Source organism: Brachypodium distachyon, chromosome 1 (genome assembly GCF_000005505.3).
Source record: "Brachypodium distachyon strain Bd21 chromosome 1, Brachypodium_distachyon_v3.0, whole genome shotgun sequence".
In the NCBI taxonomy this organism is placed as follows: domain Eukaryota; kingdom Viridiplantae; phylum Streptophyta; class Magnoliopsida; order Poales; family Poaceae; genus Brachypodium; species Brachypodium distachyon.
This window is the reverse complement of record NC_016131.3, coordinates 62,545,281-62,667,315: the sequence shown is the minus strand read 5'-3', so window position 1 is coordinate 62,667,315 and position 122,035 is coordinate 62,545,281. Positions and strand designations below refer to the sequence as shown.

Sequence of the window (122,035 nt, the reverse complement as noted above, 5' to 3'; positions counted from 1 at the left end):
AAAAGTCAAAAGAGGTTGAAAGTCGTTGAACAGGTTTAGGTTTTAACCGCCAAACAAAAACTCGGGTAGAACTCCGTATCTCCAAGAGGCCCCCAGACGGGAATTCACGAGAAAATGTAAGCGCAGTCAGAAATCAGACGTAGATCCGCCAGTAAGCCCAAACGCCGTACACCTTCTCCCCGATCTCGCGAACGCGGAAAAAACAGCACAGCAGCGGAAAAAAGGAAAAAGGAGTTGCCACACACCACACACCCCCACCCCACCCGCCGTCTCCTCCGTCTCCCTCCTCTCTCCCCTACTCCTCGCTCCGCGGATCTTCTTCCTCCTCGCGCGAGCGCCGCCGCCACTCATCACGCTGCCGAGCGCCCGAGCCCCCTAGCTCTTCCTCCTCGCTCGAGCGCCTCCACCGCAGGTTAATCTCCCCTTCGATTCTCTCGCTCCCGACCGTTTCTCCTCCCATCACCCCACGAACGGATTCCGCCCTTTAGATCCCCGTTTCATAATCTTCCCCAATTCGTAACTGAGGCAAAACTCAAGGTAGGGCGGCCGCCCTACCTTGCCCTACTGGGTCCTCCGCCCGTGGACTGAACTCGCCCTTCTGGTAACTGAGTTGTTCAATAGGGTGATGCATGGGTTGGGACGCGGCAGTTATATATGAGTACCGTTGATCCTTTGCTCTTGTCATCATCCGGAAGTGCAGGCTTGCCTTCAAAGTACACAGCTCCTGCTCGGTCGTCGGTGGGTTCAGTGAGCTGCCTCTGCCGTGCTGATTCAGTCTCTTCCTCAGTGTACGAGGATTGTGAAACGGCTTCTGTTAACCTCGTGGAAGAAGGGGATGCCGTGCCAAGGCATTACCCAGAGGAGTCTGATGTGAGCAGGGTCGCAGAGCGTTTCCAGTCTGCTGATTCACATTTCTTCCATCGCCTCTCGTTGGAATGCTCTCAGAACGAGAGGCAGCGGAAGGTTTCTTGGGGTGGTGTAATGGAGATGCAGCGTTCTCCATCATCCCTAGAGATCGGAGCGGCACCTTCCTCTCAGGAGAAGCCAAATCGACTCCCGAGGGGCAGGAACAAGAGCTCACATTTTGAAGACTTGTTTTCATCTGAGCATGAGCATGATCCACGGCTGATCTACATTAACGATCCGACCAGGACAAATGATCGGTATGAATTTACAGGGAATGAGATTCGGACAAGCAAGTATACGTTGATTACTTTCTTGCCTAAGAATCTCTTCATCCAGTTCCACCGGTTGGCTTATGTGTACTTCCTAGTTATTGCTGCTCTTAACCAGCTACCCCCTTTAGCTGTCTTCGGAAGGACTGCTTCGCTGTTCCCACTACTTTTTGTGTTGTTTGTGACTGCTATAAAAGATGGTTATGAAGACTGGCGGCGTCACAGATCCGACAGGAATGAGAATAACCGAGAGGCATGTGTTCTTCAACATGGTGATTTTCGGTTGAAAAAATGGAAAAGTATTCGTGCCGGAGAGGTTGTCAAAATTCATTCCAATGAAACAATGCCATGTGATATGGTCCTGTTGGGCACGAGTGATCCAAATGGTATAGCTTATATCCAAACAATGAATTTAGATGGCGAGTCAAACCTAAAAACAAGATATGCTCGCCAGGAAACTGTTTCCATGGTGTCCAACAGTTCATATCTGGGGTTGATCAAATGTGAGCAGCCTAACAGAAATATTTATGAGTTTACAGCTACCATGGAGTTGAATAATCAGAGGATTCCACTTGGCCAATCTAACATCGTATTGCGTGGGTGCCAGCTTAAGAACACAGAATGGATTATCGGTGTAGTTGTCTATGCTGGTCAGGAGACAAAAGCCATGTTGAACAGTACAATATCTCGTTCAAAGACCAGCAATCTAGAGAGTTATATGAACAGGGAAACCCTTTGGTTATCAGTTTTCCTCCTGATCACATGCTCAGTTGTGGCTACAGGGATGGGTGTATGGTTGTTTAAAAATACTAAAAACCTTGATGCTCTGCCATACTACAGGAAAAAGTACTTCACTTTTGGTCGGGAAAACAGGAAAGATTTTGAGTTCTATGGCCTTGCTTTGGAGATATTTTTCTCCTTCTTGAGCTCTGTGATTATCTTTCAGATAATGATACCAATATCATTATACATCACCATGGAACTAGTCAGAGTGGGGCAATCATACTTTATGATTGGAGATACTCGAATGTATGACAGTAGTTCAGGTTCAAGATTTCAATGCCGGTCCTTGAATATCAACGAAGACCTAGGTCAAATACGATATATATTTTCTGATAAAACAGGTACGCTGACACAAAACAAGATGGAATTTCAGCAAGCCAGCATCTATGGGAGGAATTATGGGAGCTCCTTGCAGGTCACTAGTGACTCATCACATGAAATAAGCACTGCAGGCAAGTTCACTGTTTAAAAAAATTACCCTACTTTTTGTTTCAGATCAGCCTTTCTTTCCCATAGTAAATAGTTAGAACCTTTGATGGTCGAGGATAATTTGATTGATGGAACTGGATACAACTTTCCTCAGGTTGACTTACCAACCGTTGTATTAAATTTAATTAGCTTAAAGTCGTGAAATTTAAATTTCTTGTTCCCATGGCCAAAAATAATGTTTGATTTGTACCTATCCGTGCTTAAGTTTGTATCCTTCTGCAGAGTCATCAAGACAACATGGCAGGAAGCCCAAGTCGGAAATCAATGTCGATCCAGTACTGATGACATTTCTGAATCAACCATTGTTTGGGGAGGAAAGACTCGCTGCCCATGATTTTTTCCTTACCTTGGCTGCATGCAATACAGTCATTCCAGTTAGCATAGGAAGTTCTCCTGATTTGACCAATGAAGTAAATGAGGTCGGTGCAATTGATTACCAGGGCGAATCACCTGATGAGCAGGCTTTAGTAATTGCAGCTTCTGCTTATGGATATAAGCTTGTGGAGAGGACCACTGGCCATATTGTTATAGATGTTCTGGGGGAGAGGATAAGGTAAATAGTACACCATCCTTTAGTCTTCAGGGCAACACTGTAGCCACATTTAATTTCAGGCCCAGTTGACCATAAAATGCATTTTGTACCTGTTGACAATCTTCTACCTGTACTTTAACATAGCGATTTCGTTGCCACAAACAGGTTGGATGTTCTTGGTCTCCATGAATTTGATAGCGTGAGAAAAAGAATGTCTGTTGTTGTAAGATTTCCAGACAACACTGTGAAGGTTCTTGTTAAGGGTGCTGATACTTCAATGCTGAGCATTCTGAAGAGAGGGAGTGATGATGAACGTTTTGGTTCTCTGGATGCCAAAATTAGAGAAAATACAGAAAACCATTTGTCAAGTTATTCGTCAGAGGGTTTGCGTACCTTAGTAATTGGTTCAAAGTACCTAAACGATGAAGAATTCAGTGAATGGCAGGAAAGGTACGAAGAAGCTAGCACCTCGATGACGGAGAGATCGGCAAAACTCCGTCAGGCGGCAGGTCTTGTGGAGTGTGGTCTGACTCTTCTTGGTGCCACTGGAATCGAAGATAAGTTGCAGGATGGTGTGCCTGAGGCAATTGAGTGCCTCCGACAGGCTGGAATCAAGGTTTGGGTTCTTACTGGGGATAAGCAAGAAACTGCTATATCGATTGGCTTATCATGTCGACTATTAACCCAAAGTATGCAATCGATAATCATAAATGGTTCCTCAGAGTTTGAGTGCCGGCGTCTTCTAGTCGATGCTAAAGCCAAATTTGGAATCAAGTCGACTGGGTTTGGACTGGATTCTGAAGATAAGGAAGATTTGTACAATGGCGATGTTTCTAAATTAAGGTCCTCTAATGGTCAAGTATCTGAAAGTGGGATACAGAACTTCCAGTTGACTGGAGTTGTTGCTACTGACAAGTCAGAAAACAGCGAGAACACACCGAATTTTAAAGATACCGAGTTAGCACTGATAATTGATGGAAACTCCCTAGTTTATATTCTAGAGAAAGATCTTGAATCAGAGGTTTGAAATCATCTCCACTATTTTAATTTTTATAGTATATTTTCATGTTATGGTTTGATTGGTTAAAGGCAAATGCATCATCAATAACTGTAGTTCAGCGATTCTGGCTGCTCATTTAAATTTTAATGCAAAACATGGCTGCACATGTAACTATAGAAGATGGCTAACGAAAATCGGGCCTTCATACTTGAAGTAATAGTTTCTTCTACACTTTTCATTGGCAGTTATTTGACTTGGCAACCTCCTGTAAAGTTGTCATCTGCTGCCGTGTTGCTCCTCTGCAAAAGGCTGGGATTGTTGATTTGATTAAAAGCAGGACGAGCGACATGACCCTGGCAATTGGTGATGGTGAGATTATGTGTCTGATTCTTATTGCAATGCCGATAGTGAATATATCATAGTTTGCTTATGTATTAATATACTCACTCAATGGTAAAAATATCCTACGCAACTTGCTGGTGATAATAACTCACTTAACTAGAGTTCGTACTTTGCAGGTGTTTTTTTTTTAGTTTTCCGCTATTGTTAAAACGAACAATTGGGCTAAAAGTATTTTCTTGCTGCATCACCAGATGTATGATAGTTTGACTATTGATAATACATGGTTGCAACTATGTTTTGTATCTTAAACATTTGAATCCTTTGTTTAGTGATTACATTTTTTGTTATAGTCCAAATTCATCAGCTACATATTGGAAAGGGTTCACAGAATAGTAGATTCCCTATCTGCTGAACCTAACAATTAGCTGAACGAGCATTTCTTTCGGTGCCAACCGGAGATCAAATAATACTTTACTCTAGGCTGAAACCAATTTTAGTTTTCAATATATATCAAGCTTATCATTTTTTTAAATCTTCAATTGTCACAACATGATGCCTATGTTTTCCAGTATTTGGCCTTAATTGGTCAATTCCACTTTCCAGAATGTGACAGTCTTTGGTATATTATGATCTTGTTTTCTATTTGCAGGGGCAAATGATGTTTCGATGATCCAGATGGCTGATGTTGGTGTTGGAATATGTGGTCAAGAAGGTCGCCAAGCAGTGATGGCTTCAGATTTTGCTATGGGGCAGTTCCGCTTTTTGAAGAGATTGCTTCTTGTACATGGGCACTGGAATTATCAGCGCATGGCATACATGATTCTCTACAATTTCTATCGGAATGCTGTCTTTGTGCTAATGCTCTTCTGGTACATATTCCCTCTTTGCTTTTCTCCTAGGCTGTAGCTAAGTAAACCTGTGTTTTCCTTTATAACTTGTCTATGCAAATATCGGAACATAAGACCTACTGTTTCCGCCACAGCAATCTGCAATTTTGGAACAAGAAATGGAAATCAGAATTACCTAAATTGAGGGAAAGATTCAAAACAAAGTAGGGAGCTGTAAGGAAACACATCCATACTAGCAAGTAGAATGAATAAGAACTAATATTTGGGGATATTGAGCAACTGCTGGGCCGCAGCGAGTAATTTATGTTTGAATTTATACGGAAACACATCTTCCTCCCCTTTGTCCTTTTGTTTGCATTTTGGAAATGCAGGTTTAACCTAAATGGTAAATGATTTTGTGTAGGTATATCTTGCACACAGCATATTCTGCAACTCTTGCGCTAACAGATTGGAGTAGTGTTTTCTATTCCCTTATCTACACATCAGTTCCCACAGTAGTGGTTGGTATTCTGGACAAGGACTTGAGTCATAATACTCTTCTTTATTATCCAAGACTATATGAAGCAGGGCTTCGGAATGAGGGCTACAACATGACACTCTTCTGGATCACAATGCTAGATACCTTGTGGCAAAGTCTCGTCCTTTTCTATGTACCTTTCTTCACATACAATATCAGTACAATGGACATATGGAGTATGGGAAGTTTATGGACAATTGCTGTGGTTATAATCGTCAACATCCATCTAGCCATGGACATTCAACGTTGGGTGCTTATATCTCATCTTGCCATATGGGGTTCTATAGCCGCAACATTTTTGTGCATGGTGTTAATAGATTCTATACCTGTTTTTCCTAATTACGGGTAAGTTCTCACTGGCCTAGTCTTCCAAACCCTCGTATATTGTCTAGAGGTGACAGGCCTAAGACTTTTATTCCTGGCAGGACGATTTACAATATGGCTGCTTCAAGAACTTACTGGCTTAGCGTTTGTCTTATAATAGTCTTGGGGTTGCTTCCTCGGTTTCTTTGCAAAGTAATCTATGAGACCTTTTGGCCATCTGATATTCAAATTGCAAGAGAATGCGAGTTGTTGAAGAAGCTGCCTCAACAGATGGGATCAGTGCCTGAAAGTGATATCAGCTGATGACAATGGTTTCGTGCAGTTAGTTTGTCACCCTATTTGGGAGCTGTGCTGATTCATATGTTGAGCTATTTTTTGTCAAAAAAGTGGTAAGTTCTATTCATGATTGTTATATGATATAGCTTTATGGATGGACAGTTAACTCCTAGCTTTATTCCTGTATCATGTTTTTTTACACACATGCATAGGCACAGTTTGCATTACTTAACTACAGCCAAGTCATGTATTTATCATTGTATATTTGTAATATATCTTAAAAAGTAACACTATCCTGCCTGTAATCAGGAGCTAGCAGTGTTTCTGTAGGATGCAAATTAAAGCATCACATGAGCCCCGGTTTCAGCAAGCAAACAGTTATTATTCACAATAGCTTTTCAGCACCCAATTTTCTATGATTCTCTCCCGTTTTATCTTGCTCATACTGTTTTAACCCTAGTATCTTCTTGGTGGGAATTATAAAGATCTGAGTTGGTGGCGGTCTGGTCACCCTCACCGAGATTCCCCTAACTTGCTAGGAAATTACTACAATTGCCATCCATTCTTTGTAGTAGACATGCATCACGATCTTTCAACGTGCTGATCCGATTGATATATGTTTGAAGACACTTCTTTATTTTGCTCAATGTTTGGGACCACGATGACACGTGTTGAAATGACTTTAGCTAGTTATACTCTTATATGTAGGCAAAATATCTAGTGAAAACCACCCTCATGGTGCAAACTTCATAGAAATCATGTTTAGAAGTTTCAAAAATTCCTACTCGGTACAAAGTTAGCATATTTTGGAGATGTGTGATTTTCTGTAACGTGCAAAATTTTGAGTCTAAACTCAATTGCAGTTTTAAGGAATTTAAAAGAGAAATGTAAAATTGAATAATGCCAAACAATGAAGAATCACTGTTCATACTGAAATTGTTTTTTTCCCTGATGCCTATGCAATTGAGTTTGGACTTGAAATTTTACACATATAGATCACTTCCCCAACATATGATACTTTTTTAGAACTTTTTGAAACTTCAGTTTTCATGGAGTTTTCACTGTAAAGGTGGTTCTTGTAAAGATCTGGTAGCGGGTCTGTACTCCTCACCGTGATTAACTTGGTAGGAAATTTCCACAATTATCATCCCTTCTATGTCGTAGACATATTTAACACAATCTTTAGTCATTGATTCACTTGAAGTATACTTTGAGAGACGAAACATTTAAACTCACGCAAAAAAGAAAGTTAGCGTGACAAGTTATCATTGTCCACTAGTGCTGACCTGTATGTTATGCTTGTTTTTTTTGTTGTTTTGTCAAATTACGGTCCTAGATTATACATGAGGACACAAGTGGGCACGGATTCTGTTTGTAGAAGAGGCTGAAAACAGCACGGATTCTGGTTGTAGAAGAGGCTGAAAAATGTGCTGAAGCGGCAGTTGCAAGGGAACTGACTGTACGGTAGACATCAAACAGCTTCGTCCTTGGGGGTCTAGTAATCAATCAGATGACAAATGTACAGATATCGGGGGGAAATGATACATACTCTGTAATTTAAGAAGATAGAGTTTGTGGTTAGGAGGAAAATAAAGAGGTACATAGATACAGATTCTTTTTGCACTTTGGCAATCTTTTGTATTACGGGACCATATGTCAACCATTCTCCTTTTCAACCCCCTCGTCGAGTAGGTAGGGTTAGTGTGTGTGTCCAGTTGGAATCTTACGCTTTGAAAGAATACTCATTCATTTTCCTTAAGTGGTCCATAACTTTAGAACACAAGGCCCAACAGTGGTAAAGATGTAAAATTCTAACAAGGTGTCCATTCCATTTTGTATCATTATTTTTGGCTTATTGCCGAGTTGCTTGATGATGAATGTCTGTCATGCTTGATTTAGGCTAGTTTACTGTCATGCTAATTTTACCCATCTAATGTTTTCTTTGGACGTAACCCTCGGGCCGCTAGACGTGCTTTGGCCTTTGAGATGCGTCTTCCCCAGCTGTTTATCTGCAAGATTTGGTTCAGCTGTTTATCTGCGATTTTACATTAAGTTTGTGTGGCTAAATCAAGATATCACATTAATTGATTCTGTAGGGCATATCCCAATACAAAACGGTGTGCGTACTGTACCAAAGTTGCTACTACTATTAGTTCCTTTTTCCAGCGACAAACTGACTTTGTTAATCAAATATACTCCCTCCTATCCATAATGAGTGTCGGGGATTTACTAAAAAGTTGAGTAGTATATACTTTAGGGAAATAAGCTTGTTGGTATAAACAAAATTACATCAAAATCCTACGAAACCCCTTCAGCTACCGTCCCTCCAAATTTCTGGTGAAGACATGGAAGAAACCAAAACACCAGAGAAGGTGAAACAAAGGGTGAAGGTGGAGAGGCACCAACCTAAATAAACTCTGGCACCACCCTTTGCTGCCACCACGCTAAGTGAGGACGAGGTTTTTTTCTTTCGAAAGGGGCTGAAGATCCTAGCCTCTACATCAATCGATGCATACAGCCATAAGTGAGGACGAGTTGTCTGAACAATCTGTTAGATTGAGAGTCAAAATACCACCGGCTGGGATAGAGCTCCATGCGACACGCCTCCATGGTTGTGCGGTTGTGCCGCCGTCTCTAAGGTTTCATGACTATTTTCTTTTCACACCGGTCTCAATTCGGCACTGCTAAGAACCAGGGGTTCATGACATTTCTAATTGTGGGTCGGCAAGGACGACTACAACTGTAAAAAAAACTATACATCAGTCCAGTTTATACAGGTTGGTCTTCTACGGTTTTATCACTCAAACACGTTGAAACATAAAAAACTTAGACAATGCTTCTAGTAAGCTTGACTTCGAAGAATCTTGATGTAACGGTTTTTACTAGGAACCTTTGTTATCAATGTTCGCTTCAGTTTGTTTGATATTTTGTACTCCTATTATTGAAGCCAGTGTTCGTTTCAGGAAAAAGAAAAAAGAAAAAAGAAAAAAGAAAATATTCCTACTATCTAAGAAGAACCTAGTAAAGAAAAACAGCTCAAAAGCTCCAAAGCACTAGATTCTATGCATTGACCTTGCACTGAATGCTGTAACGTGATTTCTACATCACATGAACGGATGAACCCCAATGGACAGCCATTACCCATACATGATAAATAACGAGCAATACAATAACAATGAAAGTAGCTATCCGCAATGTAAACACGACTGTGCAAACCATGAACACATCTGATTAATTATAACTAACTCATTCTACGAGAATACATATGGTAATACATAACCAACTGCCGCGATTTCACTGATGAAGTCGAGCGTTTAACAGGGTAGCCAGGCTTCTACGGTTCTACCAAATGTACGAGTCTACACACCACCGCAAGACACTCCTCGCTCTCAAAAGCGTAGTAATTTATTTCGCCGAGTTCTTTGTATTGGGTAGTCATCATCGGGCAGGTAAAAGTGTGTGGAAGTCAAATCCTTCAACACAAAGTCACCACCTGTACATCTGGAATAGCGCGCAAGCTTTGGAAGATGTCAGCTAGCGTGGATCCAGAGGAGAACAGTACAGTACTTCACTGCAATTCAGCACAAAAGGGAAAAGTTCGGTTACCATGACAACTAATAACTATACTAATCGACTACGAGTCAAACAACTGAAGTTCATACATGCAAAACCTTCTGATCAGAGGTAACAATGGATGTCATATTATGTTAAATGTTTTTACACAAACTTTCTCAACAACCATACGGTGTAATTTTTCTCTGAAGAACTTCTATAGGAAAAACGCGTAAAAACAGGTTAGGAGTTCTTTGTTGTAATAAAAAACCTGTGAAATTCAGTTCTATAGCAACCTGATCGAAGCATGTAAAAGAGGAAGGCCTTTCACCATGTACTACCGCAGATCAGAGCAGAGTATGGCAAACATATGCTAGTGTGCTACGGAAGAGCACAAAATAGAAACAAACAACAAAAGACAAGGTACAAGAATAATGCAGTGTAATACTGTAATATAAAGATGAGTATGAGCTCACATGGAATGGGAAATAAAGAATAACAGAAAGTTGCATGTCGAAAGATATAGTTTAGGGCCATGTATAGCATGATCCTTAATACCAACCTAGAGTCAACTAATCCTGAATCCACTACTGTATGTACTAACATGTTATCCATGCCATATTTGTAAGATAGCTGCCTCCAATGCAAAGTCAAATGCGTTATGTACATGCTTGGAGAACACAGAACATGACATACCATAGCATTCCACCAGGAGTACAGCTGCACTAAGTCAATAACTTATCATGCACGTTTATCCTCCGGAAACACATGCATATTCACCATATCTCCGGTTCCTTTAACAGCACTGCCTACAAGAGAAAGTCCTTCCTCGTCAGCCTCATCACCTGCATCCTCTGAATATGCAAATCTGCACATGGCAAGAACACAAAACAGACAGTTAAAATTGTCCACATAGTTCATAATCCACAATAAAGCGCAATAGTAACAACTCTATGAAGCTACAGTTATAAGTGAGTTTTCAGAGATAATGTGATTTAACTCATGCTATGTCAGCAAATTTGTTGCAGGACCATCCAAATATATTTGTTTTAGACGTCATTATGTACATTCAGATGCTATCAATTAAATTACAAAGTCATTACCAATATCACGGGAAACAATAATTTCAGAAGCACACTAATCGTACCTTTGTACAAGCATGGCTTGTGTTACATGTATCAAACCCAACTACTACAGGGTTAAATTGTCTTTTCATAGTATCATGGTAGTGTTGATGCTAACAATATATCATCAGCAGGATAAAGAAAACCTATCACCATAATAACTCACTGATAGTTTTTTTTTACATGTCATTAATAGTTTAGTCAACGATATGAACTGTCTGAACAACAGACAAACCCAGGGCACATTACATATGACTGGTTAAACTGCCCAAATTGAACCAACTATTGTGTACATACAAACTCCAAATAAACATTTCTACTCAAATGAGAAGACGGTGAACTTCATAGCAGATGGAATACCCTGTTGGATTACGAGAGGGTGACCAAAGGGCACATATGATGGCAAGAAGGACATAAGAGAGGACATTCCAAAAGGCAGGGATGACCCAAGCCCTTCGCCAGAGCTCACTCAATGGATCGGTTGCGTTGAAGTACAGCTGATTCAAGACAAAATAAATAAACAAATCAAATAAGTTAACAACGTAACCAGCATAGAGTGATTACTGGTTTTCCCAAGAGGTTCATCAAGCAACTCCATGACTTGATAAGATATGGATGGTACTATTTCCATATTCTAATATATGTTTATGTGCAACATAATCTTTACTCGTATAATTTTTTTATTAATGGCAGGGTCCATCCATCTCCACCCCTCCCACTTTACATTTAGTTTTATTTTCTTTTACAGAACATGTGTGATGCATGGATATGCCAATAGATTTTTTATTCTTCCACTGACTCTTAATCCAGGACTAAAATCTACCAAGTGTTGCTCCTCAGAAACAACTCCAAAATTAGTGAGACAAAGGTCAAAAAAGTGTTGAGATGAAACCAAAGGCATGAATGGAGCACAAGAGTGGTTAGGAGTGTTAGGGTAATCTGATGTGTTGATCCATAGCAACATACTGGTGTTTAACTAGTACTCCCTTCGTCTCATATTAAGAGACTTTCTATTACATGTATCTAGATGCTTTTTAGGCATAGATACATCCATATTTGGGCAAATTTGAGTCACTTAATATGAGACGGAGGGAGTATTATATAGAAGGTGGAAAAGGACAGAATAGCTGAATTGCCATTTTGTTGTTTAGTGATAACATGACAAGTCTATATATGTGCATCATATATATAAAAGGGGGAAAAGCACCATATGAGTTTATTCATTCGACAATTGCTGTTATATTCTGAAACTGCAATGATACAATTGAATCAACACATACCTCATAGCCAATCCAAGCAATTGAGATAAGCACTGACATAGCTAGAGAATTTGTAAACTTCCGATATAATTCAAGTTTCGCCATGCTTCTCCGCAGCTGTTATGTAATTAGAGCTAGATGAGCACACATAGGATATGAACAGAAGACAAAATGAAATAATAAATGATAGATCAGTCAAAATTCATTTCTGCAAATATAGGTTTTAAAGGAGGACGACCGACATTCTATTAAATATGTGATACAAATGCTGACTGTTGAAGGACATGGTCACAGTGGAGTATTGGAGCATAAAACACCACTAGCTACAGGTTTGAAGAATGTAAAAAGCTGCAGCATGAGGCCCTGAATTTCTATTCAGAAAGACTAGAATTTCCTATGTAATGTACAAAAGCAACACGTTTCGGAGACGAATACTTCATCGTAATAGAAGGATGGATACATCCAAGTAAACAAAGAGAACATACCTGCAGTTTCTCTAAAGTTCTAGAGAGGGATGAAAATATCCAGATGATGAAGGTAGCATCAAGTATGGCGACAGGCAACACTAGGAACAATCTTGTTTTTCCAGAGAAGTCATTGATGTTTCCCAGATTTTCAACAAGTTCAAGAGCTTCTGAAGCAATAAAATAGATGACACCAAGAGCAGCAACTTTATACGTAATCCCACCCAATGTGGGACGAACAACACCATAGCCCATCGAAACTACTAACAGTAGAAGGCGAGAGACAGTCTTCTTCACAGCAGTAAATGTAACCGCCCACAAGGTTATGCCCATAGGTCTAGTTCCAGTTGAATTGAAGTTAGCATACTCAAAGTACCAAAAAGCCATTTCACACATTCCAAGGGCAATGACAGCTGTTATATGGTAATGCAGCTGCAAAATATCCTTCCAACATCGCACAAATTGAAGAAACCATAGAAGTCCAAGTACAAGATACGCAAGTGACGTGAAACCATAAAACGTCATCATTGGAGCCATTTTACCAGGGATATAACCATGAGGATTCCGCCAAACAGTCCTTCCTGTAATCTTCAATCCCCGGAGTTGAGGATCACAGAACATAAAATAGAGATAGTACATCCCTGTTTTGTTAATAGATACACTCTGTGGTACCATGGTAGTTTCTTCACGTTTGCCTTCAAAGAATGTCTGAATCCTTTTTGGCCAGTCTGGGTTATCAGGATTTGGCCGAATAATCACTTCACCAACTTTACAGGACTTCTCCTTGTCAAGCTCAGGGGTGCAGCATATTGCGTCGGAGTGCAAGTAAGCACCTCCAATTTTGTCTCTGTCCTGGATCTCAACAATAATAGCCTCTACTAAGCCTGTCTTTTGCTGCATTTCTTCATGCCTAGCTGCTGACTCTTGGGATCGTCGAAAGGTAACAGTGTCAAACCTGAAGGATTAGCCCATTAGATATCGGAAAATTCAAGAATTGAAGGATACCTGCCTGTGGTATTCTTATTTCTATCATAAATGTGTGTTCGGCTGTTCACACATGCATTTCAATTTCAACACACAAATGATTGTGAAGCAAATGCTTCATGAAAAATATGCTCCAAAAAGTTGGTGCTAATATAGTAATATGTACTGATTTGCACAGAAACAATGGAGTAGTGTCACATAGTCTGTGTTATGTATGTAAACGGTGAATCCCAGAAGTTATTGTTCTCATGTTGGGGCATGACAATCACATTAACATGTGACAGATAAACAAACACATAACATCCAAGGCATTTTTTTTTATGATATCCAGTTATCGAAAAAAAACAGGACACAATATTCCGTGAAACGAGCATCATTTCCTGGCAGTCAAACAAAATAACTGAACAAAGTCCGGTGGCTGAACTCACTAATGTACATCGGATCACAAATCAAAGAAAAAGAAGCAACTTTAAGCCGCTGAATCAAAACATCTCGACAGATTAATGTCTATGAGCACAAAATTCCACAAATCAGCACTTGATCAATAACATAATACTCTACTAATTAGAATCCTACGAATGGGAACAAACATTGGAGACGCAAACCAGAGCCGCCAAAATTAAACATCACATTGGAGTCCAAATACAAAAGCACGCAAGTTCCGGCCACCAGTCTTGCCGTCCCAACAGAACCCTCTTATACTACTGGATGTATATATCACCGCCCCAAAACAACACGATCGAAATTTAACAAAACAAAAGGCGTAACATTAACAAGCGCGCTAGATTCTAAACCCCGAAACCTCAGCCTGATCGGGGCCGGGATAGCTCGATACCCCAAAAACCCTAGGGGTGGGGGTGGTGGAGTCCCCAAGGGCTGAGCCTGGGGGTACCTGATGAAGGAGGCGGATGAGTTGGAGGAGGGTTCGGACGCGTAGAGGCCCTCGCTGCCGCCGTGGAAGAAGAAGGAGTTGGCGCGCGGCGCGAAGCCGCCGCCGGAGTACTCGTGGATGGACGCATTCACGCCGCGCCCCCCAAGTGAGAAGGCGAAGATGAGGGCGAGCACGGCGAGGCCCGGGCGGGCTCCTCGCCGCGGCTGTCGCATCAGGAAGGTACGAGCCGGCGTCGCCGTCGCGTGCAGATGCTGCTCTCGAATCGGAAACTCGGAAGGCGGCGATGGATTGTTCGAGGCTCTGGGGCTCGCTGGAAGTGGGATGTTAAGGTTGTTGTGTGAGGAGGAATCACAAAAGTTGAGAACCTCGCTTCCTCAGTTCCCTTCCCTCTCAGTAAAGAGGCAGAGTTTAAAGCGGTGGGTAATACTGATCCGTGGAACGTGATAAGATGGTGAAAGGAGTAGCGTATTTTGTAGCGTAGGAGAATATTTGTTTAAAAAAATGATGCACATGTACATAGGTCTTCCCCTGCTATAAAACCCGGTCTATTTTCTCGTCTAGGTAGACCCTTCTCAAAATTTGACACCCGTCGTGCGTGAATCTTAAAGCGTTTATTCCCTTGAGCTCCGTCCTCAGTTGCGGTGGATCTTGTCAGCAATATGTCGATGATCAAGCCAAGGTCCAATTGCCGACGATGCTTCGGATCGTAGAACAAAACGCTAGTGCAAGGTAACTCGTATAGTTTGAAAATTGCAGTGAAATCTCTCCAAGACAATTTCTCTATGATATCAATTTTTATAGCACTAGACATTATTCCCTCTCATTCTAAATTCTTACTTATATCTGCCCAAATATGGATGTATCTATTCTTAAAAAACGTATAGATACATGTAATATTTCGAGAACAATTTAGGATCGGAGGGAGTACCAAGGATTTTGTAAAGAGACTGTAATCAGATTAGATCATCAACAACACTCATAACCCTAAACAAGTCTCTTAAGTTGTCCATAAAAAATATGTGCTTGCAGAGCTCGTCAACTACGAGACGCATGTGTGACTTCGACAATCTCAAGATGATCTGCCGGCTCAATCTCTCGGAAGTGCTCATAGGGGTAGGGTGTGCGTGCATGCGTGCGTTCTTTGGGATGAGCGTACGTGCGTGTTTGTGAGCGTCGACATTTGTACCGTGTTTCCTCAAAAAAAAAAGAGATGTTGTGAGAGTTGAACTTATGAACTTGTACCGATAATAATTTCCTAAAGACACGAGTTGTTGAACCACAAAATTTTCACCAAAATGGCTAGGAAAACTCCAAACTTACAAAAGATCAGACAAACAAAAACATCATGACACATTGACAAATTTGTAAGAACGACTGTGTGAGGACGCACACACTAAACCTATCGTGAGTAAAACTCTCAGGCTCTGTGACAACTCCCGGCAAGGCGCTCCCGTAGCAAACGAATAATCAGAGTTCATTTATCCTCGACTGTATCACACCCATGTCGTAGCGTTGCCCATCACAACCACATAAATTCATATTACTAAACACTTCTTGATACGTCTGGGAGGACCCGAGGTTCCTCTCACGGCACCAAGATAGATAGCGGCAGGAGGTGAGGGAAACAAACAAATTTCCAGTGACACTGCGTACAGTGGCTTTGCTCTCATCCTGAGAACCCTAGTTTTTCGTTCGTAGGATTATGTTCCATGAGTATCCGTCGGCATGCTAGGTGATAGCAACGCATGAAAAATTGGGATAAAAGCTAGTCGCCCTCACGTACCCATGGTGATGTGCATCGACATTTGAGGAACTCGACTCTGTGTTTATGCCCTCAGAGTGGGACTATAAGAGCAACTCCAGCCGCCCCCCCTAAAGCCCCCCCCCCCCCCCCAAATGCCAAATGGGAGCGCCGGCACCCGAAAACCCACCTAGCCCAGCCCCCCATTTCTAAAAATTAGCCGGCGCGGCCCAAGATTTTAGCCGGCGCTCCCAGGCCGCACCCAACTCTTGGGGGGCGATCGGCGGCGCCGGCTGAAGCAAAAAAGAAATGCGGGCCACACCTGTTGGTGAGATAATACAAATTTCCCTCCAAATTTTCGTCGACTTCCCCTTGTCCCTCCACTTCCCCCCGCCTAGGCGGCCAGTCCCGCCGTTTCCCCCATTCTCGCCGCTGATACCACCTCGAAGCGCCTCGCCGACACCACCACCGCCCCCCAAAAAAACTATGCCGCCGAAGAGGTATGCAGCGCCTCGTTCCACGCTGGTCGGCGACGCAGCGGCGAAGAAACCAAAGGAGAAGGAGCGGCCGCCTGGGATGAGCAACGCTAACTGGGCGGCGGATTGTACCCGTCGCAGCGTCGAGAATGCCGCCCGCCGTGGTTGGGAGAGGAAGGCTAAGGAGAGAAACACCGACCTGGCCCGACAGATGGAGGCGCAGAGGGTCGCGGCCTCGGTGCAGATGGCCGCGAACAAGGCTGGCATGACTGCGCCGCGTCCACCCTCCGGCCCGCCCTAGAGCAGCAGCAGCCAAGGGAGTTCTTCGTCGTCACCGTCAGACATTTCGCCGGTGTCGCCCCATATGCCCCATGACAACCATGGAAATGCCACGCCGTCCCTCTTGCGGTTCTCGCCGGACTACCCCGACACCGATCCCCTCGGCGGCTTCAACCCCAACACCTTCACCGCGGATACCCTCAGCGGTTTCAACCCCAACGCCTTTGCCTCACCTCCTCTGCGGCGGGGCCTTCTTTCCTACAATGGTTCTTCGCCGTCCGCCTCCTTCCAGCAGTTCCCCGCGAGCTGCAGCCAGCCCGCGCCCAACCCGTTCAGCGGAATGTCGCAAGGCGACTCAATCATGACCGACATGATCAACGACGGCTCCCAGCACGCCCACTACACCTACACCCAAGAAGAAGAGGCTTACGCCGGCGAGGACGCCGAAGAGCAAGAAGAATGTAGGGTTCGTTGCATAGGAAACAAAAATTTTCCTACGAGAAGTGCGGAAGAAAACCCAAGAATATATATGCTAGATGTATGCAACGAGAGGGATCATGAACACCATACCCTCGTAGACCGCTAAGCGTTACGATCACGAGATCGTTGTTGGTGTAGTGGAACTTTCAATGAGATTAATCTCAGTGCCGAACGGACAGCACCTCCTTGGTATCCACACGTTCAGCTTCACGTCGTCTCTTCCTTTCCTTGATCCAGCAAGCGAGAGGGAGAGGTAGATGAGATCCCGGCAGCACGACGGCGTGGTGACTATGGTGAATATCCCCACGGGCAGGGCTACGCCGTGCACGTGAGAAGAGGAGGAGAGGAGGGCTCAGGGGAGAGAGATCCAACTGAAGGGTTGGTCTCCTTTTTTCTCCCCTGCCTCCCCCCCTCTATTTATATAGGGGTAGGGGAGGGGGTGGCCAGCCAGATCTGCCCCCCTTTCCAAAAGGGGGCTGGCGGCTAGGGGAGGGAAAACCTAAAAAATTTCCTCCCCCCAAGTCCCCCCCTTGCCCTAGAGTGGGCTGGCCGCATGGGCCTTGTGGGGGGCAGCCCCCTGGCCCATTAAGGCCAGGCTACTCCCTCACAAGCCCATGTAGCCCAGGGATAGGTGGGCCTCAAGGTGAAACCCTCCGGATCCCTTCGAAACCTTCTAGAAGCTTCCCGGTCAAAACCGGGAAATATTCCGAACTTTTCGGAACCCTGAAAACAACTTTCCATATATAAATCTTTATCTCCGGAACATTCCGGAGCTCCTCGTTACGTCTAGGATCCCATCCAAGACTCCGAATCATAATTCGATATCATCATCATTTATCTCATCTAACCCAAGCAACATGAAAGGTTAAGTGTGTGACCCTACGGGTTCGAGAACATGTGGACATGATCAAATATCAATAACCAATAGTGGGACCTGGATGTCCATAATGGTTCCCACATATTCCACGAAGATCTCATCGGTTGAACCACTATGTCGAGGATTCAATTAATCCAATATCCAATTCTCTTTGTCTCGCGATATATTACTTGCCCGAGATTTGATCGTCGGTATCACCATACCTAGTTTAATCTCGTTACCGGCAAGTTCTCTTTACTCGTTCCATAATATAATACTCCCGTGACTAAACACATTAGTCACATGCTTGCAAGCTCATTAGGATGTTATATTACCGAGAGGGCCCAGAGATATCTCTCCGTCACAAGGAGTGACAAATCCCAGTTTTGATCCATACAACCCAACAAGCACCTTCTGAGCAAGTGCTGCTTCAGCAGCTTCTGCGACAGGTGCATCCGAGCCCAGATCGTGGGCAACTCCAAGTGCGCGTGCGGGGCGCATGCGCGCGCCGACGATCTCATCCCCAACCCGGCGCTGCGCACCACCATCGCCAACATGCTCGCCGATCATCACTACGACTACAGTGCCCCAATTGCGCCGGCGTCTTACGATCCCTTCTTCGGTGCTGGCGGCACGCCGTGGCCGGCTGATCCTTCCATGTACTACGGCGGCATGCCATACGCTTACGGCGGCGGTTACCCGATGCCGATGGGTCCGCACCATGTCGGCACCGTGGGCAGCATGGAAGCCTCGTATGGCTACCACGGCGAGCATCACGGCAGGAAGAGGACGATGGGGTGCGATGATCAGAGGTACCCGGACCGTGGTTTCAAGACAAGGTGCGGTGGAAGCAGCAGATCACAGATCGCCGTAGTGCTGACGTAAGGCACTGAAGCTCAAGGGTCTGAATTTCTGACTCTGCTGATTTGCTGGAGTGTTGGTGCCCAATGCTGAGATCTGAGAAGCCTCGTCTCTCTCTCTAGTTATTAGAATGTTCAGCGATGTAAATCAGTGGATCAAGATTCATAGAACTACATGAGTAGAACTGTACTCGGGCATTTGCAGATGTTGTCTCCCTCCGTAACTATATTACTCCGCAATAAAAAAAATATTCTCTTGAATTTCATCGTATCTCCATCTGGAATGTAAAATTACAACAGATGATGCTGAAATTGTTGTATTCCCTGCCTTTGTTTGCCGGATAGCTGTTTCTTTTCTTTTTTTGACGAACGGATAGCTATTTATAATTGGGAGGATTTTCAATTGAAGTAGGACCTTATGTATGCAGAGTAACTGTTGGTGTTTTAGTGTTTGTTCTGTACCTTGAGACTAACATATGAGTGAGCATCATCCCTCTGCATTGTTCCTCTGAATTTCGAAAACTGGAAGCATAGTACATTGTGATACATTTTTTAGCTGAAACATTATATCAATTGCATTGTGTTGTGCGGAGCAGGCCCTTTTACTGAAACATGTTGTTAGAGACTGTCTTCAGAAATGCATAAGATTCATAAAACAAGAAATGAGGATTTAAGGAACCACTTCGCTTAGTTGTTCCAAGATGGGAACATACAGAATAAACGCAATATATTTTCATCCCTTGTAATCAGTGACAAATACTCCCTCTGATCCTAAATTATTGACTCAAATTTGTCTAAATATGGATGTATCTATTTTTAAAAAGTGTCTAGATACATGTAAAATTTCGACAACAATTTAGAATCGAAGGATACATGATTTACAAATAATTGGAAGCTTAGGGTCAACTTAGAACCGCAAATACATCAGTGGTTTCTGTTTACTGAAATACTACTAATCAAGTTGTGAGTGAAGCGAGACACCATACAACCAAACGTCTCCAGTAAATACAGTGACTAATGCCAACGATTTACCTCCCTTCTTGAATCCCAAATTTGGATTGTTGGCTTCTTGAAACAGGTGCGAACTGACGTACTCCTGTTTGTGTGAACTGTCTTTCAGACACACTAAATAGCAGTACCATACATTCTATCATGGTCGACCAAGTACAATAGCCGTAATTCATGCCGGCTGACATGAACATACTACTACTCAACATCAGGGAACTCTGTGGGCTTGCTCTGTCTTGGCCAGTTTTAGGCCCGAGTCGTATGCATATGTTTCGTACGCGATCTGATGTTGTACCTTGGGCGCAGAACTGACTGCTTTGACCAGAACTCTGTAATCAATAAATCTGTTGTTTCTTTAGCCGGGAGCAATGGTCCTTTTCATCTAAAAAAGACGAATGAGGTCGGCCAGATAAAAGACAGAACTCAGAACGTTCCTTCATTCGCAAAATACAAAACGAAAAATGCTGGGAAGGTGTTCCGGAGGTAAAGTGATTTTTTTTACCGGGCAAGGGACCTACCGGAGTTAAATCACCATAAAGTTTCGTCAAGATTCGTGTTGTTTCTAAACAAGTTCCATCTGGAGGCGCTGTACTTACCACATGCAGGTGCATGTGCGGGACCGGACATAGTGCATGTATAGGGAAGTAATTAATTGCTTTGCACTTTGCTGCTGGCTCTGACCACTGCATGCATGCGAGCATTTATGGTTAGGTACTGTTAGCTCTGAAATTTTAAAGATATCTCATTGAAATCCAAACGTGCGATGATTTCATTGATGCATCATTTAAAAAAATATGTGTGCACCATTGAACTTTCATTGACAAATAATTGAAATTTCGTTATCACCAATCATTATTTCAGTGGTCAAATATTGAAAACATTGAAACACTAGTTTCATTGAGACACAAATATTTTCATTGACCGTATATATGAAAGTTTTTTGAAACACTACTGTTTCGATCGACAAGATTTCAACTTATTCCTATATGATTGAAATTGTATAATAAAGTTTCATTGAGACACCAATGTTTCAATCGGCAATCTTTAGGACACTAACGTTTCAATAGTTAGATTCAATTTCAAACATTTGTAAAACACATCATTTTCAACTTTGTCGTTTTGAACTTGCAGCACTATTGTTTCAATGAAAATTTCATTTTGAATTTGCTCCAAATTTTTTGAAACTTTATCCGTAGGTCGGAAACACGATCTTAAACCAACCATCAAATTTCATCAAATTATGAGTCCGTTTGGACCACCAAATAATTTGTACAACTATCAAAACGTGTTAGTGTAGTACTCCCTCCGTCCAACAAAAGATGTCTCAAGTTTGTTAAAATTTGGATGTATGTAGACATAACTTAATGTATAGATGCATTCAAATTTAATCAAAGTTGAGACCTCCTTTGTTGGACGGAGGGAGTACTAGTATCGGTGGAGATCGGCCGAGATTTTGAACTTGCTCGAAACTTTTTGAAACTTTTTCTCTAGGTGGGAAAGACCATCTTAAACAACCCCTCAGATTTTCATCAACTTTTGAGTTCGTTTAGACCCTCAAATAATCTGTACAAAAATCAAAATGTGTTAGTGTACCGTTGCCTTTCCCAACCAGCAACCACGTCCCATCTAGGGCTTGGGACCCACGTCTGGATAGGTAGTTATAGGCAACAAAAGTCTACGCAAGCTGAAAACAGAAAACGAATCTGAGAGAATGAACGGTGGATTAAACTCCGGTACGGTAATTAGAATTTCCGGTTCTAGAGGACCTAGCAAGCATCTAATCGACGTGGAGGAAAAAGAAATGCTATCCCTGCAGTTGGCATGTAAATTCTTGAGCAATCCTTAGGTGGAGGAAAGAGACACCATGCAACTAATCTACTGAGCATTTCCCCCCAAGAACAAAAAAAAAAAAAAACGAATCCAGTGGCTCAGTCCGATACAATTCGGTTAAGCGTGTCGAGGACAATTCCCACTGACGTACCGAGAACGCATGGTTCCGCAACCAGAAGTTGTTAAGGCGTTTCCAATGTGCAGCAAAGAAATTTCCCGCGACGCGTGAAAACTTTCTCGTCTAGTCAGCAGATGGGCTGATGGAGAAAGCTTGTCGTAGTATTAAAACACCCTCTTGCTTGCATGTCCTTAGTTTCTCTCGACAATTACATCAACAGCGATGTGCGTACACATCTGGCGGTCTGTAGTCTGTACTGGCGCGCGTGTACTGCCCGATCAATTTGAGTGACCTGATAATTAACCTGATTAATGTGCAAGTCACGAAAGCTCGTACGGAATCTAATCAAGATGGATTGCAGATCGGTCTAAAAGCACAGAATCTAACGGCCGGCCTAGCAAATGCTAGCTGCTGACTGGGATCGTGTTCGGCAAATGCGTGGATCGCGGAAGTTGCCTGGCCACTGCAGGTAGTGACCATTCAGTCAAAGGCCCATAATCCATGCACGCAGTACGCTCGCGTGACCTCACGGTGCCCCTGTCACGGCGATGACGACTTACTATTAGTTAGTTTTATTTTACTGTATGCAGTAGCCACGTTAACTTGGCTTGATCGGTTTGCGTTGTTGTGCACACGATGGATCGGGACCCACCGCCATGCCACCTTCCATGCAGCTTCCTCCTCCTCCCGTCCTCACTCCTTTTTAACCTTGTCCTACTGCTTTTCCTAGCTCCTTCCCCGGCAATTAGGAATTGCAGTTTGGAGTGTAGCATGCAAATGCAAACACCACACAAGCTTAATTAACCCTACGGTAGCTTATAGAAGTGCACGCCAGTTGCCTGCTGGTATGTACACGCAGAGCGGCTAGCGGCGTGTGCTATATGTGCATGGCGTCCTCTGGAGGCGCCGGGAGGGACGTGCCGGCGGAGAAGGCGGCGGCGGCCGTGAACGACCTGATCGAGGTGCGCGAGGGCGCGGCCAGGCTCAAGATCTTGCTGCAGGAGCAGTCGTCGGAGTGGACGGAGCTCATCGACGATATGCTGGGTAAGCTGTCGAGCGCTTTGTCGGCGTTGGACACCGGCGGCGCCGCAGCCGGGGCGTCGTCGGCCGACGGGGTGATCAGGCCGACGGCTGCAGGTGAGAGCTCGGGCGGGAGGACGAGGAGGCGCATCTCCTACAGAAGGTGAAAAACATGGCTTCAGTTTAATTAGCATGGCATACACTAATTAATTTTGCTCCAGCAGAAGGTGATATACGTACAGTCGAGCTAGTGAAGAAACAGTATATGTGCGGTGCTAATTAATTTTCAGGCTGATGCTCTCATTAGTGTGTTCATTAATTTTGCTGCATGTATATATGTCAGATCGCAACGCTCCTCCGGCAAACGAGTCACTGATACGTTGGTCGATGGTCACGTATGGCGGAAATATGGGCAGAAGGAGATCCAAAACTCACCCCATCCAAGGTATTTATACTTGTCTCGCATATACTATCAGCCTGGCTAGCTAAAATAATTTGTGATGGAATTAAATTGGACGGAACCGGTGGTGACGACAGTAATTCGTTCTGGCAGGAGCTACTACAGGTGCACGCACAAATCAGACCAAGGCTGCAACGCCAAGAGGCAAGTCCAGGCCTGCGAGGCCGATCCATCCAAGTACGCCGTCACGTACTACGGCGAGCACACCTGCAGCGACTACCCATCCTCCACCGCCCCGATGATCATCGTGGCAGCCGCCGCCGACGAAGACGACGACAACCTTGCGAATAACCTCGTCAGTTTCGCGCAGACTTTATCTCCTCATCAGTTGGCCAAGGAAGAAGGGGTAGTCGCCGCGAGCCGGATGTCCTCCTCGTGGTGCACCACGAGCGCGGACGACGTGTTCAGCTCCTCGGCCGATCCGTTCGTGCAGCTGGCGGCCGACGAGCTCGCCGCTGTCGTCGTGGGGTCGGCCGGGAGGACTAGCGACGCTGGCCTGCACGGTGGCGGCGGCGGAACGGCGGCCGGTACGGACAGCTTCGCGACGTCGTCGCCGAGCAGCCTCGGGTTCCGGGTGGGCTCGCTCGGTACCATCGGAGACGACGACTTTTTCCTGTTCGATCCATGAGATTTCATATTCACACATGGAATTAATTCAAACGCCCGTATGGTGATTAATTCCATCGATCACAACGTTTACTTGCACCGCATGATGCGTCATGCATGCATGCATGTATGCCTGCATGATTCATGCGCATGTGCAGTATTGTACATATATATACTTTGATCCATTTCTTGAATTGGGAGCGAAGGAGGACTTTGCCATCCCCTACTTATGTGCTCCCTTCAATCCATAATAAGTGTCGGAGATAGCATAGAGTGAAAAGAAAAAAAAATACCATGCCATGCAATCATGGATTGAAAATTTTAGATAGCACTCTCTTGTAACATATGTAAATATATTTTTACAATTTTAATAATATTGCTATAGGTCTTATGACCTAAAGCTTTCCTAAAAAACATAATAAGTGTCGGAGATTTAATAATCACTCTCCGGTTCATAAAAAATGTCGTCCATTTTGCACTAAGTTAGTACCATTTTATACTTAGTGGACGGCACTTCTTATAGATCGAGGGAGTACAAAATTAGTACAACTTTATACTCAGTACTAAATTCCCGAAATTTTCGGATAGAGTATATACGATGCATCAGCTGGTTTTGTTCATTTTTTTGCCCATGATTCCATGAATGATGAATGTATAACCAGTGTGTTAACTGATATGATTATGGATTACGGTAGGTTAGTGAAGATGTACACGCACTGGATGTACGCCAGCAAGCTGTATGCATGCATGCACAGCACAAGAATATTGTTGTGAACGTTGCATGCGTGCTGCAGCAAGTATTCATTGCTGTTCTTGATGCTCTAATACATCTTCATCTTCCAAACATGGTTATTGTTGTTCTCTTTTCAAATTGATTGAAGCTCACGATAGCTTCAAAAAAAAAGAAGATTGAAGCTCACGATCAGTTAACATCAGTTCACATGTGCAATGACAAGACCAGGCCGGCTGGCCTCAAAAGAGAAACAGTGGCCCAGCCGGCCCATGATACTAGTACTCCACAGTGGCCCATCTGCTTCACCAGCGTGCTACACGCCGAACAAAATTCGGAGTCGGGAGGGCTCCCCAACAGAACCAAAAACGATCAAACATGCAAAAGAGGAAACTCTTGGAAAAGGCGCATTTATATGTGGAGTGTCAACAACCGACACGGGACGGTGCTCCCTACAGGCTGTAGCACAGGTAGCAGATCACAGCCCTTCCAAAAAAGAAAAGTACGAGTATCAAATCACAACAGGCGCCAGCGAACAGTTGGGCTAGAACTGTCAGACCGTTTTTTTTAAGAAGTCAGACTGGTTAGGTGGGCTGTATTGTACTTGTCGTATCCATATTAATTCGAAATGTTATATGTGTATAGACGTTTTTTAGACGTATACATCATATTTGGACAAATTTGAGATAATTGATATAATCATAGGGGTATATAGCAATTCGCGATACTATAAACCTGTTGTGTGTTTCACGTGGCTCGGCTGAATCTATCTGCCCGGATCTGATTGATAATTTATGATACATGGCGTGGTTGCCGTATTTGATGAGGGTGACTTCAATTTATGGGCGTTGTGTCCTGGATATGTTAAAAAAAAAGAACTTATCTGTTGAGCACATCTGTTTTCCTAAAGTTTTACAAGTACATAAAAGACCTGATCGAACATTTTGATATTTATTTTGTTTCGAAATTCTTTAAAATTGAAGAAAAATCTTTGCCACTTGCTCACGTACACAATAGTGAGGAACAACTGTGCACGTATGCAATACTCCCTCCATTCCAAAACACAACTCATATAGAGTTGTACACTTGGATCAAGGCAGCTCTCGTTTCTAGTGATTAACCACTCATATTGGATTAATAGTAAATGGATGTGAGTAGTTATTGACCGGGTGCGGGTACCAAGAGAAAAACGATGTGTGTCGCGGAACAAATGAGAAAAATCTATATGAGTTGTGTTTTGGAATGGAGGGAGTAGTGAGGAACAACGCAGGCACACACTAATGTGGAACACTATCTCATGTATTTTCCTTGCAGGTTGAAGGATGGATCTTAAAATTCAGGACGGACATAGGGTCTCTTTTGTTTAGGCTACAACTTCTACTTATTTAGCTTCTAGAGGTCACAATCAACAAGTTAAAACAAACACCAATTACCGAGTCTCAACAAATAACAAACCACTGTCTTAGCTCGAAAAATATACACATCACTCTCAAAAATTTGTAGGTGTCAACAACTAAAGTACCCGCACATTGCTTTGATACTCCGGAAATATTAAGGTCTTTTTTATTCAAAGAAAATTCATAGAAATTATAGAGAATTCTATTCATAAGGAATTTTTCTATACAACTCGTTTGATTTGTAGGATTTGAAATTGTAGGAACTTTTCTTATGGACTAATTTACATGCAATTCCAAAAAAAAAATCACGACATGTTCCTATGTTTATATGACAACTATGGTTAGCACACAATCCTATGAGTGTGCATCGGGAGATCATGAACCCACGGATCTGGTTTTGGCAAGTGGATGGTTTATGGGTTGGTCTGGACAATTAGAGGAAACCCATGGATGCATGGTTATCTGCAATCTCTCTTGCATGGTGCAATCAAGGAGAGGCTAAGATATCCTCTCTAAGCTGGAGGGATCTTATTGATCGATATTCAAGCTGGTGGGATGAAAAATCTTGTGCGACGAACCATTTGGCCCGTTGATGTACATCACGTTCTATTACATTACCACATGATGTTATGAACGATTTTTCAAAACCTATTGAGTATATTGACGATGCATGAATATTTTTGTATTACGCTGGAGACCGCTCGCTCCGGATTCTCCCCACGTCTTGGAAACCACGAGCCATTGACTTGAGCGCGAATCTCAAAGGCAGTAAGTAAAAGAAAACCAAAGCAGCCCACGCGCCCTGCGAGCTCACGTTGTCCATGCCCCTGCCGCACGACGGTCGCTCCATATCACGAGGACGAAGCACTGATCCCATCCGCTTTCTTTGACAGAGACAGCAACGGAATAGCTCGGTTTAGTGTAGTTTAGCTTAGGTTCGGTTTTGCTTGGACGGAACAACCAACAACCGACGACCACTCCACGCAGCTCCCAGCCGTGGACGACGACGCGCTCCAAGTCCAGTTCCCCACCTCCATCCACACTAGCCTTCGCTTCGTTTAGCTTAGCTTTGCTAGATCTCGCCGGCCGCCTTGAATTCTTTTCTCGGGCCCCTCTCTAGCTATAGGTCGGCAGATCTGCGCCTCCCGGAAATCTCCTTTGCTTCCACCCAAAGACTCGATTCTTTTCTTGCCGGCTTGATACAAGAACTCCCCTTTGCTGAGATTGCTCCCGGATCGTACGGTTGGGGGCCCAGGATGATGGGTCCGGGGTGGTGTGCCGTGGTGGTGCTGCTGGCCATGACGGAGGCGGCGGCGGGGAGGTTCGTGGTGGAGAAGAATAGCGTGCGGGTGACCTCGCCGGAGGGGCTAAAGGGAAAGTATGAGTGCGCCATCGGCAACTTCGGGGTGCCGCAGTACGGGGGCACCTTGCACGGCTGGGTCGTCTACCCCAAGGTCAACAGGCAGGGTTGCAAGGAATTCGACGTCTCCTTCAAGGACAAGGAGCACAGGTCCGGAGCACGCCCCAACTTCGTCCTCATCGACCGCGGAGGTGACGACGGCTCTGTTTACTTTACTTTGCGTTCTTGCTTCAGCCCAGTAATTATGTCGCGCACGGTGATTAGAACTATTAGTAGTATGGTTTGTACTAGTTATTGAGCTGATTTAGTTTGGTCAGTCGTTAGGGGATTTAATGAGAGTAATCTTTCATTTGGTTAGGCGGTTGTTAGCATTAATTATTGGTCAATTAGCTTCCAGCACGCTTATCTTGGATGCACTTTTTGTTTCTCAATTATCTGTTTGGTTCTCTACAAGTAAGGATTAGTTTGATTTGCAGTTGTATTTGGGGGAGCAATTCATGTAGTTACAGTCAAATTTAAACTGAAGATGTGTTAATTTGGTATCTAACGCTTATCAGTAAATACACCTAGATTGTATGTTCACGAAGAATAATTCAGTTGTTGCAACCCAGTAAAATAACAGAAGCCCTGCTGGTTGCTGCAAGAAAGCCAATAACATCATCTCGTAAACTATTTACGTTTACCTAGCATGATACATAGATATTGTCATAACCTTGATTTACTGTTCTGTTTATGGGAGAACCACCGTGGCTTGTTTCAGTAATTGCTGAAAACTGCATGTTCATACGTTTTGCGGAGTCCCGTTTGTTTCCTTCTATAAATTTGATTGCTCATGATGGTATGCGATTGTTAGCATGAGAACTGTCTATTTTAATTCTGGTTGTTCTGTACTGAACTGTTGATTCATTAATGAAATCTGAGGAATAACCTTTCTTCAACAAAAAATAGTGCTACCATGCCTATGATAGCAGAATTAGAATGTGCAGACATAAATTTGTTTATGGAACACAACTATTTTTTTTCACTAGTAACTAATAGTCTAATATGATCCAGAACTTCAATAACAAAGTTTTAGAGAAGATTTCTCACTGTATGATATGGTAGACTTTTCTGTTTCACAATTTATTCATTCTTTACGAGGAACTGTCTGACACATAGAAGTGATTCAGGACAAAACAACACTATTATTCTCTGCTTGGTAGATATGTTATACAATGTTATTGCGTGTTGAAACGTGTAATTAATTTATCGTCTGGCTTGTTTAATTAGCTTTGGTAGTATTTTCTTTCCCAGTCTTAAATGATAATACTAATTTTCCTTCCCAACAGAATGCTTTTTCACAACAAAGGCGTGGAATGCACAAATTGCTGGAGCTGCAGCCGTTCTGGTTGTGGATAGCAAGGATGAGCCTTTAATCACAATGGACAACCCAGACGATACTGGCACAAAGCACTTAGAAAACATCACTATTCCCTCGGTGCTTATAACAAAGAAACTGGGTGAGGACCTTAAGAAATCTGCTGAAAAAGGTGAAATGGTTAGTGTCCTTCTGGACTGGAGGGAATCCCTTCCCCATCCCGATGAGCGTGTAGAGTATGAATTCTGGACAAACAGTAACGATGAGTGTGGTCCTAAATGTGATATGCAAATGGACTTTGTGAAGAGCTTTAGAGGAACTGCACAAGTCCTTGAGCAGAAGGGTTACACCCAGTTCACTCCTCATTATATTACATGGTATTGTCCAGAAGCTTTTGTCGTGAGCAAGCAATGCAAATCCCAGTGCATCAATCATGGGAGATATTGTGCACCGGATCCAGAGCAGGATTTCAACAAAGGATATGATGGAAAAGATGTTGTGTTTCAAAATCTACATCAAGTTTGTGTTTTTAAGGTTGCTAATGACACTGGCAAGCCATGGTTGTGGTGGGATTACGTACATGACTTTGCCATTAGATGCCCTATGAAGGAGAAGAAATACACACATGAATGTGCAAGTCATGTTATTAAGTCACTTGGTAGGTCTAATAGGCACTGTTTTCATGTATCTCAGAATTCTTTATGTTATTATTGTTTAACTAATTGGCTAAACCTTCCAATTTAATATTTCCTATTTTGTACTTACAGGGTTAGACATTGAGAAGATAGACAAGTGTGTTGGAGATCCTGAAGCAGATGAGGAAAACCCAATTCTAAAGGCAGAACAAGATGCCCAAGTACGATCTTGTAGATAAAGGACCTTGTTTTGTTATATAGCGTCTCATTTGCGCACATTTTCATCAAATCATAGTATATTCAGCTATAAGTTTCTATTATATAGATTGGTCATGGTAAACGAGGCGATGTCACTATACTGCCAACCCTTGTCGTCAACAACAGGCAATACCGAGGTTGTCTACTGTTCTGTAGTTCTACTTGTTTTTCTCCTGATGTATTTGTTTTACAATTTAGTTTTGTCTTCAGGTAAGTTGGACAAAGGTGCGGTGCTAAAAGCAATCTGTTCAGGATTTGAGGAGACAACTGAACCCACTATTTGTTTGAGTGAAGGTCTGTACACCTTTTCCTTTAAGTATATGAATTTGCTTCCTAGATATTGTCTTATGGCGCATTACTGTTCCTTGTAGATGTTCAAACAAATGAGTGCTTGGAGAACAATGGCGGTTGCTGGCTTGACAACGATAATAACGTCACTGCTTGCAGGGTACTGTTTACCTGGAGATGCTTCTGATATTTCACCTTGTCTTCATACTCTATTCTTCTTGTAAGACAGCTCTAATTTGCTGCATATGAAAATGCAGGATACCTTCCGTGGGCGTGTTTGTGAGTGCCCTATTGTCAAAGGTGTCAAATTTGTTGGTGATGGGTACACCAATTGTGAAGGTACTTTGGGAATTTAGTTATGTGATAGAACTTGATGTAATTATTCATGTAATCGGTGTTATTGACTTCTTCGCACCATCTTATTATCAGTTTTATGTTAATTATTTGTATAACTTATTATTAACATTTGCCATTATCAGCTTCCGGTATTGGGAGGTGTGAGATCAACAATGGAGGATGCTGGAAGGAAACTAAAAATGGGAAGACAATATCTGCCTGCTCGGTAAGTAGATGAGTAGATTTAATCCTGAGACTAAGAGAGACCTATTAGTTTTTCTTTGTGATTGTTTGACGGCACGAAAACTTAATTCGGAAATTCTGCAGCATGAAGAATCTAATGGTTGCAAATGTCCAGAAGGTTTCAAGGGTGATGGCATAAAAAGTTGTGAAGGTACTTTTATCATTATTCAGAAACTTATTTTGTATGACTTAAACACAATATTTTAATTAGTACTCTGTCTAGTAAACAATAATTACAACATCAGCAAATTTTCCAAATTAAAACTTGACCAAGTTTTAACAGGTGTAAAACCTAAGGAAATTATACTGTTATGTAAGTACTGTCGAGACAATTGTGCTCAAGTGCTCATCATCTTCATATTTAGCCAATATATATTCACAAAGATGAGTTATAGAGGTTAGAGTGCACAATATTTAGGCAACCACTTATTTTGACTGAAGTACTACTCAACATATTCTAGAGAACACTAGGTTTCCTGCAAAAAAAAGGAAATAAAGAACTTTGCTAGATTGCTTTTACTTGAGCAGATAATCTGTCGATAGGTTTCTATTATAAATGTTCACCTAGAGAGTATAGCGAATAATCCAAACTTTGAGAACTTTAGGGCTTATTATGGAATTCATATTTTTTATTCTTAATCCACACTATGTGCAGATATTGACGAATGCAAAATGAAAACTGCCTGCCAGTGCACTGGCTGCAGCTGCGAAAATACATGGGGAAGCTATGAATGCAGTTGTGCTGGTGGTGACAGTATGTTATATATGAGAGAGCAAGACACTTGTATCAGTGAGTAGCCTAATCCAAACTTGTCCGTAGCTATCTAATTCAATTTCTTCATATGTGTCTTGCAATCGCTAGTATATATTATGTGTGATGGCAAGCAAGTATACCTGCTTACTGCTGAGTTGAGCAAAATACTTTCTTTTGTTTGACATGTCTGATCTTACAATACTTTCTTGTTATTTGAGATGCTTGATTTTATGCTTCAGTTCAAATGATGGGTGGACTGGCTGTTTCGTGTTGGTTGCTTAATAAACGATAGTCATCTACTAAAGAATTTCCCTTAAGGTTTGAATTATCATACAACCTTATTTGTAGCCTTACCAACATACTCCAGCCATGGTTATTAGGGTGTGTTTGGTTGAGTCTTACCAAAACTTTGGCTAACCAAATTATTGGTCAAGGTTTTGCTTGCCCATGTATTGGCCAAGTTTGGCCATAAGATGAACTGGGTATGCTATGCTACCATTGGCATGCCAAAAAGTTCGCAGCCATCCAAACAAAGACCAATTTTTTTGTCATAACCAAAAAATTGGCATGGTGCACTTTGGCAACAATCCAAACATACCCGTAGTGAGGTCAATGAGGCTTTATGTTCCTTGGTACTGTAACGGTTCTTTTTATTCACAGAGGTTACTTCAATTGCACTTTTAAGTTTTGAAAGGTGAAGCAGCAGGCACAGGTTATGTTTACCGTGATCTGCACTATTGCCTCACCTAGATTGCTTTAAGCTAATTAGCACACGGTTTCATTGTTAGGATTCTGGACCAGACTTGATGCTATCATCTTCTGATTAGTATTCGTTATTTCCCCTTTTCCTCCAGAAATACTGTCAGCTCCTTTTCTTTTAAGAACACTGTAATCTTGCACTTCACTTTGTTGCCTGAACTGAAACGAAAAAAAGGCATGTGCATGAAAATGATAGTACAGATATTCTGACAACCTAAGATGGTATCAGCAAGGAGAAGTGTGGCATAGTTCATTTCAACTTTGAATATTATACTAGTCTAATGCTGTTTATAAACCCCTTACCCCTTGCAGGCAAACAGGCTGTCTCCTCTGTCGGCTGGAGCTTCATGTGGGTTATTTTCTTCGGGCTTGTTTTTGCTGGGGTCGGAGCATATGCAGTGTACAAATACAGGCTGCGGGTAATAAACCATCTCTACTCACACTCTCTTAACAATCTACATTTATTTTCGAGTGGTCATAGGCCGGAGGAGTTGAACCATTTGTTAAGATAACAATGATACTCGATTTGTGCCTGACTTGATCTATGCTATCATGCCTCATCAGAGTTACATGGACTCGGAGATCCGTGCCATCATGGCTCAGTACATGCCTTTGGACAGCCAAGAAGGAGCAAACCAACAACAGCATGTCGCTCATGCTGGTGATATCTGAAATGACACTGCTTTTGTGGAGGAACAAAGGAACACGCAGCATATCATCGGTGGTGTCGACTTTACAGAGGTCAAGATAAACGGAAAGATACGGTTTGTGTGAGCAAAGATTTGATGTAATGATTCTAGGAGTTAAAACTGGTGTGCACACTCATTTTGCAAACAGCATAGGCGATATCATCACAATGTTACCCCTTTGTAGGCTCCGGTCATTCGCTCGGACTCACTGTTCTTATCGCATAACACGTGTCAACATCCTGTAAATACTTGTTGTTCAGACTAGAGAACTTCCTATGCCCTTATATCTGAATAAATCCGGAGTCTACAAGAGGTATACCACAAACTTTTGCCATTTTTTTAAAATCTCTATCTTGGTGATTGCTGCTCGTGCTGTTATTTCTTGGAACATGGCCAAGGAGCGTGGGCTGTGTGAGCTTGGGCAAGCGTGAGAAATTCCGTACTCCTCCCAAGAGCAGCGCTGCGTTGCCATGAAAAGGAGTAAGCGTGCTGAGCCATTGCAGCATGGGAGGGGTTGCAGCACAGCGAGCAAAACATACTGTTCGATCGAGTGTTGAGCCTTTCAGTAGAGAAATACAGAGGCGGTGCGGCAGCATGATACAGCGTGCGGTGGATGCATCGATTATTCCTTTCGTTCTTTTGAGGTAGGGGGAGGAGCTGCTCGATCGAAATTTTCTGTTCTGCTCTTTTGAGACGCGCCTTTGCTTAGGGGAATCTCACACCTGCCATGATTGGTCACGGCCAGGTTCCCCAGGATCAATCCTTTCTGGCCATTTTTTCGTAGTGCCAAGTCAGTAGGCCTCCTTTTCAGGCTTATAGCATGGCTCTAGCCCCCAGCTCGATGACGCAGTCTGACAGGTCGTTGCCGGCTCTCATGGAAAAGGTAGCCTGTGTCGAGTGTCGACCTGAATCATGGTTCAGGACGATTGAATGAATACGTCCATGTGCACGCTATACGCCTATACTGTATGTACACGGTACACTCAGACTACGTGCAGCATTTTCTCATCAGCCTCTGCAACAAAATGATGTGCATTGGTTAGTCATAACGCGTACATACACAGGGCTGTTTGTTGCATCAGTGGGAGACTGGGGAGTGGAAAAAAAAAAAGGACGCATGGAGCACCGCTCGATGATGCCCACGGCATTGGAATGTTTTCATCACAGTCGTCCATTTCAGATTGATCGGTGACGGTTTCTGGCGGGTTTCGTGTCTGGATGTCTCACGCGGGCCCCACTCCCCAGCGACAGAATCTAAGAACAGTCAAACAGCCCGCCATGGATTGAATTGAATTGAATCTTTCCGCTTGTAGACGGACGCAGGGCACGGTCCCGGTCTGCCGCGCGTGAATGCAGCCACGCTAGCTGGAGCTCGTCCTCGTCGGTTGCCTGCGCGCGGACTGCTGCTGTGGCGAGATGCTGGCAGCTCAAATGAATGCGTATTGATGGCGGCAATCAAGACTCCCACGCTGCCTGGTACATACAGTATGTCCAGTAAGCATCGTCCCAGACGATCAGATCAGTCGAGCCCCATTAAACGGGGGATCAGATCAGTCCGGGAGGCGGCAACTAGTACACAGTACCCTCCCCCACGCCTCGCACCCTTCAGCCCGTGTCTCGGCTCTCTTCTCTTTCCTGCCTGCCGGCGTCCGGTTCCTATTTCCGAGTGCCGATGGATGCTCGTCAGGTTTTGAGCGGCGCGCGCGCGCCCTTCGAGACCGCTGGGCTGGACGCGGGAGCGGCTGGGCTTTCGAGCTCGGGAAGTGGGTTCTCTCTCCCGTCCCGTGTGCGGCAGGTGCTGATTGTCTGATTTAAGTCAACCGACTTTGTGAGCCTGACAAGTGGGTCTCAACATTTCAGTCTCGCAAAGGCAGGTGACTTAAGTCAGAGAATACTTACCCACCCGCGTGCGGCACCCTGTGTCTTGGACAGAACGATATGCTGCTGTGCCGTGGTCTGCACAAGATTGGCGCGACCAGTGCGAACGGCAGACGTCCTCGAGGATCATGATTCTTGAGTCGATTAGACTACTCACGGTGGTCCCGGTGGAGTTGTCAAGTAACCAATTTGATTTAATGATGTGATATGTTATCAAACGAGGAGTGAGATGCGGTATATATGTTGGGATTTGGACACCAGCAGAGCAAACCACAACGCCCTTAACCTGTAACGAACTTTGAGGATAGGTTCAACCAACAAATACGCAGCAGACAATCAACATGCACAAGTGACACAAGCTTTTAAGGTGGAAAAAGCCTACTCAACTTGAGAAGTAAAAACCACGCCTAGAGATGTAAAAAAAACTCAGTACATTACCAACCAGTAATCACAACAATAACCATGAGATTTAGAACCACAACAGAACAAAGTAACACAACTTCTGTCCTCTCTGGTATTCTATCAACAGTTTTTAAGCCGCGGGTCCAAACAGCATCAAATTTGACAGACAAGTAGATCCACGAGAGCTCAACAAGCCCTCCAAATTTCAAATCAATCGGACACCGTTTTCCTATCTACCAAAACTACTCTATTTTGAAACTACAGTCAACAAGTTGACGAAACCATTCTCAAATCTGATGCTCCTCTGACCTAACACTCAAACCAGCCAACCCGATTGAAATACTCAAAGTAAGAAACAAGCTCACCATGTTTGGAGCTAATCCAACCACGTTTGAGCCTCCCAGCTTGAAGACAACCGGTCTGGAGTCATCAATCCGGACATAAATCAGCACTTGCTTCTTCTTCCTCTCTTCTCACAGGTTGTGTTCTTTTGAGTTGCTCTCTCTTGCTCACTCTTGTTTTCACAATGGCAGCCGCACATAGGACAAGGGTGGCTACGGTTTTCTTCTTCACCTTGTACAACAAATGAGCAATCTCAGCTGTCGAATGAGACTGAAATCAATGGTTCATAATCACCGGGCTTGTGGTTGTTTGTTGGGTTGAAAGTTCACCTCCATGTGGAGAGATGATTCAATAAGATGTTAACTGTTTATAATGAGAGTAACATAAAAAGTAGTGTCATGCATATGATACTACTCTATGTTACTTCATTGGGTGTCAGTCAACTTGGAAATTGAAAAACTCCCGGTGGGCATAGAGATCAAACATGAAGCATGATATGTATCGGTTTGGTTTCCTAAAGGGTCTATTTGAATTATAGGATTTGTAGGACGCCAATCATCGGGATTTTATGCACTAAAAAATGCTCCTCGGAACAAAGAAGGTGTGCTACCTTTGTTGATGAATTGATTTTGTATGCCCCTATCTCGTATAAATTTCAACATCCATTCATTTTGTGTAGCATATCAATTCAAATGATCACTTTGTGAAGAATGGTAGGGTTTTTTTTTAATAATGGTTCAATGTTATTCAAAGTAAAGGGTACCAAGAGAAGACGTGGCTTTCTTTGCCAAAATCAAGAACTGGGGAAAAATTTAAATTGACTCTAAGGGCCACTAAATATCAAAAAATGATCTCCCTCTCGCTCGCGAAGCATGCCATTTGCTCTAGTGCGCCCTCTCGTGAAGCCCGTCGGTTGATCCAGAATGCAGTTCGTCATTGTTGTCTTCATCCTCTCAGTCCATCCTCTTCCTTATTGTGCCCATCCTCCCTGAGTTCCATCTCTTCCTTTGCGATAGATGCATGGCCCCATGGATCTTCCCCTTCCTCCTCCCCCATCGAGTTTGGGTCATTAGACTTCAAAAGACATGGGGGATTAAGAGGAGTGTGATTGTGGTCATCCGATCCGGGTCAGATGAGACTCCAGCGAGCTCAAATCGTCGAAGTCCGGGGCCCTCCAATCATAGTTGAAAAAATCGGATCTGACAGCTGGTTGAACCAGAAAAACCCAGAATCGAGCGTATGTCTGGTCTTTGTAAGACTACCGGTCCATACAAGGAAGCGAACCAGGATTTTTTCTGGTTAGACCATCAATTTTGTCCCGAATCGCCAGAAACCGGGAGCAGTCCGACTGTCGAACTCGATCGGAGGTGGGATATAAATCTGACCATATAGCCACATGTTTAGTCTTTAGTTGGTGGCCGCACATTGCAAGATAAATTTTCTGCGATCTCACTCCTGCGGATCCCAAAATACGGAGAAATTTGTCAAAATGCCACGCCTTTTCACGTATTGCCACGGCAATTTTTTTGACAGAATCGGTAGAGAGCGCCGATATGAATTTCAAGCCTGGGTTCGTATCGACACGAACGAATCCAATGCAACTACAGGCCGCCTCAAAAGCGACGAAGGGTCCCGATATTCTTCTACTTTTTTCTTGACCGCGGTCCACACACACACCGTACCTCGAAACCGAGAAGAGTGCAGTGCCCCCACGTACTCCGAGGACGAACCCATACACCAGGCCCACGCACAAAAAGCCCATTGTCCCCCCGGCGCAAGCCCTTTTTCGCACCGAGCACCCCCGCTCTCGGGCCATCTGAACCATCAGTCCAGCGCTACGCCCTCTTTTGGCCGTCCGATCACTTCTCCCTTGGAGCAGCTTTTTTGCCCTCTTTCCATTCCTTTCTCGCGAGCATAAACCAACCCAGCTCACACGAAGCGACCCTTCCCCCCCGCTTCTCTCTCGTCTCTCCCCCCAGCAGCAATGGCGTTCTGTGGCGCGGCGGCGGTGAAGAAGAAGAAGAACTCGTAGACGGCGGCAGTTTCTGTATCGTCAAGTACTTACCCATAACCCGTTTCTACTAGATCTTAACTGTCTGCATTTCGGGAGCTTAATCGCTTACATTTGGTTTCTTATCTTTAATCTTCAGGACCTAGAAGGCCGCATTTGGAGCCTGGAGGCCGTCTGCCGCAGATTTAAGCGAGCTTCATCTCTCGTAGCGTCTTCCCTCTCACAGAATCGCGTTCTCGCGGCGTTTCCTGGAGCATTTTGGGATACCTCCGTGGCAAAAATCCCACCTTGTGCCATCTGGGATCCAACTCGCAGCAATGCATCCTCTCTTGCTGGTTCTCGTCCACCTCGTCTTCTTGGCGGAGGCCAAAGGCGCCGGCCGCGGCGCGGGCTCGGTGGCGGCGCTGAACGATGACGTGCTGGGGCTGATTGTGTTCAAGGCCGACGTGGTGGACCCGGAGGGGCGCCTCGCGACGTGGAGCGAGGACGATGAGCGGGCCTGCGCATGGGCCGGCGTCACCTGCGACCCGCGCACCAGCCGCGTCTCCGGGCTCTCCCTCGACGGCTTCGGCCTCTCCGGCAAGCTCGGCAGGGGCCTCCTCCGCCTCGAGTCGCTCCAGTCGCTCTCCCTCTCCCGCAACAACTTCTCCGGCGACCTCCCTGCCGACCTCGCCCGCCTCCCGGACCTCCAGTCGCTGGACCTCAGCTCCAACGCCTTCTCGGGCGCCGTTCCTGACGGATTCTTCGGCAAGTGCCACTCCCTCCGCGACGTCTCCCTCGCCAACAACGCCTTCTCCGGTGGCATCCCTGATGTCGGCGGATGCGCCACGCTCGCCTCTCTGAACATGTCGTCCAATCGCCTTGCGGGGACGCTACCTGGCGGCATTTGGTCCCTGAACGCCCTTCGAACTCTGGACCTCTCTGGCAATGCCATCACTGGTGACTTGCCTGTAGGCATCAGCAAGATGTTCAATCTGCGGGCACTGAACTTGCGTAGCAACCGCCTCACGGGCAGCCTCCCGGATGACATTGGGGACTGCCCGCTGCTTAGGTCAGTGAACCTCAGGTCCAATTCGCTGTCGGGCAACTTACCGGAGTCCCTGCGAAGGCTCTCCAGTTGCACAGACCTTGACTTGAGCTCAAATGAGCTCACCGGGACTGTTCCAACCTGGATTGGAGAAATGGCGAGCTTGGAGATGCTAGATTTGTCGGGGAACAAGTTCTCCGGGGAGATTCCGGAATCTATTGGCGGACTCATGTCATTGAGGGAGTTGAGGTTGTCTGGAAATGGGTTCACTGGTGGCTTGCCTGAGTCAATTGGGCGATGCAGAAGCCTAGTGCATGTCGACGTGAGCTGGAATTCCCTGACTGGCAGCCTGCCTGCCTGGATCTTTTCATCCGGCGTGCAATGGGTGTCGGTCTCGGATAACACTTTGAGTGGTGAGGTACTGGTTCCTGTGAATGCTTCCTCTGTGATTCAAGGTGTGGACCTGTCAAGCAACGCATTCTCAGGACCAATCCCATCGGAGATCTCACAACTGCTGACGTTACAGTCGTTGAACATTTCTTGGAACTCACTGTCTGGGAGTATTCCAGCCAGTATCATGGAGATGAAATCACTGGAGTTGCTTGATTTGAGTGCTAATAGGCTCAATGGGAGGATTCCAGCTACCATTGGAGGAAAGTCGTTGAAAGTGTTGAGGCTGGGGAAGAACTCCCTTGCTGGAGAAATTCCAGTCCAGATTGGCGATTGCTCTGCCCTTGCTTCACTGTAAGTTTAAGCACCGCTTCCTGATTTGATTCGATTGACTAGGCAATATTAGGTATCGTTCACACAATTGATTTGGCTATGGTCTCTTTTGAATACTTGGTTACTGTTTGCAGGGATCTATCACATAATGGTCTAACAGGAGCTATTCCAGCAACCATAGCCAATCTCACCAATCTTCAGACAGCTGATCTTTCTCGGAATAAGCTCACCGGTGGTCTGCCAAAGCAGCTCTCCAACCTTGCCCACCTCATTCGCTTCAATGTTTCACATAACCAGCTCTCTGGGGATCTCCCTCCTGGTAGCTTTTTTGATACTATCCCCTTCTCATCAGTGTCTGACAATCCTGGCCTTTGCGGTTCAAAGCTCAACTCTTCTTGTCCTGGTGTGCTACCAAAACCAATTGTACTGAATCCAGACTCTTCCTCCAATCCGCTAGCACAGACGGAACCTGTGCTAGAGGGGCTCCGTCACAAGAAAACCATACTGAGCATCTCAGCCCTTGTTGCAATTGGTGCTGCTGTTCTCATTGCTGTTGGCATCATAACCATTACTGTTCTTAACCTTCGAGTTCGTTCACCGGCTTCTCATTCTGCCCCTGTACTAGAACTCTCAGATGGATATCTCAGTCAGTCTCCCACAACTGATGTGAACGCAGGCAAGCTTGTAATGTTTGGAGGAGGCAATTCAGAATTCAGTGCAAGTACCCATGCTCTCCTGAACAAGGACTGTGAGCTTGGCCGTGGTGGTTTTGGCACTGTATACAAGACAACTCTCCGAGATGGCCAACCTGTTGCCATAAAGAAACTGACTGTGTCAAGCTTGGTTAAATCTCAAGATGAATTCGAGAGGGAAGTGAAGATGTTGGGCAAGCTACGCCACCACAACCTTGTTGCACTCAAGGGCTATTATTGGACACCATCGCTTCAGCTTCTTATCTATGAGTTTGTCTCTGGGGGCAACTTACATAAACTACTGCATGAGTTGTCCACTGTAAGTTGCCTTTCATGGAAGGAAAGATTTGATATAGTTCTTGGTATAGCAAGAAGCCTGGCTCACCTCCACCGGCATGACATTATCCACTACAATCTGAAGTCAAGCAACATTATGCTCAATGGATCTGGTGAGGCCAAGGTGGGGGACTACGGATTAGCAAAGCTACTGCCTATGTTGGATCGGTATGTTCTAAGCAGTAAGGTACAGAGTGCACTTGGTTACATGGCACCAGAATTTACATGCAGGACTGTAAAGATAACTGATAAATGTGATGTTTATGGATTTGGAGTTCTTGTCCTTGAGGTCATGACTGGGAAGACACCAGTGGAGTACATGGAAGATGATGTTATTGTTCTGTGTGATGTGGTGAGAGCTGCTTTAGATGAAGGAAAAGTGGAAGAATGTGTTGATGAGAGGCTTTGCGGGAAATTTCCGCTGGAGGAAGCTGTTCCTATCATGAAACTTGGCTTAGTCTGTACTTCTCAGGTTCCTTCCAATAGGCCAGACATGAGTGAGGTGGTGAATATATTGGAGTTGATCAGATGCCCTCCGGACAGCCCAGAAACTGAATTAGGTTAAGCTCTATCTGCTTTGGTCTTCTTTTTGGTGGATCTTGTCTCATTTTGGAGTCCTTGGCTTGGTAACCGATTAAATGATGAAAGTGGAAGGACATTCTATCTAGTTTACTTTAGGTCGTAGGAGCAAGCCAAAGTGTGAAGTGCCAAGGTAGTCATTTGATAGTCAAGGAATTATGCCATGCATGCAATGGTTTCATGGCCTATATCTGTTGATGTGTTTGACTTTGATCCTCATCAGTATGATGTCTGTTGTGGATCCTCTCACATCAATTATATAAGCATGAGATTTCTGTAGAAAATATTGATGCTCGCTCTTACTGTTCTGGTGGCTTCACTGCAAGTTGTCTGTAGTTTCGGTTTCAATTATGCATCGTGATCATGTAATGCTACTTGTGTAGTGTGTCCCCCGCCCCCTTTCTAGCATTTTTAGTACTCCCTCCGTCCAACAAAAGATGTCTCAAGTTTGTTAAAATTTGGATGTATCTAGACATGACTTAGTGTATAGATGCATTCAAATTTAGTCAAAATTGAGACATCCTTTGTTGCACGGAGGAAGTAGAAGCTTGCCACATGTTGGTGTCTGCCTTTTCTAACCACCTATAGCTATGGCCATCCTATTGATGTAATCCTGTCATTTCTAGGTAGGTCTATCTGTAATGTAGAACTTATATGCAATTGAGCCCCGATAAATCCATGTGTATATCTGCAGTGTTTTACCTCAAATGCAAAATCATTTTAGTTTAGCCATTTCTTGTGTGTGAAGTTCCCTTGCTTCTTTATCAAAAGGAACCAATACTGATGCTTTCATGTGAGCCAACCATATCCTGCTCCTGTACCTGTCATCTGGTTCAGATATGCCTGCTTATTTCTACTGCTACTGCAGGCAGAACTTGGGCAAATTTTCCTGTCTCGGTTCATTTTTCAAACTTGTGTTATTGTACTTGAATCAACTCACTGTTATAGACCGGGTACTATTAATATCAATTGATATGTCAGAATGTTTGTTGTTTTGTCTTGTCATCTAACCCAAGTCTGCCGGGAATTATACGTCGAATCAGAACATGTTAATGTGGATTGACAACATCCTGGCTACTAACTGTAAATGTAGTGTACTAGAGAAAGATGTTTATTTGTCCCCTTCCTCATGTACTTGTTCCTCCGTTTCTCCCTCATGCATCTGCAGCTGCAAGAGAATCTTTGTTCTTTAATGTCAGTACTCTAAAATCATGGTACGTCAACCTAGCTTTAGTAAAAACTAATCGAAGGACTGGCTGTTAAGCTGAAGACATTTTGGATTTTTGGAATACAATAAGTGCAGTGCTATAGACTTACAGACAGTGTTGCCTCAGTTCTCAGTCTGGTAACCCTAATTAGTTTCTTTCGCAAAAAAAAACCCTAATTAGTTTCCGTTTCCGGTGTTGCTGGTTCCTGTAGACCTTTTTCTCATGGTAATGAAAAATAAGCATCATTGTCACTGGTTTTCAAAGTGATTAATTTAGGCATGAGTATCAAGTATCAGACTAACAGTTTCTGACCATTCTGTGGAACCTTATTAGTAACAAACAGCTTCCTCGCCCCAAAACGACAACATGGATTAGTGTTGCCCGGATATTCTTGCAATGGCATGCATGTGCATAAACAAACGACAAAGTGCCTGAAAAAGCAGAAATAAATCATTCATCAGGATGACTGTGTTGGCACTACATCTGGGGCTGTTTTGCAGCAAAGCATAATCTTTTTATCTGCCGGTCCCAACACACTACATGCGAGCCTGTTTCATCACCCAAACATAGTAACTAGGGGATTTTATATTCAGCTTATGAAAGGTTTATGATGATGCCCCTTTGACCATCGAATCAGGAGCCTATCTATGCAACGCAAGTCTGGAACTTGTCCGACTCTGTGTCGTGATGCTGCTAGCTAGCTGCCCTGTGAACCATACGCCAGTTACTGCTTGGTTGTACACTGCCTCCTCACATTATCAGGGAACACGCTGCCTTACTCACATCCATTGCAAGTTTCCCATTGTATTCGTCTCAGGAGCAACCGGTGAAGAAGCACAACACAAGCATGGCCTTGGCTATCACTTCAGCATGTTCAGACCAAGATGGTTAGCCAACGGCATCTTTTCCCAATGGGCAATTGCAGGCAGCTGGAGCTGGTGCAGGACAGCTCAACAATGAGCAGCTTTGGCACCACCCCTTCAGGCCTGTCCAATCCTTCTTTCTCCCACTGGAACTTTGGAGTTTGGACGCAAATAGTAAGAGCCATCGCCTGTTGTGGGTAGCTTTTGGACCGTTCATCTCAAACAAACTGCTAAAGAGGTTCTTCCTTGGGATTTTTGGGTTACTCCGTATGATTTTCTCAGGAGTCCAAGTTTACTTGGCCAGGGATGCGAACGGGATCCAGTGGATGGTCTACTTCTATTTCAATTCTCAGATCTTCCATTCAAAACTTTGAGCAAAATTTGAATAAGAAAAGAGGAGCCTGTTGAAGCATCCTCGCCTGAACATGAAGCTCGGTTGGCATTACTGCATTACGTCCCCTCCTTGGATGTTGCTCCTGTTTACCAGTCGCGGAGTCGCCCCGTGCATGGGAACCTGGGAACTGTAACAAGTGCAGCAGAAGAGAAGCGGAGAATCGCAGACTCGATCCAGAGTAGGATTTGTAGCGTCCGTGAGTGAAACACTTTTTTTATTGCCTCGTACGTGCTCTATTCTTTGGGACCGAGTACCTGACTACTTGTGGTGAACCAAAAGGACGTGGTTCAATGATTGCACACCGTACTCCTCCTCCTCCTCCACTGAGCAGATGGAACAAGGCAGAGAGCATGCTTGGTGCCGTGCGGCGGGGCGCTTTTTGAAAGTGGGAGGAGAGTTTGTTTGGTGCGTCGCGGCAGCCGGCGGGGGAACAAATTCTTGTGGACGGTGGGACGCGCGGCCATTTGGACGACGACACAGACACAGCCACTTGTGCCATGCAGCTTTGGTGAGGAAAAGACGAAGAGCATGCACGCGCTAGGGTCTCCTGGTTGACAGGTCGAGAGGTCCTGCAGGTGGCGGCGGTCAATGGGTCGTTGTACAGTGGCCATGTGGGAAATTTCGGTCTGTTATATATGTGCACAGAATAGAAATAAACAGCATGTGATTTGACCGCTATAACGGCACGGAAGTTCCGGTGCGATGCCATGACAGTCGCCGCGAAACCACGTTAATTCCTAATTTTTTTAATCAATTTCTTCACTATATAGCATATAAGCTTAGATATGGCGTTAATGTTTTGCACGCGATGGCACGATTGCGGCCGAAGGATGTTGCCACGAAACGATTTAGCGCGCGATTTAAAATCTTGGTTATGTGGCGCAACTCATATTTTTTTTACTCCGAAATAGAGGCAAATGTTTCGATTCATTAATATCTTCATTAAGAACAAGCCGAATCAAAACAAGAAAAAACACCGAAAATACACGCATCATGGTTTGAACTCGTCTTTCAACGCGGAGAGGCTGCCACTCTCAGGTGCATGGAAAACTTCTCTTATGCTGCAAGGAGGTAAGGCACTTGGCTGGGAGAATTTATCTTGTGCCAGGTGATTTTTTAGATCGGAGTGTCTATTTGTTAGTTGTATTCCGTCAAATATCATAAACATCTGATTGAAATTTTCTCATCATTTATATTTGTACGAATCTTGTATGAATCTTTATTGGATCGGACGGCTGTTAAACATCGACTTAGAAATGTCGTCTTAGAAATGAAAAAAAAAACAGATTTCAGATACTCCCTCCAATCCATAAAAAGTGATCCATAAAAAGTGTGGTCCACTTAGTACAAAATTTGTACTAACTTAATACAAAATGGGCGACATTTTTTATGGATCGGAGAGAGTACATTTTTTTGAAAATACACAAATAAAATTCTCAGATATCGAGAAATAGTTACAAAGCGGCATAATTTTGTGTGATCTACCAAAACAATTTCCATGAACCGTATGTACATTTCCTATGTAGGCGGAACACATCTCGTAAAAGCGAAAGTATGTTTAAAAAAAATTGCTATAGGATGCTGGATATATTGTATCGTACGTATTTTTACCGAACACCGATAAAAAATTATTTTACCATTTTTCTTAAATTTAAATGAAAAATGCAGAAGTCACATTTTTTTTATAGCGAAACAAGGTCTTTATAAATCAAGAACTAAAGTTTACAATTGCCCCTTTTTTTTAGAATCTTTACTATTCTTTAATTTCCAGTTACGTCCTTGGTAGCCCGTAGGCTTGTACGTCGTCTCACCCCCACCCCAACGATCTCCCGATCTCCCTATCGCTCTCCTGTTCCATCCGAAAAATCAGGATCAAAAAATTAGGACCGATCGCTCTCCTTGCCCGATCACGCTCCTCTCTCCTCTCTCCCGATCTCTCTCTCCTACGACCCCCGATCCCCTGATCTCTCTCTCCTACAACCCCCGATCCCCTGATCTCTCTCCTTTCCCGCTGCGGCCCGCCGCTCCTCCCTGCCCCGCGGCCCGCGTGCCGCCGCCACCGCCCACCTGCCTCTCCTCTCCCTAAATCTCTCATATCCACCGGAACCCACTCGATCTCTTCATCTCCCTCACGATCCCTCCCGCGCCCGTCCCTCCACGTGCCAGTCCACGCCGCCGTCGCCATGAGATGGAGCACTGCCGGTCCCCGCGAATGCCGCCATGGGACGCAGTCCCGCCGCCGAGGACGGGCGCCTGAGGAGAGCTCCGCCGTCCTGGCCTCCTCCTCCGGTTCCAGTCGCCACCACCTCGTCCCCCTTGAGGAAAAGCACACGGCGACGACTTCGCGTCACCGGATTCGGCCTCCCCCAGCCTCGACGCCGCCGGGACTGGGCTCCTCCGCCCCTGCCGCGGCCGGATCCGGCTTTCCCCGACCCCTCTCTTGAGATCGATTCGTCTCATCACCTATCAAAGCCGCCGCCTTGATGAACCAGGCCTCCAGAGTTTGAAGTGCCGCCGCCGCCTGCATCTTTCTCCCTGCCTCCTCCTGATCCATGGCGCCGCCTCCCTCCCTCCCACTTCCCTGCGGTGGTGCTGGCCGCGCGGGCGGGCGTGGGCAGACCAGCCAACACCACAGCGATTCAGAGAGTTCCATTGTGCTAATTAACTGACGGCGAATTCCATCACTGCCGTCTTTGGGGAGGATTCAGTTGTCACTTCCTACGGTGATAAAATAGATTGCATTGCAATTGTGTTGCTGCCGGACAAAAGAAAATCTTTTCTCTGTTCTTATGGCTGGTCGTCCTGATGATGCGTAGAATTGGTGATTGTTCAGAGTATTCGAAGATCAAAATTGGGGACATTGACAAAAGAAGCGACAGGAGAGCAGGTAAGCTCATATTCAGAGTATACTTATATATATTAGTCTTTTTAATGCTTATGTGTGATTTAGTTTCTGAGTACTAATTTAGGTTCAAGCTCCTTTTTTTTTGTTCAGATTTTTTTTAGGGCCAAACAAATGCATGTTGCATAGCTGCAGACCAGGAGTTGGTACTTTAACCTGAACATATGGGATTGCTTGATTTTTACCAATGTAGTATAAGAATCTAAACTTCTGACAAAGGAGAGAGAACAGATAATAATTAATCTAAACTTCTTTTAAATTAGTTGTTGCTACCTTAGGAATGTTATTCGTTCTCTATTTCTGTCATACTGTCCAACTGATATGGACAGTTCTGCTTGTTCTCTATCAACGTCTAGCCACAGTTGAAAAAAATCCAGTCATTGCATACAGAACTCCTATTGGCATATTGTTAGACTGCTACTGTGGTAAGCTCATGTATCTAATTAAATCTACAAGGAATATCTATTAGATCAAGTTGATGAATATGCAAGGTTTTACCTTTGAATGTTGGCGTCAATGATGATGAAAAGAGTTGAAAATACTACTGTTGTGCAGTCGTGACTCTGTCTTAATGGTCCCTAAGATTAATAGAGAACAAATGCTTTATATGTCACTGGTTATCTACCAATTAAATATAAAGGTGAGTTCTATTAGAAAATTCTTTGAATTCGGTGACCTCTGTTGTTATTGGTTCTAATTAATATCAGAGGAAGTTTTAGATGCCCACTTAGGAAAGAACTGCTTGGTGAGATATTTAATACAGCTGCAGTTTGGAGTTGTTTCATACAAATTTCAAAACTTTCAGAATTGAGGAACTGATGCTTAAGCTATAGAACGCTGGCTGCCCTAGCAATTAAGAGAACCCTATTGATGATTTTGATAATTTTAGCTTCATTTCAAGTGCAAAATGATGATTTTAGAGGATGCAGAACGGACGGCTTGGTGTGTAATCTTGTTAGCCGGCACGACATAGTTAGTAAAAATAGATAGCTATGGTCTGTTTCAATATTTGTTAAAAACAACTATGCTCTTTTCAAGTATTTGGAATTTATTATTGCAATGAGATGTTCTAAGTGCTTTTCACATGTATGTTTGCATTAGCACAACCATGTTTATCAGCAAATGCTTGAATACTTGATGTAGTGCAAGATTTTGATTCTATATTCCATGCAATAATTCAGATACAGAGATGTTACCTTATCGATACTGAGATGAGATATCAATTGTATGAACTTTATTCTTAGTAAAAAAAAATCAAATATTTTGATTCCGTAGCAACGCACGGGCACCTAACTATATAAGATACACTTGATGGCTGTAGCTTCAATTTGCAAGCAAAATCATTATTTCTTTCATGTCTAACCATATTCATGTATTTCTGTTAGATATATCAGAAGCTGGCATCTGTTTTCAAGTTGAAGAATGGAGTTGTGATTGCTAAAGTTGATGTTCCCTTGCTCCGGCATTGTGTTCAGGTAAACAAGTCTTTGCAATGTTATACTGTAATAATAACTATGGTCTACCAGTTATGGTGTCCTTATTAAATCATTTCCGTAAACAAGCCAAGGTTGCAACAGCTTGGTTATGTTATTTCTTGATTCAATTTGCCCAAATAATATGAATGTATCGATACCTAAAAAGCGTCTAGATACATGTAATAAAAAGTCATTTAATATGGGACGGAGGGAGTATATAATTGCTGGCTAAAATTCACATCAGATAAATGGAGTTCTTTGTTCTAATAAGCAAGTGTATGGCAACTTTGTCGAAAATGAGGTACCCCACTATATTCCCCATCTTTCTTAATTAATCACATCTCTTTGTGACTTAAACTAACCATAAATTGTAATATGCCGTCATATATCTTTTCACTATGTGAGAAAAACGGAGAAAAGCATCTGCTTCTTAAAATAGCATGCTCTAGATTGTCCATGTTTCCTTGCTATTTGTAAGAAAAAACATGCCAGCTAACCATAATACCGTTACTTGGTCCAAAATGTTGAACTATATTAAAATCATGACATGAAATTCCACAGATTGTTTAGTTTACTCTCTTTTACAGCTTTGCTACCATTCATGATTCATGTGTGATGTCTATTTAGAGATAAATCGTTCCACGGTCCAATGTATTTCTTCTGTTAGCTTTTTGTTGTTTGGAATATAATTCTTACCTACATCTTTTAATCTTGCATGATACTAACTAACTCATGTAGCCTAAAGGCCAGAGGCATCCAAGGTTGGTGAGCATCTGTACGTCCAACCTCTGCAGCACAGTAATTTTCATGGTGACTCCTGTATCTGATTCTGAAAGAAAGCTTGCTGGTCTATCTGATGGTTCATCGAAGGCATTGTTTTCTTAACACATGTACATGTTTTGATGCTAAAGTGGTAGTAAGATCACACTTTGGCTTAATTAAAATGGTGATAGTCCACTTGTACTCTTAATTAAAATGGATGATACATCATCTCCAAAAGAGCAGTGTACATGTTTTGCTGCTACAGTGGTAGTCAAGATCACACTTTAACTTTATTAGGGAATGTTCTTCGTTGTATTTTTCATCATTAATTTGATTAACGGGAAAAAAAGTCCAAATTTGATTTTGTTATTGTCTCGTGTGCACACAACAAATAAAAAACTAACATTCGTCAAGACAAACTGACAACATCATATATGTTGTTATTTGAGATTTCGTAGCAACGCACGGTCATGTAACTAGTAAGTTACAATCCTGGTCCCATTCCCAAAGCTCATTGAGCCGAACAGAACGACCGTGCAGCTTATCTGACAGCCCATGTCGCTCGGCGTATGTGGGCTACTCCTTACTTGCCAATATACGCGTTGGGCCTTACACATGGAGCACATGGCGGCATGGCGCAACATCGCCTTAACAGGCCTCTTCCGATGTTGGCAGCAAAAAAGAGAAAGCCTGAGCTGAGACTTGGGCCTCTGCCTCGTGCACCCTTTGCACACTAAACTGGACTGGAGTCGCCCTCAAAAAAAAAAAATTGGACTGGAGCGACTGCGCGTGGGGCTTGCTTGCAGGAGATCAGAGCCTCTCATCCTCTCGCCTGCAAACCCCATCCATCTCGTCTTACCATCGCGGCCGCGCTCCCGCGCCCACGCCCATGGCGTCTCTCTACCACTCACTCTCCCCGCCGCCTTCCAACTGCCATGGCGTCCTCTCCCTGCCCCCTCGGAACGCGGCTCTCTTCGCCTGCCAGTGTAAAGCACCACCGCAAGACGACCACGACGCGCAGCTGCTCCACGCGCTCGAGTCCAACGGCAACGGCAGCCTCCTCAGAGAACAGCATACTGCGTCGCCGGCGCAACTCATCGATACGGGATCTGAGGAATTGGGCGAGGGCGGCGGCGGCAGAAGGAGCTCTCGGCTCCGGGCGCGTGACTGCGCGAGGCGGATCATGAGCCTCCCCATGGAGGAGCGGGTGAAGGTGCTCGACCTCCTGCAGCGCGACGACGCGGCGCTCACCATATCCGACTACAACGACATCCTCTCCGCGCTGGCGAGGGGCGGAGACTACGACTCCGCGATGGCGCTCTTCAGGGCGCTCGAGCCCAACGGCACCGTCGCGCCAGACGCCCACTCCTTCGCCATCGCCGTGCAGTGCTTCTGCAGGAAAGGCGCGCCCGACGAGGCCAAGGAAACGCTCGACGAAATGCTCGCGCGCGGCTACCTCCCCACGGTGTCCGCCTTCTCCGCCGTGGTGGGCTGCCTCTGCAAGCGCGGGCGCGTCACCAGGGCCATGGAGGTGTTGGACGCCATGCGTGGCGTCGGGTGCGAGCCCACCATCCGCACCTACAACAGCCTCATCGGTGGGCTCTGCTACGTCGGCCGCCTGGAGGATGCGCGGGACCTCCTCAACAAGCTCAAGGACTCGCCCAAGCAGACGGCGGACATCTACACCTTCACCATTGTTCTCGACGGCTTCTGCAAGGTCGGCCGGACGGATGACGCCATGGCCATCTTCGAAGACGCCGTCCGGACAGGCCTCTCGCCGACGATATTCACCTACAACGCCCTGCTCAACGGCCACTGCAAGGAGGGGCATCTGCTGAAAGCGTACAACCTGCTCATGGAGATGTGCGACAACGAAACATGTCCGCCAGACAAGATCAGCTTCAGCATCGTGCTGCCGGCGCTGCTGCGGGCCGGCGAGATCTCCGCGGCGTGGCAGACGTTCAAGCGCATGGAACACGCCGGGTTAGAAGCGGACGGCCGCGCGCTGGACACGCTCACCCGGGGCCTGTGCCGGCAGTGCGCGGCGGACATCTCGGCCCTGAGGGACGCCAAGGAGGTGTTCGGCAAGCTGGTGTCGTCCGGGCACGAGCCGGTGTCGTACACCTACTGCCTTATGGCGCAGGCCCTGGCGCGCGGCGGCGAGGTGGACGCGGCCGTCGCCATCCTGGACGACATGGCCCGCAAGGGGTACGCGCTTCGGAAGCGCGCGTACACGGACGTGGTGCGCGCGCTGTGCGACCGGAGCAGGACGAGCGAGGCCGTCCGGGTGCTGGCCGTGGTGATCGCGAGGGACTTCGTGCCCGGCCGGAACGCGTTCGACGCGCTGCTCGGCGAGCTCAGCCGGCAGGGGAGGTGGCCCGACGCCATGGCTGTGTACGCCGCTGCGGTGAAGCGTGGCGTCGTGGTTTCGCTGAAGCGTCACATCAAGGAGGCGCTGGTTCGGGATCAGGAGGAGTCACCAGCGCAGTTGGGCGTCCCGCAGTGAGCAATTGTACTCAGAAATCGCAACATTTGCGGGACATTAATTCCAGGTGTGACAGCGAGGAATTGCATTTGGTTTCCCTTGCCGAAGATAGTGCGATTTGACGTCCAAATTCCTCCTGGATTTTCGAGCAACAAGCGGTGGCACAGTGGCGGTATCCGCATGCGATTGATTTCGGTGTTGTTTTGAGAGGAAGGCACTAGTAGAAAAGGTTATTACTGTCGAATCGATCGCCTTAATCGGCCGAAGCATCGTTCGGTAGTGAGAAGGGTGGGTTGCAGATTGTTTTCAACTTGTAATTAGACGGATAGAAAACTTGAGGGGACTTTGTTGTTTCAGGTTTGTTCTGGACTCTTGGCGCTCTCTGTTCTACAAGGTTACCTTGAGTAACTCTACTGATGTATCCGAAGATTCAGAACCTCAACTGCTCCACTCTACGAACAGCGAACTAACGAAGCTGTCTTTTAAGTTTAAGTTTGCATGCTGACTTAGTGTATAGATGTATTCAAATTTGGTTAAAGTTGACAGATGGACGGTACCAATTTACCATGCATCCACGGCTGAATCTCACAAGCATCTTTATTTATTGACGGACGCCGAAAACTCCATGAAGTAAGAAACACGAAGAAGGAAGAACATAACACAAACTACTAGCGTGCACACACACAGTGCAGGCGGACACACGTCCAGATACACGAGGTTCGACCTGAAAATGAAGGCGACTGCATGCTCAAAAGACAGGGTAGATCGATCGATACAAAGCAGCTAGCGGCACGCACTAATTACTCCTTCGCCACCTGCTTAATAACCGACTGCTCCCTCCCCTTCTCCTCTTTCTCCGGCAACGACGACAGTATGACCGCTTCCTTCTGCGCCCGCATCAGCTCCCCCAGCTCCTTCTCGGGGACGCCGAACCCGGCCGCGAGCTCCGGCCCGAGCATCGTGCGCAGCAGCGAGTTGGCGCCGACGAGGAACTGCGGCTTGTTCCGGCGCGCCGACGTGGTGAACCCGAAGAACTCGAACGGCCCGCTCCGCGACGCCACCTGCGCGAACGGGAAGTAACGCGGGATCCAGAACACGTCGCCGGGTCTCACCCTCGCGCTCATCGCCAGGGACCCGTTGGGGAACACCACCTGGACCTCGCCTTCCCCGCCCAGCACCACGCCGTACTCCGTCGCCCTCGGGTTCACGTGCGGCGCCATCATCGAGCCCTGCACGCCAATTCGACCACATCATATCAACCCTTAAATTACTCGTGTTGTGATTTATGAAGAGCAATGGCGCGAGGGTGTATCGTCCATGGCACGTACAGCGGTGAGGTTGACGAGATAGACGCCGATGTCGGAGTGGTCGAGGGGCTCGTAGGCGTGCTTGTCGACGGAGACGCTCCAGCCGTAGGCGTTCCGGAAGCCGGGCTCGTGGTCGAACAGGTTGTAAGGCTCCGGCGCGCGCACCGTCTTGTCCTTCTTGTTTTCCAGCTGCGCGGCATCGTTGGAGGCCCCTCCGAATCCAATGAAGCTGCCCATCAGCTTCCTCCATGACCATGTCGACGACTGTTCGTCATCGCGCTCCTCATCATCGCCTCTGCCCACGGGCCTCCATGGCCCGGCCTTCCTGCTCGCTTCTTCCTTGTTTCCGGCATCACCTTCCTCTTCCCGTTGTCCACGCTCTTTTCCACCGCTCCCGGGCTCCGTGCCGAAGGACACGAAGGGCCCCCGGGTTTCCGGCCGAAAGAGCCTTGCCACTTCGTCGTAAGTGGTCTAAACACAGGACAGTAAAAATCAATTACGGAGTAGTATGAATTGAAGTGCCATGCATGTTTAGTTCCTTAATTGTCGAGACGATCGATCGAGTTAGCTCACGTTGAAAGCGGTGACAAGCATCTTTGGGTCGAAGCCGGCCAGCACAGACGTCGGGTTCCCTCCCCCAGTAAGAAAGAAGGACTGCATCGATCATACACATCATCAGTTCGTCAGTATATATAGGATCGAGATCGAGATGGGGGCAAATGATTTTGGATATATCAATCGATATGTAGAACAAACAGGCCACGTGACCTGATAAGGGCCGAGTCCGATGGGGCTATCCGATGCGTCGATGCTGCATATGATCTGCAGCCTCTGTCCTTTGCCGGTGTTGACCATGTAGAAGGTCGCACCGGCTTCGATGTGGAGGACGTCGCCCATCTTAAGCTGCTTCTGCACGAGCTCGTCGTTGTGGATCCACCCAATCTTCACCTCCCCTGTCGAAACCAAAAAATCAACCACTACTCAGTTCTAACTTCTAAATTAACTGAGTACTGCTTGGTCGGTTCAACCTTTTTCAGAATTAAGAATTGTGTAAAGAATCTCATGGCATGCACACATGTCAAACGAGATGACGAACTTAAATGATGCACCTCGCTGCACGAAGAGGATGAGGTTGGAGTCTATGTACTGCGGCACGAACAGCGTCTTGGGCTCCATGGTGATGAAGCCGATGTGCATCAGCCCCTCCCGGCACGCGCCGTACTGCTGCCACGGCTGTTCCGGCACAAACGGCCCGCGCACGACGTGCACCTGCCCACCCTCCGAATCCACCACCTTCTCCACGTTGTCGAGAAGAAACAGCCCCTTCCCCCCCTTCCCCTCCTCATCCGGCCGCCACTCCGGCCCCTCCTGCTCCCATCTCTCGCGGTAACGCGGCGCCCCCATCGCCGAGCGGCCCGAGAGGAGGAGAAGCAGCGTGAGCAGCGGCGTCATCACGACTACCCCGCAACGATCCATCGGCCGCCTAGCTTGCTCGCTGTTCGTAGCTTGTTCTTTGTTCGACGGTTTGCGCTGTGCTATCTCTATCACTCGGTGCGAGCCGTGTGGCTTGTGTTGTGAGAGAGAGCTAGGCGGCAGCCGGCGGGCGGTTAAAGAGGCGAACGATCGACGGGTGGAGGGGAAGCAAGCTGCACGTGTCGCCGTGCATGGGCAGCGGCTCGTGTGCTCCACGTAGCGCGCTCGCGGATGAGGCGGCGGTTCGGTCGACGCGAGGTGGCCGCGTCCCGTGCTTTCCAACTGTGCTCCGTGGCAGGCAGTGGCACGGGAGACCGAAGATCCGGGTACTCGCAGGTTTCTTCGAAGCCGCTGTACACGGAACGGTGCGTGCACGGTGTACTACTGCACACGCCTCCCTATTTTCCTGTCCGTGTTTGCCTGCAGGGTGTTTACATACTCTGCTTCTCTTGCATAGACTTTGTGAGCGACCACGTTCGGGTGTGTTTTGGTTTCTCAGCTAGTGCTGTCCAGCTGCGCCGTTATAAACTTGCCCGGCTGATGTGGTCAAAAAGAAAGAAAAATGAAGGAATTGCCCGGTTGAGCTAAAAGCTAGATGCCGTATACATTTGCTTGATTCAGATTATTTTGGGCAACAGTTACCGGCGGTTGACGCCACGTTCGAGCATCTACGATTCGTGGTGTTTAGTGAGGTGCTTGCAAAAAATAAACATGTTTTTACATAAGCATCGGTGCCTACATGTATAAGACATGTGTCAAGTTTGGCTGTGTGATGTGCAGCTCCTGATTTCATCATTTGAAAGCCATTTTGATTTGTTAGTTATGCAAAACAATGCTTACACATGTGATAGACTGAAATAGGACTTGTTTGCGCATGTTAGAAAGCTGGAAGAGCTTAATGCAAAGGTTTTTTTGTGGGACTCTCCCCTTGTTCGAAAATAGACGGTGAGTTGTTGTTCTTGAGAGCTCGTTAGGCTAAGAGGGGAGGCATTTGATCCACCAAATCCACATAAATTTGTGACAGATTGTTGGGGAATTTGGAGCCTCCCCATCCTTGTTGGCTTCCACCTTGTACTCTTCATCTCCATAGTGAAGCTCCTTGCTCGTCACCCGTGTTTTTTTTTCTCGGAAGGGGTTTCCACGTAAATCATTGTGTCTCCTCTTGATTTGATGATTCCCTTGCTATATGTGTTAATGTTCATCATCTCTACTTGCTATTGGCATCTATTGCTCAAATTTGCTGCTATTTGGTTGAGTTAGTGTCTTTGAGGCAAGGCATACTTGTGTTCTTTGATATATGGATGATTCTATTGTGGTATTGATGTTCTAGTAAACTATCCTTGCAGTTGTTAATCTTGTGTGCAGGTTTGAGAATTTGGTGTTTGCAGATTTGATATACCGGTTCAAATTTGTTCTATGCACACAAGGTGTTTGTTGAAATGCTTGTGAGGAGCAGCTTGCTGTTTTGAAGTATTCCGCTGCCCCTCTGTGCTCACAATTTGGTATCAGAGCCTCTGTTGTATCAAAGACACTTTTTTTGTTACTGTTTGGGTGGAAGTGTCAACTTTGGAAGAGAGCAAGTTTGATGGGAATGATGACTTTCGGTTATGGCAAGTGAAAATACATTCGGTTCTTGTTGATAATACACTAGACATGGTGTTGGAATAAGGTGATGAGAAGGCGCACAGTGATGAGGTGAATAAGCTAGATAAGAAGGCATTGGCGGTGCTCCGTTTGGATCTTGCTGATAATGTGTTGAGGCAAGTTTGTGGGGAGAAGACTGCTCTGGCACTTTGGAAGAAATTGGAAGCTCTCTATTTGGACAAGTCACTCTCCAGCAGGTTCTACCTCGTGATGCGCTTGTTTAGGATGCATATGACAGAAGGCACTCCTATCAAGCACTCCTATCAAGCAGTATATTGATGAATTCAATAAGGCTGTGCTTGACTATCAAAATTCAGGTAGCTCTATGGACAAGGAAAATTTGGCTATCTTGTTCTTGTGTTCACTCCCAGTTTTTATGAAGGCATTAGAGACCAAATCCTTTATTTATGGTAAGGAATCTACCTCCATGGATGATGCTATTTCAATCCTCTTATCAAAAAATTTGCTCAAGAAAACTCGCATGGAGAGTCATGCTGAAGGTGAAGGTCTCGTTGTGACACGTGGGATGTCCTTTGAGCGTGGTGGTGGTGGTTAAGCTTCTTCTAGCCGCAGCCACAATAAGTCCAGTGGAAAATCAAGGGGGCGTTCAAAGTCCCGTTCAGGAAAGAAAAGTATTATCTGCAATTACTGCAAGTAGGACGGCCATATAAAGTGACATTGTCCCAAGTTGAAAGTTAAAAGGGACAAGCAAAATGATGGCCGCAAGGGTGAGAACTCTTCTTCAGCTAATGTTGTAGTTGCAAGTGAAGATGATGGCAGTTCCGGTGAGTTACTTGTGGTCAGTGCAGATTTCTCTTCAGTTGGACAATGTGCTAGCAGTTCAGCTGATTGTGATATGAGTTTCAGCATTGGTTGGGTTCTTGATTCTGCTTGTTCCTATCATATGTGTCACTTATGAGTGGTTTGCCACTTATGAGACATTAAATGGGTGTTCAGTTTCTATGGGCAACGACACGAAGTGCAAAGTTCGTGGTATTGGGACAATCAAATTCAGAATGTTTGATGCTATAATTCGTACACTCATAGATGTTCGTCATGTTGTTGGGTTGAAGAAGAATTTGATCTCATTCAAGGCACTGGACAGAAAGGGCTATAAGTTTGTGACTCATAGATATCAGATCAAGGTGTTGAGGGGTTCCTTGTGTGTGAAGAAGGCACTCACCACTCCAGATACAGATGATCTGTACTTCTTGCAGGGCAGTTTGCTTACTAGGTCAGCTTCAGTGACTTATAGTTCCCAGTTGGATGATGACACCATGACTAAATTGTGGCACATGAGATTGGGGCACATGTCAGAGAGTGGTATGACAGAGTTGAGTTGTCGTGGTTTGTTGGGCAGCCGCAGGACAGGCACTCTACAGTTCTGTGAGCATTGTGTTTTTGGCAAGCAGACACGTCTGAGGTTCAGCAGGTCTGTGCACACGACGAGGGCCATTCTTCACTACGTGCATACTGATTTGTGGGGTGAGGCACCGGTTACATCAGTTAGAGGTGGAAAATATTTGCTAACCTTTGTTGATGATTTCAGCAAGAAGGTTTGGGTCTACATCCTAAAGTCCAAGGATGAGACATTCACTCGTTTTCGCTTGTGGAAAACTAAGGTGGAGACACAAACATTAAAGAAGGTCAAATATTTGAGATCTGACAATGGCAGAGAGTTCCGCTCGGGAGAGTTTGAGACATTTTGTCGAGATGCCGACATTAATAGACATTACACCACAATCGGGACTCCACATCATAATGGAGTAGCGGAACGTATGAATAGGACACTGTTAGAGAGAACCCGTTGCATGCTCTCCCATGCATAGTTACCACAATCTCTCTGGGCAGAGATAGTTACCGCAACTTGCTACTTGGTTAATCGCTCGCCTTCGACAACTATTGAGTGCAAGACACCAGAGGAAGTGTGCACTGGCAATCCACCTAATTATGATGAATTGAGGGTATTTGGTTGTCCGGCGTATGCACACATTCGCCAGAACAAATTGGAACCTCGAGCATTGAAGTGTGTCTTACTTGGATATGAGAAAGTTGATGGAGTAAAGGGGTATCACTTGTGGTGTAAAGATACAAAACCTCCAAAGTTGATCGTCAGAAAGGATGTGATCTTCGATGAGATGGCGATCGTTACTCCAGCTTGTCGACAGTGAGTGAGGCTCCAACTTCAGGTGGAGCTTCTACATGTGGTTTTTCAGAGGCAGAGCAGGTAGCACAGAGGGTAACATTTCAGGTGGTGGCTCCAGTGACCGAGCCTATCACAGTTGACAGTCAGCAGCAGTAGCAACCATTATTGCCAGATCCTGCAGCAGGTGTTCTGGGTGACACAGATGAGGTAGATGCAGCTGATGGTCAGTTAGATGTTACAGTTTCAGGTGGAGCTTCAGAGGCTTCACATTCTCCAATAGCACAACGTCCACTTAGACAGAGAAGTAAACAACAACGCTATGGAGAATGGATCACACCAGTGGCAAGAGGCAGAAATACAACTGCTTTTGCTTTGACAGTTGCTGAGGATATTGTACATGATGAGCTTTGCAGTTATCGTGAGGCTGTTAGCAGGTCTCAAGCAGCTAGTTGGGTCCAGGCTATGACAGAGGAGATGGAATCATTGCATAAAAATCAAACTTGTGATTTAGTCTTGCCGCCTAAAGGGCGCAAGACTGTTGGTTGCAAATGGGTGTTCAAGCTCAAAAAGACTTCTCCAAGAATTGATACTCCAAGGTACAAAGCTAGATTGGTGGCGAAGAGCTTCAGTCAGAAAGAAGGGATTGAGCACCATGAGGTATTCTCTACAGTTGTGAATCATACTTCTATTCGTGTTTTACTGGCTTTTTGGTTGCTGTATATGACTTGGAACTAGAGCAAATGGATGTGAAGACAACTTTTCTTCATTTGGACCTAGAGGAGGAGATCTATATGGCGCGACCAAAGGGCTTTGTGGCTAAAGGAAAAGAGGGCCATGTTTGTTTGCTTAAAAAGTCATTGTATGGCTTAAAGCAATCCCCAAGGCAGTGGTACGGCATGTTTGATACCTATATTAGTAGCCATGGATTTGAGAGAAGCTCATATGATACTTATGTGTTTCAGCAGGTATTTGCAGATGGCTCCAGAGTGTATATGTTGCTTTATGTTGATGACATCCATATTGCAGGGAAGACTGGAAGAGTCATTCTGATAAAGTGAAGGCCATGCTAAAAAGTGAGTTTGACATGAAGGATTTGGGTGCAGCCAAGAGGTTGTTGGGATGGATATTATCCGTGACACGTCTTTGGGCAGACTTTGGCTCTCATAGAGTGAGTGTATTAAGAAGATTCTGCGTCGGTTTAACTTGTCACAAGCACGAAGCTAGTTTCTACTCCTTTGGCAGCACATTTCAGGTTGTCATCTTCAGCAGAGCCTTTAGATAAAGAGGAGGAAGAGTACATGTCCAAGGTTCTAGTTGGCAGTTTGATGTATGCTATGGTTTGCACACGTCCTGATATTGCTCATGCAGTTAGCGTGGTGAGCCTCTTAATGTCAAGGCCAAGTAAAGAACATTGAAGGCCGGCACAGTGGATCCTCAGGTACCTTGGCGGCACAAGAAATATGGTTTGATTTTTAATCAGCGGGTAGCAAATCCGAGACAAGCTGTTGGTTATTTAGATTCTAATTATGCTGGAGATCTTGATGGGAAACGCTCCCTCACCAGTTATGTATTTCAGCTTGTGGTGACTCTTGTGTTAGCTGGAGGACAACCTTGCAGGCTACAGTTGCATTATCAACCACAGAAGCTGAGTTTATTTCTTTGACAGATGCAGTGAAGGAAACTATTTGGATGCATGGTTTTCTTGGTGATTTAGGCATTGAGCAGGTTGACCGCGTTGTGTTTTGTGACAGTCAAAGTGCGATCCACCTTGCAAAAGATGAGAAGTTTCATGAGAGAACCAAGCACATTCGCAACCATGACGACGGGATCTCACATCCACTCCCCCAACCAAGTGAGCTCGCCTCACTTACTTTTATGTCATATCTATTTAGCTAAAGATAATCTAAACCGGATTTGTAATGAGAGAATGTTCGCTCTTTGGTCTCCCGGAGCGAACGCTTTGTTGGCAATCTGATCGAAAAGACTATGGCTGGGATCGTCCACATGTCTTGTGAGGTGACAACTTTAATTCTGTGGGGATGGCAACCCACGATGAATCATTATAATATCCAAAGGACAAAAAAACGAAGGAAGATGATATCATCAAGCATCTTCGAATAAGTTTGTTTGGCTCATGAAATATTTTCGAGCGAGGGGAAAATAGATCCTATCGCGCCAGGGAAACTAAGAAAAATTGCGGGCGTGCCAGTGTACTGTGTACACAAGAAAAAGGGGAGGAATCGTATATTTTAATAATCTGTTTGAGATTACAAAATACAATTCCTCGTGCGCTCCGTGGCCTGCTTGCACGGCTTGATTGACAAGGCGATTGTGGTCATCTCCTGGTTCACGGGGCCTCGGAAGGCTCCCGCTTAATTACTCCCGCGGGGTTAAACCCGCAAGAAACCTCCGATTAAGCTGTTGTGGTCGTCTTCATGTCTTTGCTTCGCGTCACCTATGCATGTATGGGTGGTGATGGTGTGGGTGCCGGCAGAACCCGTGTACAAGACAGTACACGCGCCGTTGAGCGTGGCCTTAGCCGTGGCCACGCCCACCCTGTTGCCGAGCCTCGTCGGTCTCGACGACCTAAAAGTGGAGTTGGTGTAAACGCATGATGCCGCTACATGCCGACGATTCGGCAGCTTCGTCGGGGACGCGGGGAATCCATCCCGCGGGAGTGATTAATTGGAGAAGACCTGCAGCACGAACAACCTACTGATGATGACGATAGCGTTCGAGTGACCGCCTCTCGTGCTGCGGCAACCTGTACGTCGGCTCGACCTGTTCATCAAGGTAATGCTCCGCGTGGAGCGGCCATTGTGTAGACGTCGCCCACGTCCGCACCGTCGCGCATGGTGGCACTCGGGTGGACGTCGGCGGGTTGTCAATGAAGACGGCGCCCCGCGTCGGGCGGGTGCCATAACACGTCGATCCTCTTGTACCTGGCATCGACAGTGTCGCGCGATGACCATCATGATCACTTTGAAAAGCGACCGAGGACATCACGCCACCAAGCTCCGTAGACGGCTGAGCGGGGCGACGGTGCTCGGGCTCTACAACACCATCACCATGCTAGATGCAAGAGAGGATCGAGCCGAGGATAGGGGTAGGAGTAGATTAATACTCACTGTAGTCGTTAGCTGAAGCCATGGAATTGGTGTTGATGAAACTTGATGAACCTTTACGTCTCAGCTTCTCGCTGGCGTCCGGCCGTACGTGGTGTTGTCACCAGATGGCCGAGCGCTAGCAGTCTTCGCCTGTTCGTCGGATCTACCAGCGCCTCCTCTCCGTCCCTGGCTTCTCTGCTCAGAAAAAAGCCCCCTATGCCTTGTGTCGTGCGCCTTATATATAGGCAGGCAGCGGACGTACCTGGCCGCTGGCCGTTGCGATGCGCTCGGATACTTTGGACGCAAGTTACGCTGGACGTTCTTATCTCCTCCGCCCGCACGCGTGATCTTCCCTGTTGTGTTTATCTCTCCCAGAGTTTTACGCGTCGACGTACGTGATCCCGGCTGTCAGGCGGTTCAGCCCGACTCGAACGAACATGAGGACTCTTATTTTATTAGCTGGTTAGATCTCCGGCTGAACTCGAGCGCACGCGCCTGCTGCCTTGCAGCTTGCAACGCAAATTCTCAAGTGCTATTGCAATGCACATACGTACATATACACGCTGCTGCATGTGTCTTGTTCCCTGTTTTCTTTTTCTTCTTCTTTTTCTTAATATCCAGATCAAGTATTGAGCTTGTACAAAATATCATCAAACAAAGTTTTATCATCAGGGTTTCTAGTTGGAATAGTTTCTCCCCATTTTGTGATATACTCCTTCCATCTCGAATTAACTGACGTGAATTTGTATAAAAATTTATGCAAATCAACGCCTATTAATTTTGGACGGAGCGATTAAGTGGCAGCAACTAGAAATATGGTATTACCGAAGAAGATGGAAAATCCTCTAACTTGCTATTGTTTCCTCTGTTTCATTTTATCCATACATGTAGGGTCGGCAAAATTTGTCAAAATATCCATACAGCTAGACACAAACATCTAATTAATCATCATGAAATTCTATACATCTATGTTTCTTTTCATCTTGATGAAAAAAGTCTCTGAATATAAATTCTTGTTCTTTGCTTTAGTGATTTGAACTAAAACAACCATAAGAATATGGCCTTTTATCAAAAAAAAACAACAACCACAACAATAGGATCCTAAGGAGTATTCATAAACGGAGCAGTGCTAATGTGTCGACCCGCTGCTCAGATGCTGGGATCTGACAGACCCGTCACTACGTGGCTGCGTTGATAGGCACGTACCGAACCAGCCACGTTACACCGGCGCAGCACGGCACGAACCCGACCCGCACCGAAAGGAGGAGGTGGCGCGACGCACACGCTGGTCGCTCTGGCTCGCTCGTCCCCGTGAGCGCTCACATGCTAATCCTTCTTCCTCCTCATCCCACAGTCTCCCAGATCCCACTCCACCCCACCTCTTAAAAATCCAACAGCTACAGGGAAACACAGCCGCAGCAGCAGCAAGCCTGCGCGTCCTATCTCCCACTCCTCCAATCCCCGGCCCGAGCGCGCGCGCACGCGCACGCGTCAGCTCGGCCCAATGCAGCAGCCGAAACCCGCCGATCCGCCGGCCCGCCCCTTCCCGCCGCCATCTCCGGCTATGGCGGCGGCGGCCACAGCCATGCGCGGGGCGCACCACCGCCGCGCCAGATCTGAGGTCGCGTTCCGCCTCCCGGACGACCTCGACCTCGGCAGCGCCGGCGAAGGCGATGGCTCAGCTGGCTTCGACGAGATCGGCTCCGAGGATGACCTTTTCTCCACCTTCATGGACATCGAGAAGATCTCCTCCGGCCCCGCCGCCGCCGCCGCCGCGGGTTCCGACCGCGACCGCGCCGCCGAGACCTCCTCCCCGCCGCGGCCCAAGCACCGCTACAGCAGCTCCGTCGATGGCTCCGGGCTCTTCTCCGCCGGCAGCAGCGCCGCGCGGAAGGACGCTGCCGCCGCCCAAGCGCTGGCAGATGTCCTGGAGGCCAAGAAGGCCATGTCTCCCGAGCAGCTCGCCGAGCTCGCCGCCATCGACCCCAAGCGCGCCAAAAGGTGCGGCCCTCCCGATCTCTCCCACACTCCTCCGTCTGCTCGGTTTGTTAGCTTGCGATGCAAGATGTCGGCTTAGATGCTGACCATTGCATACTGGAGCTAGTGTTTGGTTGGTAGGGATATCGCCGTATACTATAGATCAGTTCTTTGGTTCCTCCGAGGTGGCAGGCGATCGGATGAGGTACTCGCGGACAATTATGCATGCATGTTTTTCCATGGAAATCGCCTTGAGCTGATGGAAAATATGCACATTTGCGCGTTATTTGTTTCTTGTGTGTAGCGCGTACTATGGATAGATGGTACTGGGTGGTTGGTTGGGCAGTTTGGGAGTTAAGGCGGTGGTTCTTTATTGTTTGGTTGGTGGGGTTATGGATAAGTGCTTGTTTCTGTGAGGTGGTGCATGCTTTTGTACGTCTTGCTGGATGTTGGAGGATTAAGGAAGATATTTAGCAAAATTGTAGCTGTGATTCGTTTAGTTTCTTACTGGTGGTCTTGCACTGGTTGGCTGGTTGTAATTTGCGGACTTGCTGTGCAGAGATGTGAATTAGCTTTGAGAATTGGATTGTTAAGTGCTTAGTTCCGATACTTAGAAAGGTAACAAATAAATGCTAGTCCTTTAGTCAAGAGAAAATTAAGGCTACACTATTGGACTAGGGACCCATAAAAATTATTATAACTATTTGTATGGCTTGACAGTGAAAGGAAAGTAGGAGACAACAACCAATGACAGCTATCCAATTTACATGGGAGTTTTTGCCATTCTCACCTACATGTCTCTGTTGGGATCGTTCCTTCAGTTCAATAGCCAAATCAGATTAGAGAAAATGACATCGTATTGTGAAAAGCTATTTGGTAACTGCAAACAGTTAAAATTTTCATCTCTAAACACCACACTTCCTTCTAAAGACTTGATGCATCAGTTAATCTCTTCACTATGGTGGAGATCTTTTGATGCCTCGTGTAAGGCTGCAATGTGGGCCTGTCTTCACTGTTAGCTATTTCTGTTTTCAGCATGGGGAAGATATTGCCAGTGATAATCTGTTATGGTATATTCCACAACTCAACAAATTTCTGATTGTATACTTGTAACCAAATCTTCTGCATCCAACCTTAATCTTTGATATCTTCTATTTTACAATAAAATGGCTCCCAGAAATTATTTTGCTTGAAAACTAAATACAATGTTCGGGCTGTTATCAAGTGTCCATTTCTACTTGGATCCTGATCCAAACTATTACTTTTGAATTTGTGCATCCTGTTTTTCATGGAAACAGGAGATTAAAGCCTGAAGGTGCATAAAATAAAATAAAATAAAATAAAATACTTGGCATTGGCTAATTATCATGGATGAGTTGTGATATGTCCCAAAACCTTTTATATCTGAAACATTATGTTCTGAAGATTTCAAAACATTTTGTAGGCTTGTGTTAACTGTCCTAGTTTTTTTCGTGCAGAATCTTAGCAAACAGACAGTCGGCAGCTCGATCAAAAGAAAGAAAGGCTCGTTATATGACAGAACTTGAGCGGAAGGTCCAAACTCTTCAGACTGAAGCCACCACTCTCTCAGCTCAACTCACACTATTTCAGGTACCTTTTCCTGTTCCGTCTATCTATTGTCTCATGGCCATGGGTATTAGACCCAGATGAAACTAATGTAGTTTCTTATAGTGATGACCTAGTAGTGGCGAAATAACAGTTTTCCTTTAGGCTGGTTTTATCTCATAATTACTGGACAGCTACCAGGTCACAGCTTCTTAGGTGATTGTATCTAGCTCCTTTGGCTGTATGGACTAAGATGGTTGCACATGGTGTGATCAACTTAAACATCCATTGGATTATTATATATGGCTATGTGAACACTTTGGAGAGCTGAATCTTGATTCTCTGCATGTGAGATTTTTTTTGGTTAAGTATTGACTTTGACTATCTCATTCTAGCCTTTGCTATATTTTTATGCTGTTGACTATTGAAGGAGCATCAAGGTTCTAGGATAGCTGTGCTGCTGAGCTGAATCCTGTTAAATATTGTGTTTTATTCTCTTGCAGAGAGATACTACTGGGCTTTCTGCAGAAAATGCAGAGCTGAAGATAAGGTTGCAGGCCATGGAGCAGCAGGCTCAACTGCGTGATGGTAAGCTCCCCTGGTTTAGATAACTACAATGTTCTCTGATTTACAGTTCAACATTTTTCTGTGACTTGACTAATCATAAAACTGACACACCCTTTTGGAAGTATAACATTCAAAGCCATAATCATTTTCTGGTCCGCTCACTCTATTTCATGCTATAAGTCAGTCTAGGCTTACATTGCTTCAGTCATTGTTCCTGGTCGAGATAAATTTTCCAATATCTTTGTCATCCGATGCCCATTTCTTGTTTGCTATATTATGCCTGTAATTGATCTGTTCTCTTGCGCAAAGAGACCTGGAATAGGGTTACATAGTTTTGTCAAATTACCGCACATTTTGAATCTTGTCGAATAGCTGGAATGACTTATAGCATGTGGAACAGATTGCTTTATATTAATGCAATGTAGAACAAAGTGATGACCTATGCCATATGTTCTAACGAAACGTGGAACGTCGTGCAGCTCTGAATGACGCACTGAAGCAGGAAGTGGAGAGGCTTAAGATGGCTACTGGCGAAATGTCAAATTCCAATGACACGTATAGCATGGGATTGCAACATGTCCTATACAACTCATCCTTCTTCCCACAATCCCAGCAAAACACATCCCAGCACCAGGGTGGTGCCCGGTTTCCACCCCCATTCCACCCACCTCATCCTAATGTACCAAATCACCAGATGCTATCCCACCCAAACACACTCTCAGATGTCATGCAGCAAGACCATCTTGCACGGCTCCAGGGTCTGGACATCAGCAAGGGGCATCCAGTTGTGAAGTCAGAGAGCAGTTCGATCTCTGCAAGCGAAAGCAGCAGCACCTTCTAACCAGGCCTACCCTGATCAATTCTCAGTTTCATTAGGTTCTTTTGTTCATAGCCTGACATCCTTGTGCTGTTTCCAGTTGTGTAAGCTTAATTTCTCATTCCATTCGTTTGATTCTAGTTGAAATTGGTTGTATTCTCAGTTGCTGATTTTGTAGACAGGATTCCCGGGCTTGTCATGCCTGTTTGTTTTTGTTTCATTTCCTGCGTGTTGTGTTGTTTGGGATTATATTGGGAAATTGGGAGTATCTTTCTCCCGGAATACTCTGTTTGTTATATAGACTTGCGATTGACTTCTTTTTTTCATCACAACGGTGTGATGTTTATCATTGTGTATTTGTTAGCATGTGGGGTTACTTTTCTTGCTACATAGAGTATTATTGTTGTACGTTTGCGTGTTATTTTTACCTACTCTTATTTTTCAAGATTTGGAAATACACACATTGTGTTTCTTAAGGATTGAAAGAGAGAGATGACAATGCATGTGTATCGAATGAACTTTCTCTCCCCTGTCAAGCTAGGATTCTAGATGCTTTTTGCAGGAAGATATGTCGGCCCTTGCAAGTCGCGAGCCCGCGCTGTTTATCGGCCCCAGTGTTTGTCAGGGACACATGAGTTAATGATGTGTTCATGATAATCAGTGTGAACAGTCTTTGACAGAAATAATGAAAGCGAACTAAGAAGTACTTCACTGACAAAAACTAGATATATGTACAGACGTTCGGAGCTCGGGCTCTGCAGTCCGAAGTTCTAAAAAAACCGAAAATTATATTTAGGAGTCTAAAGAGTCTGAAAAAAAACCCTGCATACACTAGATATATGTGAAGTTTCAATTAGCAATAATATTACATGAGAGATATAGAAAAGAAAAGTATATTTGTATCTACGATAGATGGATAGTGTTTCTATTATAGATCGACACATTTGTCATTTTGCGTGTGTACTCTATGGGTAAGATACTTTCTGAACGAAATTGTACATGAAGCTGCATCAAAATAGATTGTCAGATTCACACAAAGCTACTTCCTCCGGTCCTAAATACTTGTCATCACAAAGCTAAAAGCACGACAAGTATTTAGAAACGGATGCGTACTTGCAATTTGCTACCGGTCCATGGCGAACCATTGAAAGGTGTTGTGGATCACCTTTTTGTATGTACAAGTAAATGGTATGAATTTCAAGAGGGACGGTTACCCCTATGGTGCTACTGCACGAACTCCCTTCACTCTTTCCCTCGTTCCAAATCATCCGCATCGTTTGCTAGCAGCCGCTGGGAGTCATGACACCGAGATCAAATGTTCTTCAAGTTTTCTGGGGCGACACTTTACTGGTCTAGCATCACAAATGTGTGTCGATTTGAAAAAAATGAATTAGACTTGGTCTGCAGATGCTGAACTGTGATATGCTTACTCTAATCCAAACAAAGACCATGAAAGGATTGTGTAACTTTCTATGAATATTCTTACATAGAAGTGGTTGGTTAGGGAAACATAAGTCAGGGGAAAATGATAATCGACTGTGATACCAAACCACAACACTATCACGGTATCGGTTTGAACCGTATTTTCCAAAATTCTTGTGTCCCAAGCGATTGTCTGATGAAACTTGGCCGGCGTAAGCTGATCTAAAAAGGGAAAGGAAAATAAAAGAAAAGAAAAGTGAAACGCTGGTCCAATCGCGCAAGCTGCCTATGTAACCCTAAATAAACAAAAACGAGATATAAACAGCGGAGGAGGCGCGCTGCTGGTGTTGCCTCACAACTCTCCCACCACCTCCCTCCCTCTTTCGTATCGACAGGCGGCGGCGGCGGCGGCAGAGATGGCGTCGGCTGTGTCGCGCGACGACGAGCTGGTGGTCAAGTCCCCCAACGACAACCGCTCCTACCGGCTCCTCCGCCTCGCCAACGGCCTCTGCGCCCTCCTCGTCCACGACCCGGAGATCTACGCAGACGGCTGCCCTGTTCCCAATCCCAGCGAAGACGTGGACATGGAGAACGAGGATGATGACGATGACGAGGAAGGTGAAGACGATGACGAAGAGTACAGCGACGAGGAGGGGGAGGACGACGACGACGAAGAAGAAGAAGACGAGGAGGATGAGGATGGGAGCGAGCCGAAGAGGAGGAAGGAGAAGGGCGGCTCCGAGCCGGTCATTAAGAAGGTAGCGATGGGTTTTACTCTTAGGCGACCTTTACTTACTCTATTAAATTAAATTTGCAACTACATTAGATCACTCTCGTCTGTATGGTGACACTGATGCTGCATTATGGAAAATAGTTGGATCTAGCAGCTTTAGTCCTGTTGCCGATGATCAGCTAGTTGCATCCGAACCACTGGAACGGGAATTGATTTTTTTTGCTTTGTTAACTTTTTTTGTTGGAAACTGAGCTCAGGAGGTAAATCTGCTTGTTGAACTGTTAACAGTACTTTGTGCATTGAAGTGATTAGATTGTGGTAATGAACCAAGTGACAACTTGACAGTAAGAAATATGGCTGTCTTTTTTATGTTAATCTTACAAGTTTTTTTAGGTGAATTTTTACAAGTTTGGAAGAGATGGATTTTGCTAGGTGTGATTTGTTATGCGTGTTAGAAGTTTGATGTTTTGTTTGGCTTGTGCTTACATGATGCATCATATTCCAGGCTGCTGCTGCAATGTGTGTTGGCATGGGCAGTTTTGCTGACCCTCCAAACGCACAAGGCTTGGCTCATTTTCTAGGTATGCATTCCTTGTCATTTTTGTTTGACATATTTCTTATTAAGGCTGAGCTTAAAAGATCAAAACTACTTCGCCTTCTGCTTGATGCTATCTTGGATGAAAGTAGCCTGCCGTGCTGATCTATACACGCTAGCTAGTAATAATCTGAAGTATGCTAATTTTTTTCAGAGCACATGCTTTTTATGGGGAGTTCTGAATTTCCAGATGAAAACGAGGTTTGTACAATGTCTATGCTTTTACGACCCTTTCTATTGTTCTGTGTATCAAGCCCTTAGATTAGCTGTATCTGAGGAAGTTCTGTATGTGTTGACTGTCTAGTTCCCTTATTTCTATCACCAAACATGCTTTATGGATCAATTTTTTTAATTTGTGTGGAGTGGAAACATAGCAGTGAAGCCATTTTGCACTGGATAGAGTATAGCCGTATAGTTGTGATGTATAGTGTAGTGTGTAAACACTGCTTTATCTGTCAGAATCTGAGCTATGAAGTTAATAGACGAGTCAATGTTGAATGAAGATTATAAAACCTAATATTACCACATAGATTATGTTAACAAATCTTTCATCCTCCGATCAAGATGACGAACTAAATAGTAAATACTCTTTGTCTCCTTTTTTCCTGCATGAAGAATTAGGGCTTCCAACTTGCCTGTTCTTTCTCTTTTTATGCTTTCTACAAGGCATACTAGATTTTATATCTAGTTAACACATATGGTGTGTGGTACTAGTTTATCTCAGTTCTTTCTTCCTTCTTTCTTTCTTCTTTCTTTCTAATGCTTTTATTTATTTCATTTTGTATCCTAAGGATCATGCATAGTTATCCAAGAAAACCATCATAGCTAGCACTAATGGAAGGTACTGTAGTCATTCTCTTTTGCACTTTCTCAATCTTTGTGCTCAGTAAAAGTACATCTTTGTAAACAGAATGAGGGAGTGAAATACTAATGAATTATGAATACAACATAAATTTGCCTTGTGTTAGGGCTCAAACGGAAGCCTGAAATATATCAATTCCAAAGTGCAACTATAGCACTTGACACTACACACTATAGGGCTGCTAAGTGCTGCAAATATGCGACAAAATGACAGCAGTTGCTACATAACAGCCCTTTCTCCACTATAGCAGATAGTATTACATGCTATAAACATTGCTTGGATAGTCCTAGGACTTCTGCATTCTATTGATCTCACATGCTATGTTGGTTTGTTACGTTGGCAATTTGTTACATATCTGAGTAATTTGTCTGCGGATACATTCCGAATTTATAAACTTTGGTGAAAGTAGTACTTTATAACGATTTGACATATGTTCTTATGTAGTATGACAGTTACTTGTCCAAGCATGGGGGTTCATCCAATGCTTTTACTGAAACTGAATACACATGCTACCATTTTGATGTCAAGCGAGAGTATCTAAAGGGAGCACTGGACAGGTAGCTTCATCTTCTATTGTTCATTCTGATGCTTTTACTTTACAACATCATTTCAGTTAGGATTAATACATAGTTTTGATTCCATTCTTAGGTTTTCTCAGTTTTTTGTATCACCTCTTGTTAAGGCTGAAGCTATGGACCGTGAGATATTAGCGGTAGACTCAGGTATGGGTTTCCCCCCTTTTGAATATGCGATCACCGCTACTAATTGTTTCGGTGTGTAAAATATACATTATGATTTATGTTGCTTCACCTATTATGTTTTGTTAGAGTTCAACCAAGTTTTGCAAAGTGATAGCTGCCGTCTTTACCAACTTCAGTCCCACACTTGCTCTCATGGGCACCCTTTGAATAGATTTACCTGGGGTACGATAGCCATCTTTTCGCTTAATGTGGTGGTTTTCATTGGATTTTATTGGGCTGATCTTTTGAGATTATCTGTAGGAAACAAGAAAAGCTTGGTTGAGGCGATGGGCAGTGGAATCAATCTAAGGGAAGAGATTTTGCAGATGTACACGAGTAACTATCACGGAGGGATGATGAAGCTAGTTATAATTGGGGGAGGTGAGCATAGTTAACTATTTTAAATTGTATCATGACTGACTTCAATGAAGCATATCCATGAATTGATCTTTGGTTCTTTAGATATTCAATCTGTGTGATTCATTTGTTTCAGAACCACTTGACACTCTAGAAGCCTGGACCATGGAGCTATTCAGTAAGGTTAAAGCTGGCCCTCTGTTAGATATAAGTCCAAAGACCAATATGCCTTTTTGGAAGTCTGGTAAACTTCATAAGTTAGAGGCTGTTAGAGATGTTCATAGCCTTTACCTATCATGGACACTTCCTTGCCTGCACAAGGAATACATGAAGAAACCAGAAGATTATTTGGCACATCTCCTTGGACATGGTAAATACTAACTCATGTAAAACTGTAGCTGTAATTTTTGCTCTTCCATGTGGGTGATGTAGGTTACTGACTGAATGCCAGGCATGCAATTTATTTTGAAGTAGTTCTGTTTGAAATCTTTTTGCAGTAGAAAGTCAATTCATTATTGAATAATTATTGTTGGTTACTATCTAGTTTAATGTGGGTTCGAAGCATTCAGAGGTATAATCAATGTAATCATGCCCCTACCATTTAGCAACTGACCATATCGTTTTCATTTTCAGAGGGCAAGGGAAGCTTACTTTACTTTCTGAAAGCTAAAGGTTGGGCTAGCTCGTTGAGTGCTGGTGTTGGCAGTGGTGGAGCACAGCGATCCTCATATGCCTATATCTTTGAAATGTCTATCCGCCTTACTGACTCAGGACTGAAAAATGTATGCAGGTTCATATGATGTTTACCTTTCTAATTCTATTTATGTATATGAAAATATTTGGTGGTTGAAACTCCTTTTCTTCTCACCTCAATGTACTTCAGTCTTTACAATACTTTGGCAGAACTGATTTTTTTTTTAGAACGTAGAAAAGCTTTGTACATCTTTTTATTAGTCAGGACAGCAAATAATGTACTCCCTCCGACCCATATTACTTGTCCCAGATTAAGTATAAATTGTACTAAATTAGTGACAAGTAATTCCGGCCAGAGGGAGTACAAGATTTGGCCATGAAGGGCCTTTTCATAAAATGAAAGGAAAAATGTCAACAGAAACCTAATACACCACACTCGCTATCTCTCATGGCGGTTCATCTAACCGTCTCCCTTAGTCCACACACTATGCTATTTATAACATTGTTTGCCATGGAATGCTTGTGCAGCTCTACGAGGTCATCACGGCTGTATACCAATATCTTAACTTACTTAAGCAGTCTGATCCACAAGAATGGATATTTAAGGAACTCCAGGACATTGGGTACATGGAGTTCAGATTTGCAGAAGAGCAACCTCCGGATGATTATGTAGTAGATCTTGCAGGTCTTCACATTTTCCATGTTTGTTTCTCTTTTAGTTTACATAATAGATACATGATTTACTGACCCTTTAATTCACAGAAAATATGTTATTTTATTCTGAAAAGCATATCGTTGCTGGAGAATATTTATACGAGGGATGGGAACCGGAGTTAGTCAAGCATGTTTTGAGCTTCTTCCATCCAGACAACATGAGAGTTGATATACTTTCTAAATTGTTTGATAAACAGTCCCAAGGTAACCAGTAGTCCAGTGCTTGCTGCCAAATTCTGTTGTGTTTTTTCTTTTCTTCTAGTTAATGCACCATGCTCCCATGCCAGGCTTGTGAACTATCGGCTCATGCAACATGATGCAAGTTTTTTAAAGTTCTTAATTCAACATTGCTATATCATGACTCTTGATCGCCATATTGCTATGTCAAAAGAGATCTGCTCACCTTTTTCTCCCCCTCCCAAATGTAGTGTACAAATGTATGTGCACTCTTCTTTTTTACATTCTGGACCATTATTCTGGTATGATAATTGTAGCAAAAATATTAATGCCATTTCATGCTTGAATAAGGCAATACAATTTTTTCACAAATGAAATTCGTTCTGTTTGTAGAATTTTTATATCCAGCGATAGCTTGTTTGTTTTGGACTTCATACTTTGAGATTTATGTTTATCATCCATGCCGAGACATTCCGTGTGGAGTTATAAAGTTAATTGTAAGCCCAGTTCACAATTTGTTCGACTGTGTATTATGCCTGATCACCTCATCAAATTTCATTTCTAACACAATCTGTTTGCTGCAGCTATTAAATGTGAACCTTGGTTTGGTTCGCAGTATATTGAAGAGGACATTCCATCATCTTTGATTGAAAGCTGGAGAAACCCTGGGCAGATAGATGCTAATTTTCATTTACCTCGGAAAAATGAATTTATCCCAGGGGACTTCACTCTGCGGAATGCTAGCATAGATAAATCCCTAAATGACGATAATCCTCGATGTATTGTGGATGAACCATTCATAAAGCTCTGGTACAAGATGGATAGTACATTTAATGTTCCTCGTGCCAACACATACTTTTTGATTTCTGTCAAGGATGGTTGTAGCAGCCTCAGAAACTCTGTCCTAACAGATTTATTTGCAAACCTTCTTAAAGATGAGCTAAATGAGGTCCTCTATCAGGTGGGTATTATTGGTTTTGTGTCGGAACTAGTTTTACGAGCTTCGTAAAATTCCATGTTCTCGCGCCTAAATTGTACATACCATATACCCATCTAGACTATAAACATATTTCATCATCCGTGATTGTGGTTGCTTTCCTTGTGCTGCTAATATTTTTTCACTATCAAACTGAATTAAGAGTGACCGAGATTTATACTGGCATGGCGTAAATGGGAAGGTCTGACATTTGTTGGACATTTGCCGTTTGCATCAGATCCAAAGTTTGTTACTAATGCAAGAAATTTGAGTGTAAAGGTCATGAATTTTATCCCTAGAAATTTGGATTCATTTGTTGATTACTAAAATGTTGTGTGATGTTGTTTGGCCAGATTTCCTTTTTCAAAAATAAATAATGTTTTGCCAAGTTTATTTTTCACTCACTGAAGCCTAGATGCAGTAAATGACAGTACAACTCAGCCATCTACTATGCAGTATTTCAATTTGCGTCTTGCCTTTGGATCAGATATCAGAGAACTGACTATCGTCGTTCTGCTCTTTTTAGTACTTGCAATCTTATTTACTTTTGTACCTCAGTATTGGAATTATTGGCTGCTTGTTGATTGCCTTATGTGTGTTATTTATTCACAATTGGTTTATGACTCCCAGGCTTATGTGGCTAAACTTGAGACTTCATTATCTGTTGTTGGTAGCAACCTCGAGTTAAAGCTTTATGGCTACAATGACAAGCTGGCCATCCTGCTTTCCAACATCTTGGCTGCTTCTCAATCATTCTCTCCAAAGATAGATAGGTTTGAGGTAATGAATCTTTCTCTAGATAACTTTGAAATACAGATATGATACGCTTGCTTGGAAGTTGTAATTTTGTGCCTTCTACCTTTTCCAATAATGTTCCACAACAACAATTGAGAACATTGATAATGTTCTTGTAATATCGACATACTCAGAGTAGGAAAAGTATTTATTGCCTTGTTCTGACTGCATTTTTTTCTGTCTTAATCTTTGACCTATGGACCACTGCCTAAATGCTTATTTGACTGGCTTATATCGTTCTGTTGGTATTCATTTGGGTTTCTTGCGCCTGGCTGCTACAAAAATGCCATCTATGGGATTTTCCATTGAAGTAAACTACATCACTAGTCCATAAACTTGGAGCGAATGAACGCTTCAGTCCACAAACTCAGAAAACACACACATAACACCCTAAACTGGGAATAGTGATATAGGTTAGTCCAAAAATGAATTGGAAGGGGTAAAACTGGCCACGTGTCCGCCAAGTCGGTCTAGGGCTGGACTGCGGGTTGCTGCTGTAATTTCTTAGGGGGGTATCTGCAAATGTGTTGGGGCGGCGAACGGTTTGTGTCCCTCTAAGCAACATCTAAGCGGCGATCAGGACTCCGACGATCGTCATCGACCGCGGGGAATCCACTTGGGGAACGCGCCGATGGTGTATTTTACTGTTTCCATTGCTCAGATCAGGGTTCACATTTCCATTTCTCTCATAAACCAGGGAAAAACTGAACTTAGGCTGGTTTACATTGACCAGGCACCGCTTGGATTGAATATGGGATGTTATAGATTTAATGTGTAAAAAGAAACAGTGTATATTGATAAAGAGGCTGCATTCCAAATTCCAAAGTCAAAAGAGGCACCAGGGAGTAATTATAGAAAAAAACAAGTATTCCTCCGTTTCATAATTCTTGTCTCAAATTTACCCAAAAATAGATGTATCTATTCTTAAAAAATGTCTAGATACATGTAATATTTCGACAAGAATTATGGAACGGAGGGAGTACTAGCTTTTTTTTAGCAGCCTATCAGGGATTTTTCTATAAATGCAATTCTTGCATGGAACCTTTAATCTACCTACTTCAATGGAAGTTGTGCTGTTTAGGAGGGGATTGTGCTGGGGTGACCTGTTTATATCATCTTTTCTGAATTCGGGGAACTTACTCAGTGGTTACTGCCGGGCCGGGTACACATGTTCTGATCTGCAGGATTGGTTTTGTATCACTACATACAAGGGCCATTTTGACACTTCAGTGCAGCTCCTAGACCTAAGTGCTGATTTTAGTTACACAGCTGAAAAAAGAAGAGTAACAGCTTAAAAAGTGGGGCATATGTTAGTCTTCATCTGAATAAGATTATTCAGATTTACTGAATAATGATACAAGCACTTGGACTAAGGAAAAGGGTTCGGTCTTTTCCATACAGAAGCTAGGTAGTGTTAGTGAATTGTATCAGTTTGTTTATCTTCTGTTATATCTGCACGAAACCTCACATTTCTCACAAAACCATAAACTTCTGCACCTTGGTATTTATATACTGCTTTATTGTACATTCACCAGGTCATTAAGGAGGATTTGGAAAGAGCTTACAAAAACACAAATATGAAACCTATGAGCCATTCCACCTACTTGAGGCTACAAGTCTTGCGTGAAATATTCTGGGACGTTGATGAAAAGTTGGAGGTTCTTGCGACGTTAACCTTTTCTGATCTGGCAGCATTTGTTCCGGAGCTTCTTTCTCAGGTATCAAGTACCCCAATGATCTACTGTGCCATACATATCTTTTTTTTTCCTTCAATGTTTCTGGTGCCGCCTGTTCTGACGTGTACCAAATGATGTTCAAAGATGAAAGGTGCTGGTTGACAGTTGGTTCTGATAAATCAACATCAAGGATGATTTTTGCACAACGTAACCATTTGCTAGATTATATAAACCACTTTCTGTTTGCAAACATGCAGTTGCACATTGAGGGTCTCTGTCATGGTAACCTTTCAGGCGAGGAGGTAATACATATATCAAAAATATTCCGAAATACTCTGTCAGCTCAGACACTGCCAGAGGAGGCAAGGCATGGGGAGCGAGTTTTTTGCATTCCTAATGGTGCAAACTTTCTTAGAAGTGTACGTGTGAAGAATGACCCTGAAGAGAATTCTGTGGTTGAGGTTATATTCTGGCCCTGTTGATTACCGTACTAAAGCATAATACTTTTGCATGTTGGTAGAGATGCCATTTGAAATTCCCATTTATATGTTAAACAGTATCCCAGGCCTGGAACCCTTCTTTGTAATAGTATATCTTATTTCTAGAATAGCCTGATTATATGTTGAACATTATCCCAGGTCTGGAACCCTTCTTTTAATAGTATCCTATTTCTAGATTAGCCTATGTTGAGCAGTATCCCAGATCTGGAACCCCTCATGTGTGATGCACAACCAGTTTGATATATGTTGCACGAGCATCTGAACTGGAACCTCAAGAGATCGATTTTTTTTTTCTGTTTCAGGATAATCCGATAGCCTTTTGATACATCATTTTTCTTGTCAGGTTTATTTTCCAGTAGAGCAAGATGTTGGAAAGGAGGCAACAAGACTCAGAGCTATCACAGATCTTTTCAGCAACATCATTGAAGAACCTTGTTTTGATCAGCTCAGGTTTAATGTATTCTCTTATTGTTTATATGAAGTATGCCAATTAATGCAAACCTACTCTAAAATACAGCACCCACAGTATTTAGTCAAGCCCACTGTGCACACAGATTACGGAGGTATCAAATCTAAGAAGTAATTTACATTGGGCATGCATATCCCTATTAAATGGCATATGACAACTATAACTCTGTTTTACAGTATTACGTTATGGTTAGAAACTGGAAATGTTGTACTCCCTCTGACCCATATTACTTGTCGCAGATTTAGTGCAAAGTTGTACTAAATCAACGACAACTAATATGGATCGGAGGGAGTAGTAATAAAACATGTGTTTGTACTCTTGGTCCAACGTGTAGCGACAATGCAGATACGTCTACAGTTTTGGATGTATACAGACATGGGGAAATGCTGATTACCAAAAATGCCAATATATCGATATATTTAACTGTATTTTTCAAAATGAATAATTTATTTATTATATTTAACTGTAATTATTAAATCATTTCTGTAGAGATGTACATAGGAAATTAAACTCAAGTTCAAAGGCAATAAATATTGAAGTATGTCCTGCTTTTTGGGTAAAAAATTGCATGTCCTGTTTCTAGGCATGAACTTATGAAGGCAATAAACATGAAAGTGTCATGACTCAGTGGATACACATCCGGATGTATCCCATATTCAGACGAATCCGTATCTTATGCCTGTCAGATACATATATTATGTATTGGTGTATCAGAGCGCAGCCAACATTGAAACATTTTCCAAATAAAGTGCCAATATTGTGATATGGATGGAGTATTATCCATGTGTGTTCTAGGCAAATATACACATGTTCTTTTAAGCTTGCACGATTCTAGTTTTATTAAGTTGTTGTTCAAGAGTAATTTTGACTGTTCTTGTCTTGTCATTTTTTGACTGGAGGGAGCAATACCTTTACTTTTATATGTTGCAACAACCTTGCTGATTCATTTTCTTTGGTGTTCCAATGACAGAACGAAGGAGCAGCTTGGTTATACTGTGGACTCTAGTCCACGGATGACATATCGGGTGCTGGCGTATTGCTTTCGAGTAATGTCCTCCAAGTATAGCCCTGTTTACCTACAAAGCCGGATTGATAACTTCATTAATGGTCTATCTTCTTTGCTGGTATGCTCCTATCCCAATTCACATGTCTGTGTTAGCCATTCATTGTATCAGACTACCATTTGAGATTTGCACCTGATGAGTGTAGGTTTATCAATATTTTTATGCATCTACAAAGATTCTTGAGACAAGGACATTCTTTAAATGTGTTATTGACATGCTTCGTGCATTAACTTAATTTTTATAATTGCATAGGGTGTTTTTCTCTGACCCAGAATGCAAGGCCTGATTTTGCGTTTTGATTTGTCCTTTTGATTTTCCTTTTATTTAAACAAGAATGTCTATACAAATTGCCTTTGAGATGTTTCTTCACAATATGTTTCAAAATGAACTTTGCTTGACTTGCAAGTTGCAATCTTAACCAAGTACATTTATTGGTATATCCTTTCTTTATTCATGTATTCTTGTCTTCACGAAATAATATCTGCTGCATGTTGATCTTTGAATATGAAAATTCCATACACAAACTGTTATCACCTATCTTCTGTTCACGCAATTGGAGAACACAAGAAAATACTTGAATTCACAATGCAATAAGTTTGTTGTGGAATTATCTTGAATTCATGCTATTCTCTTCGTTATTTTTCCTTGATCTTTACGTGTTTGAATTCACAATACAATAATTTTGTTTTGGAAATTTTGTATTCACCTCCGTATATATTATTGTTTTTAGTACAAACCTCACAATATATGGAGACTGAAAGATAAATTAATTGTAGTTTCACCATTAGTTTCTTACTTTTGGCCAACACATGTGCAATTTGCAGGATGCGCTCGATGAGGAGACTTTTGAGCATCACAAGAGTGGGCTAATAGCCGATAAACTCGAAAAAGATCCTTCACTTAGCTATCAAACTGGTGATTATTGGTCGCAGATCGTTGACAAAAGGTATAGCTTCTTTCTTGCTGAAAGACCACTTCGGAACTTCGCACAATGAATTAAAATATCTACCTGAAGGCTAAAGCTTTTAAGTAAGATCAGTACCAAGCTTTGAAAACTGATAACATACCAATTAGATCATCTTTTTCTTCGAGAAACACAAAAGTTCTGCGTCTCAAAATCAATCAGAAGTAAGCATTATCAGCGGGGGTAAGTCCTTTTGCAAAGGTAGGGTGGAGTCCACTGCCACGAGCTGACGAACTAATCTCCAATGGCAGCAGGGCGAGATGTCGATCGAATAGAAGAGACAAAACCGATAAGAACTATGTAGGCACACTGGTCTTTTAGCCCAGTACCGCTCTGATAACAAATTGTCCAGGCTAAGGCTCCGTTACTAGGCTGTGCTGATGACAAATAGGCCGCATATTTGTTTCGAACCATTTTAGTGCTGATTGCCAAATGACCATAGGCTGGAGGCTAACAACTTGGCCAGAAAAGTTGGAAATGACTTATTTTTGCCCATTTTCGTGTTATAAGCTTGGCAAATCAGTGTTTGGTAACATGTTTCCCTTTCCTCTCACTGGGTAGAACTATTATGACTGAAAACAATGTCGGCATCACAGTCTGTGGTACACAATTGTGGTTAATTGGGCAAAGAAACCCGAAGCCCCTTCATTGTCTGTTTTTTCAAAATATAATTCGACCAATATACATGTTGCACCAACTTAGTACCTTCCGTAATTTAAACTTCCATTTATGATAGTCATGTATGGAATTTGAACAGCATTTATCATGCTTGTAAAATGTGTTCTCCCTTTGAAATTCGACTTGGATGTATATATAAATGTTTGGCTTAACAAAAATCCCATCTTTCAAAAGGGGCTATATATCTAATTCACTTTGAACTTGATGTTTTTCATTCTTCTAGGGAATGTTGTTGAACTATCTTGGCACCTGTTACCTGAGTCTTTACTATTTTACTTCCATTTTTATGTACATAAAAATGACAGATGGACAGTGAATGGATGTCATTAATACTTCATGTATCCTTCTTCCCTAATATTGACAATCTCATGTGGAAAATCCAATTATAGGTATATGTTTGATATGTCCAAACTGGAAGCTGAGGAGCTAAGGACAGTTCGGAAGGAGGACGTAATCAGTTGGTATGATACTTACATAAGATCATCATCTCCCAAGCGTAGACGATTGGCAATACATGTGTATGGCTGCAACTCGGACATTGCTGAGGCTGCCAAGCTGCAAGAGCAGTCATGGACTGCAATTGACGATGTTAAATCTTTGAAGGTTTCGTCTCAATTTTATTCGAGCCTCTGTTGAGGGGAAGGAATATGCAATTTGTTTGATACATACCTACATAAAATGTCATCTTCGAAGCTCAGATGGCTAGCGACCATTTTTGTGGTTACAGCTTGGACATCTCCGAGGCTGCCAAGCTGAAATAGCATCAATGTACGATAGTTGATAGTTGATATATAAACAATGCTCTGCAGAAAATCCACCACCTTGTCATGCATTAGACTAAGTTGGTCTGCAGCTTGTAAATTGTTGAGCGTCCATTCAATGTCAAATGTAATCTTTTGCTGGTTATTGTGTTAGTGTTTTGTAGTGCAGCATGCACTTACAGTTTTGAACTAGCAAATGCGGCTTTATTTGGACTTTATTCAGTACATGTTTTTGAACTAGCAGCTACGGCTATATTTGGAATTTACTCAGTAAATCTCATTAATCATGGGGATCTTCATTTTTTGTTACTTGGTTCTATTCTTTGTCACGTATTAGATGGCTGGAACTGGTACTATTGCATTTTTACTTATCTAGTCATGGATTAGCATATTTTCCAAGATTACCTTGTGTCCTTGTTTTTCATCTTGTAACTAATGGTTTCTTTTCCTTTCAATGCTGACAATAAAACATGGCTTCAGCTGTTCTCCCTCCTATCTTGTACCAATGCTGACAATGAAAACAGTGCCGGCCGTCCTCGCCCTCCTCCACCTTGCACGCCACCGCCGTCGTCGCCCTCCATTCTGTACGGATCGGAATATTGGGCCCTGAATTTATCAATAAGAGCGAGTGGGATGTGATCTAAACAATCTCAGGCAATCAGGCAACTAAATCCATCGTTCCAAATTCACCCACGTGATTAATTTAGAAAGCCTGAAATAGTTATTTAGAAATCAACAAATAATTGTTTTCGTTAATTTAGAATTATTCTGATAGTTTAAATACTCTTTCCTACATATAAATTTGTATGAATTGGTTGGCACAATTACTTGGCTACGAAAAAGGGGCGCACGAAGCAGATGTCGATGTCGGCAAGTAACGATATTACTGCATCACTTCGCGTTTCAATCGCTACTTCAGTCCAGATCCGAGCACGTACCCTTCGCGCGACCAACACGCGGTCACTGAAACATTCGCAAACGTACACCTGAACTTAAAAGCACTTTACACACATATACACGGTACAACAAAAATATACTAGTAATCACTCCGATCATATTAAGTTAATGTGTCGTTAATTTAGTACGTACAAAATTATACTATGATTGGTTCCAAAACCGCGAAACTTATTTTGAATCCGAGAAAGAATGTAGTATGTTACATATTTCAGCTCGGCCGCAATCGCAAGCTAGCTTACCTGCATTCTTTCTTTTTTGAATATGTGAAATGCAACTTCCTTCTGTCAAGTCCAGTGGCTTACTTACATGGAGTGTTTTTTTTTTTCAAAAAGGACGATATCTTTGCAACCTACCGGCGATAATAGCTTTGCGAGTGAAAATTAATCAGCACATTTATAAAAGTGAAAAATCCTACGGAGTAACAGAAGGGATAACTTGTTTCTGAGAGGATCAGAAGGGAAAAGAAAAAGAAGGGATAACTAAACGGGCTGAGATTTCAAATGGGCCTAACAATAGGCCCAGGGCATACCCCAAGTCCAGGGACAGAAAGCACGCAGTCACGCTAGAGTTCGTCCCCGAAAGTCAAATGTCGCGTGCGGCCACTAGATTATTCCTGACGCCGTCGCTCCTCCCAATTCCACTCCCCAAGTGGCTGCAGCGGAGGCGGCGGGCCAGCATCTGCACGACCAGGAGGTCCTTCGCGATGGCGGCTTCGGGGTTCGGAGACGGTGAGGCGTTCCGGCTGTCGGCGGCGGCGGGGGCCGGCGTGCTGAAGCTGCACAAGGGTGACATCACCCTCTGGTCCGTCGACGGCGCCACAGACGCCATCGTACGTTCCACTCCTCCCATGATCCAGTGCCCCCCTGCCCCCTTCACGCCACTACTTTTGTATGCAGGCATGTTTCGATTAGTGAGATGAGTGGTGTAGATGTGTACTTCACCATCGCCAGGCAATGATTCCGGCGTGGGATATGCCTGCTTGCGAGACCTGGTCTCTAAGTTGCAGAGACGAACATCAGATGCGTTGTTCGTTAGGTTGGACATTTGTAGGAAGAAAACCTGTTTCGGCTAGGTCTGGTTTGGTGAGCAGGATCTTCTTAGTTGTGCTTGTCTTCAGTTTTATCATCCGCGTCAGTAGCTTCTGCCATTAGAGGATTCACCGTTTCTTCGTGCTAGTGAGCTCAGTTTTTGATGGAACAATTCCTAGTAGGTTCTAATGTGCTTCTTGGTAAATGCTATAAAAAGCATGCTCATACACGGTTTAGACCGGCTCTGGCCGGCTCCTTAACCCTGCCCGTAGGGAATGGTTTTGGCCAGTTGCCTGGTTTACAAGAGGTTTTAATGAGCTGGTGCGGGTTTGTTTACACGCTTGTTTAAACTTGAGTACAGAACCAGAATGGCATGACTTCAGAGAAAACAAATACCACACAGCCTATCTGCAATGCATGTATGCATTTCCACTCAGCATTTTGCCGGTTTGTTCATCCCACTTTAAGAAGTAAGAAAAGTAAATATGATGAACAACCAAGATAAAATCTGAACGTGCAAGCATATCTTTTTGTTTCTGACTTAAGAAATGCATCAAACATGAAGGCAAAAAAATTGCCGAAGGCGAAAAGAATATACAGACTACCGTAAACTCAAATGGGTCAGCAAGAGAAGGTCGCAATTATACTGAAGCAATTCCAAGTTTTCAGGTAGAAATGACTCATATCGAGCACAGGACCAAACTAAGACAATGACAAGAAATGGGAACATGGGGAAAAAAGGAAAATGCAAAAACTCCCCCAAAAGTTAGGCACAGGCAGGTGGGAAAATTGCAGGGGGTGAGGCAGGGGAAGGTAACAATTATCGAGAACTCAAAGCATATAATCTACTCCCTCCGTCCCAAAGTAAGTGACGTGGACTTGTATAAGAATCTATACAAGTCCACGTCACTTATTTCGGGACGGAGGGAGTACAACAGTTGGAATTCCATTGCAGAGAAGCAAGAATTTGAATGCAGAGCAGTCAAGGATTCCCCATAGCCGCAGCTCCTTCTTCCTGGCTACCAAGGTCAGCAGGAAGCAACAATTAAGGGAGGGAGAGGCATGGAACCTGATGCCATGGGCAGGGAGGCAGTCCAGTTAATCCGCACCCTTGCCACAACCGGCACCTTCCATCCTCGTGCGGCACTTCAGGCATGCCCTCATGCTGAGGCGCCGCAGCCACAACCTGACAGATGATGGGTATTAGGGACTTAAACAGGTTTTGCATTTTCGCTGGTTCTAACTGTGTGGCCTGACCCAGTTCTCATCCTCGCTGGTTGAACCCGGAAAACTGATAACCCGCATTAAATCGCCCTGGTTCCGTGCGGGCCGGCCTGACGGTTTTGGCAGTTTGAAACCAAACTGTGTAAAGGCCTATTGCTTCATACTAACTTGGTGCATGGATTATGGTCTGTAATGCATTTCCTTGCTAAAATAGCTTCTGAAGTAATGAGTAGAGAACACTGTAGGTCTATTTTTCTCAATCTGTTGGATTGGACCATCACCCCTTAAAGCGTAGCTCAAAGAGTCCAGATCAAGTTCCCCTGTGGCTATGAGCTTGTCTGGATGGAATACAAATGGAGTTCGGCCTCCAAAGCCAAAATAAACCGTCAGGAAATTTCTGGACCCGAAAACATGTAAACAACAAGACATAAGCTGATCAAATATGGTATCATGAGCCCATATTTTAACCTTGAACTTAAGCGTTTTCAAGTGTGTATGCTATGATCTATTATGAGGGCTAGTTAATATTGGATTTTCTGTTACTTTGATGCATGTTCTGACATTTATGTAGTTTTGATTATGCTGATTTGTATTTTAGCCTCTTGTTTTACTTTTTGGAAATATATTTCTCAACGTTCTTAAAGCAATAATTTTTGCACTCAATAATGATGTAGATAATAAATTAATAATCTCTTTATTCGGAAGTGAAAAATATAAGCAGGATTTATTTTGGTAGGTTAATGCTGCTAATGAACGAATGCTAGGAGGTGGAGGTGTTGATGGAGGTACTTGCATCTTTTGTGAACTGCCATAATTTAGTAATCATTGGTGGACTATCTCATACTAACATGAAATCCTTATGTCAGCTATACATCGAGCTGCTGGACCACAACTTGTTGAAGCATGCCGTAAAGTTCCAGAGGTAGAACCTGGAGTTCGTTGCCCGACTGGAGAAGCTAGAATTACTCCGTAAGTACTTCAATCCATTTTAATACCATCAGAATGCTCTCTTCTTAACACTTCATATCCTTTTGCCTGTATATTAATTGTGAACAGAGCTTTCAAGCTTCCCGTTTCCAGTGTGATACACACAGTTGGACCCATATATGATATGGACAGACAGCCTGAGGTGTCTTTAAAGAATGCTTACGCGTAAGTCCCCCTTTTAAATTCTTATATTATTAGAAAAGACTGTTCTAGCTGCTGAATCAGGGAAACTACCCTTATCTGCATTTCTAATTTGCAGAAATAGCTTGAAGCTTGCTAAAGAGAATGGCATTCAGTACATTGCCTTCCCTGCTATATCATGTGGTGTTTTTCGGTATATACCTTGTGCCAGCTTCATTCATGCTTCTTTATGTGCAATATATTCTTTGGACTATCTAATTTGTTAAGTTTAACATGCTCTGGTCATGCAGTTACCCTCTAGAGGAAGCATCAAAAATAGCTGTTTCAACTGCTCAACAATTTTCTGGGGATATTAAAGAGGTTAGAAGCAGCTCTGCCTTTAAATCATTAAGTGTATAGTACTGTACTGCAATGTTGCTGTGGTATTAGTAGTCAAATGCTATTTTTACATCAATAGATAGGATTAATATACCCCATAAATAAATTGTTCACCTATATGAAAAGTAATTAGCCTTTGCTGTATGATACCTCTCAAAAAGAAAAAAGAGGAAAGAGACTCATGATACTTGCAAAGCATAGGGATGATTTGTTTTATTTGGGCACCATTGGTTAGACCAGTTTGGAAACATGAAAGTTGATCTCATTTTTTTTCCTGTTTCTGTGTTGTCATCAACCTGATTAAACATGTAATCACTCGGTAACTGGAATGTATTATATTTGCAGGTGCACTTTGTTCTGTTTTCAGATGAGCTCTACAATGTTTGGCGTCAGGCTGCCCAGGAGATGCTGACGCAATTTGAGAAATGAATAGCCGATAGAGTTCCCTGATGTAGGGTAGTATGTTCTTGTCAGCCGGCTAGTGTAGTTGGTTCATTATGATAGAATGTATGGTACTACTATTTTTATGCTTTTGTCTGAAAGAGAGTTGGATGGATATGTTGGATCAGTGTCTGCCCTGTGCTACATTTTCTTATGAATAAACGTACCGAAGCCAAAATGTTGTTACATAAGATGCCTGAGAGGTGTTATAATATTACAGCACGTTTTTCGCTCCTAAGTAACAACTCGAGCGAAACTCATTCAATTCTCGGCTGCGTTTTTTAGTTCCTGACGATCAAATTTGGGATTCAGTTAGGGAGGGCACATCAGTTGGTATAGTCACATGGATTTTACTTGAGTCATTTGGTTGTATACTGTCTCGGTTCACTCATAACTTGAAGTTTTTTTTAAAAAAAAGGCACTCATAACTTAAGTAGTGCGTATTTCAGTAAACACGACAGATGTATATGCGGTTCTCAGTAGATCCTAAAAGCGACCATAAGGTCCTACTTCAATTGCAAATCCTCCCGATTAAAAATGGCTACCGGGCAAACAAAAGCAGAGAATACAACAGTTTCAGCAGCATCTGTTGCAATTTTAAATACCAATGAAGATACGATAAATTCAAGATAAATGAGTTTATATTGCTAAGTTAACAGAGGAACACAGCATCGGCAAATGCCTGAGTACATCTTTGAATCATGATCCACTAATTTACATCGCTGAACATTCTAATAACTAGAGAGAGAGACGAGGCTTCTCAGATCTCAGCATTGGGCATCAACACTCCAGCAAATCAGCAGAGTCAGAAATTCAGACCCTTGAGCTTCAGTGCCTTACGTCAGCACTACGGCGACCTGTGATCTGCTGCTTCCACCGCACCTTGTCTTGAAACCACGGTCCGGGTACCTCTGATCATCGCACCCCATCGTCCTCTTCCTGCCGTGACGCTCGCCGTGGTAGCCATACGAGGCTTCCATGCTGCCCACGGTGCCGACATGGTGCGGACCCATCGGCATCGGGTAACCGCCGCCGTAAGCGTATGGCATGCCGCCGTAGTACATGGAAGGATCAGCCGGCCACGGCGTGCCGCCAGCACCGAAGAAGGGATCGTAAGACGCCGGCGCAATTGGGGCACTGTAGTCGTAGTGATGATCGGCGAGCATGTTGGCGATGGTGGTGCGCAGCGCCGGGTTGGGGATGAGATCGTCGGCGCGCGCATGCGCCCCGCACGCGCACTTGGAGTTGCCCACGATCTGGGCTCGGATGCACCTGTCGCAGAAGCTGCTGAAGCAGCACTTGCTCGTCATCACCGCGTCGGCCATCACCTTCTTGCAAATCCTGCAGTGGAGATCCTCCGGGATGCCGTCGTCGTCGTCGGGACTCCCGGCCACTGGAGGAGTAACCGTCTACCTTCCGAGGTCGAACCTTGGGTCGCCGTTGGTGGGGCAGTGCTGGATGAAGTGCCCAGGCACGCGGCATCTGCGGCACACGTACCCGGCCGGCGGCATCTGCGGCACACGCGGCATCTTGCAACGCTATGGGGCGCTGAGTCGTTGCCGCTGCCACGATCAGGGTCTCGGCTGGGCTCCCCGCGACGCGGCGAACCACGACGGTGGAGTTGCGCAGGACCAAGGCGCTGTTGTCTGCGGGTTGGAGATCGCGATGCCTTACCTGGGACCCCGCCCGCGTGTCCGTCCGTGGCCGTGGCGGCTCGTCCCCAGGATTAGGCGCTTCAGCTCGCCGACGGAAATGGAAGGCGCGGCCACTGGCACGGAGAAGGTGTCCACGCCGCTCCTGTACGTACCGGCAGTACACCGCCATCGTCCTCGATCCCTCGACATTGGTACGGCCTCTGAACTTGCGTCGGGCTCGCCGGCCGGAGAATAGGTCGGGTTTCTCTGGGATTACGTAGGATGGCCGGGCGGCGAGATGAAAGAAGAATTGTGTTCCAGTCGATCCGGGGTTGATGCCCTTATAACGACCCGGGAACTGCGAATCCGACAAGGGCTCGAAACTCTCGTGACGCGCTTCTCGACGACTTCTCGTCCGAGTACGAATCCGACCACGATCGTGTTTTTCCCTTCCTTCCTTATTTCTGGCTATTCTTATTTATTTCTGATCCGAATTCGCGATATATAATATATACGCTCGTGAATCTGTTCCGGAACGAAAAAAATTGGGCACGCCTTTCTTCTGTTCCGGATTCAAGAAATTAATTCGCGATGCAGGATTGATTTGTCTTATACTGATCTGCAGCTTCTATGGTCCTGGCCTTTGTCAGTTCGTTTTGTGCTGTTGCTGATTCATGCATACAATTTCTTGTGAGCTAGTAGATGTATGCAATTTCTTGTGAAATTCACATTTTGTTTGCGTCATATTGTCAAAGTTAGACCTCGAAATATGTGGGGCCGTTATATTTTGAAATGGAGGGAGTAGTTAGCATGCATGGCTCCATGCTTACATGTTCTAGGGAGTACTATTTGTTCTGTATTGAGGAATTGATTAATTCAGCCGCTAACAACTCATTAGACAGTGTATCCGGTGATAACTATGGTGAAAACTTCATAAAAACCATTGTAAAAAGTTTAACAAATTGATACTTTTTTCATATTTTAAGTGGCTTTTATATGTGTAAATTTCAATTCCAAACTCATTTGCGTTTAGTAAAAGGAGAAAACAAATTCAGCATGAATATTGGTTCTTCATTCTTCGGCACTATTCATTTGTATATTTCTCTTTTCAATTCTTTTCAGAAATAATTTAGTTTCGACTTGAATTTTTGCAGTTTGTCAAACATCACACCTAGTGAATTTTTGAACAAAATTTTGGAAACTTCTAAACATGACTGATTTTTATGGTGTTTGCACAATTTACACTGTAAGGGTGATTTTCACCTGATATTTGTATTACATTTGCAGGTGCATTTAATATTTCGACACTTAATATGGGACGGAGTGAGTATTACATTTGCAGGTGCACTTTGTTCTGTTTTCAGATGAGCACTACAATGTTTGGCCTCAGGCTGCCCAGGAGATGGTGACGCAATTTGAGTATTCATGCTAACATTTACAGGATTTTTTTAGAATATTACAGCACGTTTGTTGCTTCTGGTAGCTATTATTGTATATCCAAACCCTTATCAGTAAGTTGCTAGTACACAAACTTAGACGGGTATAAACAGCAGCCAGGAAACAGGTCCATATGGCCAACGTAACAACTCATTCAGTTCTCTGCTGCGTGGCAACTGCCATCTACTCCAAACTTTAAGAACATGCAGCTCACTTTGTTGCAAAAACCAACTCAAGAGTCAAATGTTAACTCTTTGGGTGAGGTGCTCCAGTTTAATGCATATCGTTTTGTTTTCGAACATATTGATCTTGGTCGGCAGTACATTGAAGTGGTACCTGCAAGCTACAGCAAGTTTCGGTTTCCACTGACCTAAACTACTATTTTCATGCAACCTATGACGTAGAAATACAACAACAAAACACACTCAACGCTGTAATGGGGAAAACATGACAGCGTCAAATTTTCGAGACAGATCACTCGTCCTTATCTCTGATAAAGCTTCTCGGCAGTCTGCTTATAACATTTTCATCAACTATCTTGTAATGCCTTGAGATATTTCGGTGGAGCATTCCTGCATACATATCCACGTTCTCCTGGTGTCTATGGTACAGTACAGGTACTGTCACCAAAGCAATGGTTCCTGTCATCAGGAATTGAAAAATTAGCAGCAAACTCAACACCACAGAAGAGATAAACCATACACAGACAGATACATGATTCTGCATCCTCCTTGGTCCTATCAATCCCTGAATGTCTAGGGGTCTGTGAAAATTCAAAATGTGATGTGTGCATATAACATACCTATATAAGCAAGAGTTATAGAAGAGTAGAAATTGCCAATGACAGATAGCAGCCAGAGGATAGACACAACCTGTCAAGAATTTCCCTGTCAGCAATTTCTCATGTAATCAACAAAGAGAAACATTGGCATGGTAGCTAACCTGGAAAAAGAGCCGGAAGTCCTTGCCAAGAGTAATGTCATGTGCAACCATCAGCATGCTGTTGACTTTAACACGGAATGATGCTGCAGCATTGTTAACCATCTCCTCTGATAGAACTAACTCAGGTAGTGGCCTAGGTTGCCTAAGATAATTAACCCATATGAAATACATATTGAACTTCTATGGAAATACGTAAGAACATGAAAGCAAGGATGGTTGCTTACTTATTTAGCAACCCAGATATTTTCACCCATATGAACTGTACAACTATCAAAATCAGCAGTACATCACAACAGATCGTCAAGAATGACAGTTCTGACTTCTCGAATAACCACCATGCCATCGTAGCACCAAATATAAGACCAACTGTAGCACGTCTACACTTCCATAAGATGATATCGGCAGCTGAAAGAGAGGAACAACATGTCACACACAGGCATGAACATGAGAAACAGAAGGCAGCCAATTGTGCCTTGAAACATAAAAATGAAAAGAAAAGCATAGCATCGGTAAATTTCAAATGGAGATCAAGTTATACTCATATAATATCAATATTATCCTTAGCAATGCAGAAGAAAAATATTAAAAACAGTATCTCCTGACTCAAGCCCGTGAAATAAGTGTATTATCTGAGACAAGTGTACCAGTGATTTAGCTATCACTTTGCAGTATGAAAGGTTAGTGGCTGGCCTCTCGCTTTAGTATATGATAGTAAAAACACGTTGCAAGAAATGATTTAAAATGACAACAGTTTAACACATAGGTTATCATTTCAACATCTACAGGTGGCCTCCATGACATTTTTGATTGAGTTGTATTGTAATCCCAAGTATTTCAAGTGTGAGTGAGTTGATAAACACCAGCTGGAATTCAACACAAAATTTTATCACATTATCTTATGCTTTCTGAAACCATAGTAAACAGTCTGAACTAGACACACCCTACCGCATTCATGAACGCTTCTTTCAGTACCCTACAAAACAAAAGCCCAAAGGTCAACCACCTTTTCGCTGCCACTACATCCGCAAATACTACAATCACCGCATCATTACCTAATCGAGGGAAACATCGCAACACGTGACAACCTTTCGTATCAGCTTCTCGGCATGAAATTTGCGTATGTATTGTAATCACACGGCTATAACAGCAGTCAGCAGGTCACGCTGAACTTAGCAAAATACGGAATCCTGAAAGTTGGGGGTAGAAGAGTAGCAATACCTTTCCCGCTGCCGACGATCTGGTGCACAGAGGGCCGGTAGCCGCCGCCGGCGGAGCTGCCGGGGTCGGCGGATCCATCGATCCGGGCCTCCGCACCGCTGGCGCCGGACTCCATGGCGAGCCCTTGCTTCGCGGCGGGATCAGAGAGGAGGCGAAGCGCTTTGGGGGAGAATATACCGGAGACTGGGGGAGAACAGAGGAAAGTGGGAGGAAGACGGGGAGGCCGTTTCTTCTTCCTTCCACGGGGCGGCGGCGGTAGGACCAGAGCCCAGAGGTCGGCACAAAGCGCGGCTGCCTATTCCAATTTCCGTCAATCCATTATTTCCGTTTTCTTAATCTTGTCACTCCATTTGTTTACTGTTGGCCTTTGTACGACCGGTGGATAGTTAGCGGGGATCTGCTGTCGTTCCGGCGAAAACTCAGAAAGGATAAAAATGATAATCTGCATCAGAGTATACATACTGATCTGCATCAGAGTATACACACGGGGTGAAGCTTCCAAACATTCAATAAACCATATACTAGTAAATTATTGTAAACCTTATTTCTGTCGGCCACAAATCCTACATAAAAGTAGCAAGTCTAATTGGACAAATGATCATTAGTCTGGAACCAACGTTAGAAAGTCTGCCGGGTGCCTTCTTGCAGGTGAGGAATCCTGTAAAATTTGCATGTAGGTTCGACTATTGTCTTCCAAAGATTCTTCATAGCAAAATGAGCCATAGAGTCATGGAATTGAACATATATCAGTAGTTAAATCCCACTAAGTAATCTCACGTGATAAATCAGGGACGTTCGGGCATAATTCTCACCTGAATTGCATCAAACTCTCAAATAAAGCAAAATCATGATTGCCCATTAGCAATAGGAACCGCAAGTAACTCTCGTTGGTATGATCAACCCTTTATAAAGGTCGGTCCTCGAACTCTACATGTCAACGACTAAGTCAACCAAAATCTTTCATGATGAAAGCACCAACGAGGATTAAGCCACACCAAATAAGACGGAGTCAATGAGTCAACAAGTCAAACTTTTCATCAAAGGTGCAAAAATATATATCTAGAAAGAACCATAAGCGGCAAGGTGCAGAATATCAAAGGTGGAGGGATAAGTGTGACTTCTCCCACAATGGACCATACACACCCCTTTCTCTCTACTAGTCTGTCATAAAGTGGTGTTTGTCATGGATAGTAAGTCTAGAAATGTCCATCAAGGAAGAGTGTAACCATTCCATTCCCACATGAATACACTAGAGGGGAGGGGTCTATATATAGAACCCTCAAGACACCGTCTGGGAACCTATAGTGTGAATTTGTGAACTTACAGCCAAAACAAACAGTAAAGTGTCCGGAACCATCACGGTTGTGTTGGGAAGTTGGGGATGACAACATTTGTCGCACCTCCTAACATAGGATTTGACCGCGCTCCACCAAGCTGCCAAATATATTTTAGGAACATCGGTGTGCCGATGCAACTTTGTTAGTGTATGACAACCTACTCAAATAAGTGTGGTGTGCATCTAAAGATGCGCGCAACCCAATTTAATACAACGTCTGCAAGTTCAAGGGTTCCAACGGAAAAGAAAGAGGAAACAATGGGCAGTAGTCACTCTTTCAATCAAAGATAGAAAAATTCATTGCTAAACCATAACGGGTCATGTATTTCCTAAGGAAATCTCTAAGGACCCCCTCTACATTTTCTCCATTTGTCCATTTGGGGGTCATGGACAAAATTTCAATCAAATGAGGATCCCAATTTCTTTCTCAAATTTAAGGAGGGACTAGGGATATCCACTTGTCTGATTAGCGCACATGTCACAGATCCGCGAGTATGACAAATGGGGACATCCATTGGACATCATGGTATTTTTTCCACCTCCATTTGTCAAAAACACCATCCAAATGGACAAATGGCGCGAACAAATGTAGACTCGCCCTTGGAAATGCCATAACAAGTTGCCCCAACTTGGTAATGCCCACAAACATGTGCTTCTGGTGCTTTGATCGCCGCATCATAGTTTTTTTTGTAAAAGGGGAATTTATTGATTTAACAACATAGTACATATGAAACCTTGAACTTGTCCGGGCTTGAAATGTTACAAATTTGCCTTAGTGGGCAGCCGGACAACCTGTGAGAACTATTGATACAAGAGACCCTGGGATGGCTGCAATTGTTTCTTCTAGCTTTCCTGGCAAGGTCATGAGCTAAAGTATTATTGTCTCTAGGAGTGAACACAACCTTAGTATAAAGTCTTGAGGGAGTATCAGTGATCTGAATGAGCCAGCTTCTTATGCTCCAGTGACCTGGGAAGTTCTCGACATCAAAACGTTGACAAGCCAAAGCCGGACTTTGGTTGTCAGTAATTTGCTTTGTTTCCTGTTGGTTGAGATGAGATAGAATTTCAGCTGCTGATAGGGCACCAAGAGCTTCTGCTTGAAGAGGAGAAGAGACAGGACAAGAGATTGCTTGAATTTGCGCCTTCCATTTGAGTTCAGGATTTAGAGAGTCAATAAAGATTCCGATTCCTGCACGTGTGAAAGATCGGTATGGTCGGCTAGAGGGGAGGGGGTGAATAGGCGACTAACAAATTTTAATCTTTTTCTTTTCTAGAAAGATACAAACACTTAACCTAGGGTTTACTAAATTCTTTAAAGGTAATGCAACCCTAGGATGAAGTGCAATAGCTGAAGCAATAGCCGAAGCAACTAGATAACAAGAATGTAAAGGGTAAGAATGGATACCAAACGAGAGACGAAGATTTCACCGGAGTTCCACCGATTGGGGTAGGTGTACGTCTCCGTTTGGAGGAGTGCGCTACCACAAAGGTAGAGACGCCACAAAGGCTCACTCTATTCTCCTCTCACGGCACCACAAAGGTGAGTGAGCTCCACTAATGGCTTCCTTGAAGGCGAAGACCGAACATTTACAAACTTGACCGGGGCTAGCTCCACAACTCAATTGTAGGCTCCCAATCCAATTCTCAAGCTTCACAATCCCCAAGGGAAGAGCTCAAGGCAACCACTTCGTCTAGGGCTCCCAAATGTCCAAGAGAAATGAAATCCACAAGAGAAACAAGAGGAATCAACTTTGTGACTTGGTGAAACTCTAGATTTAGGTCTTCTCCTCCAATCCTCAAAGAATCAACAAGGGGGAAGCTTTATGGAGGGAGATCTAGTAGAATGAAGCTTAGGGAGTTCTTGGGAGAGAGGGGGCTGTTCTTTGCTTCGTGCTCGGGCAGGAAACCCGTTGGGGACGAAGGGGTATATATTTGGACTCCCCAAAATCTAACCGTTATGCACTGCGAGTTCCAGGGGCGGAACTTTGGCTGGTCACCGGAAGTTTCGGGTGACCAGAAGTTCCGTCCCTGTTTCGATTCAACTTCCGAAAATCCACAATGGATTCCAGTAGCGTTGCGGACCTGGTCCGGAGGTTGGGCGGAAGTTCCGGGGTACCATAACCCCACCGGAACTTCCGGACCTGGGCAGGCAAATGCACACCAGTTAGGCTCTAGAGTTGGTTCTCTCTCATTTTTTGGTAGGCTTTATGTGGGTGCAAGATGTTTGTTTGTGTACGTGAAAAGCGATTCACCCGTTACCTTCCCATGTGGACTCCCTCTTAATAGTATGGAGTTCCTACGACTCAATAACCGAAAAAGCCGCTAAAACTCCAGTACTCTTCGTTTTCCAACTTGAGGGCATCGAATCGTTTTGCACCATTTGATATCAAATCTAAAATACTTAACGCACGATTAGTCCACAACACACGTTGTCATCACCACCAAAATTAACTAGGAGAGAAATGCCCTTTCAACGTGCTCGTCCGTACGTCTTCACTTTTTGGATCCTTCTATGCAGCATTAGAGTAGATGTTGAATCTCCCTGTAAGTGTGTGATCTGGGAAGTAGGAATAGGAGGGAATTCTTCTTGATCTCCTTTGTGTGGGTCTTCTCCTGGGTTGGAATTAGCACCTGTTCCCTGTTCAAGTTTGGTACCTGCCAAAAGACTTTTGGCATTCGAAGATATTTGAAAGGGAGAGGAGAATTTTCTGTTGAAGACCTAGTTGTTCCTGGATTTCCAAATGCACCAAAGGAAAGTAAAAATATTTTGTATAGAAGCCTGAGGATGACTAGATTGAGAGATGGCAGCAATAATGTTGAAAATAGAATGATGTAGTTGCACATAAACTTCAATTCTAATGAACGAAGGATTTGCAAACCAAGCTGCTTTTGCGAAGGGAAAGAGGAGATAAATGAATTTCATCTTCTAAACCACCGCATCTGATGCATGTTTTAGAGATATGTTTGGAAATTTTACTTGCACTTTTACCTGTGGGTAAAGCTTTCTTAAGAAGCTTCCAAGCAAAGGTCTAAATCCTTAGGAGCAAAATTTTGTTTTTTCCATATTTGCATGAGCACAGAGGAGTCATGTGAAGAGATAGGAGAGGGAGAGTTGCAAATTCTGAACACAAAATCTGTAAGCTTGTTTGGTAGTACAAATCCCTGAAGCATTATGTTTCAACAAAGAATGTCATCTCCTTCTCCCGGAAGAACATGTGTATCATTGATGACTTCTGCAGCAGGACTCTCAAAAAGCTGAAGATTAGGTTAGTATTCCAAGTTTTGGAGTTAGGTAGCCAAAGATCTTTAACAAACCCCGGATAGATAAAAGGATGATTTTGAATCTTAAGATAATCTTGAATATTTTCCCAAAGGGAACCAAGGAGTGCTCCAGATTGAGATTTCTCCTTGCCTGATTTGGTAGAAGCAATAAGAAGAGTTGAGAATATGTCTAATTTTGGAAATGCAAGCCCGGAAGGCAGATTTGGGACTATTAGAGTTAGGATTCCAAAAGGAAGAGTCAGGAAAATATTCAGCTTTAAGAATTTTGGTCATGTAACTATTGGGGTCATTTGCAATTCTCCGGGTAGAGGGGACCAAAAGGCTCTTATTCAGGGCAAAGATATTCTAACACAAAGCCCACCTAATTTTTTGGGTCTGCAAATATCATTCCAGGCTTTGAGATATAAAGATTTAGCTTGGTCTTCCTCTTTAACACCAGTCCACTAGAAGTTCCTAATGATCGCAGAAAGTTTAGCTAAGAACTTCTTGGGGAAAAAAATATTGGATATGTAATAAGAGTAAGAGAACACGGAATTTCATAAGAGTAAGTCTACCTGCATGGGAGAGCTTATTAGCTTCGTAATCATTGAGCTTGGAAGTGAACAAGACCATACAGATCCCATGTAAGGACATAATCAGATGGTATTTTTTTTCATCCATCCCATCCCAAATCCATTTGCCCCGTGTGCTCCCTGCGACGGCTCGTCAGCAGCCAGTGCTAACGGATAAGCTTAACTATTTTCTGCTTTTGCCTGCTCACAACCTAAACAACAAAGCCGAGGAAATGCCAAGGTTCGTCCTTTGTCTTCGCCAGCACATACCCATGCCCGCCTTCCCATTTTCGCTATCGGTAGCTTCTGGTCATACGCCGGCCGTCCTCCTCCTGACCAACTCTTGGGGACACGTGACATGCGAGCATGGCGGCAAAAGCGTTGTGGAGAGGTTGTCATAATGTCGTTGGAGACTCGAAGATGAGTTTGTAGTAGATGGAGAAGAGCTAGGCTGCACGAGATGAACTATTGATTTTTTTTACCTTGGTTTGTGAGACAACAGCCGCTGGACGGATTAGTTTGGAGCAGGACGATGGACGGTGGAGATTCTCTGATGTATAGGCAGCTACGCGAAGCCTAAGCACCGACACAGCAGACAGTGGCCGGCCGGAGTCTCTTGCCGAAACCCTTAGGGTATCTGCAACGTCTAACTCTTAACTGACTCTTATTTAAAATTTGCATGTGTTAAGGAAAAAGAAATTGGAGAGAGAAACGCTCAAAAAAAATTAGAGAGAGAAGAGAACCGACTCTTCATGAAGACTAAGAGTCAGCTAAGAGTTACTCTCTCCGATTCTAAATTGTTGTCAAAATATTACATGTATCTAGACACGTTTAAGAGTAGATACATCCATATTTGGACAAATTTAAGTCAAGAATGTAGAATCAGAGGGAGTAGCTAAGAGTCGACCTTTTAACCATTGTGCAACATCGCATTTAATGCTAACTAATCATATAGAGCCGGTAAGCCATTGCACGTGCTATTTTACCATTGACTCTAAATTACGTGAAGAGTCGGCAGTGACTCTACCATCATGGATGCCCTTAGCATGATTAATCCTAAACTTACCTTCAATCAAATTGCTCTTACCAAAATCACAATATAAATTGAAGTGGAAATGTCCAAAGTAGCCAGTAGCCACTCAAATCTAACTCGATACTACTTCCTCATTGCGCTAGTAAAACGTACTGTACGTCTGTACCGTACAAGTCACTAACGTGAACAAAAATATTCAACTTGGATTTAATTCGAATAGCTTGTTTGGGCTGCAAAGCAAGGTGACTTTGGGCCGTCCTGGATCTTTTCTTTTCTCTGTTCGAAGGATGAATAATACTTCTTCCGGAGAATACCAAATGTCAAATCCTATTTTATTGCAGATGTACGTCCATTTGCCACTCCCATTGCTAGCTCCTTTTGGCCATGGATAATCCGATAAGGACTAGTTGTTCGACGGTTAGTGCGTGAATGGTAAGCACTGCACAACTCTGGCACCATGGCGTGACACAACGATGGCCCTTCCCCCAAGGTCGGCAAAGGCATCCTGTGCACGAAAACGCCCTGGCCTACTTCTCTTTTCGGCCGGTTGTTGCTTCTCGGGATCTGGGAACGCTTCGGCCGTATACCGCGGGAGCTTTCTGTTGTGTGCAGGGCAGCCCGAGGCACTCCAGCAGCGCAGGCCGTTTTCGGGGTCGATCCATCCGAGCCGCGCCGCTGGCCCGGGCCGGGTTCCCTACCACTTCCACGAGGACGGAAAACGCGACTCGCGTGTCACGGCGGCCGCGACGTGGTCGTTCTTCTCGCATTCCCTGCCTTCTTTCTCTGCGGCGTCGGCGTGGCCTACGTTACAGTATTTACGTAGTACTAGTACGTCCACCCACTTGAACGAGAGAAAAAGTTGTTCAGTGGAACTCGCACTTGATCCGTGCGCGGTCGTCGTCCGAGAACGCTAGTTTCGACGCGGCCTTGTCGCCGTCGCACTGGCTGCGATCCACCACCCCACGCCTCCACTGGCACGCAATGCTGCCTACTGCCCCGCGTTTGCTGCCGTCACCATGACTTTTGGCAGTAAGTACTAGTACTTCTACTGGTAGCACTGCTGTGCTGACTAAACACGGTGCACGCATAAACAAGAGAGGCACCTCCTCCATGGCTTTACCCGGAACAGTGTGCACGAGCAGGACTTTTTTGTAAGATCAACCTGCGGTTCGAAACTCGGTCCGGGAACCTGTGGGCCGTATGGCGCAAACCAGGCGGTGAGCGGCGGCCACGGCGACGACCCCGCGGGCAAGCCATCTGGCACACACATCCCTCCCTACGCATCGCCACCACGACACGCGCGGGCACACGGCACGCGTTATACTCCACTCTGCTGCACCCTCCCCCTATAAATGCGGCACCAGATAGGGACGGCGGCTCCTCCGGCTCGTGGGTTTTGTTCACACCCGCAGGTTTCCGGCCCTTTCCATCTCGTCGGACTCGGAAACTCGCGCATTTTAGCCAACCTACTCGCCCTTCACTCAGCCTCTTCCCCCCCCCCCCCCCCCCCACCCCACCGCCCTCGCCGCGAGTAACGGCTCGCCCAAAACCCCCGGCCCCAGAAGAAATTTCCCCAAACCCTCCTCCTCGCCTCGCCTCGCCTGCCTTCCGTTACCGTTCCCCAATCCTGCATGGTTGTAGGCCTCTGATGGCGGCGACTGGAGGGGGCACGCTGCCGGCGGTGATGGCGCGGGCGGTGCCGGGGCCCGCGGCGATCCCGACGGGGGCCATGGCCGCCGCGGAGGCGGCGGCCGCCGAGGTGGTGCGGCGCGTGCAGCCCACGGAGGCCTCGGAGCGCCGGCGCGCCGAGGTCATCGACTACGCGCGGAGGATCGTCGGCACCGCGCTGGGATGCGAGGTGCGTGCTCTGTCTCGCGTCCGTTTCGCGAAACGCTCGCGTGCGGCGGCCCGTTTTTTTTTTGTGTGTGTGTTCTTCAGCTTCGGGTTTTTTGGTTCGGTAATCCTCCAGGTCAGGTGGATGTTTGATTAGTAACTCAAGCCTCTCCACCTGAGACGTCTCGGGATTCTCGTGCGTGTTACATTAGTTTTCGTTCGTCCTAGTCTGATTCCGTCGCTTTCTCCGATTTGAGAGCCATCTCGTGTCTGGGACAGAATTTTATGCTTTTTGATTTGATTAATCGGTTCGTACGGATCAGGACTACCGTTAATTCTTAAACTAATTACTGACGGCGCTTGGTACCGATTCCGTGCCTTCTCGTAATATTTTCTGCGGTAATAGCTGTTAATTTTTATTGTAAATTTTGACTAATTGGTCTTATGTTAAGACTAAGTCGTGACACGAGAAGACCCTTCGTTTTTGCGTGTCACGGTCTACGAAAAGGAAGTTGGAAATCAGAAATGAGCTTTCTGTTTGCTTGGATGTACTGTGTGTTTCCGCTTTTTCAGCACACGGAAAAGGCACGGTATGCTTTACGAAATCCAACTTTTACAATCTTAACAGGGTTCCTTTCAGGGGGCGTAGAACTCTGTCATTTATCCGAAAAGTTTAGAATCTTTTTGTTTCTTGGTTTGGTTCTGACTCTGCCCGTGATCTCATGCTTGACTGACTGGCAGAGGTGTGCACTTCACGCGGTGCATATGTATCCAAGGTACTCCAAAAAGAAATTAAATAAAATATTCCAAAAATGTATCCATTTATCCAAGGTGAGTAGGTGACTCATCCAGGTGGAATTTACCAAATAGTATGGCAACTGATCAATGCTATAGTGGAATCTTCTTGAGATTTTCTGTCTCCATCAGAGCTTGTAGAGGATTTTGACAGAGCAGTAGTGAGGTTTAGTTTAGCCATGCACCGACAGCTGCCTGCCAACATCCTGCATTCAATTCCACTGCAGTGTCCATAGGTCGATTAGAAGTCAAAATCCATCGTTATTTACTGATCTGTATGCATCGGTCCACTGTTTGAAACGTACTTTGCAGGGTGTCCATGGGCTCTTCTTATCTACGTGGAAGCTTTTTACTCCATACCCACAGGTGGTAGATCTGGAAAAATGGTCCTTATTGGCGGCTAGTATTATGCCTGCCACCATGTGTACGAGATATCTTTGTAGTTTGTATAGCTGGAGTTGCTTGAAACGTGTGGCTGCTACAGCCTAGTGGCTCTACTTCTGCAGTATGACTCGTTTCCTAGCATTTGGTGCTTCTTGAAAAAAGATAGGTGTAATGGAGTCTGTTCTTGCTGGATTATGTTCACATGCATGTTTATGAGATGAAACATTGCTGGAGTGGCCCATAGTTTTTCATGTGATGCCAAAAGTGCACAACACCAAATCAAAACAACGGCTCTGCACTGCAGGATACTGTGGCATTACATTTCTTTTATTAGAGATCAGTTCTCTATTCTTCTACAGCTCTGCTTGGTTCGTTATGTGAGTAGGAGACTAGGAGTGCAATTCTTTTGGTAACCTGTATTGATCGATCGATTGCTTTGTGAATCATGAGAGTAACTTCTTTACATGTAGGACGGTCATTGTACAAGTTACAATCTGAATTATTTGATTATTTTGTTGTGCAAACTGCAAACTACATGTCTACAGACATAATTGTTTGCTAAATTCATATGAAAAGTTGGGAATAGCTAGGAGGGGACCAGGCATAGTATCAGTTATGAAGAAAATAGGCACCCAAATCCAGGCTGAAGACACCCATATACACCTCCCACCAAACGATATAGGCTCGGTTCTTTTGCAAAGCTCTGGACTTTCCTATTGCAAAGACAACGGCAGCATGCAGTCTTCTATCTTTCTGCCAACATGTATCGTTCTTACAGTACAACTTGTATACTGAAACAATGTTTTTCTATTCCACCTAACGTTGTTGTTTTTTTGTAATTTTTCTCATGCCATTTTTTTTACGTAATTTCTTTTTAATATGAATACTTAGGTTTTTGCATTTGGTTCGGTTCCACTAAAGACTTACCTTCCTGATGGGGACATTGATCTAACTGTACTTGGAAATGCATCTTGCGATAGCACTTTGATTGATGATGTTTACTGCATCCTTGGATCGGGGGAGCAGAATAGTGATGCTGAATTTGAAGTAAAGGACTTGGAACACATCGATGCAGAGGTGCGTTCTCCTGTTTAGAACTCATGTACATGCACAGTCTTTGCAGACTATGATACTGAGGTTTTAACTTCATGGCCTTTGCATGCGTTGCTGCTCTTACCTGGTATTTTCTTTTCTTCTAACAAATCCTTAATATACATGGAAGTAATGCTTCAGAGCCATGCACGTCTTTCTTCCACTTTATATACTGTTACTGTTTGTACATGGCAACTGCTAATCTTTTCAAATGTTCTACCATCCAGGTCAAACTCATTAAGTGCACTATTGAAAATATTATTGTTGATATCTCATTCAACCAAACTGGTGGAATCTGCGCACTTTGCTTCCTCGAGCTGGTATTGCATTGCAAATTTAGTTTTGGGGAAATGATGCAATTTATACTTTCTGTTCCACTTGAAATCCCTTATGATTCAATAAGCAGTTGTTGAATATGTAGAATACTTTGCATGTTTCATGTGCTAGTCTAGGTGTCATTTTATTTGGTTACTATGCCAAGTCATGTGAAAGTAAATTGATTGTTCCTTCTTCAGGTTGACCGTAAAATTGGAAAAAATCATCTATTTAAACGGAGCATTATATTAATCAAGGCCTGGTGTTATTATGAAAGCCGCCTGCTAGGAGCTCATCATGGACTTATATCAACTTATGCGTTGGAAACGCTTATTCTGTATATCTTTAATCTGTTCCACAAATCTCTCCATGGCCCCCTAGAGGTAAGTCTAAGAAGGAATTACATGTTTCAGCCAGCATCTTTAGCCAATACAAAAGCTCATATCCTTATTTTCTCCCTTGGTTTTCTTGTTGATAGGTTTTGTATAGGTTTCTGGAATACTTTAGCAAGTTTGACTGGGACAACTATTGCATAAGTTTAAATGGCCCTGTTGCCTTGTCGTCTTTGCCTAATCTCATTGGTGCGTTACTTTGCAATCTTTTCCTTCGCAGAGCAATCACCTGATACCTATGTTGTTTTGGTGATGAAACTTATATGTCTTGCAGTTGAAGGTACAAATATACCTGTTGATGACTTGCTGTTTGACAAAGAGTTCCTTCATAGCTCCGTGGAAAAAGCATCTGTACCTCCAAGAGACTCTGATGCACGCTGTACCAAATTTCGTGTGAAGCATCTAAACATAATTGATCCGCTGAAGGAGTGCAACAATCTTGGCAGAAGTGTGAACAAAGGTCAGAATTGACCAAGATATATCAATCGATCGTGTCCTTCTCTAGTTTCTCATCTGAAAACTTATACAAACACATATGTTTGCCTGAACACCATAACATGTGGCTTGCTGCTGTGTACATGCAGTTGTGCATAAATCCATAAGCAGCATGCTCCCCTACTGAACGCATGTAGGGTTTACTTTGCCTGGTCTATATTGCATAGTATTTTTCTTTCATCCCTATTTTTCGAGAGAGCGACTGCTAAGTCTTGTTTAATTTGTTTTTGTCCAGCTAACTTCAGTCGTATCCGGACTGCTTTCTCATATGGTGCTCGGAAGCTTGGTCAATATCTCATGTTACCATCAGAACGTATTTCTGGTGAAATTTTTGGATTTTTCAAAAACACTTTAAAGAGAAATGGAAGAGGAGTAAGGGCAGATATTGGCCATGATGGTGCACTAAATTGTCAGCCCTTACTTGGTCCTGAAGAGGAACTCTTGGATAATATGTTATCCATGCAGATTTGTTACAAGGAAAATGAGAACCAAAGTCGTCATCATGTTTCAAAGAGATTGGCTAATAACGGCTTAAATGTCAAAATAGACGTGCCCACACAGGATGGTCGTCTTCCAGGAGTTGACAAGTCGGATCCAAGTACTGATTTAAGTACAAAATCTAATAAACGCTCTTATGTTTATCAAGAAAATGGAAATGGCTGTAGTGAACAGTACTATGTGGATCATGAAATGGAAGGAAGGGTATCTCACTGTACAGCTGAAGCCGTCTTTGTGGACGATAAATCATTGATGAAGCCACAGGTTCATGTGAACAATTCGTCAGATATATTGAACTCTGTCCATGCCAGTGATCTGCGATTTTGTAAACCTGCTCCCGCATACAAAAGTAACTGGAGTGCATTCTCACCCCGTGTGGAAAATCAAAATCTTCCTGCATTCTCATTATCTAGCTTGCCGGATTTATCAGGTGATTTAGATTCACAGTTGAGATGCCTTCGTCAAGTTCAGTACCACTTAGAATACTTGTTTGATGAGTTTTGCCGGTATGTTCAAGGATCTTGTGGCAGCAAGGTTGACAAGGGCTTGTTTAACATTCCGACTCATAGCATTGTGCTAAACACTGATATGACATTGCGAGAGCTATTAATTCCTTCATCTACTGAAACTGATGGCAGGAAATTATCTCCAGCTTCTTCTCATAGCACCGGAGATATTTCACAGCAGTCACAGGAAGAGGACCATTGGGGTATGGCTTTTCAGCTGAACGTTTCTGGAACAGATGTTCCGTCTAATGGATTGTCGCCATCTTCTTATCATGCTTATTCAGAGAGTTCTGTTCCTCGGTGTCATAGGTCGGAGGGTATCCCGAATTTGCATGGAACATGCACATATATTTATGAAAAGGTGGGAAGTTGGAACTTGCAGGTCTCTCATTTGAACTTTTCGTGCTTTAATCCTCTGGCATTCATGTGTTCAGTCAAGTGACTCGGAACTGTTCTATGTTTCTATATGCTCTTGATTTTGATTGTTTGTCACATAGTTCTAGTTATTGTTTGACCGTGTTGTTCATTGTCCTTTTGGGGTCAAATAAATATCTTTGAATAAAATCTCTAGTTTCAGTTTGACTACATTCATTATAACTTATACTTATTCTTTGGGTAAGCTGGCAACTTAAGTTAAACCCCTGCTCAGTTTAGAAAACATGTAGTCTCACTAACTGATATATGTGTGTTAATTGTTTTCATTCTTTTGTGTACTAAATGATACTTACAGTTTCCACTTTCTTTTGTATTACAGCACATTGCATCTTTAGGAGAGAAAGGAACGATGCCAATCAATCAACAAATAAAGGTTAAACACAACCAGGCCTCGGTTCCAAAAGGAAGTTTTGTCCCTTACAAGGAGCAGTCAGTACTAGACAGAGGTCAGTCATTGAAAATCCAGGACGGTTTAAATGGATATATTCGCTCAGGTAGGAAAAACGTTGATAAGCAGATTGGTCATACTCGGAAGGAATTTACCAAACCTCACTGTGAAGAAAGGCATATACGAGGGTACCATGGGGATGCTTGCTTGAACAGAAACAAAATCCAGAAGCAAAGTTATGACGCTGATTTGGAGTTTGCACGACCTGGTAGTGCAATGAAGCAGATACCGAAGCATCAACCATCGGAAGTTCAGGAAACTCCAGATGAGTGCACGCACATAAACAACTTGGCAAGAAAGCAAAGTCACAACACCCGTAAAGGGCATGAGGTACTTGACCGGCCAACAAACCGCAGACCAATTTGTGAGACACCAAAACTTCAAAGCAGCCTGCGGGGCAGGAGCTTCTCGAAATTCTTGGGTGCAAAACAAAAACATGGTAATCACGGTGAGCACCTATCTTTCGCAAGAGATACAGAGCATATAGCAAATTGCCAAGTTGTGAACGTTACAAATGGCTTATCAAAGGAGGTTAACCCAATCGTGGAGTTGGTTGGAAATGGAAGTAAATCAAGGCCATTATTGCCAAATGTAATGATTTCTCATGAAAGCGGGAGTATCCAACGGATGCACCTGGCATCTAATGCTTCTCAGCCCTCCTTCACTATCACAAAAGGATATTCTCAGTCTGAGCCCTTGGAGACACAGCCAGATAGGATTATTGAGTTCGGTTCTTTGGGGCCTTTCTCGTTGACAGTTTCCTCTCCTAAGTCAAGCAAGGCTCCTAACAAACACTGCAGCAGCAAGGCGTGTGGGGATGCAGAGGCATTGGTGTTACAGAGCTACAGAGCTGGTGCAACCCAAAGCAGGTAATCTTGAAGTATCTTACAAAGCAAAATATCAGATGTAATCAGCAGCCTGCAAATATCCTAAGCGTAAACCATCTGAGAAATATGTCACAAAAATAGTTAAGAGGATTTATCGTCAAATAATACAGGATTGATCATGGATCAACCTTTTGCAGGCTGTTGTTTAAGTACACATACAGTGCATTGACCTTGTGCCTTGCGCCTTGCGCTACAATATGGTTAATTTTTGTTAATATTCACACTGTTCCAGGTCATCAGGATCTTACAGAATAGGAGACGAGGATCACTTCCCACCTCTCCATGCTGGGACCCGCTGAGACTTTGCCGAGACTTACAGGGTACAGCTGATCATCATAGAAAGAGCAGCAGAGTTAACTGATTGATCTTGTGCAAAGATCGTAGGGTCTTCTGCACAAACATGATCATCGTAGTTACCTTGAAAAAATCCCTAAAAAAACATGATTATCGTAGTGGCATGCATTCTACCTTGTAAAGTTCCATTGACCCCTTGCGTTTTTAGCTTTTGTGTCTATATTTGTTACAAAAATCAAAGATTTAGGAGCCAGGACAAACTATATATAGCTGTAGTTTCCGTTCTGTTACCTTAGAAATGATTAAATTCAGGAAGATATAAACATTTCCCCTTCAGTTTTTTTCCTCATTGTCTGAGAGGTGTCGATGTTGTGCACTTCGCTACACAATAGTACAGTACGTATGTACTCCGGTTGGTCAATCTGGCTCACCCGTAAGGTCCCTCTTAGATTAGGGATATCCATCTCAGACAACTAAAGGTTCTGAGGTCTTGTCGAACTAATTTGGGATCCAGCGTTTTCCCTATTTTCACTCACTCTCGATTTACTACCTTATCGAATTATGCTTTCAGCTTCAATTATTGAATCGAAAAACTTTTAAAGTGCAATGTGGAGTAATTTGACGAGGGACACAAATTGGAGGGAATATAATCTACTCCCTCCGATCAACAAAAGATGTTTCAAGTTTGTCAAAATTTGAATGTATATAAACATGATTTAGTGTATAGATGTATTCAAATTTAGTCAAAATTGAGACGAAGAATCATGTACATCCAGTGCTAGCCAACAGCCAAGTATCCACAGCTCCGCTGAATGGTTAAAAATAAAAACTAATGCAGAATGCGCTTCTCAATGGACGTGGACAGACTCTGTAGCACGGGGCTTTGCCTCACCAACGCCCGTGAGGTACCTCCCCAAATTATTATTCCCTTGTTCTTAATTCTAAGCTTTTTTGGTTGGCTAATTTGACCTACCAAACAGTCTTGCAATTAAAAAAAGACTAATGTTTTGTAAAATGAAGAGAATTTTTAGTGAAATCAAAGTAAAATATCAATAATGTTTGAATATTTCAATTCTTATTTATATTCTATTATGATGGCGCTAAGATTTCACATTGGTTACGCTAAAGTTTTTATATGTTTGTTCATGTTTTATCGTTCCTGATTCCCTCTTTGGCGATGCTCCGCGCGGCGCAAACGAATTATCGACGCGTCGTCTGTGTGGGTCCCACTTTCCCTCTTTACTATAACAGTCTAACTGCGTCTCTCGTCTTATCCTTCCTGATCCTTCGTCATCTCTCTCGTGCATCCGCTTTTTCTCCGGCCGACGTCTCTCTCTACGAGTAGCGGCGGTGGCGACGGGGCTGAGGCAACGCGGAGATCGAGTCAGACCGATGGTGACATGATCGACCGCGGCGGCGACGGCGTAGGCGAGAAGGTGATGATCCGTCGGCGAGGTAAGTCTGACGGTCTAACTCAGGGTCAGGGGAGGAGGGCGGGTTGGCCGGCACCGGAAAAGACGGGTGGTGCCAGGGCTTAGAGGGATTGCCGGGGCAGCAACTGGAGCAGGGAGACCCCAGTTTGGGTTGTGCCGGCCGACAGGTCAACGGCGGCGGCGGCGGCTCTCCTTCGTGCGGTGGCTGGTCGGAACGACCGCGTTAACACCGGTCGGAATTCGTCCACCAACCAATCTTTCCCTCATCATTCTACATAACTGAAACCAAACAATAATCGGAATAAAGCATTAGTATTTTTTTAAGATTATTAATATTACATGGGGACGTGTACGGTGAAAAACTCGCACTGATAGGCCATCAGATTGAACACGTGTGGGTTCGGATTAAAGGTGAGATTCAAACCAACCATTTAAACACATTTTCAAAAGCCCCTCCATTTTCTCATCTACTCTTAGTGGTACATGGAAAACAACAGGGGGGAATGATTCGTTTGCTGTGCTAATTGATCGATCCAATCAAACGGTGTTTCGTCCCGTGATGTAGATCCCGCCTTCCGCCGGCCCCATGCATGGTGGCCCGATCTCCGTTGATGGCCGTGGTGTTGTGTCTTCCAGCACGATGAGCATGGGTAGGTTGCGGCGCCGCTTATAGCGCGTACTGCCGCCTGCAACACTCGCCACCTGTATCAATGCCTGTCAGAGGTCGCGTTGGTAGCCTCCGATTTGCCGTTGGCCGCCAGTTCATAAATGCCGGGTCCGGGAAGATGAACAGAGGAAGGGGTTTCCTTGCGACGCCGGGTAAGAGTAGAGGAGGTGTTCGGTGAAAAACATTTTTAAGTGGTTGTGGTATGAATCCTACCTTTTTATCTGAACCACACGTTCTTTATCCGATGGGTTACGAGAATTTGCACCGAATCGCCATATTACATTACGATTTTATTACAATTAATTAATTTTATAAATTTCTACTATTAACCGACGTAGGCCCTCCCTTGTTGTACTGTAGAATTCCTTTCCAATAAGACGTCCCTTTTCGATTGCTCCTTCTGACAAGTGCTGGCACATTACGCTTTTGAGATTCAGAAAGGCGTTCATTCTTTTGCAGGGACGCCCTTCCTTTTCAACTTCCTCTTTGCTCCGATTGGCAGCTGCCGAAAGCTAGATCCGCAACATTCACCATTCTGAAAACTCTCAGATGCCGAAGTGTTTGTACCTTGTGATCGTTTTCGTGTGTACTCGATGTCTTGATCGCAGCTTCACCCATGTTGAACATCTCCATGTTTGGGTTGGTGAGCTTTGGCATGAGCTCAATCATAGTTCATGCTTCCATTGCAGGTAAATCCCCGAGTCAACCAAATGACCTGCTCACACATGGCAGCAATATGCACTTTTGTGTTTGTTTTGTCATGCTTTAACAAGCAACAATAGCTTCTCTCCTCGAGTGCTTGAACGCTAAACAAAACACTTGAAGTTCACTCTCTTCGAAATCAATCTATTTTCATCTGAAACTGGGAAAAGATCCAGTCTTTCTACTCGCATGAGAACCCTCCACCGGTCTTTTCTCGAAAGGAAAAACCCGGTCAGCGGTACGTAGTACGTATGCACTTCTTCAATCAAAGTCGGTGTCAATCGCCAGGCAGCGACCAGCGCAGTGAAGCGAGCGAATGATGAGCGCTTTCTCTTTTGCTGATACTGTTTCAAACAGCAAGGACACACGCAATCCACGGGGGTCCCCGTCGAAAGCCGCTTTCGCCTGCTCTAGGCACCACCGTGCAGCCTTTCTCCAGAGCTTTCAATTCCCTTCATGCCGTCGTCGCCTTTCCGGTGCGTTCTTTCCTTCGCCCACGATGCTGCAGCACAGGAGAGGGATCTTTATCTTTTCTGCTTTTCCCATATGGTAGCAGGCCAATAGGCCATGCAAGGATGCAATGCAATGCTCGTCGATTGCCGCACTGGCTGGCCCTGGGGCTGGGGCTCGATCGATCTGTTTGGAAGCTGCCGAGGGACAGGAAGAGCCCGGGGGCTTCGTGTACCGTGTACGTGCTATCGATCTGGAGATGGAGTGGAGACTGAACAGTGAACACTGAAGACGAGGTTGTGTCTGTCGATCCACTTCGCTCTCACTCTCGATCCGTGTCACTCTCACTCTGAGAAAACGTGTAAATGCGTAGTAACGATGATGATGATACGGTACGTGTGGAATTTTTGGATGGAGACTTTTCGCTTTTGATTGAAAAGCACCTCAATGTACTACTGCATGTCTTTTGCTTTGCTGTTATGTTAGTCTCGATGTATGTACAGAAACGACCGGGGAGCAGCTATGCCGGGGAGGACAGACATTCGCCAGTCTAATTCCAGGACGAAAATCCTCGTACTGGAATTAGTCACGGTTCACGGCAGCACGTTCCATTTGCTAATCTTCTGTCCAAGAAACTGGGCACCGCCGCCGCTGTTTGTAATTAAGATGCTAAGATGCAGCCTCAGTACAGCCTGAGCCAGACAACTATCATCCTTCCACAATGACACGGAATTCTTCCACAGAAGATGCGATGAACAGCGGAATTCCCCCCAGCGCACGGCCCGAGCTGTAAAGGTGGCATCTTAATCCGCTTTTGGAGCCAAAGTGGGGTGCGCATATAGTGCGCGTGCTATTCCATTCTTCAGCCTCACAACACCAACCGAAGCAAGCGTTCGGGACACGCAAGGAAAGCTTGCCAACTTGACAGAATTCATCAATCCCTAAAGTCTAAAACGCAGCACGATTTCACGAGAATGTACCAGGGCAATTAACATGCACAATGTGTCGGGTGTCGACCATGCGTACACGAGCCGGTCGGTCACCAATATGATTATGAACACACCATGATCAACAGGGCGCACACACACACGCATCTTGCATCGCAGCAGAGAGTAGAGACAAGGGTATATGTGGGTTGTACTTAGTGGTGGTGCAGTCTTTGGGTGGCCATTATGTGAAGCCAGACGCAGCGGAAGGCGGCGACGACGGCGCGGTGGTGCTCGGCGGCGTTGAGCGCGAGGTAGCAGGCGAGGAGCTCCTCCAGATCCTCCGAGGAACGTATGTGGTTGGCCGCCACCATCTCCGCCATGCTCTCCGCCATCTCCCGCTCCGGGTCAGACGACGTCTTCACCACCACCAGGCTCTCGTACAGCCAACGCCGCCTCATAGTCATAGTCCTCCCCCTCGTCGACCCCACCGCCTTCTCCTTCTCCTTGTCGTCGTGATCGCGCCGCGGCCGCAGCCTCCGCCGGCGCCCGGCAGGCTTCACGTGGAACCCCCGGCCCCTGCCGAAGGTGGACGGCGTCGTGGCAGCCGAGGTGGTGCTGCCGCTGCCGCTGCTACAGGGGAGGACGTTGTCCGGGGTCTCGTTCTTGGCGGGGGCGGGTCTCGTGGTGATAATGCGCCGCAGGTTGAGTTCGGGCGTCGTCGGGGGCGCGTCGACACCGCCGAGCCTGCCGCCGGCGCGGCGGTGGACCACGTCGACACGGACGTCCAAGGCCGAGCCGCCATCGTCCTCTTCGTCGTCACCGCGCGGGGCGATGCACCGGAGCCCTCCGTCCCGGCGCGCGCGGTCCGCGCTCGGGAAGTAGTAGGATGCTCTGTTCGGCGAGTAGCCGGCGGCGCCTTGGGAAGCTTGTGGTGGTTCGCAACACTCCTGGCTTCTCTGCTCGTCGAGGGCGCCTTGGGCCGGGAACGCGCTTGATCGCTGATAATTGTCCTTCTTCCTCCTCCTGAGCTTGTGGAACCAGGAGGAGGCTGGCATCGCGTGGGCGGGAGACAGAGACACTCTGTTGCGGCAAAAGACAGAGTGTGCTTGTGCTTGTGCTTGTGGTGCCGACTGCAGTGTTGCAGCTGTTGATCGCCGTGGAGAAAAGCTTTGCAGTGTCTCCAGCTAGCTAACGAGGTCCTGATGGCTGAGAGGAGATATATATATCGGGATTTGTCGCGACAGGTATGCTGGATTTCAGTCGGAGGGGAACGGAGATATCGAATATATCTAGTTGTCAGAAACGAGAGGCAGGCGAACTTGGAATTGTTTGGAGTGTGAACTGATCCTACGTACCATCCTGGTATTTGAGGCGCACTCCACTTCACTCTGTACAGTCTGCAACAAAGATACTGCTGTCATGGGTATGGGGAGCAAAACGGTTGTAAATGTCAAAGTTTTGGTCATTAATTTGTACGCAAATGCAGGGAGAGTATAATAAGGGGCTTACATGCCCGCTGCGTGTCTCGAACCTTACAGAAGTCTTTGCGTGGGGCAGGAGCTTGTCGCGCCCAAAGGCCCCAAACTTGAACGCCAGCACCGCGTAGAGGCCCCGCGCGTCCTAAATTAATCATGTTACGTACCGGTTGTGCGGCGGTAGGTGGGTGCACGTAATTATCAAAGTGAAACACTGGAAACATGGGCAAACACCTCATGTACTTGGCCCCTTGGGTATATACTTTCCAGGCGCAGCTCTTTTTTTGACTGCAAGGCGCAGCTTGTGTTACATGCATCGATGATGGATGCTCACTCACGTCCGGACGACTGATTTAGGCCGGCGCGCGACGTCTAGGAGACGCGACAAGAATTACGGGATCATTGCAGGTGGATTGGCGCCGTGTGACCCGTACCCCGGTCGGATCTATTTAAGTCCCCGGAGTCGCACGCAGCGAGTTTGTCTTCATGTCAGCAGCAACGAAACAAATACGGAGCAAAGGAGTCTGTGGATTTCAGGGCTATTACGAAACAAAACAGTCTTATTTGCCTGTTTGCGCGGTATTAAACCTGCGGTACTGCGTAAAACTTGGCTTACGTTGTGATATGAGGAGATCAGGCGGCCGGCGATGGTGGTTTCATATCTTTACTACTCCTTAATTCACAGTTACGTTAGTCCATCGTACGTCCTCCCGACCCTTCGCCAGAATTACATCGATGCCACCGCCCACCAAATTTGCTCCCCTCAGGCCCGAACCGTTCTCTCTCCCCTCGCTCGAAACATTCCCCTTCGCTAACCTCCAGTCCAATCCCCCCGTCTCCTAGGGTTTGCTGCCGTCTCCCTTCCGAACCTCCAGCACCGCTGCAGCCCTCCCGTCCATTTCCTGTGCTACCTCTACCTGCGCCACACCCCAGCCAACACCACCACCGGATCCACAACGCCGCCACATCTCTTGCTCTCCTATGCCGCCACGCACCGCTCCCCTCCACAGCCCCCGAAAGCATGCCCGCACTGGAGGGGTTCAATTGCAGCTAATTTTTTTTAAATAATACAATTTTTTTAATCATTTTCAAAAATAATACGCTTTTTTAAAAAATTTAAAAAATACGGCGAGGCCGATTGGGCCCAGTTGGCCTGGCCCAAGCCGATTAGGCCCAGTCGGCCTCGGCTAGGCCGACTGCAGGCCGCCCGTCTCGCCCGCGGGGCCTCCACGCGCCAGTCGGCCTGGCCCAGGCCGACTGAAGCCCAGTTGGCTTCGCCCAGGCCGACTGGCCCAGTTGGTTTGGGCCAGGCCGATTGGATTCAATTCATTTTTTCCCACCCGATTCGAAGTAATTCCATATTTTTCTTCGGATCCTTCCGGTCTTTTGAACTAAAATACTCGACAACCTGGATAAAAGTAACACGCCGAATCCGATTGGAAGTAATTAGTCTTTACCGCTAGTTCGTTGCATGATCAACGCATACACGGCCGAGGCCCATTTTTGTCTCGAATCCTTGCGGTTTTTTGAACTGAAAGACTTGATATTTGGATAAATTAACATACATTGATAATGTGCTGGTTACGGAACCAAGGTACGAGTAAATTAACATACATTGGTAATACCGCAATTGGACATAATTAAAGATAGCTAATACATAAAAACACAAGCATTACTGAGTCTACTTAGGCCATTTTCCGCTCGTATCGCCACGTTCTTCTGCAGCCTTTGCCACGGCGGCCCTTTCTCTTTGCTTCTCCCTTTCTGCCTCACGAGCATCCTTGCGCTTTCGTTCCTCCTCTTGCATCTCAAGCGCTTTCTCCCTGTTTTTCCTTAGTGCTTTGTCAATCCAACGACGTTGTTCCTCCCTATGCTCTTTCATCTCTCTCTCTTGCTCCTCTTTCTCCTGGGCTGCAGCTTTTTCTGCACGCTCCTCCGCGTGGAAACGCTGCCATGCATTTCGGGACCTTGTTTTGATCTCTTCCACCGCCCAATCCGGCATCTCTGTGTCAATCCAACGATACCACATGCATAGGGGCGGAGGAGACTACAAAAAAGCCTACTGTTACAAATCTGATATGACACAAAAAACATGTTTAGAACACCTAAATGTGCTTACCGGAGGCTTGTCGTACGACGAAACTGGGACAGGTGGTTCATACTCATAGTTCGCGCACATGAAAAACCTCATGCCCAGCTTATCTGAAAAATCTGTCACCTCCTTCACCTTGCATAGATTGCCGCACCACCTGAAATGTTCCACCCCCCGAGGCAACATCGCATCTTTCATCCTCCTCGGCCTCTCGCCCTGGTCCGAGCAAGGCAAACTCATTTGGGGACACTGAAATATTGGAAAAAAGAGTAGTGGCAAGGATGATTAAATGACTACTGGAGATGAGGTATTTATAGGCTCTCAAACTCATTCTCCCGCCACCGTTTCCCTCCTCTTTTTCTCGCCTGGTTTTCCCGCTTCCTTTTCGCGCCACCGTTTCCCGCCTCGTTTTCCCGCCATCGTTTCCTGCCTCGTTTTTGCGTCACCGTTTACCGCCTCCTTTTCCTGCCTCCTTTTACCGCCACCGTTTCCCGTTTATTTTAAGTTGTCGGTTTTAATTTCAATCTTTCTATTGCATATGTATTTAAGTCCTGCCGTTATTTATATGCAAATGTAACTTGAATAAGAATGCGAAAATTAGTAACATGTCTCTCTCATACATAGGTAGAAATATGTCTCATACATAGGACCTACATCCAAATATCAGGCACGACGTCTGGGACGGCGTTCTGGGGGTGCCTGTGGCGTGGTCCAGCCATACCTATGAGGTGGCACTACGTTGCGCTGAGGAATCACGGTCTCATCCTCACGATACTGTGTATCCTCCTGTGTGGGATCTGGTGGCGGAGTACTGAACATCCAATTGTATTGGACAGAATAGTCCTCTCCTTGAGCGTGATCCTGCTCACTACCCCACGAGGGTTCGGACAACGATGACTGATGCCCGTAGGCTCCTGCATGTGTGAAAGTACTTAGCATTACAATTGCGTAGCAGTCATGGTAACGAACACAATAGATAGAAATATACATATCCTGTGGCTGGGTCTGTGGACGAAACTCGAAGTTCATCCTAGGACTCTGCTGGTGCTGCCACGACGAACCTCCAGCCTCAAAATAGGGCTGCTGCTGGTGCCACGCCGAACCTCCAGCCTCAAAAGAGGGCTGCTGCTGGTGCCAATAGTCGAAAGAAGACTGCGGCTGGTGCCACGACGAACCTCCGGCCTGCGCAGGAGGAGGTCGCCTGGGCGTCGACTGCTCTGGTAGACGTGGACGCGGGTGGTGTCGGGGGTGCGGTGCTTCCTGCTGACGTGGCCGCTGCTGGTGCGTGGAGTGACGAGGGGGCCGTACGGACGCCTGGTGGTGAACGACGTCGGAAGTGCGGGTGCACGTGATAGCCGCGTAAACAGAGCGTAGCTTCTCCTCCATTCGTCTAAGCCAGGACCGGTGCGGCTCCCGTGGTAGTAGAAGTGGACCGGTCGAAAGCGAACGTCCATACGCAGCGAACTCGGCCTGTAAATCCTGTGTCAACTGAGCCTGCAATTGGCACGAAGAGTATTACATATATATGGCAAAGTACGTAACAAACACATGCATTATGTTAAGAGAAGATACTTACCGCGTGCTGTCTAGAGCCTGAAGTAGACTGGCTAGGGTACATATCTTGCAAACTCGGCTCGACTATCTCCTGGGGGTGAGAGTGCTGAATGATGGTCAATCGGGTAGCTGTCATGTACCGCTGCAAATATCCGTTGAATAGATTGAGATCAAAGGCCGCCAATGGCCAAACCCGTGTCGTCGCAGTCTCCCACTCTGTGACGTACGACTGAACCCTCTGCAGCCACTGAGTCTGGGTCCTGGTACTTCCCTTCCTGGTAAACCTGAGATCGCAATAGAAAGTTGAACAATAAATTCTGGACAATTCTGGACGACAATCATAAATTGGAGAACTGCAGATACCTGTGGACGACCTGTGGAAGTGGATCCTCCGTCGGTGGAGGAACGACCAATTGGCGTGCCCCAAACTGCCTCATGACCCTCTGCTGGGCCATCTCCTCCACGCAGACGTCGAAGATGATCTTTGATTTTGTCATCCAGTAAGCGTAATCTCTCGTGCAGACCGTGGACATCCCGCCAGGGTATCTATCCTCGATGGCGTCCTGTGTGTACGGCTCCCAGACAACCGCCTCAGAGTGCAACACGTCGAACTGCTCGTTGAATGATGGGTAGCAATTCCTGACGTGATCGTGTGCAAAGCGTCTCTGTAAAAAAAAAAGAATTTAGGTTCATTCATGGTTTATGTAAACTAATGTATGAATTTCACATTCGACATACCTTGCTACGTGTCCAAATTGTCGCGAAAGTAGGCAGGTCGATGTGTTCTAAGTCAAACAACTCCTGCTCAGGGTTAGGGTGATCACCCGTAACGTGTGGTCGGCCGATAGAAAACCTCTCCCACGACCAGAGCTGTAACAATAAAGGACATCCAAGCAGGGCTGACTTGGGCGACGCAAGCTGGCAAGCGTTGCACATACATCGGTACGTAGCTGCTAAGACGGCTGAACCCCAACTCCTCTGTGTGATGTCGTCACCACAAGTTGCATTCGCGATCTCCCGGCCTAATTCATAACCACCACCTCCAGCATTCGACACAGAGTTTGCATTGGACAAGTCATAACTTGATTCACCCTCACCTTCAGCTCGATTGGTCTCATGAGCGACAACCTAGATTAAGGTGACAGGTGTAGTTCCTCTTTTCTCGCAACTTTCTAACCAGCGCACCCACTTTGATGTCCGGTCTATCGGCCTCAAAATCCAGAAAATATTTAAACTTGACCTGGTCCACAATGCTTGCACACGGACGGTGTATGTTTCAGGATTGACCGCTAAACATCCTACCAACCATTTATGCAGCTGACTAAACGTCCATGTTTGAGGGGCCGTTAGATCCAACTCCACATACTTAAACTGACTCAGATCAGCTCCGTGCTCGGTTGTTAAGACAGTACCGGAACCGTAGTAAAAAACAAACTTCACTACACCGGACATCTCTGATGCCTAAAAAAATGTTTAGACACGTCAATTAGTAAGCAGTACGGCATATAAAAAATATTAATACGCGTCAAATACTAAGCAGTACGGCATATTAAAAATATTAATACGCGTCAAATACTAACCAGTACGGCATATAAAAAATATTAATACGCGTCAAATACTAACCAGTACGGCATATTAAAAATATTAATACGTGTCAAATACTAACCAGTACGGCATATTAAAAATATTAATACACGTCAAATACTAACCAGTACGGCATATTAAAAATGTTTAGACGCGTCAAATACTAAGCAGTACGGCATATTAAAAATATTAATACGCGTCAAATACTAACCAGTACAGCATATTAAAAATATTAATACGCGTCAAATACTAACCAGTACGGCATATTAAAAATGTTTACACGCGTCAAATACTAAGCAGTACGGCATATTAAAAATATTAATACGCGTCAAATACTAACCAGTACGGCATATTAAAAATATTAATACGTGTCAAATACTAACCAGTACGGCATATAAAAAATATTAATTCGCGTCAAATACTAACCAGTACGGCATATAAAAAATATTATGACGCGTCAAATATTTAGCAGTACGGCATATTAAAAATGTTTACACGCGTCAAATACTAAGCAGTACGGCATATTAAAAATATTAGTACGCGTTAAATAATCACAAGTACGGCATATTAAAAATGTTTAGACGCGTCAAATACTAAGCAGTACGGCATATTAAAAATATTAATACGCGTCAAATACTAAGCAGTAAGGCATCAAAAAAAAATCTATTCTATCAAACATATTACTCCCGGCCATAATATTTAGATGCATCAAATACTAAGCAGTACGACATTAACAGTTGTCCAAAATAATGAGCACTACCAAACGCTAAAACATACTTCTATATATACGTACACACATATCCTCATAAACATATACATTATAGGATAAATACGTGAGAGATTATGATTTACCCTTGAAGCGTGCGAACCCCAACCTCGAGCAGCCTCACGGTCACCGGATGAGCATATTTAAAAAAAAATAAAAACGCGTATTATTTTTGAAAATGATTAAAAAAATTGGATTATTTAAAAAAAATTAGCTCAATTGCATGGAGGAGGTGGACGGGAGGCGGTGGAAATGCGTGGTCGATGAAGCTACGGGGAAAGGGAAGGGGGCAGGGGGGGTCTGTCGTCCCATTGGGGGCCTCCGTCAGGGCCGTTCTGCTCCAGCCGCCGCTACCCCCCCCCCCCCTCCCCCCCCCGCCTGAGGTAAGTCTCCGAGAATTGGTTGTGGATTTTGGACGATTTTTTATGTGTGGGTCTCGTCCCAATCGTAGAATTCGTGAAGCTGCGTCATAGATATTTGTTTTTCCATCATGATGTACGGTTGCTAATTTTTGACCTGGGAGACTTTTCAAGTGTACTCACTCGATACTGTAGAGGTCATCTAGGTGAAACCGGGAGATCACATTGTGTTGTACTTCCATGACTACGACTGTCTCCGTGGAAAATTTTGTGTCGTTTGATGTTATTTGCAACTGTGCATTTAGTTCTGAGTTGTTTCCATATATATCAAGTAGCACCTAGCTTCACGTGGATTTCTCAGCTTTTTTTTTTCCTAAAGAATGATAGTGAGTTGGTGTATATTTTAGCTGGAGCTCATTCAGTCAAGTTCAGAATTTCCGGTTCGTGTGACCAATCTTCCACTTATGCTTCTCCAAAGAGAAAATCAAGCACCGATATCAATTGAGAGATAAAATTGTCAATCTCTGCATACATTTATATGGCTCATCTATTTACATTTTTTATTTTTGTACATATGACACAGCATATCACTATGCAGTTTCCTTCTGTTTCGGATTTCTCTGAAGCCCAAAGATGGTTACAGCACCTACTAGCGTATTCTTGCTGAATGTGTCTTTTTCAATATGAACTCACTAATCGGTTGTTCTTACGGTACTCTTTTATTGGAGATCATTATGATGTAAAAAAATGCCTTGACATCTGATTTCTCTCAAAGCTAGCAAACAAGTGCCCTCCTGTTGTTCTTGTAGGTTCACTATAATCAAGATGGTAGCACCCTTCTCATTCCCCAGCTAACGGTACCGGCGAGATCAATATGATCCCCAGCTATGTCTACTCACTCCCCACAGGGTAACTGATTACTCATTATCACTTTAAATATTTTAAATCAACAGCGGCGCATGTTAGTGATTGTGAGTACTGAAGTAGTACACGAGCTGTGTTTTTGGTTCTTCAAATTGGAACTGCGATATGTAAATTGGATTGCTGAGATCCAAATTTGATCTTCTTCCTAAGAGGGCCAGTTAAACCATTTCAGTTCAGAAATTAACTTTTACATAAAAAATTGTAGTGCTGAGGGTACAGCTTGGAGAAAAAGATAATCGTGTTGTCGACACCGTGTTCAAGCAAGTTTGGATCCCAAAAGAATACTATCTGATGCTACAATTGTCCCAAACAGGAGTTTTTTTATTTTATTGCGGGCTGCCGATCAAATGTATATTGTTTCCAAGGAGGGTGGAGATTTTCATCCTCGGAAAGGTAGGAGTAGGGAGGTTGGTTTTACATTCCCCTTCCTGGTTAAGCAGACACTATTGATTCAGTTTCTTTTTCCAGTTGTGCTTTCTCTTGATAGTGACACAGTACAGCTGCTGGATTCATTTTGATATCTTATTCTTTATCAAGTTTTGTTGTAAACTTCTTAGTGCTACACTCTGCGAGGAGTAACAGTTCACTTTTAATTGTTTTGTGAAAAATAGATTAATGTTCTCATGCATCTCTAATAGAGTGCTCTTGAGTCCAAGTGTATGTTTTGTCCTTTCATAGTCTGCAATGCTCATACTCCTATTGGTTAGTGGAACTATTGTCATCTGTTAACATTATATCAACATACTTTTTTGGTCTTTCATTGTTCCTTTTCAGATTACAGTAGGGTTGATCCGTGAATGTGTAGCAATATCCCTTTTTTTTGTTGCCACAGGGTTGTTAGCATTCTTGCAGTAAAAACTGGAAAACAAGAAATTATCGGGCGAATGCTTATTGAAGCACATGGCAAGTGAAGTCTTCACTGCCGCCCGCTGCGAATGGTCAAAGAGTACCATCAAAGCTATAGCTGGATGATCCTCGGCATTACCGATTCAACTCGCAGCTTTTCTTCAGCCCGTTAGTGATTATATGACTTGGACTATGTACATGTGCGCTGTATTATTGGTCAAAGCCTGCCATCTTCGTTAATGTTCATGTGCACTGTATTATTGGTCCATGGTAGAATTCGTTTTCCTCTCATATTGTCACTCCTCTCATATTGTCACAGTTAGTGATTATATGACTTGGACTATATACATGTACATAAACAGTGGTGCATTGTTATCCGATGACCATAACTGGTAAGCTATAAAATGTTCATCCCGCCGTTGCAACGCACGGGTACTTAGACAGTGATGGTAGCGGTTGACCGGGGCTGTCTTGTCGACAACTGTATCGGGTGCGTGTAACAATCTGATCTTTCCTGATTGAATCCGGCCAAATCTAACTCTAGTCCTACTTAGAGCATCTTCAGCAGAGCCGCTAAACAGGGTCCCTATCACGTTTTAGGGGCCGGTAGCAAAAAAAAACCGACTTTAGCAGGGACCCTATTAGAACCCATATTCTAGGGAGGCCTCTAGAAACACCTCCCAAGCCCCCATTCCCATCCCGTGCCATGTAACTTTACCTCTCTCTCTCTCTTGCCTTTCTTCCACAATCCCGTCGTCGAGTCCCTGGCCGCCGCCATGCCCCGGTTGCCTCTCCTCGTCGGCACATCGCCGCCTCCTCGTGCCTCGGGCTGCCTCTCCTCGCCGGTATGAGCGCACAGCCGTCCTTGCTCTCCGCCGCGAGGCCGCCGCCCTGGCTCTCCGCCGCGAGCGCGCGCCACCGCCGCCCGTGCCTCCGCACGCCCTGGCTCTCCGCCGCGAGTGTGCCACCGACGCCCGTGCCGCCGCCGCTCTCGCTCCCCAGCGCCGGTATGTGAGCTGCTGCCGTGCTTTCTCTTCGCCGCGAGACGCAGTCCTCGCTCTCCGCCGCGCGTGTGCACGCCGCCTCCGCCACCCTCGCTCCCTAACGCCGGTACAAGTGCCACTGCCGTGCCTGCTCTCTGCCGCGCGCGCCGCCGCCGCCCTCGCTCCCTAGCGCCGCTGTCGACCACCGCACTCGACCGCCACCCAGCCCGCCAATGCGTCTCGGCCGCCGCCACCAGCCCACCATGGCCTCGGCTTGGCTTGCCCCCATGCCCTCCTTTGTTGTTGGGGAAGAAGATGAAATGATGAAATTGACACACTGACAAGTGGGTCCCATGTGTCAGTGTATAAGAGAAAATAAATAGGAACTGAGATATAGGGGCTACTGCTGAAGAGCAAGATGAAATAGGGGTTTAAAATTTTAGGGGTAAACCCCTAAACAACATTTAGGAACCCTGTTTTAGGAGCTACTGCTAAAGATTCTAGGGTGTCCACGTATTATTCACACCGAGATCTACAATGATATCAACATGTGATTTATTTGATCCAAACAAGTACTCGGGGAAGTTCCATCCATGACCCTGAAATATAGTCGTATATCCATCTAACATGTAGTCGCATATCGTCAGTTTCTTTAACTGATGTTGAGAAATAACTGGAGCTCCATCTATGACCCTGGATCGATCAAAAGTTTCTGCTGTTGTCTCGGTTTCATGCCGTCACCTGATCAACAGAACTTCATCAGTCGCACGACTTGATGGTGCCAGCCAAAAGCAGCTGATCCCGTGCCATATCTGCTGTGCCGATCGTCCAAGACCGTACCTTCTTCGCAGGGAATTCAGTGCCTGAATTCAAAACTGACATGCTTGCTGGCATGCATCACACCGCCAAGGCCGGATACACACATGTGTATATGTATACGGCGGCATGACCTGCTTTTCCGGAAAAAAAATTAGATTATCGATCGTTGTTGTACTACCTCCGTCCCAATATACGAAGCACGCACGTATCCTAAGATTTCAAATTTAACTAGCAAAATATAAATTATATTTTATAAAAAATATATCATTAGATTCGTAATCAAATGAACTTTATAATGATATATTTTTTACGTCATATAATTTATATTTTAATAGTTAAATTGACGATCTTAGAACACGTGCGTGGCTCGTATATTGTGAGGAGGGAGTAACTCAGCAGCAGTTCCTGCAGATTCGCGAGCCGCGGCGCGATGGACAGTGGCGGAAGATCTCCATGGGATCTCGCGTCGCCCTGCACGTGGTCCTTGGGGCATTCATCCGACGGTCGGCGACGTTCACCGGGGTCGGCACGCACGTACGCGCGCACATATCGGGGGCGCTCGTCAATCAGTTGCTTCGTCACGCTTTGGGTGAATTGGGACGGGCACGGGACCGAGCAGGCGGGGGTGAGGGGGTCGATCAACCGTAGACAGATCGAGGCCCAGCGGAGAGCCGGAGATCGCCCGCCTAAACATTTTAGGCTCGGCTTTTCACGGAATGGGGGGTACTGCAGTCTGCACCCCCCGCGCCCACCCTGATATTTTTCTTCTCATGCATAATCTTTGCCGTTCGTGGTCCTGGGTCGCCCCCTGCTGCTCTAATCTAGTGTAGGAGTATCACCAGTACGTATTGTTTTGTCCTGCCCGCGACACCGACTGTGCGAGCGACTGACTTGCCGTCTGCCAAGATACCGTGCCATGTGTGCGTGAGTCGGTGGCACGAACAACACGCATGCCAACTCGATCTCTCGGCTCGCGCGTGCGTTTTGGCCGGCCAGGTCGACCACCGTGGCCCGTGGATATCACACGAAGATACGATTGATCTGACTGCTGACGGGACAGCGACGAAAGCGAAGCTCACCACAGCCGCGGGGATGCAGCGGTGATAAGTTATCTTACCCTCTCGGTGCTCTGCGTGGCTTAATTCTAGCAACACATCTCGGTCAAGTTGGCAGCGGCACCGGAAAAAGTTGGATGGTGGAAAGCACCGAAAGGTATCACTCCTACAGTACAAACTTGCCAAAACATGTACAGTGTGTCGTCAAAGGGTAATGGACATGGTGGGCACTTTTGCTCTCGTCACCGTCCAGGGGACAACAGCCGTCACCTCTGAAATGTAGTGGAGTATCACTCCATGCATGCAGGAACTTTCAACGCTAACAAAATTACACCTTTCGCCTTCAAGTGAGAACTTCGTAACTCAAGTTCCAAAACTGAAACTTTCAGCTAAAACGAGAGATAGGTCAGCTAAAAACAAGCGGAAACGACAATCTGAATGCGCAGATCCCTAAATTTTCAACCAAGATTCAGA

The 122,035-nt window shown here is 44.7% G+C and overlaps 13 protein-coding genes, 1 long non-coding RNA gene and 1 pseudogene across 20 annotated transcripts; 9 read left to right on the top strand and 6 right to left on the bottom strand.

Moving 5' to 3' along the window:
• The first annotated feature begins 362 nt into the window (after positions 1-362).
• On the top strand, positions 363-8,160 carry LOC100839368 (phospholipid-transporting ATPase 1). Of its 2 annotated transcripts, XM_014897032.2 has the most exons (9): positions 363-412; positions 701-2,410; positions 2,670-3,000; positions 3,145-4,000; positions 4,225-4,348; positions 4,971-5,190; positions 5,573-6,031; positions 6,112-6,399; positions 7,623-8,160. In XM_014897032.2, the coding sequence occupies exons 2-8, from the start codon at positions 982-984 to the stop codon at positions 6,311-6,313; spliced, it is 3,621 nt and encodes a 1,206-aa protein (XP_014752518.1). In that variant the 5' UTR covers positions 363-412; positions 701-981; the 3' UTR covers positions 6,314-6,399; positions 7,623-8,160. The 2 variants fall into 2 exon arrangements, with proteins under 2 accessions (XP_014752518.1, XP_014752517.1); XM_014897031.2 differs by lacking the exon at positions 363-412 and having other exon boundaries at positions 456-2,410.
• A 1,243-nt stretch (positions 8,161-9,403) lies between these two features.
• LOC100826377 (transmembrane protein 87B) lies at positions 9,404-14,994 on the bottom strand. Its single transcript, XM_003557921.4, has 6 exons — positions 14,562-14,994; positions 12,707-13,640; positions 12,243-12,338; positions 11,323-11,459; positions 10,535-10,706; positions 9,404-9,857 (listed from the first exon to the last, which is right to left on the bottom strand). Exons 1-5 carry the CDS (start codon positions 14,771-14,773, stop codon positions 10,580-10,582), a joined length of 1,506 nt encoding a protein of 501 aa, XP_003557969.1. The 5' UTR covers positions 14,774-14,994; the 3' UTR covers positions 9,404-9,857; positions 10,535-10,579.
• Positions 14,995-22,945: 7,951 nt separating this feature from the next.
• LOC100839062 (probable WRKY transcription factor 70) lies at positions 22,946-24,575 on the top strand. Its single transcript, XM_010230353.3, has 3 exons — positions 22,946-23,392; positions 23,573-23,674; positions 23,783-24,575. The coding sequence occupies exons 1-3, from the start codon at positions 23,091-23,093 to the stop codon at positions 24,315-24,317; spliced, it is 939 nt and encodes a 312-aa protein (XP_010228655.1). The 5' UTR covers positions 22,946-23,090; the 3' UTR covers positions 24,318-24,575.
• Positions 24,576-27,315: 2,740 nt separating this feature from the next.
• LOC100825752 (vacuolar-sorting receptor 1) lies at positions 27,316-33,438 on the top strand. The gene is made up of 12 exons (XM_010230352.3): positions 27,316-27,973; positions 29,111-29,797; positions 29,907-29,995; positions 30,100-30,169; positions 30,243-30,326; positions 30,404-30,480; positions 30,578-30,659; positions 30,800-30,882; positions 30,984-31,050; positions 31,555-31,689; positions 32,725-32,831; positions 32,977-33,438. Exons 1-12 carry the CDS (start codon positions 27,679-27,681, stop codon positions 33,082-33,084), a joined length of 1,884 nt encoding a protein of 627 aa, XP_010228654.1. The 5' UTR covers positions 27,316-27,678; the 3' UTR covers positions 33,085-33,438.
• A 4,183-nt stretch (positions 33,439-37,621) lies between these two features.
• LOC100826068 (probable LRR receptor-like serine/threonine-protein kinase IRK) lies at positions 37,622-41,784 on the top strand. Its single transcript, XM_003557920.4, has 3 exons — positions 37,622-37,780; positions 37,874-39,505; positions 39,619-41,784. Exons 2-3 carry the CDS (start codon positions 38,052-38,054, stop codon positions 41,075-41,077), a joined length of 2,913 nt encoding a protein of 970 aa, XP_003557968.1. The 5' UTR covers positions 37,622-37,780; positions 37,874-38,051; the 3' UTR covers positions 41,078-41,784.
• A 7,716-nt stretch (positions 41,785-49,500) lies between these two features.
• On the top strand, positions 49,501-51,622 carry LOC100825443 (pentatricopeptide repeat-containing protein At1g12775, mitochondrial). The gene has a single exon (XM_003557918.4). It carries the CDS (start codon positions 49,585-49,587, stop codon positions 51,199-51,201), a length of 1,617 nt encoding a protein of 538 aa, XP_003557966.1. The 5' UTR covers positions 49,501-49,584; the 3' UTR covers positions 51,202-51,622.
• Positions 51,484-53,963, bottom strand: LOC100825136 (vicilin-like seed storage protein At2g28490). The gene is made up of 5 exons (XM_003557917.3): positions 53,597-53,963; positions 53,256-53,440; positions 53,061-53,141; positions 52,509-52,958; positions 51,484-52,409 (listed from the first exon to the last, which is right to left on the bottom strand). Exons 1-5 carry the CDS (start codon positions 53,961-53,963, stop codon positions 51,981-51,983), a joined length of 1,512 nt encoding a protein of 503 aa, XP_003557965.1. The 3' UTR covers positions 51,484-51,980.
• A 6,017-nt stretch (positions 53,964-59,980) lies between these two features.
• Positions 59,981-61,052, bottom strand: LOC112269883. Its single transcript, XR_002962112.1, has 2 exons — positions 60,879-61,052; positions 59,981-60,692 (listed from the first exon to the last, which is right to left on the bottom strand). It is a non-coding gene; the product is annotated as an uncharacterized LOC112269883 (long non-coding RNA).
• Positions 61,053-62,167: 1,115 nt separating this feature from the next.
• LOC100824834 (transcription factor RF2b) lies at positions 62,168-66,133 on the top strand. The gene is made up of 4 exons (XM_003557916.4): positions 62,168-62,858; positions 64,313-64,445; positions 64,904-64,988; positions 65,447-66,133. Exons 1-4 carry the CDS (start codon positions 62,362-62,364, stop codon positions 65,806-65,808), a joined length of 1,077 nt encoding a protein of 358 aa, XP_003557964.1. The 5' UTR covers positions 62,168-62,361; the 3' UTR covers positions 65,809-66,133.
• A 1,407-nt stretch (positions 66,134-67,540) lies between these two features.
• Positions 67,541-80,269, top strand: LOC100824526 (nardilysin-like). Its single transcript, XM_003557915.4, has 19 exons — positions 67,541-67,964; positions 68,445-68,520; positions 68,689-68,735; positions 69,841-69,953; positions 70,045-70,118; positions 70,224-70,319; positions 70,398-70,517; positions 70,630-70,863; positions 71,127-71,275; positions 71,715-71,871; positions 71,949-72,104; positions 72,662-73,038; positions 73,684-73,833; positions 75,384-75,566; positions 75,782-75,985; positions 76,368-76,474; positions 77,464-77,617; positions 78,382-78,503; positions 79,589-80,269. Exons 1-19 carry the CDS (start codon positions 67,623-67,625, stop codon positions 79,833-79,835), a joined length of 3,108 nt encoding a protein of 1,035 aa, XP_003557963.1. The 5' UTR covers positions 67,541-67,622; the 3' UTR covers positions 79,836-80,269.
• Positions 80,270-81,479: 1,210 nt separating this feature from the next.
• Positions 81,480-85,345, top strand: LOC100824222 (macro domain-containing protein VPA0103). 2 transcript variants are annotated; one of them, XR_002962526.1, is made up of 7 exons: positions 81,480-81,746; positions 83,906-83,954; positions 84,036-84,138; positions 84,226-84,321; positions 84,416-84,490; positions 84,565-84,657; positions 85,021-85,103. XR_002962526.1 is itself a non-coding variant. In XM_003557914.4 (7 exons), exons 1-7 carry the CDS (start codon positions 81,504-81,506, stop codon positions 85,102-85,104), a joined length of 720 nt encoding a protein of 239 aa, XP_003557962.1. In that variant the 5' UTR covers positions 81,483-81,503; the 3' UTR covers positions 85,105-85,345. The 2 variants fall into 2 exon arrangements, 1 of the variants encoding a protein (XP_003557962.1); XM_003557914.4 differs by having other exon boundaries at positions 81,483-81,746; positions 84,588-84,657; positions 85,021-85,345.
• Positions 85,346-85,767: 422 nt separating this feature from the next.
• LOC104582371 lies at positions 85,768-87,141 on the bottom strand (annotated as a pseudogene).
• Positions 87,142-88,381: 1,240 nt separating this feature from the next.
• On the bottom strand, positions 88,382-90,672 carry LOC100838442 (reticulon-like protein B16). The gene is made up of 5 exons (XM_010230351.3): positions 90,348-90,672; positions 89,354-89,534; positions 89,130-89,271; positions 88,990-89,059; positions 88,382-88,828 (listed from the first exon to the last, which is right to left on the bottom strand). Exons 1-5 carry the CDS (start codon positions 90,460-90,462, stop codon positions 88,662-88,664), a joined length of 675 nt encoding a protein of 224 aa, XP_010228653.1. The 5' UTR covers positions 90,463-90,672; the 3' UTR covers positions 88,382-88,661.
• A 7,376-nt stretch (positions 90,673-98,048) lies between these two features.
• LOC100823912 lies at positions 98,049-105,277 on the top strand. Of its 5 annotated transcripts, none has more exons than XM_024457074.1 (9): positions 98,049-98,407; positions 100,453-100,638; positions 100,881-100,973; positions 101,169-101,351; positions 101,447-101,549; positions 101,635-101,820; positions 102,091-103,062; positions 103,169-103,220; positions 103,614-103,762. In XM_024457074.1, the coding sequence occupies exons 1-9, from the start codon at positions 98,198-98,200 to the stop codon at positions 103,627-103,629; spliced, it is 2,001 nt and encodes a 666-aa protein (XP_024312842.1). In that variant the 5' UTR covers positions 98,049-98,197; the 3' UTR covers positions 103,630-103,762. The 5 variants fall into 5 exon arrangements, with proteins under 5 accessions (XP_024312842.1, XP_024312841.1, XP_010228652.1 ...); XM_024457073.1 differs by having other exon boundaries at positions 103,169-103,241; XM_010230350.3 differs by adding an exon at positions 104,862-105,277 and having other exon boundaries at positions 98,051-98,407; positions 102,091-103,241; positions 103,614-104,611.
• Positions 105,278-109,139: 3,862 nt separating this feature from the next.
• On the bottom strand, positions 109,140-110,558 carry LOC100838148 (transcription repressor OFP1). Its single transcript, XM_003561614.4, has one exon. The coding sequence runs from the start codon at positions 110,157-110,159 to the stop codon at positions 109,317-109,319; it is 843 nt and encodes a 280-aa protein (XP_003561662.1). The 5' UTR covers positions 110,160-110,558; the 3' UTR covers positions 109,140-109,316.
• Between the last annotated feature and the right edge of the window lie 11,477 nt (positions 110,559-122,035).

Coding starts and splice junctions, on each gene's coding strand:
- LOC100839368 (XM_014897031.2), top strand. CDS start 655: ATGAGTACCGTTGATCCTTTGCTCTTGTCATCATCCGGAAGTGCAGGC. Junction 2,411..2,669: donor ACATGAAATAAGCACTGCAG/GCAAGTTCACTG, acceptor ATCCTTCTGCAG/AGTCATCAAGACAACATGGC. Junction 3,001..3,144: donor GTTCTGGGGGAGAGGATAAG/GTAAATAGTACA, acceptor TGCCACAAACAG/GTTGGATGTTCTTGGTCTCC.
- LOC100826377 (XM_003557921.4), bottom strand. CDS start 14,773: ATGCGACAGCCGCGGCGAGGAGCCCGCCCGGGCCTCGCCGTGCTCGCC. Junction 13,641..14,561: donor TCATCCGCCTCCTTCATCAG/GTACCCCCAGGC, acceptor CTAATCCTTCAG/GTTTGACACTGTTACCTTTC. Junction 10,707..11,322: donor CCCTCTCGTAATCCAACAGG/GTATTCCATCTG, acceptor TGCCATGTGCAG/ATTTGCATATTCAGAGGATG.
- LOC100839062 (XM_010230353.3), top strand. CDS start 23,091: ATGTGCATGGCGTCCTCTGGAGGCGCCGGGAGGGACGTGCCGGCGGAG. Junction 23,393..23,572: donor AGGCGCATCTCCTACAGAAG/GTGAAAAACATG, acceptor TATATATGTCAG/ATCGCAACGCTCCTCCGGCA. Junction 23,675..23,782: donor CAAAACTCACCCCATCCAAG/GTATTTATACTT, acceptor TCGTTCTGGCAG/GAGCTACTACAGGTGCACGC.
- LOC100825752 (XM_010230352.3), top strand. CDS start 27,679: ATGATGGGTCCGGGGTGGTGTGCCGTGGTGGTGCTGCTGGCCATGACG. Junction 29,996..30,099: donor AGGCAGAACAAGATGCCCAA/GTACGATCTTGT, acceptor TCTATTATATAG/ATTGGTCATGGTAAACGAGG. Junction 30,660..30,799: donor TGGGTACACCAATTGTGAAG/GTACTTTGGGAA, acceptor TGCCATTATCAG/CTTCCGGTATTGGGAGGTGT.
- LOC100826068 (XM_003557920.4), top strand. CDS start 38,052: ATGCATCCTCTCTTGCTGGTTCTCGTCCACCTCGTCTTCTTGGCGGAG. Junction 39,506..39,618: donor TGCTCTGCCCTTGCTTCACT/GTAAGTTTAAGC, acceptor TACTGTTTGCAG/GGATCTATCACATAATGGTC.
- LOC100825443 (XM_003557918.4), top strand. CDS start 49,585: ATGGCGTCTCTCTACCACTCACTCTCCCCGCCGCCTTCCAACTGCCAT.
- LOC100825136 (XM_003557917.3), bottom strand. CDS start 53,963: ATGGATCGTTGCGGGGTAGTCGTGATGACGCCGCTGCTCACGCTGCTT. Junction 53,142..53,255: donor TCGGACTCGGCCCTTATCAG/GTCACGTGGCCT, acceptor TGATCGATGCAG/TCCTTCTTTCTTACTGGGGG. Junction 52,959..53,060: donor TGCTTGTCACCGCTTTCAAC/GTGAGCTAACTC, acceptor TCCTGTGTTTAG/ACCACTTACGACGAAGTGGC.
- LOC100824834 (XM_003557916.4), top strand. CDS start 62,362: ATGCAGCAGCCGAAACCCGCCGATCCGCCGGCCCGCCCCTTCCCGCCG. Junction 62,859..64,312: donor GACCCCAAGCGCGCCAAAAG/GTGCGGCCCTCC, acceptor TTTTTCGTGCAG/AATCTTAGCAAACAGACAGT. Junction 64,446..64,903: donor CTCAACTCACACTATTTCAG/GTACCTTTTCCT, acceptor ATTCTCTTGCAG/AGAGATACTACTGGGCTTTC.
- LOC100824526 (XM_003557915.4), top strand. CDS start 67,623: ATGGCGTCGGCTGTGTCGCGCGACGACGAGCTGGTGGTCAAGTCCCCC. Junction 75,986..76,367: donor AAGAGAATTCTGTGGTTGAG/GTTATATTCTGG, acceptor TTTTCTTGTCAG/GTTTATTTTCCAGTAGAGCA. Junction 78,504..79,588: donor TCGCAGATCGTTGACAAAAG/GTATAGCTTCTT, acceptor ATCCAATTATAG/GTATATGTTTGATATGTCCA.
- LOC100824222 (XM_003557914.4), top strand. CDS start 81,504: ATGTCGCGTGCGGCCACTAGATTATTCCTGACGCCGTCGCTCCTCCCA. Junction 84,139..84,225: donor GGAGAAGCTAGAATTACTCC/GTAAGTACTTCA, acceptor AATTGTGAACAG/AGCTTTCAAGCTTCCCGTTT. Junction 84,322..84,415: donor TCTTTAAAGAATGCTTACGC/GTAAGTCCCCCT, acceptor TCTAATTTGCAG/AAATAGCTTGAAGCTTGCTA.
- LOC100838442 (XM_010230351.3), bottom strand. CDS start 90,462: ATGGAGTCCGGCGCCAGCGGTGCGGAGGCCCGGATCGATGGATCCGCC. Junction 89,535..90,347: donor GATCGTCGGCAGCGGGAAAG/GTATTGCTACTC, acceptor CCTCTCTTTCAG/CTGCCGATATCATCTTATGG. Junction 89,272..89,353: donor ATATCTGGGTTGCTAAATAA/GTAAGCAACCAT, acceptor TAATTATCTTAG/GCAACCTAGGCCACTACCTG.
- LOC100823912 (XM_010230350.3), top strand. CDS start 98,198: ATGGCGGCGACTGGAGGGGGCACGCTGCCGGCGGTGATGGCGCGGGCG. Junction 101,352..101,446: donor CTCTCCATGGCCCCCTAGAG/GTAAGTCTAAGA, acceptor TCTTGTTGATAG/GTTTTGTATAGGTTTCTGGA. Junction 101,550..101,634: donor GTCTTTGCCTAATCTCATTG/GTGCGTTACTTT, acceptor TATGTCTTGCAG/TTGAAGGTACAAATATACCT.
- LOC100838148 (XM_003561614.4), bottom strand. CDS start 110,159: ATGCCAGCCTCCTCCTGGTTCCACAAGCTCAGGAGGAGGAAGAAGGAC.